The following is a 112484-nucleotide window of genomic DNA, read 5'->3' as shown; positions in this document are numbered from 1 at the left end:
AGATTCGTATAGTTAGTATGATAATCTAGAACAAAGTAATCAACGAAACCAAATATTTTAGGGGATTTGGTTTTGTAAGCCAATGCAATGTTCATGAGCACTGCTGAAATTAAGGCAGATAATTATCTCAAGTACCTTTTTTACCTACCAAAATTATTAACAGCCCGGAATTAAAGTGTTCCGTTTTAGATTTTCCAGTTAATATTTTATTTATGAACTATAAATTGATTTGAAATGAAACATACAAAACGTACAATACATAATTGAAAAAAAAAACTATAGCCAAATTATATTCACAGTTTTAGTTAAAGTAGAAACTTTATTCTATGCTTTGTTTTCAATTAACATTTTCCATATTTATAATCGAGCATTTTTAATTTCATGATGCAGTACCTAAACGTACGATTGGAATTGCAAAATGCCATGGGGTCTTTAATTATACGCCTGTATGTATTTTTAATGAGTTAATTCTACGAATAGTTGTTATATTACCAATTACTCGAACTATTCGCCTAGCCGATAACTGCCTATTCATAATGCATTTCGCAGAGCTCATTTCCTAATTTTTAGCGAAACACGAATATTTTATATACATATATTTAATAACTTCTCTATTGTGAACATACATTAATTGTTATTTGGTAATTGGATAACTCCATTCATATCCTATTCTATTCACGAACCGGGAAGACTGCAACTCACAGCCGACCACAAAGAACCAAAGGAACAAAAACACACCGCATGTAAACAATTTGCTAGTTAGTAAAGTGTGTTTTTGTTTCCGTTCGGGTTCTTTTTGGATGCAACTGTACTTAAATTACGGCCAGCATTTCGATCTATTTGTTTGCTTAATTTGTGCTATTTTCCGGAATGTTTCTTTTTTATACATCTTATGTACACATTTGGCTAATTGGGGGTCGGGTGGCTATTTTAAAACGTGAATTGTAGTACTATCGTATTGTATTTGGGCTATATATATATATATCTATATTGTTCTGATTATTTACACGTTGATTGGATGCACTCCAACTTATATTAAAGAACACACTTATATGCTATTTAGGAAGGCACTTGACATTTGAAACAATAGAGTCAACTTTAACAAAGAGATGAGAACCGACAAGACCAACAAAAACTCAAAATGCTGTAGAACGCATTTTCACATTCACATATATAGCCTGTGCAGATCTGGATCTGCAACGGAAAAGATACAAGTCTATGACTATCTCTTAAAATGTTGTCTGCAGCAGCATTCCCACACACATTCACACAGGCCTAAACTGCAAAGTATATTCAGCTATGTAGGCATTGGTATGAGAAACCTACTCACCTTGGCACGCAGGAGCAATCCATTAACTCGCTGGCCAGACGCTTCCTATACCCCAGGCATAGCTATTCGGGGGCCGGATATTAATTACGTTCATCCATTTAAAGCGCATTAATCCAAAGTACATACCACTGAATTATGCACACACGCGAATCGCTCATACAACAAGTTGTACGCCTGATTCTGATGGCACCTCCTGCAACGTAACCTGTCCGCTATGATAGCCCTCCCAATAAAGCGTTTATGAGCCTCATCGCCCTAATCAACGCACACAAACACACACGCGCATAAGCTATGAACTCTAGGTCACTCTCTCTCCCTCTCCCTCTTCCTCGCTCTCTCTCATTCACATTTATAGGTGCAGACCATTATGAAGATTCCTTTTGGTAGGGAAATGGAAATATCGTGATATTTATGGGGGGTGTATGCGTACACGCACACATCTATAGAGTTATGTACATATATGAGGCTCGCATCTCTTCCCGAAGCTCGGCTCTGACAACCCATTAGTTTTCCCTTTGCCAACGACTTTGGGAATTTTGCTGCTTCGCATCCTTGATGTATGTGAGTGTTTGTTATTCTGAAGCCTGTTGTTGCTGTGTATTCATGGCATCTGTGTTTATATTTATGCGTGCGTTTACATTATTGATAACATTAAATGAGCCTCCCGCAATTTGTTTTCATTTGTCCGCTTAGATCGCATAATTTTATGGCGTAGAGAGTCGTGCCTGGCACTTGTTGTTCCCACTAATGTGTAATTCGTTCCGTTGCCATGAAAACGATTGGGTAATCAAACATTGAGAAAAAAGCAATTAACCCAGATACTATTAAAAAAGGGATGTAAATTAAAAAGGTTGTCGAAGTAAGTGAGCATATGTGAAATCAGGAGGTTATATCATTCACGCACGTGCAGAACTCTGCGCAGACCAACATTTCTATGCTTAGCCTACAAATTATTCTACCCTAACTTTTCTATGCGATTGCACCTTACTGTGAACTGACCTAGGACCTTGCAAGTGCGCGTCCGTTCCATTCATTAGTAATTTACAGTTACAGGAAGCTCGTCCATTTAAATACATTTATGTATACATATATTTTAAAAACAGACATCAGCCATTGTTGCCCAGACTCTGAGAGCCATCTACTCGTTACACACCTGTTGTTGTTTTTGTTCTTGCTGATTCCGATTCTGGCAGGAGGTCTCTGGGCTTAGTTCATTCCCCTGTAAATTTGTATTGTCGTTTATGCTAGAAGTGGCCAAGGGTACTGTTGACCCATTGTTGGCTTGTGGCTAGGGCCTAGCTGCCGGCACATGAGCAGCGTCTGAATGGGAGCCCGTGAGGGACTCTGCCTGAGTACCTGTGACATCCTGTCTGGTATAGCTATGGACGTTAGGGGTGGTCACGTTGATGGCTGTAGTATACACGTGAGGCTCACAGTCCCCCGTGCTTGGTCATCCGTAATAAAACTGCGAGCTCACCGGTAAACCAGTTGATAGAGTACGCGGAGCCGTGCCGTCATAGGACAGCTGAGGATGGAGCATAGCTGTGGTACCGGGCTTTGTGCGGCGCAATGTTGATGTGCCAGGGGCAGGCACATGACTTAGCGATGTCAATGCAAGAGGCGATGTAGTCGGCGGCTGTTGTGTCGGTGGGTGCGCCGGGGAGCCGCTAGCTAAAGAGGAGGGTGGCGTCGGTGTGTTGCTCGGTCTCTGCAGCACGCTCATGGCTTCGGCATTAATGATATAGCCACCGCGAATGGTGGGCGCCGTTGTGTACTGGTTCAGAGATGTAATGGGTAACATGGTGTCTGCAAAAACATGAATCGAAAATGTTGACGAAACGCACCTCATCAAGTCGAAATGACCGGCTGCCAGTTAAAGCTGATTCAGATACTTACTTAAGCCACTGCTGCCGGGCAAAGCTCCACTAGGATCGTTCCCGCCTATTACAATAGCCGGTGCCAAAATGCTCGCCATGGACCCCTGTGCAGCAGGTGCGCTGCCGGCGCTACTTGTAGCTATATAAGTGCTGGGCGATATGCCGATGAGGTCCGGCGACTGCCGTGAACCCATTAAGAGGGGGTTGGGAATCAAGCCGGAGGCAGTGCAAGGTCCGCCAACTGTCGCCAGCTGGCTAGGCGCTAGGCTGGTATACAAGCTGCTGGCAGGCGCGTAAGTGATGTAATTCTGCTGTGTCAGACGACAGATGACAGATGGCATTGGCTTCTGAGTGAGATGAGTTATGCTACCCACCTCGTTCTTTGATACGCTGGGCACTGGTATGGAAGTGGTAAGGTCAATGTCGGCGTCTATCTCAGAAATGGTGTCGTTAAAGCCGCTTGGGATGGTCGTCTCGTCGCCCAGGCCTCCAGCGGTGCCCCCTTTTGTAGATGAATTGGACTGCGTGTCGCTGGCCATACGCCGCTTCTGCAGCACGAGGCGCGTGGTCATAATCAGAATGGAGAAGAGGACACCGACCAATCCGACAATTAAGAGATATAAATAGAGACGCTGCTGGTCGTCTACGAAGAACAACATGGTTATGGAATGGAGTTAGGAAATCTCGTATATAAATATATCAAAGTCATTCGTTGAGCCGGGGATTTGCCTAGCTTAAGTCGAGACCCCATCTTGTTTTTAAATTGAATTTAAGTCAACTTTAAAGCTATTTGTGAATAAGATTTGAAATGCGAAAAATGTCTGCTTCGTCCTCTGTGACAGTGAGTCCGTGTTGGATTACGCCTACATTTCGAGACTGTTTTCCATAAGGCCACCTACTACCAAAGACCCCTGTGGACTGGCGCTGACTTGTGTTTGTCATTATGGCAAATGTAACCTAACGTTCAGGTCAACTTCGTAGAGACTTACCCTCCAGACTTAAGTCGGCGCTGTGTGTCATCACCGGATTGACGCCACTGCCATCCACATCTGAGTCCAGTGAGCCGTTTGTTACGGTGTGAATACCCTCTGGATTGGAGTTCGCAGCGAGACCGCCGCCGCTAGTTCCGTTGCCTGCAACTGTTTTGGTTGTGTTGCTGTATAGCTTGGGAATGGCCTCCGACTCTTTGTAGATGAGCTCATCGTCGTACAGGTCATTGATGTCGCCCTCAAAGTCCTCCATTTCGTCAGCCTCCACCTCTGACTCGTTGCTCTCCTTTAACACTTGCTTCGGCACTATGGAACAAAGACATAGAGCGCCCAAACGAGCAACATAAATCATGCGGCCAAGTCACCGGTAACGGAGGGTCGGACGCCAAGCACCAGGCATCAATCTTGCGCCATGACGCGCGATAGGATGCGATGTGATGGGACGCGATGCGACGCGGCAACAAAGGCGCGCTCTAAATCATTCTGAGTGGCAGGAGCAAACGCCCCTTGATTTTTCCTACGACCTACTTACCGCATGTGTAAACAACCTTCAAATACATTCGCGAGTTTGGCTGGCACGGGGTGCCAAAGGTATTCGCATCAGCGGCCAAGTTGCAGCGCCTTCGTCCATGGCAAATTTGCATCACAGTCTCCGTGGCGAACGAGGCAAGGCATGCTATTAAAGGCCAGAGATAAAACAGACTAGTTGTAGCAGAGTGCGAGGCAAGGATCGCTGCTTGATTGATGCAATCCACAGTTTAGCCACAGGATGGTCATCATCCCCAATACTTACTCTCCTCGCGGACGCCCTGCGGCTGTGGACACTGAATGCTCTCGTATTCCGTGCGCCCAAAGCTTGCACTGTAAACGGCAATCCGCGAGTACGGATTGCATTCCAGCTGTGCGACATCGTTGTGGCAGGCAACCTTGCTGCGAAACTCATCTGCAAAACCAAAGCCAAAAATGTCAACAATTTTCCACAATTTAAAGCACCTCCGTTCATATATAATAAACAACAAATAAAGGCGAAATTTCATTTAATCAAAAGGGATAAATTTTCCTCATTATCCAAAGAAATGCATTTTTCTATTTTGCATCTCCAAGAGTGACGAATCCGATTGGCACGATAATATGATGCTGATTAAGATAATCAATGATTCAGAACTTTGTAATTGGAAGCCAAGAGCTCAATCAGTTGATGCTCTGCCTGTCATTATGGTAACTCTGGCTTTGACAACAAATCTGAATGCCAAATATATGTATGTATATATTCGACAATGCGGCAGAGCTGCAATTTGAACCTCTCCAAGCTCCCGACTCCGGTTCCCAGGGCCATGTGCCGGGCGCTGCGCGGAAACTTAATTTTGTATCGTCGATGTTTTTTCAAGTTATACAAAGCACGTGCAAATGCTATTGCACTGGTACTGCCAACGAGCGATGCTGCTGTTGGCGGCAGTGCTACCGGTTCGCATTCGATACGCTTCCTTGCCCCTGGCAGCTGGCCACGCGTTGGGTGGCCCAAGCCCGCCAACTGCTGTTTAGTAATGCTAACGGACTAGTCGATGCCCGCCCGGTTGCCTCTGCTACCATTCCACCTGAGTGAATTTTTGGAACGCTCAACAACAGCTCGCTAAACTGGCTGTTTGGGTGGCTGGAATGGCAAGACTGGATAGCTGGATGTCTGGATGTCTGGGCCTTTGCCAATCCGTGTGCGCGTGCCTTTGCCTGTGTGTGTCAGTTTTAACAGTATTTGTTCGGCAAAATATCGACACTGTGTGCTCCAGGTCATGCCCTAGGACGAGGACCTTTTTGAAGCACACTTGTACAGCTGGCAGACCCAAACCAATCGAAAAGCCAACGTCCGGATGAAGCCGGCTCTCGTTCAACTCATTCGGTTGGACATTTATGTGTCGATTCCGGCAGTCGGGATTGTTCAGGTCAGTTTGTACTGCCGTTGTGCTTGTAGTGTACGGAATTTGTTAGCCATTTTACGTGTTCTATTGTACGCCCAATAAATCCAACCAAATTAAACAAAATTTGCGCTGCAGCTGCTGACTTACATGGGCGACATTTGTAGGCGACCTCGACGATTTTCCTGCGCTTGGGGCAGGGGTCGTTGCTGATTGCATTGGAGCTGGCCGTACTGCTGTGATAGCTGCTGGTGCCGGATGAATCGCCCACTCCGCTGGCGCCCAGCCCGTAAAACTGTGGGGATCCGTGAAACTTGCAATGCTTTTTCTTCTGGCAGGCCTCCACCACAGTCTGCAGCAAGGAGTACTGTAAGGTAGGAGAACAGAACGAAAAATCAGTTGCAATTTAGTTTTCCAATTTTATTTTTCTTTTTTCCCATACTTGTCGCATTGGTGTGCAAACAGAAGAAGCTGAAAAGTGAACAAGTTCAGGAACTGGGCGGAAATTGTAAACTTTTACAAATTGAAATAAAATATTTGCATTAAATATGTAATTGAAGTGTTTCCAGTTGGGTTTGAATTTATTTTTCCCTTACATATTACTTATGTTTTAGTTCGATATGATAGAACTTGGCAAGAGGATGTGTCTTTCGTCGTAAACAGAGCAATCAGCTTATCAGGAATATTGAGCTATCTTTGAAGCATTATTGAGGCTTGAGTGTCCTTTTAAATCTCATAATATATATTGAAAAGTATAAAAAAGTCCGCTCTTTAAAATGCTGATCCATTTGTTAGACCTATCATATGCATAAAACACGTTGTCCGCCATATGCGTGGCATGTATTCAATCAAGAGCCGCATTGTCTTTAACTATCTGCTTTTGATATCGTTCTACTTTTTCGTGTTTCAGACAACTGACGGACACGTCCAGTTCCAGGCCAGCACACAAATACGGCTAGCTGCGCATATAGCACAACGGCGAGGATATAAACTGTTTATTTTCAAGTTATTTTTCACTATCTTGTGTTGACAGTAGGGGCCGAGGCGAATGAAATGGATGATGAGGGCGACAGGACGGCGGGATGGCGGTACGGCAGGACGGACGGGGGCTAGTCAACTGACAGCAGGTTTAGATTTGCCTGGCAACGTCAACCATTGGACGAGTCCTCACAAAATTTAATAACAACGACAGCGACAGTGACAACAACAACCTGCAGAGCAGCAGCAGAGCACCAGAGAGCGAGAGGGAATTGTGGATAGGGGCAGAAACGGCTAGCGATGAACAACAAAAACAGTTCCTTGAACAATGGCGAGAAATGGAGACAAAAACGATGCGAGAAATTATATGCTGCGGTAGCCATTTTTAGCGCCATGTTGGCGCTGCTGAGCAGAAAGTTTTAGGTTTGCTGCCCGGCCTAATGATGCCCCATGGGACGTGAAGGCATCTTGGCCGGCACAGCGGGTAGGCCGACATGCCAGACAGCACATTGACTTTGCTTGACACAAAGGCAACTTTTGGCCTTCGTCAATGTTTTTGCGAGCATTTCTCAGCGGTTCGCATGTTGTTCATTTTGGCCCTACATGTAGCTCCGACTGTCAGCTTAAACGCACATTAAAACCGAAATGAAATGAAATGTGTTCAACTGTCTCGTATTGTTGTCTATGTTGTTAAATTTGCTTCAAATTTAAATTCATTTCATTCGCCGTCATCCGACATCTTTTGTTTGGGTTCAAAGGATGCCTTCAGATACCGGAAAAGGCAGCTAAATTGTTTAATGAATTGGAAGCGTTATTTGGCATGCGGACAAACGAATTTCCTTATCCCTTTTTAAATGCAACTGGAATTTAAAGTGACATTTTGTTAACTGCTCAACGTTAGCTCAAACAGACTTGTAACAATTTTGTACATCCCGCACAACTTCTTAGCAAATATTGCAAAAAGGGCCAAATTCAAAGAAATTGCTGGAAATACAATCTCAATGGATGTTCTGTTATAATATATTGCAGGTTGCACAACTCAAGGCTCAAGAATGAATGAATTTAAAACTGTTTTATGTTTCCTTAAATTCGTTTTGTGGTTTAGCACGCCCATCTATTCCCCGATCTCTTTTTTTTTTTTTTGTTATTCTCAAGTCAGGCTTTCCATGTTCACATACGCCTTTGTAAAACACCCTTAAAATGGTGTCTACTTACCTGAAGAGCATTTGGCCACATGCAGTTTTCAGAAGAGCTGTCGCTTTTTTGAGCATTGTCCGCTGAAGATTCGGTAATGGTTCCTCCTGGTCCACTGGTGCTAGTAGGAACTTCAACAGCAATGGCATATCCGCCGTTCACATAGCGGTTGGCGGGCACTTTTTGCGAGGTGGAGCCAAAAATGGAGCCCCGCAGCAAGTGTTTTGCTTTTCCGCGAATCTCGGGCTTTACAGTGCCAGAGATGGGACACAACTCCTCAATGCTGTAGCCATCTGTACAAGCAAAAGGAACATAAAGCACGAAATGACAGACGTGTTAAGAATAAATAGCCCGAGGATGGCCCTCCAGAGGCAGAGAAAGACAGAGAGAGAGAGAGAGAGTAGAATTGGGTGAGATCCCAACACTTACCTTTCGCCACAAACTTGTTGTACTGGGCAAATTCGATTGAAATGCTGGTGCCGCGCGGGCAAGCAATTACCACCTGATCCGTATCACAGGCCGCCTTCTGATATGTGCGCAGTGTGGCCGATAAAAGAGCTGTTGGTGCATGGAGATATTTCAGTTGTTTCAATTGCGAAATGTCCATTGGTATTCAGAAATATGCATAAAAAAAGAAGAATATAATTAAAATAATTGAATATGATAATAGTTATTCATAATTTAATTAATATATTTTATATGTGAAAGGAATGCCAACACTCATTTGTGCATACTCTGATAGGGTTAATAAATTTAATTAAACCTGCACGATATCAACTTAAATAAAATTCCTACGGAATAGCACAGCCGCATCTCTTGCTCCACTCTAGTCCTTGGAATTTATGATGTTATGCTACAGTTGCATGCTTTCCTAAAGTTGTGGCCAAGTCTTATATTTTTTAACAGACTAAATTGAATCAGGCAGCTTGTTGGCTTTCAGTATTTCTCGCTGTATTTAATAAGAATTCCACGGGGAGGCCAGATGAGACGATTTGACTAGAGTCCATGCGGTGAGCTCTCGCCTCAATCACCTGAGCTAACAAGAGTCGACGCAGCGAGGAAAAACACTGAAAAGCCCGCGCGCTGTTGTTTCCACAAAATGGTGGCAGCCAAACGCTGGCGAACGCCTTCAAATAGCTCAGCTCAGGCTGATTCCTAGGCATGGCTGGAGCGTGGCGTTAAAAATGCGTTTCCGCACTTCAAGCAAGGCGCCAAGTGCACATTTTCAGCGCGCCACAGTTTCGCCGCTTCCCCTTGGGAGGTGCATGCCAAATTATACAAAATTCTTGGTAAATATTTTCGCTGGTTCGCTTCTGTTGTTTATGCCTTTGCCTAAAGCTACAACTTACTTCTGGCTGCGGTGCTACTATATGTGTATTTATGATAATAAATATATAAATGAATTTTTATACTATATACGAACAATGGCCGGCATAGGCCATTTATATGGATGTGGCCTTTCAATTAGTTTGCTGCTATGAATCAATTTCCAACAATTTGCCAGAACGTTCAAAGGAAAAACTAATTGAAAAGGTCTATCTATTATCAGCTGAGCAATTTAAATACCAAAACAGTTGCCGCGCGGTTTATATAAGTATGGTTAAACAGGGGGAAGGGTTTGGTTGGGTCTCGGGCATAAAATATAATTTAGCCGTTACCGTTCATTTCTCGCTTGGCATTTTATCACTAATGAGTTTGGGGAGCTGGGCGTGCGAATTGGTTTTGTTTTTGATGACTGCCCATGGCAGGGGCGTGTCAGCCAGCACGAGAAGGATGCGGCTGCGGATGTGGATGAAAAAAGACACTGAGATTGAGGATATTGCAGCCCAATGCGGGTGACTACCAACTGCCGACTACCGACTGCCAACCACCGAATGGCGACTGATTTATATTGCAAGCCATAAATTATATTTAAATGGTGCGTTTTCGCTTCTGGCAACACGAGCTCCCAGCGTAGCTCGTAATTATTTCTACATGGTATATATAGTAAATATATATATATATGTATAATCACGGACTGACCGTTGACTGGCCCTTGGCCAAATGGCAGGGCACCGCCCAGTGACAATATATTTCAAGTCTATGGTTTGACCGCCCATTCGCCTATCGGGCGGATGCAAGTGGACCACATCTGTTGACCGGATAGCTACTTGTACCAACTGCCAACTCAAGATGGATTGCATCTTTTTCTCACAGTACGCGCAAGTTATCTACTTTGTTTTTTTTTAATATGCATACATGAATATTAAATTAAATAATTCTTAGGTTATTCGCATACATGTTTTTTTATTTCTAACGCTTTTCAAGCACGCGTCCTGCTGTTCATATCTCTGATATTGCACACTTGAGCCAGCTGGCGGCACATTAAATTAATTGTTATGACTTTACAGCTGGGGAAACGCTGGTCTAGTGGAAACTTCCAAATGGTTCCGCTAGTCCTTGACTCAATGTGTTGGACGCTGCCGGTCGGAAACGAAAGTCTCTGAACTTTTTATTGGTGCCATTTGACTTCGGCAATCGAATCACTTTGGTATGGAGCGAATCCAAATAAAAGTTCGCTTTGCGCTCGGCCATAAAATCCTGAATCTCCGCCTGCCTGCCTGCCTGTCTACACAATGCAGCATCGAAAAAGTTTACCTTTTAAAGTGAGAGTATATTCAGCGTGTTGCTTAAATTGAAAATACAATAAAAAAAAAGGGAGCAAAAGTCCCTTTGACCTTGCGGTCTGCCAAGGCACAGTCATCGTACATGTATATATCTACTATATAGTAACCTATATACTCCCGTCTCCATTTGCTGGCCAGTAGTTGAATGATGCCGCACTTTTGAGGCGGTTGTATGAAACTTTTTATTTGATTCGAAATTGAAAGCGCTCCAGACAGATGCCGGTAGCTGGCACTCTTAAAGGCCGACCGTTTTATGAGCCTGCCGGTGTTGGGGAGTGTAGTGATGGAAAACTGTCGGGCATGAAATTTGTTTTGAGCACCGACATTACTTTCCCAACTTCTTAAGTAAATATGTGTGTGTGTGTGTGTGCATGTGCGTGTGCGTATTGTATCCACATGTGCACCGCATCGTTTTGCAGACTTATGAATAATTTAAATATATGGGCTCCCGTCTCACTCCTGCCCACAAGCCCAAAAGTACAATTTTGCAAACTGAATGCTTGGTTGAAAGAAGATTACGATTGAATATTTATATAATGTATATTCTTATTTATGTGTCAGCACATTGAATAAAATCTATTCAGCAATGTCGCTCAAAGCAAATGCAGGTGCCAAGCAAAGGACATTACCTTTTGTCACTAATAAACTCGAACTCCAATGGGTTGTGGGCTTTAAAGGAAGCCTGACATGAGGGTTCTGAAATAAACCGGGTCTGGTTGCCAAATGTACTTAATCGACAAATTTAATATTGACATAATAAACTGGGTCGTCGACCGTTTAGCCTACATATGACATCAAGTGAGAAAATGTAAAAAATAAATACTTTTGCCCTTTCGTGACTAATGATGCCAAGCCCGAATTCTATTTTTTTGCCCAGGCACACACTGTACCCAAAAATATTCATAAAAGGCTAAAAAGAATTACGAGAGAGAGGGGTGATATTTTTGACACACATAAGCATTTTAGAACTGGGCTTAGTAATCAAATTCGCCAGAGGCTTAAGCAAATATTTTATGATGAACCCCTTTTAACTCAATGATCAGCTTATTTACTTCAGAGTCAAGTGTTGCTTCCCCTAATCGCTGAGCTCTTTTTCAGAGACAGATTACCCACTATGTCTTTTATGCTAGTAAATTTCAATGCAAATTTACGATGCAACGTAAGGGTCTGAAGTTGGCTTAACATACGAACGCATGTGTCTACTGCATATTACAGTAAATTCTAGCTTCCGAAGGAAGAGATACTTATATGATGTATGTATGCTCGCATGCAAGGACTCCATCGCAGAATATTGCAATCGACAATTTGTTTTACTTTTGACGACTCCCAAATCTCAGTGGAGCTCCTTGCGCCGGCAGCCGCTACGTTCTCTTAGCCTCAATTTAGCTGTCAGTACTGTTTGCTAGACGCTGTAGGAATCCCCTGGGCTCACACTGTCGAAGTCTAAGTCGCAGCTTTGGGACAACGAATTCTCGATTGAATGCTTTGGAAGCCAACGGGATTCAGTGTAGGGCACAAAAAAAAACAACAAGAAGAAGCAACTGTCATCGGGAGTTGCCGAGTCAATGGCCCAGAAGAAATTGATTTGTTTTGATTTATTCCCATGTACTTGGTAGCTCCAGCTCCAGCTCCAGCTCTGGCCCGGGCCAGAACTCGCACTCATCTGTCCGTGCTTGGCACTTGCAGCTTTGATGTTGCCGTTGTCCTTTTTGTTGTTTGTCTCTTTCTGATGCTCATGCAAAATTGTGTTGATTTCTTTATGGGGCTGCCAGTGGTTGTGTTCGTTCCACAGCGCCGCTGCTGGTAGCTACCATATTTTATTGTCCCATTTGACTTGCTTAATAAATGGGAATTCGCCAGTGTCGATACTATTGAACAAAACCCTGGGGCCGAATTGGCGTTGCGGCCTGCTTGTCCTGTGGTCCCAAACCAATAAAACTTGATATGTATCTGCTATGGCTGGCGCCCAGTCAGTTCTGTATGCTGTACAAATAAATCTAATTAAATGAAATTTAATATGGCTCATCCATATTTGGAAAGACCAAATGATATCGATTGTGAAACAGTTTCGGGCCATAAAAGGCTAAATGAGCCTAATAACCAAAACGAAAACAAGCTCTGAACCCTAATAACAACAATGACTGTGGAGAAAACTAGTCTCATTGCTGAAAGAAAACAGCCTAAATAAATAAAAGGATATTCATGTCCAGCGTTTGTGCTCTTGCTAGTACTAAATTTGACTCTCAAATGCAATTGTTGGCTGTAAAATATCATTGCGTCCATGTCTGAGGTATGATGATGCTTGTAAATTCGGAGCTCAGCGGAAATAAGTCATTCATAAAGTGAACGGAAAACAAAAGCAAGACAAAAGTGAAATGAATAAAAGTATATTGTTAAATGTAGACATAATATTTTCCCTTTTCGCTGACGTTGGCATTGTTTTCATCTCGGATTTTGTAGTGGACCCCGGTATAATCCAGAGGAAACAAAGGTTTATGACATTTTACGAGCTTTTTTAATACTTTGTGAAAACTTTGCACATTTCCATCCGTCCGCTGGCTATCCATCTTTAAGCTCAGCAGCTCGACGGAAACGAAAACAAAAATTTATGAACCTGTTTTGTCATATATGGACGGCTAACCGGCTAAAGGCCTGGCTGGACAGCTGGCTGCGACCCTGGACATGAAATCCAGAGGAATAAGCAAGTAATACATACATCCAGATATATGTATAAGTACATGTGCATGCCCATACATAAATACCTACATATATGCTTATTTAACTCGCTTTTCGCATTGTTGTCAACTCTGAAATGGCTGGAATACAACAGATTTCACTCACGTCACCAGCGGGGCGTGTGGTTTTTGGACGCACTGCGTCAAGTTATAAAGTTTCATGTTTTTGTTTTTGTTTTCTTTTTTGTGTCCCTCTACACATCAGCGACAAGTGATGGAACTTTGGGTGTGATGTTTCTGTGAAATTCTCCGGACAGACATTACTTTGCGTAATTGAGAGCATAAATATTATGAGCTCGCGCTGAGCGTTAGCTCTATCTGATGGGCAATGAAATATTTGCTCATGCGGCGCATTTGTAGGCACTTTAGCTGAAGCTGGGCACCGGAATAGAATTACCTTTGAAGAGTTGCTTCTAACACACAGAATTTTTAAATCTCAAGCCTTAAATATGCAAGACAGTCGAAATCTAGAGGATATACATGGTAGATGCTCGCGAGCATTTACATTCAGTTGGCATGTGCTTACGCAGTATGTAAATGAAAAGATTTAAGGACCTTAGGGAAATGACAGTTATATTTGTGGCAGAAGCCAGTTGGCAGGCAGGCAGGCAGGCAGGCAGGAGAGCTAAGTAAATGGGACAGGATATTGCGACATGTTATCTTTATCCCAGAGTTGTTTCGCATTTGTAAAATTTTATTAACATAATAAATGGAATATCATGCTGCGCTATTTGCTGCTCCAGCTCAACATTTTGCTCACGTCATCCTGAGCCAATTTACTTGTTGTATTCATAACAAGTCCTTAAATGGCGCAAGGATGCTTAATTAACATATGATTAGATTTGATTGGGTTTGACTTAACCAACTGTGGCTTACCCAAGGGATCAATACGAAATATTATTTCGCCTTCAGCGCGGGCCGCACTCAGTGCGCACAGAAAGGACAGCATTAAACACTTGGCCTGCGTGTAATCCATTATCCTGCGAGCTGAGCTGAAGCTCCAGTTGCCGCCGGCTGGCTTGGCTTTGGCTTTCGCCTTGGCTTTGGTTTTGGCTCCTATGCGAGGGGCGTTAACCGGCATTCACCATCGGCATTACAGGCGCTGCTGCCACTCGGCCAAACTGCACACGCACTTGCTGCCGCACCGCGAACGGAGAGTTGCACGAACGGAGCTTAGCATGGACTTTTCTTTTGGATTGTGTACCGATCGGCAGTTGCACAAGCTTCTATTATTGATTTATCTCAGTCCTTTCGAACGGATGCCAGTTGTATTCGATTTGCTGTGCCGTCGGCGTTTTCCGGTTAGCTGTCCCTTTCACTGGTTGGGGTTTCGTTCGGATGCGCTTTCCGTTTGATTTGTTAGCACTTTGTTTTCACATTTGTTGCTTGCGTTGCAGGAAGTGCGCGAATTTCACAATTTTTCTGTTGCGCCACAAAAAGAACGATTTTGCATTTATTATCAACTCGGTGCGAGTTGCCTACCAGCCCCAAAATGTCGATCAATAAAATGCACACACACACACACACACGCACACACACAACTCAGCTCGCCCCCTCGCTGGCCGTGTAGGTAATCAAATTGAATGACCAGAGCCTGAGAGCCAATCATCGCCCCGGACAACCATCGTTCGCAGCCTGGTAACGATCCTGCCTGGCCGTAATGTTTGGAATGCGCGCTGAATCGATGCAGTTGCCACTTCACCGATAACAACAATGCACTGTTTATATGACCGGTCCCACGCAACACTATGCAGCACATCAAGCCCATCAAAATGCGGCAATGTGCATGTGTGGGCGTCTCCGTGTCCTCGGGTGTGCCCTCTCATACATATGCAAATCGGAGACCCAAAAATAAACCGAAAATTAACAAACACGAAATTCACGATTTTCGCACTGCCGCAGGCGACGATGAATGCAATTTTTTCACATTTAAATTTCATTTGATTTCTTTGGAATTGCCAATGAAACAAAAGCCACATTGATTGGCCGCCACCACCCAGTGTCACGTTTCGTCGCACGTGGCACAGCATATGCCAATCGCAGGGACATTAACAGATCGCTTAAAGCCCGATTCAACGCTTGCTGCAATTACAAAGAACAATTGGTCAGCGGCCCAAAGCGTGCCTCAGTAATCCGATTGCTTAAATGCCCAACTAGCATATCATTTGCACAGGACGCAGGAAGCAGGATGCAGGACGCAGGGCGCAGAGCGCGGGGCGTGGCTGGGGTGGTGGGCGCTGCGAATCCATCATGCAGCACATTTGCCAACAATTAATTGTGATTCCGACGGCAGCGAATACGCAGCAGAACTTTTAATTAAAATTGTGTTTGACAGGCAAAGCGAAATTGCCGCCACGCTTAGATGAGGACCGGGGAAAAGGATAACATTTGCAACATACAACACGATTGTTCACATACGTACGTAGTTTGAACATATTTCACTTCATTTGGGCTCAACCAATGAAATGCTTAATAAATGTCTCATGTATGTCAAGTGCTTAACCCCCATGCCCCGCAACGCCTGCGGATAAGTATTTGCAATTCAGATTACCACTTACACACAGAGCGAGAGAGAGGGAGAGAGAAACTAATTTGATAAGCAAACAGCATTAAATGACGCTTGCTTTTCATTCAGCAACTGTATCAAGTGCACATTTAAGGATACGCGTCAAATACCAACTGTAAACTTAATCAATTTTCACAATTCTAAAGGGTTTCTAATGACAACACACACCCACACACCCACACACGCCCACATATGTGTGTGTTTATGTCATTCGTGCTCATTAGTGAATGACAGTTAGTTGACGGAATGACAGCCTGCCGGAGGATTCTAGCAATTATGCTCCCATCTTCCGATTGAAACTCGGGGGCGCCTTCAACTTGGCCAACTGACAACGGGCTGGCAGCTGTATTCGGGTAACGCAAATCAAAATCCGAGACTTGGGCATGGATGGGCAGCAACTGTTTTTGGCATTTGTTATATTCCGTTATTCAATTATCATATTTGGACAGTGCCCCGACAGTGTGGGCAGGTCGGTGGAGAGGAACTTGCTGCGCACTCGACATTTGATTAATGATGCGAGCCAAGCCAAAGTTTTTCTCCTCCACTTCAGAGTGTGCGTGCCAGGAAGTGCGCGCGTGTGTATGTGTGTGTGCGTGTGTGCGTAGTGTGGTGTGTTTGTGGGTGGTTGGGTGCCAAGATAAACTGCACATAATCACACTCGCATTACATGCACCACACACACACACACACACACACACACACATACACACGTACGTACGTACAGTTTGTGTTACAATTTTACCACTGTCATTTAGCACAATAGGAAATGAGGCCGAGATGGGCTTGTGAGCCTGTGGGCCGTGGCCCAGTGGCCCGTGTGGTCACAGAAATGGCTTTATTTCAGCTAAAAGTGGCGACAAAATTGAAATAAAGCGACGCAAAAATAAACGAAGCGGCAAACCGCCCACCACTCTCAAACACACACACACACACAGAAGTGGGAGCTTGGGACTGGGGCAGGCCACTTGGGAGTCGAGTTGCTAACCGGGCTGGGACCAAGCAGCACCGGCTTAACGTTCGCTAATCATGGCCAAGAGCGCAACCTGACAATTTCTTGTTAATTTCGCATATTTGTGGCGGCTTTTTCTAGTTGCACGTCACAGTCGGTGGGTTGGTGTGTTGGTGGGTGGGCTGCTCGTTGCTGGTTGGTGGTGCTGCCTGTGTGCATTTTAAGTGCTCCGCCTCGTTGGGTTTTAAGCATTCTTTTTGCCGTTGCGCTGCTTTTTTTTTTGGTTTTTTAATGCTCATTTAAATTTTTTCAGTTGGCCGCAAAAATGCGAAACACACGCGCACTCAAAGGAATAGCTCACATTTGGCCACGTTAAAAGCACGTGCAAATTTTGGCTCCGACCACGAGGATGCGCACGCCCCGCCTACCGCTGCTGCGGACCCCGTTACCGAGACGTAGCTGAAGACAAGTGCGGAATGTGCCAGCTCTGGCCCAGTCGCTGTTTGCAGGAATCACGCGCTTGGCACGTCCGTTGCGTTTGACTGTCCACGAAGAACTGACTGCCATTCGGCCACGTAGCCGCATCGGGATGCCCGAATCCGAGCGAGCCGCTTCGTTGGCATCCGGCTCGACCCGAACTGCTGCCACCGGGAAATACTCTCTTCGAGCCAGGTCGCACAACAGAGTCAGAGACAAGGCAGAGCATTCGAAGAGAGCGCTGCGCTGGACTATGACAATGACTACGGTCATGTTTAGTGGGGCTGACGAACTACGGATCTGGGTCAGTGTGCCCTTTTCTTCAATCCCCTCACCCTTCCGCCTCCAAAGAGCAGCAGCCCTAGGTACAACGTGTGGCAGTGCCAGGCGGCGCGCCGCCAAGAGTTTTTGGTCTGCGAGCCGCATTTAATCGAATGTAACGTTTACAGTCAACTTAACACATTGATTTAGCCTATCGTAGGTAAATTAGTGGCCAACTGCCAGCAGCCCCCACCCCTCGTCAGCCTATCTAAATCGTTCTGCAGCCCTGTGCACGTGTGTGTGTGCGTGTCACTGGATAAAGCTACGGTTGTGGCTCGGCTGTGCGTGCGGCTGGGTGATTATGGCTGCTGCTCAGATTGGCCTCATAATTCGCTTCCAAATCGTTTTTATCACTTATCCCACATATACGCAGACATATATATATATAAATATGTGTGTGTATGTGTGTGTACCTTTCGATTGGGCAAGGACACGTCAAGGCAAGACACAACCACTTGTTGCTGGCGCTTTCATGCGAAGGTGAGGTACAAATATGCACAATATGTGTGCTCATATGCGTACATAGACTTAAGATTGTGCATTTATAACAATTTGATGTCAAAGTATTATCCTTCCGTTGTGTTAATGTACATATACATACACATTTACATATACATATGCACTTGCGCCCGCAGGCTAAGCAGAGCTATCTAGGCATAGAAAGGGACCTTTAGGTGTAGAGACAGCTAATGATTTATTTATTTATTTATCAATATAACTCATAATCAAATGACATTCTTAATTACTTTTGCTTAAACGATTAAAGAGTTGTTATCGCTCGAATAGTCCATTAAGGTATTCAGCTTTTGATTTTAAACTCTTATGCTATCCATATTTCTGCATACATATTCTGCATACCAACACTTGTACTTGAGGGCTTCCTTTTGGAAAATGTATTTATTTATGGGGCTTTCGTATTTGGTTTTCCATCAGCTGCAGCAAGGTAAATAAGCGTCTGCATGGCAAGCAAGTAGGCCAAGCTGCCAATCCGTAAACATCAAGGTGTTTAAGTAATATAATAATTGTTATGAGTATATGTATGCATATGCATGGGAGTACGTATGTCAACACCAACTAATTTATTGGGCCAACAACCGTTGGCCAAATTAACAATCTGGCTACTGCGGCTGGGGGTGATAATGAAATATTTGATTTGTACTCTTGTGCAACGAGCTATTTCATTATTTAAATGCAGGACACACACACACACACACACACACACATGCACAGTATTAACACGATAAACAAATAGATAAAGTAAATATTACACAAATGGAATACTATAAACTAAAATCAATTCAACCAACTGCACAAAAGTTGCAGCAGCAAGTGCTTAAAGTAGTCTGAGGCTAGTTTTTCCCCCCCTTAACATGGAAATAATAATGAAAATTAAAATGAAAACTGAGCACTGCACTTGCATAAAGCGTGCACATTTTATAAAGCTTCGTCATGATAGATAGCTCACGCCGCAACGCAGGAGAGCGCGTTATATTCTTTGTTCGTGCTTTGCGTTTTGGCAGCTCTTTAGACAGTCATTTTTTGTCCCCTAGACAAATGCAACACCAGCATCAGCATCAGCATCAGCATCATATAAACAGGACAAGCACAACAATAAAGTCGCGGCTACTTCTCGCCGAGGAGAGCTCGAATTTTGATGCTTTGAGCTTGCTCAATAAATTAAAGAACTCACTTTTGGCCCAACAATTCCCACAATATGACCGCAATTTATGTTGAAAGGCAGCAGTGCTCATAACTCATACGAGATCTTCACCGAACCTCTTCGTCCTTTTGGGCGACTGACCTAGGATTCGGATCCCAAACTGATGCAAATAAATATCAACTCAGGCTATTCATGATTGATTTTAATTGCATGCGACATTCACTTCTTGTGCTTAGGTTAAGAATATTAAAAGAAATTTTTTAAAATATAAAAACTACTTGAATTAAGCATTCTGGTTACACATAAATGTGCTGAAAGAGCAACAAAACATTTATATTTAAATATATTCCGACTATGCTTCTCCTTTGAATTCAAGTAAGGCCTATTTACAATCTCTTATTGGAACTCAGACACATCCGTCTGCTGATCCAACACACATAATTGACTAGGCACAGGACTGCCTCGCACTGTTCCAGCTGCAACGTATCTGTTCAGCCATCGTATAGAAAGTTCTTGAAACTGTTTTTCTCAAATCCAGTCTATCTCTATCTTTGTAACGCTCTCTAGCTCTATCTCTATCCCTATCTCTATCTCTATCTCTATATCTACCTCTTTCTCGGTCTATATATCTATCTCTATCTATATTTCCATATCTATCCTTATTAATGTCTCTATATTTTCCGCTATCTCTATCCCTATTCCATTCTCTACATCGATTTCTATCTAATTCTCTTTTTCTATCTCCATCTCTATCTCCATCTCTATCTATATTTATATCTCTTTCTCCATCGCATTTCCCCTAAAATTGTGATATAACTATGACATTACTCCGCCGAAATATTGTTAATTTTCTACACGTGCATTCGCTGGCCAAAGTTGGCTGCTGCAAGGGGTTTGATGGCCTCTTCATGCATTAACTGTCAAGTGGCCGGATGAGAGAGTGGCTGCCAAGGATGCATATGTTGACCGCTGGCCGTTGGCGGCTGACGGTTGGCGGTTGGCCATGGCGCTGGCGGGAATCGCTTAGGAATGCACACTGGCCAACCGCAGTTGCCGGGTAGTTTTCGCAGCGAGGACATCGGCAACTGTCACGCATATTTAAGCTGTCATTCGAGCAGCCGTGTGGCGGGTGCCAGCCCGTGTGGACACGGCACAGGTGGAGGCCACTCTGAGTTGCTTAGCTGAGTGATGCACAGCCATCCGGCAGCTGCTCACATTATTTGCTTCCCGCCTTTCATTGTGTGGCACGATTACGTTGCACAGGCACAAATCTGGCTTTGACTTTTAACCAGCCGCAAGGTCGGTGTTTACCAAATCCGAATACGAACTCAATTATCAGATTTCAAACCACGGTCAAGGCTGTGCGTAATGTGCTTCTTGTGGATGTATGAGAGGAGAGCAACGAGATATTTATTAGCCAAGCTCATAACCTTTATCCCAAGCAATCAAATGACAAAACAATTTACAGGCACCTTGCAAAAAATATGGAGAACAAATTTCTAGTGTTGAAAAATCAACAAAAATAAAGTAAGTCAAGACATGCATGGACAAGAAATATGAGTGGAGCGTGTCTGGCGCTAGAATCCACTTCCAAAAATGTTGGGCTTCCAATAGGATAAATGAAAAAAACTGCTTGTCCCAAACGTAGCAAACTTTTGGTGTGGAGCCCCGTTTGTTAGATGTGGAGCAAAAATAGTTAAGTGTGAAGTTAAAATGGTTGCTAACTCGGAATCCTGGTATACAATACTGGGAATAGTTATTCACTTACATATTGAACGAAAAACATGTATACAACTCTCTTACGTTTTACAACACTTAACTAACATGTCCGAAGTATGCACCCGCTTATTGTTTGTTATACTGATAAATTAGAAATGTTAGTGTGTCACAAGAGTCATGCTATTTTGTCCATATCACATATTGAATAGTGGAATACTCAAGTAACTCACTCTACGTCATTCACGTTTTCTACCAAATGGATTGTGTACTCGCTTGTGTCATTGTTCTATTTGCAAACTGGTATACTGACTAGGCTTCGAAGTCATGTTATTTTCTAGTAGGATACGTACGTAACCAACAATGCCATAAGTGTTTAAGACCAAATGGTTGGTGTACCCGTTTATATATTTTATATATGCGAACTTTATACTTATTGTGTTACGAATTTGCTTTAAACATATATAGAATAGTGGTATACGTACGTAAACATTTTATACGAAAGGGCTTATTTTTCTACTTGCGAACTGGTATACTTAGTTTGTTTCAAAAATGAAACTTAAACCTGTTATACAAAATGGATTGTGTACCCGCTTATTATTAAATATGCGAACTGGTATACCGTATAACTTATAACATATGTAGAATAGTGGTATATGTATGCAACTTACATTGCCCCATACAGGTGTTATAACAAATGGCTTGTGTACCCGCTTATTGTTAAATATGCGTACTGGTATGCTGTGTTATTTATAACATATTTAGATTAGTGGGTATACGTATGTAACTTACAATGTCACATACTCGTGTTATACCAAATGGATTGTGTACCCGCTTATTGTTATATATGCGGACTGGTGTGTTGTTTTATTTATGCCATATAATTAATAATGGTATACGCTCGTATAACAAATTGAATAAGAACTGCGCCACGTACCACATATGTATGAAATTGTAGTACTTTACGTACGTAGCACAGTTTATAGTACGAGGTATGATTATTTTAGAACTAAGTGTTATACACAACTGTTATAAGATTTATATATGTATGCTCTACGTTATGTGGCTACATATAACAGATAAAGGGACATGTTATAAAGACAGGCAGAAGGTATCATAAAACGAAACTTATATTTATAGCAAAATTTTAACACAAGCCATCACAACAATAGAGCAGTTCAGTTTCAAGCAATACGCTTGTCCCAAAGCTAAAGAAAGCAGTTCAATTTGAAAACTCAAATATAACATGATTGGTAAAAGAATTAATATTATATATATTCAATTCAGGTAAGTTAAATTACCTCTCCAAGGCAATCAGAATCAATGCCATTAACCTCGCAAGTAGGCGCAAACAGACCCATTTGCCCCTGACAATTAATCCCTTTATGTGGCCACGCCACTGTGGAATTATGCTAAGGATTTATTGTTGCATTTATACAGCGTGTTATTTACCTACATACGTATTGGCGGAGAGCCCGCCTCGGGGATGATGCTCATAAAGTGAGGCATACACGTTTACGTCTCTTCTACAGCACCTGAACTCGAGAAGTTATTATTGCAGCCAGGCGGAAAATTGCTTCTTTCTCCGCGTGCGAAATGCTTACACGTTCGTACCGAGCGGCTTGGCAGTGGGTCTCTCAGCGCTGTGCGCCGCACATCTACACACTCACACACACACACACACACACACACACACACACACACGCATGCATCAGTTGAATTCACCTGGCAGAAAAGTCGTCGCCCGCATTGTACGGGAACTTCAGTGCCTGATTGCCGCTAATGAGCGTCAAATTGAAATTCCTGCTTTGGGCGCGGTTAGCCTAGTGCGGCTACAGTACCGAGAGGTATCATCGATTTCACACCAGCGCACACACACACACGCAAACACGCACACACACACACACACGCACACAGACAATGCCTGGTGTGTGTGTTGAATGTGTGTGTTGAATGTGTGCCCGAGTGTTGCTGCTCTGAAGTCTAGTAAATAAAATTTGGCGAAGGGCCATCATAATCCAGTCGGATGCTTGCCAATGGCTGTTTAAAATTCCGCATGCAGCTCATTTTGATCCGCCGCGCTTCGCCTTAAAGATCCCCTTCCTCCCACTTAGTCTCGTGCCGGGTATATTAAAATGCGAGGCGGCGGCTCGAAGAGTTCCTGCAAAACGGAAGCGAGCAGCCGCTCACACTATGCTATGTGGGTATCAATATGACTAGCACACGTATCTACACACACACTCACACACACATGCTGTGATACATTGAGAAACTTTTGCTATGCAGTCTACTATAAAGGGGCTTCCGTGCGTCCGCTGCCCGCTTAACCGGAATGTAAGTGCTGGCATCCAGAGGGGGGCCGGGGGCGGGAAGTAGTTTTTATGCATGTGCCCAACTTTCAGTGTGTGACAGTGAAGACGACAGGATGTGTCGAACAGGACTCACTAAGTCACCTACAGTCAGAGCCGCAGACACACGAAGCTACAAACTTTTACGAAATTTGTTTGCACATATTCTAGATATATTTGAAGAATAAGTTTGCAGGGCACGCAACAGTAGCTGGTGACGGAACAGAAGCCACTGGCCACAAGTCACAATTAAAACTAGCCTGATGGCCAAAGGCTGTCAGGCCAAAGACAAGTGTGAATACATGTATCCCAACAGGATATAAAAGAGAAATAACATTGGTTTCCGAATTACAATTACAAGACTCAACTATTGCTGATCAATTTTCCACACATACGCAAAGAACGACTAACAGATCGTTTGCCCATTCGACCTCAATCTGTAAAGCTATGCGGGGCGTGGCAAGACATGGGTTCAGTCAGTTCCTGGGATCAGATCCGGCGGGCTCGCATGATTCATGGGAAAGCGCCTGTCAAAATGTGCTGTAATTGCAGGGGAGAAACATTTGTTTGTTTTTACTGTAGGTCGTTTTCCATTTGAAACTAATATTTTAATGTTGCATAGAAATGACAATAAAATTGAAAAACGTGTTGCGGCTAGAAAAACAACAAAGCCTCACAAGGCACTTCCAAATATATCTAGAGGTCGCGGGGGCCGTTGACAGCGTGGTGCGGCAATACTAGAGGGGAAATAAAATGCCGTCTATAAATAGACTTTCGAGAATTAACGTCAGGCCCATCAGTTCCAATCGTTGTTCTAAAGTGCAACAGGTGTGCGGCTTAGGTCGCACAAGGGGACCATGCATATACATTCTCTTAAGGGCAGGCGATGAATGGGGGCAACGAACTGATAAATCAGCATGTGCGAGTCTGAGTAAGGTCCAGACAGCACATCAATTGACCACCCACACTCCAAGCAGTCTGGGCCATCGATTGCATTTCAGTCCCTGTGTATATATGTATGCCGCCAAGTGGGTTCCAATTGTTGGTTCTCTTGATCTGCTCAAGACAGCGGCCATTCAATGTCTTAACTGAGCTACTTCTTGGCAATATAGTGACTGCATAATTCTAAGAACGCAGTAGGGACTTAAGTATTATGCTTTGCATGTAAATCGGCCCAGCCAAGCGGCGTCTGACGAGAGCCCGCCATAGGCGCCACTTGGGGAACGGACACGGCTCGGCATGCCAGGCACGTTTGGGTGCGCCAAATAAATTTGAAATTTTTCATTAGACCAACAACAACAACAACAACAGCAACAGGCAAAACAACAATAACATTGTAATAGGGTAGTACACAAAGAAATCAACTCAAGATTGCGCCTCCTTTTGAACTTGGGTAATTAACACGACTTCAAAACAAAGCAACAAATTATGCGACATCGATGGACACTGTGCTGGAAGCTCTAGAAGCTGGTCTAAGTACTATCCCCCAAAAGAAATATCCTTTTCAGTACATGCTAACAACTCACTGCCGACCTGAGTTACCTGCCTTAACTGGAAATCTATTCCAGCTTGAGTATATTGAGTTCTGCATGCCACAGACTTCAGCTGAACCTGGCTTGCTTTATTTGCAGCTGCATATTTGAAGCTGCCTGCATGTAATTCTAAACGAGTTATTTCTGTGCAAGCAAAAATTGCTTACTAAAAATGAAATATCAAGGTATTAAATGAGCAAAAATAGCAACATTTACCAATAATAATAATCAAAGAATTTAATGCCAGTAAAATAAAAGCTGTTAGATTAAAAACTATATAAGGCAACATGTTTCCGTCTTCCTAAGCTTAAGATATTGTGCATTCTTCTGGTGAGACTTAACAAGCGTCCGCATATGTCTATACATATACAAAAAATATTTAAAAATGATACAATGCAACATCTTTCTGTCTTCCTAAGCCAACTTTGCTGCCTAAAATGGGCGTATGTGTGTGCCAGCTGTCTGGCGAGACCTAACTAACTAACTATTTTGTTGTCTTCAGCCAGAAATGATGCACTTCTTTAACTGTTCAGCCCGTTCAACGTATTGCAAACAGCAAGAATGCATTCATAACATCTGGCTTAATTGAAGTGTATGCTGTTTTCATTTGATTCTACTCCAAGTTGCACCATAATTACTGTAGCTTAGCACCGGCTTGGCACTCTCTTATCACAATTTGCTGGCAGTCGGACAAAGGGAGCGCCATGGCACGGACTTGTCGTGAGCTTGAGTGTGTGCTCTTCATGGGAATCGCTAGACCAAAGTTAAATTTGTTTGCCTTTGGCATGTGGAGCTTGATGCGTACGAGCATGGGGATTCCCCATGCACACACACATCTCGAGACGCGCTTCCGAGGCATTTCGGCGGCATATCCTTAATAATTTGGGGCGACGGCGTCAACTCTGTCGTCTGTCGTCTGTTTTTATTGCCGCGTATATTGCCGCTCATAACTTTTTAATGCGGACGTTTGCCCTCTGCAAACAAGTGCCGCTCTGATGCCTGCCAAAAACTTCTTTCGCATTGCCAAACGGATCCCCAACCACACACACACACACAAACATTCCCAGCATTCATGTGCCATAAGCATGCGTATTTATTCAGCGGATTCGAGCGATTCTCTGCGGCCTCTCATTGCAGGATACACGCACTTTGCTTTGCATGTGTGTGTGTGTGTGCGTGTGTGTGAGTGTGCGTGTGTGTGAGTGTGTGCAGCTGCTACCTTGTCGCTGTCACTAGGCTTATCTTGGGTAAATGCCACCGCAAGCAGCAATCAAAAGCGCATTTCTCCCCGTAATTGCGAGTGTTAAGTTCATTATCTTATACTTATTAAATTTGACCTCAATGTCAAACCCATCACGCAGCACACACACATTAGCTTAACTGTTAATACTAAGTACACATAAAGCTCATTTGATATCAAGTCCTTCTCATCAGGCGCAGTATCAAATTTTGTTCGCATATAATTGCCAATTGCAATAGCAATAGATAATGAATGATGCCAAACCATTTGAATTGCCAAAAATAATATTAATTTGATCAATTTCCACAGCCCGAAATGCGGACAGCTAATATAACCTTTGAAATAAGTTTCGGACAGGTTGGCAAACAAAAAGCTTGCATATAAACGCGCTTCCCAAATTTTGTACACCTTCGGGTAGAATTGCCCAAGCCCCATTTTAGCTTACATGATATAAAGTTTTTACAGTAAAAAATTCAATTTCCCAGCTCTTATGGTTCGGCTTCTACATAGCTTAGTCAGTCAGACAGACGAGAGAAGCTTCATAGCTTCATTGTTATATGTGTATAGATATTGCTTCGGATGATTAATTCATTTTAATTAAAATATTGAAGGTTTGACATTCGATTATGTCACCAGATGTTGTGCCTATCAAAATGCGCATACTTGTTTAAAATGCACCCACATCACTTGCCATACACAAGGGAATGTGAAGACTCGTGCTGCGCTCCCCTTTGGCGTAAAAGTCTACATTTTGCTGAGTTTTTTGTCGTCGTGAAAGTAAGAAATCAAATTCCGGAAAACAAATTCACAGAATTATAAACAGATGCCACAGCGTCACCAACCAAAATAATTTCTGGCATTTGCATATTGCGATTATCTGAAAAGGACATGCGCCTGTTGCGCCTCTGTGCCTCTCCCCAAATTCAGATTAAAAGTAGGCACACAGTTTTTTTTATTCTTCTTTTACTTTATGGCGTAGACTCCCTACTGACAATACCAGAGACAAAGGCAGCAGCAACACACGCGGCACGTACATGTCAAAAAACGTTTTGGAAGCCATCAATCTCAAGGCACAACAACGACAGATGACAATCAGCGAGCAGCGAGGTGAAAGCAGAGAGAAAGGAACGAAAAAGGCAACTTCTCCGATTGATTATCGCATCAAGTTGTTGGCATGTTAGCGAAGAAACATCAAAGTTTCTCCCTCCCCCCACCCGTCGATGACATGTGATGCTACATAAGTCCGAGCCTTGAGCAGCGTAATTCCCTTCGGAGCATTTTTATGGCTCTCCACATAAAACTTCTGCGTTATACTAAAAACAAACAGAGTGTAAAACAAGTAAGTGGAGATATCTCGTCACGGAGATCCCTTGCAGCCAGAATTAAATTGATACAACAACATTTAGGCATATTATTCGGATATGACAAAAATTTGATATTTCATTTGTGAATTGAACATCCGCAATAAAACTAAGTTTATGCAACAACAAAATGCATATGAACACGGATATACAAAATTGCTTGACTGGAGGCGAATTTCCTAACACATTCATGACATGATATTTCCAAATTTCAAAATGTTCGGCTCTTGGTTGGGCTACAGGGTATAGATGACAAAACAATGGGCTCTTAAGGCTCCTCAGTAAAGAGGAATAAAAAGGAACAAAAGCCGCTTAAAACCGTTCACTCGGAAGGCAATTAAAATTGTAGGTCCTGATAGGAGCAGATTGTTCAGATGAGCGTAATATCTTTGCGGTATACAAAGTAGAGTCGCAGCTCGGATTCTTATGGGGTCTGCCTGATGGGTATTTTTGAGTGTAAACTTTGCACATTTTTCATCGACTTAAGCGGGCGAATGTAAATGGGAAGTCAGAACCTTAATGAACTCGCCGCGCCAGATTCAAGCAAATCAACGGCACAGAAAAATGTCAAATAACAACTGAAATAAATAACAGATAAGAGACATAAGCGCGACAGAGAGACAAAGGACACATTGTGGGAGCTTGCACTGCCTTTCTTGTTGTTGGTGTCATTTTGCCAGCCACGATTCGGGACGGCACTGATGTGAGCCGAGCTGTAAATAAGGAAAACGATAAAGCCACTTACCCAATTTCTCGCCGCACAGAACATAGTCAAAGGACTGCGCCAATATCAAGGCCAGCAGTGCGAGTCCTAGACGCAGGCAGCCGGAGCGAGACCGCGTGCGGATCCGGGTCGGGCTGGCTCGTGGCACCATCTCCATCTCGAAGCCTTCGCCGTGGGGCGGGGCCGTGACCAGTTAGCAAAACGGAGCCCTTCCTTCGACAAAGGATTTCTCTATGTAGTTAGACGTTCTTTGCAAGTCCTACGCACAATTCGTTTGCGTTCCGACAGCAGCAATGCTCATCTGCAATTAGAGTCCAGCCGCGGCGTTCTCGGCTCGGAGCCGTTCTGCTGTCCGCTCCCTAAATGGACTTATTTCCGCTTCGCTTGAGGCTCTCAGCCAGCAGCTGCATCAGAGCATATGCTAATAGACCTCTGACTGAAAGGGCCAGCTCAATTGACTGAATGTGTCAGGGCTTAGATTGTTAGATTGTTTTTCTTTTGGCTGCCTGCCTTCAACTTGTTAACCAAATATCGCATATATTTAAGAATTTGATCTGTTTGTCGCTTACTCCTCTGGTTTTCGCTTTGTTAAATACTCCTCAGGCCAATACGAATGCTGGACACTTGATTGTGGATCAAGACATATATATATTCCGCTGTTTCCACTTTCAGCAGATGGGCTGGGATTGCAATCAATGCTCGAGATTAATATCTGAAAAAAGGAAAGATAAATGTTATTGGAAACTGAAAATATTCAACTATAATGAGACGCTCCTAAGTTTTACAGTTCTTTAATGATGTATTAATAACAGGAAATTCATGTTAATATGGAAGACAAAAGACAGCTAATCGAGTTCTATAAAACTATTTCATTTATAGGTATTTTAATTTATTAATTATTGGAGACAAATCGAATTAAAAACAAACTGAAATAATGTTAAAATGGATGAATGGCTAGGTATGTGTGGCTAAAGAATCCGATAATTATATCATTATATATTTATTTTGTTTAATAACTTACAAGTTTTCCATTTATTTGTAATCCAATGAGAGTTGTCGTTGTGGCAAGTATTATGAGTCAGACAATTCCTGACGTATTCAATCAAAGTCGCACTTAAGCCCGCGTTAGTTGCGTTATTTCATGACAATTTGGCTTATTATATTCTTTTTGACCGTCACATCACTGTCAAGATCTCTCATTTATTAGGACGATTTCTTGCATTCAAGACAAGACGCACAGCACGGTTCATAAAACTTTGTCAGGACAGGCTTTTCGGCAGGCAACGCCGGATATATTTGAAATTTCTTTTCTATCGGGCACACTTCTAAGCACACAAATGTCTATGTATTATTGTATATTTGAATGCTTATTTATCACTTAAGTAGCCTTGGCTTTTGTTTGCTTGGATGAATCTATTTGTAATAGAGTCCAAAGGACCCTTTTATGCTAGTTCCGTTAACAGCATCATTCACTTTTGGTGGTATGTTAATTTGCTGAGTCGCCGACAAAGCGAGTTTGTAGCGATTCAAATTTGTCGTTGACCCCCTTCAATCGCAATTTGCGGAGAATTATGGCCAGACAATTTTCACAATCCCATCCACATATATGCGCAATGGTAGCAAAACAAAACCATTTCGTACACAAGCTTCATTAACTGATTCACAACTTGAATACTTTAACTTTTCCAAAAACGTTTACACACTCGAACACTAAATTATTCGAATTTATCCAATTCTTGAGGTTTTGGGTTTTTCAGATCGTAAAATCTGATTTTAGGAGTACGTTCCCTTCACTTTGGCACAGAACTTTTTTGAATCATGATAAATTTGCGTTTTCTCCGTTTAATTAAAATTCTGATCGATTATTCCTTTCATAAATAAACCGTCCACTAATTCAATTCACTTTCACGGGAACGCAAGCGTCCCAGAGGCTTCATATTGAACACGCAGTTCTCGGCAGCTGCGTAAAGTTCACGACAAAACTGATGAAAAGCCATACAAGGCGAGGACTTTGATGGCTGGCGTCCGATATTGTGAGATTGGCTCTGACTAAGGTGCGAAGCGAGGAAGGACTGAAACGCAGCTCTTGGCACAGAAGCGGGCCAAGCACTTGAGTGGCACACGAGCCAAGATAAGGATGCTGGCCGACTGCACACGCAGAGATTCCAGATGCTGGCACTCAAAAATTTAAGAGAATTCCAAAGAGTCTGCATAAGCTTTTGCCTGTGCAGCGCATGCCCTATAGTCGTACTGCTCTAACAGCATGCGTACAATTGCCTGTGGGTGCCAACAGTTCAGCTAGCTTTCTGCTCTGAGAGCAAGCCAGGCTGCAAAAGCTTTCAGCAGAGTTGGAATCCTGAAGCAGTCTCGAACGAACAATGACAACATTGAATTACCAATGTTGGTCTTGGTTAAGCAGCACAAGCCCAAACATTTTAGCTAGATAAATACGGAAATATCATAGCTGACTAGGATTAAGAAAACATATTTACATATAACTAAAACCCAACATGCATTCATCTATTGTTTTACATCAGATTTAACAAGCTTAGTTTCCAAAAATATTTAAAATGTGGCTATGCATGTTAGAATAATACAAACGATTACATTAACAATGTTATTATACAAATAGAACTACATATATTTGGACTCACACCTCAGCAAACTCCTGCTCCCCACCACCCCATTGGTCGGCTCAGACCTAAAGACCAATATCATTATAATTCTGAGGCGAGATGCTGATTGAGTCTTAAAGTGATTTAAGTCATTAGGCGTCCAAAGTTTTATTGGTCACGGCCTAGCTTTGTGGCAAAACTTTGAGGTTTATGTTTCCCTGTACCTTGTTTATCTGAACGTATCTATTTGCTTAATGCCCGTTTAACAGCACAAATGACAGTGATGCGTTCTTCGGGCCATGTCGCTAGCAAGGCTAACTACGCAGAAGTTTTCATGGGCCATGTCTGTGTGTAGGCCTTGCTTTGTGTTTAAACCGATATCAGCAGCAATGCCATTATGATAGAATGTCTCATTTAAAGCTGTCAACCTTGGAGCTTATGTGCTAAGGTTGGGCAACATTTATCTCCTTGTTGTGGATTTCCCAATAGACGCTCCACCTGAGAGCAGCTTTCGTTTGGGCTCGTCTATTGAATATGGAAATTGGATTTAGACTAAAAATCAATTAACTACATACCAACAGAGAGCGTGAAGGCAGAGCTGTACCTTAAAATGTGAGCATTAATTTATGTTTAAATCCATCACAAAACCTTTTGCGTTGATATATAGAAATTAACGAAGCAGTTCGATTTTTTGGCAAACAGCTTAGGCGAGCAGGTATTTGCTCGAATTATTAAGGGTACTTCATAGTAAAATGCCCCAATTAATTAGTCAACCCTCACGTGTTTGAGTATTTACGAGTATTTCAGCTATGCACTTTTGGTGACCACAACAAACTCTTAAATAGCAAAAAGTCTACATAAATCGGTCGTTTGATTGCGTGCTTGTCAGCTGCAAGAACATCGTCAAGCTGCATAATGAAATTCATGTTGCACTCTTGGGACTGGTCCTAAACTCCAAATTGTTGGGGTTTGCAATGAAGGAACGCCGAACAAAACCCATTAAATAGTTTCTTAACAAAATAAGGGCAGTCGAGCAGCCAGGACCCAACAAGTTCAGGTCCTTCGAAGATGTTGTGGGTGCTGTGTGTGTGTTGTCACCTAATAAAGGCAGGGGACGAAAACTTTGCGATATTTTGTGATTGTTTCTCGTTAAATAAAAATACCGTCGACGATATTTTGTGGTTGTTTCGCTTTTGGTTTACTCTATTAATCCCTTGTTGGCATTTAGGCAAATGCTTGCTTCTTTGCATACTTTCTGCTCCTCGCATTTATTGTGATGCGCGCAATTTACAAAATTGAATTTTTCTTTTGCAACTGCCAGCGGGATACGAGCCACTTATAATATGTGTGTTTATATATACATATATATATATTTACATCTGTATGTGTGTGACTAACAGCCTGCATCATACGAGACGGCCAAAGTAGAACAAATCTCGGCTTTGACAAAGTTAAAGTAGTGAAGGCTGAGCAAAAAAGAAGTTAATTTGATATTAATGGAACACTTCAAAGTTTAGGAGTGAAATGTTTTAATACAAAATTCGAAACGACTTTATTATAGAATTTTAAACTAGACAGTATAATGTATTTGTGAAATATATAAATAATGCAATAGGAAAAGGATAGATTTTAAATTCTTATTTTACATATAAAAGAAATGTTGAGCGTCAAAAAACCGCTTAAGAAAATTTCGTAAGAGCAAACCGTAAGGCGGATGTGAGAAGTGATGTAATTTCAAGTTCATGTAATTATGTATGTATGTACATATTTATGTATGTGTGTATATGTATATTCTCTCATACCAATCGCAGATCAAGTTTAAATAAGTATGTGATTCTCATGAATCCAAGTAAGAGATACGCTTTTCGCGATATCTTGGATGGAAAATGTGGGGGCTTAATGAACAAAAGTTTATTTTTCGGCTTCAAGATGCTCAGCACAAGACTAACATGAGCGGAAAGGTTTGGTTCTTTACTCGAAGGACTTTTAAACATATCTTCAAATAAAAGTGGAGCTCATGAAAATGTATTATAGATAATATTTAGCACAAAACTTGCGAGGAGCATGGCTGGTCAATAGCCGCTAGTTAGTAATAATATATTAATAACGACGAACGTGATGCTTTGATTTGAAAAAACTTAGACATATTTAATTGTAATACTAAATGAGACTTTCAGTATACTAATTACAATTAATTGTGTGTTGATTTGCCTGCGTGTTTGTATTTGGGGACTATTATGAAATTTGTCACAATGCAAGCACGATACGGCAGCTGTTGAGGAGCACAGCTTGTCAAGTTTCGCCTGCCCAATGAAGAGTCATCACGACAGCACGGTTGCCACTTGCCGCTTTCCGATCCTTTGGTAACCTTGGCAATTCAATTTGCACGGCTTATAGGCATTTGGCCGAACAATGCCGTGCCGTCATATGGGCGGATGGTGCTTGCTGGCTGCTGAATGCCAGGCGTCGCCCTCGACATGCCGACGCATTCGCATTCATTTGGTAAATGTAAATGAGTCTCCAATTGTCTCTGGCAATCATCAGCAACAAGGGTGATGGACGCGATAACCACGGCACCCAACGAGTAATTGTCAGTTTTATTCTGCTTTGTCATTTTAACGAAGTTCCAGCATCTTTAGGAACCAAACGCGCGGAAAACCGATGTTGTGTACTATAATGTCCTTTTGTGTTCTTACATTCGGGTAAATGAATAAATATAAACGGCTTTTAAAACATTTATAAACCCAAATATATTAAAGAACTCTTTTAATGCTTAATAATCTTTTTGGGTAAACTTCTTTGACACCATTTAACAAATAATTGTTTATTATGTATACATATTATTTCGAAGCACTAATATGTTTAAGGATCTTTCTTTGTTCAAAGGTGCTTAACTTATTTATAGCCAAAGGACAGCACGAGATTTGTTTGTTAGTATCTGCGCTTAAAATGCTCTCACACCTTGGCGCACCTTTTCCCGTTCGACAAAACGGTAGCTTATTCGAAAGTAAACGACAGGATACGAGCAGACCCACCCATTGCCGCAAAGACTCCGTAGCCTTTGACAGCTTTAACCAGCTACATATGGATCTGGGCGCTGGCCAAGCCCATGTAGCATATGCAAAAGCTCATGGTGCACACATTAAGATGGTGGGCTCCCAGTTGTTGCCGTTGTTGTTGTTTCTTTTGGAGTCGTCTAGACGAACGAATCACGGGGGCAACTGTCCTTTCACACATATGCGGACACCGGACCTCAATGCACGGGCCGGCACGCAAACAAAGCACATGCTGGTTATACTTTGAGCAGATAGCTACTGTTTGCCTGACGCAGTTGCTCATTTCCTTGGCCACCGTCGGCCGCAGCAGACCTGCCTGCGGAGCAGCTCCTCTTAACCGGCGTTTTAATATACAATTATTTTTACAAGCTCAGTGATTTGTTGTGTGCATCCCAGTGAATACAATTATGTTTGTTAACTCGCTTTACATACTGATTGGAGCTATAGCGGCTCACGCTGTTCAAAGTCATCTAAGTCCGCAAAATGAAGGTGAGATTTTTAAGATTTGACAAAAAGGAAACATTTACAGGCCAACAAGTAAAAAAAACATTTCCATATAAATAAATTGAGTGTCACATTAAGCGGCCCGTAGAGCTTGTCGGTGTGTTTAAGCGCAGTTGAACCGTGAATATAAAGTGCACATTATTAGATAGAGAGAACAGATCCGATTAATATATAATACAATTTGTGTTAATATATATAATACTAGCTTAAATTAAGCAATAATTATTTGGGCTTAACTATGTGTATTACCATATTCATAGCTTGTTATTGTCAATCTATATATAATATTACGCGATTTAAGAGTTTATTCTGAGAATATTTATTCTCTCCTGTCTTTCGGTTGCGAACTCCGCTTTCGTTGTAAGTCCTTGCAATCAAGTACACCCTGTGCCAAGTTACAGCCGAAATGTTTTCCAAGTTCACATTTTAGCAAAAGCTTGGTACAGCTTTCAAGCTCGAAAGGGATGTCAGCTTAGAAGCTGAAGCTTGAAAAGCTTTTCTAGTTTTAAATAATTCATTTGATATTACAAATAATATTAAGATGTTATTCTTAGAAAATGTAATGCGCATAGATTTTTATAATTTAAGTAGCCATTATATGCACAACTACATAAAACGTTTCAAAATAAGCTAGATAAATATTTGTGGCATCAGTTACTAATTTATTTAATAATAATTTAAAAACGGCCTGTGTTAATCTATTTATTTATGAAAACTGGGCTACGCCACTTTAATAAAGAGTCAATAAAGCCCCATGAAACTTTAATTAAACTCAGTAAAACACCTATTATAATATTGCATGGAGCTCGAGCTTTTGTTTTTGTTTTTTAATTATTTCCTTTATTGCTTAAGTGCATGAAAACAATACAGAAATATACGACACGAAATACTTCGCCCAGCACGTAGTTGGGCGCACATCAAACAGCGTCAAAAGTCACCGCAACTGCAAAAGCCATTCATTTGAACTCTATAATTATTTAAATGTATGTATGTATACGCATACGTCCCGACTTATCTGTAGAGGCAGTTCCTATTTCCCCTACATTTGAGTCATTTCGCTTCAAATTCTGTGCGCGCTTCATTTTCAAATTATTCAAACTCATCAGGCAAACAAGAAGGGCGCCCAAATGTCATAAAAGCAAATATTTCGGAAAACTCTAGACAAGGGAAGCGACCATCTATGACAATCTACTTACAAGTCACATAAAATCAATCAGAATTCTGAAGCGCAGCAGAGGCATATGCACATCAGAGTGCCTCCTATAAGAATTATAGGGTATGGGTACCGCCAGCAGCAATTAGTGACGGTCGATAAGAGTAAGCAGATGTTAATTTCATAGCCTGGCGTAAATCAGCTACATGTTCGCATTAAGTCAGACACTTTAGTAGCAGTAGAGTACGAGCATATAACAAGTCGAATGGATCTTAGGAAGCAGCACACAAAACACATTCAAGTGGATTTTACATGCTCCCATTAAGTACCATAAAATCCACACATTGAACACCTAAGGAATTTCAATTGTCAGACACGCAAGCCTCCATATGTGCACATATAATACATATAAGAGAGAACCTTCGGTACATTTCCACAAGACGATTTCCTTATGAATTAGGTTACCCTTACATAACATTAAAGGGAGCTACTGATATGTGAGCTTAAATGTAATAATTGCAAATACTCATGTTGATTGATTGCTTAAGTTGATGAAACCGAACTGATTTACTATTAATTATTTTGCACAAATTCCACAAATTCTCAAAGACAATGCTTTTTACGGCTTTATACACATGCACATGTTGAGAAATATTCACTGCTTTATAATATGATAAAATAAACAATTAAGTGCACAGGTAGGGGGTGCCCAATAGCTTTCACTCAGCGCCGAGCTTACGTTACAAGCATTCGAACTATCTTCTATACACATACATACACACACACCATTACATAGTCCCCAAGCTGTGCTTCTTCTTGTCTAGGCCTTATTTAGGCGGCAAATACATTCATGTTGAGCCTCTGTGATTTTAAACCGAACTTTAGTATAAGAAATCCCAAAAGTGTAGTGCAAGAGTGATTCAATTCTGGCTCCTATCAGCTACAAGTTATGCTTCGATATTCGTAAATGAAAGCCGACTAATCCCCATTTCAATTCAATAGTAATAATTTTGATATGAGTGACAATTGGGGAGTCCTGCCTTCCCTTTTTATAGCCTCTAACTCCTAGAGATCGACACGTTTATGCAGAAGAAGATGAATATAAACTCAATGCCCCTTCTTATCTATTTAGAATGGGAAGAGGATTTATTAATTATTAAATAATCGGCGTTTATGTCGGTTTAACTGGTAAGCAACTGAGATGTGTCACGAGTAGGACACGCTTCAAATGATATGCAAATTAAATTTAACATACCACACATCCACTCAAGCCCACTCAAATCCACACAAGCACACGCACACGCACGGATTTAAAGGTAGACATGTAAACGGATTATCATAGCAATCCATGGACATGAATGAAGTGACACACTTAATGGGAATCACTTTTCCCAGTTCGAAGTACGACACTTTAAGTTGCACAACTTAATCAACAGCTTTTTCATTTGTCCCTTCCCGTCGAAACACTCGAATTAAATGTTGTTGTTATTGTTTTCGCTGTTGTTGTTGCTGTTGTTGTTGTTGTTGTTGGTGTTAGATACAAGAGGACAAATATGTACATCTCCATTGATGTCGGTCGGCTAGTGTGTGGAGTCTGCCTGGCGGCGAGTGTCCCTTTGCGGGTTGTCGGATATTCAACTAAGTAAATTATGCAAATTCTTATGGCCGAAATGCCTACTTGGCAGTTTACGTTTGAAATGCCGCCAAGCGCTGAGTAGAGCGAAACGAAACAGATATCGGACGCAGACTTTTGGGCAACAGACAGTAGTCAAGGACGACACTTGGATGGGGGGCCAGTGACAGGCAGACACTTTTGAGTGGCAGCCGCACACTGATTGCTGTAAACGATCCAACTAATATATTCAAAAGTTGGCATTTATGCATGCAAACATATTCGCATGCACATGAACAGGAGGAGCATTTGCCATTTGGGTAAGTTCATTTGTGGGAACGTTGATAAAAGTAAACAAGCACCCAATTTTGTAAGGCACTTGACAGATGTTTGATTGTGTTTCTGTTCAAATATATATAACACCAGCAGCAGCAGCAGCAACAGCAGCAGCAACAGCAACAGCAGTAATTCAAACAGCAACAAAAGCAACAACATCGAACTGAACATGATACAATATCATTTTGCGCATGCATTCATATATACTACAACAGTTGTCCCCCAGTCCCGAAGGGATGACAATCTCGAAGCAGTCTCTGTTGGCCAACTACATTGGAATACAACGAATCTGGGCCGCCCACTGCCCAGAAACACATATACATGCATTTCCCATACCCATTGACATCCCCCAGGCCCATCGCGTCCCGTGTTCGGTATTCGCACCGAGCATTACCGGCCTCAAAATCCACACAAGCAACATTTGTAGGCCGCTTGTTGGTGGATTGGGGGATTGGGGGGATTGGAGGGACTGAGGCTGGTAGACCATGTGTGGTAGTTAAATTGAATTGAAAGCTTTGTTATCGCACTGACAGAATTATGATGCGATAATGCTCCTAATGACCTGTTTTCGTTGTCAACTTCGTTTAAAAATAAACTAAAACTGTGAAATTTAATTAAGGTAGCCTGCGCCTGGCAAAAGGCGGAAAATCATTTTGGTCAAGCGATAAATTCAATTTAACACCCATTGTGTTTAAAACAAAAATAGCTCGCAATCAGCTCGCACCCTCGGGCAACCTACACTTACACACACGCACACACACATTCTTCCTCATTCCCCTCGCCCCACACGCCCAATCCATAAACGCTGAACCCATCATTGAGTATTTCACGTGTGCTTCACTGGAACCAGCGACAGGGGTTGCAACCATTTATGTATCAACAATCCTGCGGCTTTTTTTGTTATAGAATGTAGTCAATAGAGTTGGGCTTAACCAGATCGTTATATTGGTCCCATATTGCGATGCGAATTCAAAAGTAATTTGCAAAGTATTTGAATAACATTGAAACGGGCAAAGTTATAAACTCATAATCAAACGCAGCTGATTAGTCTCAGCTGCAGCTGTGGGCTTTTATGCGAAAATTATTCGCTTTATGACTCTAATGAGGCGTACCTAGCGCCAATATAGCACTTGTACATGCGTGCACATGTATGTGTATGTGTGGGCCATTAAGGCCACCTTGTACACAATGTTCCGCCAATTTCTCAGCATGGTGTGGTTTACTGTGACTCTGCTGGCAAGCACCAAGTCAAATGAAGAACAGAAGATGTACTCCATGCGACAATGGCACAAAGTGCCGTGTATGTTTGTGCCTACCCCGAACACAGCTGTGAAAGACAACTCAACCAAAAACAACGACTATTACCAGCGGCAGCAGCAGCACCAGCACCAGCAGCACCACCAGGAGCTGTTCCATCAGACGGTGGGGTGCACAAGGCAAGTAGCACAGCGCTCGCAGAGACCTACGACAAGCCACAGACGCAGTCATCGAATTCGCACCGTGAACCCAGGCTGGCCGTGCTTGCCATTGGCAAACAAAGAGCGCTGACAACGCTGGCGGCTTAAACAAAGGCGTGTGCCGGGTCGCAGTGCCAAGCCCATGGTGGGCATATGTAAGGGGTGAAACACAAAGTATGCAAGTGCATGTGCATGTGTGCATGTGTGCATGTGTGTTAATGTACATAGTGCACACTGTTAGCCACAACAGTTACTGGCTAGTTGACAACTGGACTCTATCGCTGTCAAAGTGTACTGATTAAATACCCAGGATATGTGTAGTTCCATTACCATAATTAATATTTGGAAAAAAAATGTAATGAGCTTTAAAAAATCACTGTGTCCATTTCGATCTGTTCAACTTAAACTGCTGAGATGTGAAAAATTATGGACACAATAATTAATCAACTTGTATATTATTGAATTTTCATTAAACGTTTTCACATACAAATTTATAGCAAGCACAAAAACAAACATAAAATAAATAAAAGTGCTCTAGTCGGGCACTCCCGACTCAGAAGATACCCTAAACATTCTTCTACCAACACCAATTGCCGCTCGTGCTAAATAATAAGAGATACTTAATCTGTATGTATTATTCAAGAAGCTACTTCAAATTTGGTGACTCTAGCTCTAGAGATTTGCTTACAAACCAGGACTTTGGTATCGATTTTTATCGACTTATTAAAGGCACTGCAAGTTATCGGTTATCGGAAACAAGCTCGTACTGCGCGGCCACTAAAAGTATTAGGATCAAGTCAAGTCTCTTATATGTTCTGAAATCGACCCGTTCATAGATACGGACGATCGGACAGACAGTCGGACTATCGACTATTAATGCTGATCGAGAATATATTACTTTATGGGGTCGAACATGCTTCTGCCTGTTACAAACATTTGCATGAACCTAATATACCTTTTTAGCCATTTTCAATGGGTTCAGGGTATAACGACAATCCAAATTGCAAATATGAAACAAATTATGTTTTTATTAGCAAATTGTCATTTAATATATCAACATAGTTTTTGCTAAAGCTAAGCAATTTAATTCCGACAGAATTTACATGTTTAAAGCACATCTTAAATTGTAGCAGTTCCAAGCAAATTTATTTAAATTAAGTTATTTAATAATATAAACCTATTATATTGCCAGAGTTTAAGCTTCAATATGGTTGACATCTTTGAGCAGAAGAGTATCATACTTTGCTCAGCGTGTCGCTCCACGACCCATCAAATCAACTCTAAACCAATCTGTTCCACCCAATGAGCGCCACCACAGTTGTTGGTGCGACAAAGAAACCACGCTCACCAGCACGAATGCCCCAAACACTCGCCACACACACACAAACACACACACACACACACACACACACACACACACACACAAACACAAGCACACACAGAGAAAGACACTCGCAATTACATAGGAAAACCAAAGCAGACAGACGACTATGCTCAATGGGTGTGGGGTGCTGCTATGCCCTGGGTAGAGCAACAGAAAACTAACCGCAGCTGCACGTGTGGTGCAGACGGTGGAATCGGAAAGTTTGCCGCACGTGGCACATACGGAAAACGGAAGGGAAGCACGCCGACAAGACGCTCCCGCTCGTCGCTGCATTACTTCAGCGGAGCAGCCGAAACATGTTCGAAAAAAGTCGGCAGACAAGCCCAAGCCCACAGTATGTGGGTGTCGTATTGTAGTGAAAGTGTCCCAAACACACACAGACACACAGACACACGCACAACCACAGCCACATTCACGCACATACATATGTATGTGTTTGTGGGTGTCGTTTGTTGGGAAAGAAAAACTACATGGCATGTTTCAACGTCAAGCGTTCATTGCGGGGTCGGCGCGTAGCCCGCCTTATCAACAGGCGGCAGGGCAGATAAAAACGCAGACAGGCCCAGAAATCTGAATTAGGCGGCGGCAAGCGCTGGTTCCGACTCTCGTCTCCCGACACCCATGTTCATGTCCTATGGTATTACCCTTCACGCCGATCGCCAGGATTCGGGGCATGTCGCACACACATACTGTAAATGTGTGCACATGTGTGTGCTTTGTATGTTTGTAAGAATATATAAAAAATTGCTCGTTTGTTTCTTTGTGAACGGTTGCCGGTGTCGGTGTTGGTTTCGGTGTCGGTGTCGGTGTCGGTGTCGCCCAGCACAACGTAATTTATTTTTGGCGCAATTGCGGAAGAGAAGGCAGCGTCAGCCACGCCGCTCTGATGTTCAACCCGTCAGGACACTGGCTGCAGCCAACCTCGTGGCGCGTCCTCGCACTCCTTATGGCAACATGTGAGGGCAATAAGTGTATTCCACATGAGTGGCTTTGCCGAGATTCGCGATTCACAGCGTGTTAGGTGTTTAACTTGGATCAAAGAGAAATCACTTGCGGCGTTTTCCACCTCCTTCCCACCCACCAACAAAAACAACTCAGAACGTCAGTGTCGAAGCATTGATGTCATTATCAATTCGGATCGTATTTTCATTGCCTGCTTATGGTGCAGATAAAGAGTTCATTCGTAAAGATGCACCATTTCGATAGATGTTGGAGGAGTTCTATATTAATTATCAATATAGAGAGCTGATACTTTACTATTTATTTGATTTCCTCTGGCTAATATAAAATGCGAATTATATTTTTGCATGCTAATCATTTTAAAATAAATGCTTACCATCAAAAATGATAATTTCGTAGCGTATTTCGGATAATTGCCAAAAAATATGCATAGTTAGATTAACATCCGAATGGCTACAAATTATTTTGTGATTATTTACTGATGTATGTATGCATAGAAATTTATTATTAGCATATGCTTAAACGAGTCTGCATGGTTTGTATACATACAAAAGTGCACACACACACACACACACATACACACATCTACGAACATTCACTAACACTGTCAGACATGGCAATTTGTGTGTGCAAGGACTTATCGTTAAGCATTCATATAGCTCGAACACGAACTATGCTCAATTTGTTTACTTTATGGGTGCAAAATTGTGCAAAATGTTAAGTAAACAAAATTTATTTGTCAAATATGTCACTGCACAAGTGAATATGGAGGAGTAGTAGCAGCAAGAGCCTCTTCTCTGTTCTGAACGTGTTGAACTTTGGTATGGACTTGGAGTATGTGTTGCTCCATGGTTGAGTGCTTTCTGGCCAAATGTGCGTCCATTTCAGAAAATTAGGCTGTAATCGCGTTCACGCTTTCGCTTCCGATGTTAGAACTAGACTTTTTTCCCAGCCCAATGCCTGTTAACTGCCTTTGAAATGGGGCTTTGGCATACTATTGTTATGAACGGGCCCCGGGCTGAGCCTCAATTTCATGGCAAACTTGTCATGCCGCCAAGCCGACACTAGGTGCAAATGTGTGGCACAGTCGACATTCGGCCGTCGGCAGTCGACGCGTTGCCGGCAGCGGCATCATTATCATTGCCAACGACATTGCGTCATTAAACGAGATGTTCAACAACCGGAAAGCCAAATGTCCTTGCGCCTCAATGGCCTGATCGCAGTCAGAGTCGCTGTTTACTGTAAGCAAAAGCATTCACACACACGCACTCACACACACACTGGGACATGCAACACTTTGCTGTTGTAAATAAAGCCCGGGAATATAAATTCAACTGCGATTTCAGTTGCCTAAACTATTCGGCATGCACGAGAGTATATTTATCACAAGTGCAGGGCTCTGGCTCCGGCTCTGGCGCTGGCACTGGCTCATCAGGACATACTTTCACCGCCACTTTCACTGGCCAGCCGCATGGACCACACGATTGCCGCATGGCGACTGAACTGTAAATTTATGGCATGCATTTGTTTTGCACTCCCGATTTGATTAATGTTGTGACAGCTTTACAAGTGTCGCGCCCCGAGCAGTCGCTACGGCCAAAGTTCGTGAGGGGATTCATCATTTACACAACAACCAACAGAACAACAGTTGTCTGAATGTCCTTAACACGGAGTACACTAAGAGCCCTTCACTACAGAGAATATAAATTTAAAATATAGCACTTTGGCACACGGTCAATTTACTCGAATGGAGCTCCAAATCCCATAGGTAATTGCTTTCTAAATCGAATTATGAAAAGTTGGTTGACAATAAAAACGTGCTGTAGCTTGCGATTCCTAGATATGTGTGTGATGGTGTTCATGGTGCTTGGTGTGAGTCCCCAAAAAAGATTAAAGTGTATACGATCTTTCTCGCTGTGTATATCGTTTATTTAACCGTCTCTGTCAGTTGGGCTAGGAGGCGTTGCCTTGACTTCTTGTCGCGGGCTCTGTTGTGCCAGAATGATTGAGGCGTTTATATAATCCGTTTGTCATGGCCTTTGACAAAAGCTAATTGTCGCTAGTGTTGGGCGTAAGGCTGTGTGCGTGTGTGTGTGTATGTGGGTGGGTGTTTGTCCACGTCCATGGAAAAGGACTCGCAAATGGTTTTATTGTGACATTTCACTTTTACGCTCTGTGAATGCAGATGGTCTTGATTAATTATCGCCAAACTGTCGAGCTGACGGTTCTGGTAAAGAGTTGGCTGCCTGATTTCGGCGTTCTGCGACAGTAGACAGCAAATGTGCCCGATGTGGGTTATCCATGGCTATGCCAACATCCAAAGACACACCCACAGCCACGTTCTTATATATGTCTGTATGTGTTATATTTGAGTGAGCTATACTTGCAACTTGTTGTTGCGACAGTGGGGGTCACGGCGTGTCAGCGATAATCAGTTGGCAACAAAGTTTTAAGCGTGAACTCAACCGCAATTTCCGCCTCTACAAGATAAACGACGCGTCGTCAGCGGCAACTCCGGCGCCAGGAATAGTCGCGTGCGATTGGGATTTACGTTCAGGATTCACGTACAATTGTTTACCAAACATAATTTATTCAAAATGAACATTTAAATAGGTGCCTGTCGCTGAATATTCATGTACATTTAAACATGAAATCATTCGATGCGATGTGTTGCACTTGGTTACATTTTTGCCACATTTGGGTTCGATTATATTCACGCATGGGCTTAACTGGGCCACGGCTCACGACCTTCAGTCAGCAAAGCAGCCAGTTTCTTATCCTACATACACAAATAAATACATACATACATACATGCTTACATGCTTACATGCATATCATTAAAACTGCATTCAGTGTAAGTGCATTTACTTCAATCAGGGCGTACATCTGCTCGCATAAATGGTCAATCGCAATTAAAATCCGCATTCCACACATAACGAATTCACAATTGCCAACGTATTTCGTATTTCAGATAGTAAAATTTCAATCAGACATAACACCGCATCGATTTAATGGATGATGCTCAATCGGGCCAGCGACACAAATAAACAGTCCAAAGGCTTGGCCTCAGGTTCAACACACACATATACATGTACGTGTATACATATACATACATATATATATTCATTGAGCGCTCGGACGTATGGGCATGTTAACCTTTAACCGGTCGATCTGCGTCTGACACTGTCCGTCTGTCGTGGAATATATTTATCTTGGTTTTATGCAAATGCCCGGGAGCGTCTGCTTATCATGGGAATCTGCTGCTTAGACATGATTTCAATTCATTTTCTGGACACTCCTCACTACGCACACTCACATACATACATACATATTTATACTGGGAAGTACAGACGTGCATAGTCATGTTTAGTTGTGGCAACAACGTGTGCGTAAGTATTACTTATTGGTAAACAGTTATTTCGAGAGGCAGCCACATTAGCAATAACCGAAATCTGGCCTAGAGAAACGTGTATATTGTCGGGCAGACCTCAACAGATAAGCATTTAGTTTAATTACATTTATTTATGCATATTATTGAGAGCTTTAGTTGTGATTATCCTGTACTACAATTTATTGTATTACTAAAAACAAATTTCTTTGCAGCATTACATACACATACACACACATATCCTTTGCGATAAACTCATTGAATTGCCAAAGGTGTTCAATGGGTATATCAAATGAGTTGTTCAATTGTTGTTTTATTTATGCATATTCAAATAATAAACAAACTGCAATTGGAAAATTACGCACACAATGTGTGATCTAAGAAATCTCTCGTGTTTAGTTAGGTTCAATTTTACATGTATAAGGATAATTTCAGCATTTATATTAATACTTAACCATCTTATGGCTGAAAAAGGACAACAATTGGGGAAAACATAAACAAACCACAAGAGCTTGTCTCGACACTCTATTGTTGTCAAAAGTTACATAAATTAGAATCAAATTAGGTCTTCAAGGCGTCTATGGCAGGCAATAGTGACCGTTATCGCATGTGTTGCGCATTTTCGTATAAGAGTGTTCAATTGTCGCTCTCTGCCTTTGACGCTCACTTTTCAACATTTCGCATAGTGTTTGTTCTTAGCAACATGCTGCTAGCAACATTTACAGCAACAGCGAGAGAGAGAGAGAGAGAAAGAGAAGCAATTGTTAAGAAGCCACAATTTTTGCTCACATTTAATAATGTCAGGCAACATTTTTTTGCATTTAACTACAAATATGAATATACGCAATGCAATCTTGGCCAACCAGGCAAACCAAATAAAATATTTTCGTAACCCAAATATTTTAATTTGGTTATGTTCTACATATTTGTACGTATTTTTACACTTTAATAGGTTCTTATTTCAGAAGGATTTATAAATGTTTGTTTTTTCCAATAAATTAATATATATATATGGAATTATAAATACATGCATACATATATTATATTGCAAATGTATGGTGAGAGGGTTTCTCATAGAACTTGTGAAAGCATTTGTGCTTTTGAAAATTTTCCAACAGAAATTGCAAAATTTGCTAAAAAAACGAAGTCACATAAAGCAAGGATACCACAAATTATCCCAAAGCTCAGTTAAACAATTAATTATTATAAGTATTTGATTAATTATTATCCTGAAGCACATCTCCCTATCTCAATACACCACTCCAACGATCTCGTCTTATCACACCGGGATCATAACAAACTCTTTCAACATATCGTCGCCTTATTGTTGCTGAGGGTTGAAAACATTCGGCTGTCTTTCGGCGCGAGCGAGAGAGGATGAGAGAGAGAGAGAGCGCGCCAACAGAGCGCAAGCAAGTTTGTTGCTATTATCGTGCGCCTCGCAGTGCCTGTTCGGGAGTCAAGCGCGCCAGTCTAACGGGACCAGTGGATACGTATACATCGGCGCGCGGTTGTTGCTGCTCTGATTCATGTGTTCGTAATGGGTGCCCGCCACCCCCTCCTCTCGTTCTGTAAGTTTCGAATGTCTGCTGGTGCTCTGCTGGTTTTTTTTGCTGCTGCCTCTGCTGATGCCGCTGTTGGCGTGACATCAGCATCACCACAGATGCTGTTGACACGTTCGAAGGCCATCGCCAATGGCTGCCGCACCGGGGATGCCAAAGCTCGTGAATGTTCGGCGTTTTTGGCAAGCAGCGCGTTGCGGTCGCGAATTTGAAAAGTGGAGCGCCAAAATGCCGTGAGAGCTGCGTATCCGTGCCCGTCTCCGTCTCCATCTACGTCTCTGTCTCCGTCTCCGTCTCTGTCTCCGTTTCCCCGTGCCGTAGTCGCCTAAAATCCTGCCAATAATCGCATTGCGGCAACTGCCGCCGTTCAGTGTGCCTTGCCGCGTTATTTGTGCAATGCGTATAAAATATGCCACTCGGCCCAGTGGAAACGTGCTAATTATAATATGTTAATGTCTGTGCCAACGACAGAAAGTGCAACTTGTGAAATTGGCCAAAAATTGTGCGACCGCAGCTCGGAGGTGTCCACGTCGACTGAGGCGGCGCAAATAGTGCAAATACTGTCCGTGGCTCAGGCTACGGCGGTGGCGGCGGCGGCGGCGGCGACGACTGCGGAGGACGATGTATAAATATTTGGCACACACCGAGCGCCAAGCGTCGAGCCAAAGCCGACAAAACGAAAGCAACAAAAGCAATTATGCAAATATTGCAAAAATAACGGCAACAGAATGTTTCACTCTGCAAGTGTGTGAGAGTGTGACTGAGTGTGGGCGTGTGTATGTGTGTGAGTGTATGCGTGTGTGCTCTTATATGCGCTAGCCAACTCAAATTGATTAGCATAAGCGGATGCGGCATTGGTCCTGCCTGTTTTGCTTCCTTTTCCCACGCACTTTACCAAATTGTATATGCAATTCCCACACACTCACACGCAGCTGTGTATGTGTGTGTGTGTGTGTGAGTGTGGATTCTGGTGTGTTATTGCGATGTGCACAATTAGTGCCAAAGTCCACAAAATCGACTAATCAAACAAAGGGACGGCAACGGCGGAAAACTCAAATTAAATTGGGGGGATTTTTCACGCCTCTGCTGACGTCGCCGGCGACGACGACGGCGACGACGACGACGACGTCGAGGATGACGACGCCGACGGCGTCTGCTTTACTTTGCCGGGCCGCATCATTCGCAAAATACGCGCGTAATCTATTTTCATCGCTCGACTTATTTTAATCTAGATGCGGCCCTCCACACTCTGGCCGGGTGCTTACCCCAAAGGAGCTCTTCTGGTTGTCTCAATCTCAGTTTCACTGTGCACACTGCAGCAGGACGGGATTCCTCCTCCATCCCGCTGCTCCGCAGTCAGGCTGCGGCATCAATTCGAGGCTTTGCATTCTCAGTTGCGAAATTAAAAGTAATTTTTAAGGATTTATCACGGATTTGCAGTATCATCGCCGGCATCCTGACTGTGCAAAATTTTTTTTATACGGTTTTTGGATTCAGATTATAAATTGATATTAATACGCGTAATTTACATTGCTGCCACTTACCGCAGTCGCTGCGGTACTGCCACTCGAGGCACTCTCTGTCATGTCTCCGTCTCCGTCTCTGTCATTGTCACAAACCCGCCGCCATCCAGTCAGCCCCGCCCTCCCCCCGGCTGAATTTATCGCGGCCAGCATCAGTTTCGAGTTGCGCGTGTAATTAAATTATCGCAAGTTTATCGCGGAAGATGAGCAAGTATCCACCAGATAATGGGCGGTTAGCTGCTAAGCCGAAACCCGCCCGAAATGCCTGGGCTTCGGTGGAATCTCAGTTAGAACTGAGTTAATTACGTGCTTAGATTTTTAGCAAGTTCAACTTAATTATAGTCCGCTTCCTCGGACGAACTTTTCACGGACGCACAAGCAATCTGCAGCTAAACGGCAACATGCAACTAAAAATGCACTTTCAATTCAAACGGGGTCAAAAGTTTGTCCCGAACCCTTATGACTTCCTTGCAACTCGCACACACACACACACATATATCACTGCGAACAGCTAATGGCAGTCAGCTGGATTAACGAGCTCGAGTACGCATGAGATCCGATTAGAGAGTGAGGAAACGATTATGCATGATTTGGCTTCCTGGCAAACCGGCGTATATTGCAAGAGATATATGTTATATGGCAAAATCGGGCTTAAATTTAAGCACAACTCTACGCATTTTGGAATGACAACATTTATTCGAATAAATACATTCATGTCCCTTTAAGCCAAATGGTTTGAAATAACGCTTGGCAATATTTTTAAGGCATATGCATATTCGCATTTGATATTAAATTTTTAATAACTGAAAATGTGAAAAAACCACTTTTACGTGGAATTTTTTTTTTGCTCTCTTGCAAAATACGATTTAACCTCTGCACAATGCTTACGTTTGTAGAAATGCAAATCTTATACCCTGTACCTGACAGAAGAACGAGCTTCAACATGTGTCAAGTTGAATTTGTGAGAGAATAAGGATACCTCGAGGCTATTAAGTATCTATATTCTTGATCAGCATCGAGATTCTAGGCGATATATTCAAGTAATTTGATTCATCTGCTTACAGACGGAACATTTTATACCCCTCAAGCATATCAAGTTTGTGAGCTCACTTTAGCCTGTGTACAGGGTATCTGTTAAAGGGCCACATCAGCTACAGATTATTACTTGCTTTCTTTTATTTATTTACTTTATCCTTTCGCATTGTTTTTCTTTTGCTGTATATTTGCGAATAGTTTATTTACATTATTTTTATTTTTTAATACACACAGTATTTGCGTTCCGGGCAAAGGAGTCGACTTCCCGTTTCATTGGATGTCTGGCGGCCATTTATACATTTTTCCGGTTTTCACTTGGTTTGCACTTTTCCCCGTTTCCCATTTCTCTCCCGCTCACCCCCCTCCTGCACACATTTCTCGTTTTGCTTTCTTTATTATTATTAAACCAAAATAAATTGTTCGATTGTTTGCTCAACAGAGTGTTACTTTTTAAAGGCCTCCAGTGCAGGCCACCAACCCACTTCTTCTGCGCCCCAAAAGCGGTTTATTGGCAAAATGGGCATAGAAATATGATGTTCCCTTTTGGCAGACGTGCACCCGTAGCGTTTCGCATCATATCGAACACATGTTATACTTTCTTTTTGTTTTCGTAAGCAGTTTCTTGCCCTCTTCCATTTCTATGGCTCCGGTCTGGGTCTGGGTCTGGGTCTCGGTTTCGATATCGGTCCCGAACTCTGGTTCTGGCTCTGGCCCGGCCCTGATGCTGGCCCACTCCTAACAATCACAATCAGACCCTGCCGTCGCGACGGCTTGTTTGCTTGTTTGCACATTCTTAACTGGCAATCAGGAGTGATTGTTGTAGAACTTTTGTCATTTTGCTAATTTACCATTATTTACTTGTTGTTTGTTTGGCATCAGCCCAAAGAATATTCTCTGCATAATTGAGGGAATATGTCACAGACAACTATGCAACAGCTCAGGGATTACTCGAATACACACCAATACGAATACGGGCCAATTATTGCTTAATAAGGCCAATGGAAAATTGTATAATTGTAGTTGAAATTTTGTTAGCTAAGCAATATCCAACTTACCGCAAATTAAATTTATCTATACGCAGATGTTTGTGGGTCCTGGACAAGAGCATAGCACACATTTTAAGCTCTAATTAAATAAAATCAATTCCACTTGACTTTTGGCCGCGACTGTGAATTTGATGCTGTAATCAGCTATTTATTTTTGGAGCTCTACTAATATTTTATTAACGCCCCATGCGGCATGTCAGCATTCGCATCCGCATCAGCAACAGCAGCTGCAGCAGAAGGAGAATCTGAGCGGTTCCGTTTCGGCTTGCGTGTGTGTGGGGGTGCGTGAGGGAGTGTGTGGGCTGGTGTGTGTGTGGGTGTATTGAGCCAACTTAACTAGGTCAGGGGATTAACTTTGTTAATAATAAAACACATAATATTGCTCCTGCAGTTGCTGTGAACGAATTTCTTTGCTTTAAATAGCAGCTGGCTTTAAAATGTTCGTTAAGCGATGTGCGCCAGTGTAGAAGGTGGACAGTCCTTGGGTTGGGGCGGACAGCGGACAGCGGACATCGGACAGGGGAAAGCGGAGCGGGGGTGTATTTGCGGGTCGCTCTGATTTCGCTCGCAACGCCGAGTTTTCGACTGTGGCGTTCGCTGGCAAGGAATCTCCTGAATTATTTATGACAATTAAGTTGTAATTTCATTTTATTGCCTTCAACAGAGCCAACATTTCACCGCCGGCGTTCGGTTGCGACGTCCTGCTACCCACAACGGAGCTGGCAGCTCGTGGGCCTCGGCCTCGGTCTTGGTCTCGGCTCGCATTCGAATATGTAGTAGTTCGGCTCCTCCAACTTGCGACTCTGCGGGCTTGCTTCTTTGTTCCTTTCGTCATTTGACGCAGCTGCGCAGCATCCGCATGACCATCGCCTCACGCCAACTTCTGGCCATTCTGGGCCCCTTTCACTTTACTTTCGCCAAATGCCATCGTAAAGCGGAAAATGTATGTTTTTGCCCTTGATACCACGAACCACTTTTTGTTAAGTTTTACTCGTTTGTTCTCTTTTTTTTTATTTTATTTTATTTTATTTTATTTTTTGGCTCACGCACTTTATTATATGAACATACATGTGTGCGCGTATCTTCTCATATAATTTGTAAGGTCCTGCAAAGCCCTTCTGCACTTCTCTGGAAAATATTAGGAACAGGTGTTTCCGTTGTTGGCACGCATAACATTCTGGTGCACTTGTTAAGAGAAGTTTCCACATTTAAGAAATTCTATTTCCCTGGCTCTCTAATAATTCAATAGATTTTTCTGAGCTGGGCTGCAGTAAAAACCAAAAACTAAATAAATGAATTACAATTGTTTGTAAATGCAGTTAAGCTGCTGGCTACCTATATTGAAAAATCCTGCCAAGGCTCAGCGAGAGATTGGCCGGGCGAGAGATTAATGTTGAGCCTGTGCATAAAAAGAATACGGTTCAAGTAATAAAGGACAGAAGCAATTGTGGTCAGCGTGACTGGCCTAACTATGCCCTCATCAAGCATGAGCCCGAGCCTCTGGGCCGCATTTAATATGCCCCATATTCAACACAGCGCAGATGCTCCGAGATTTGCACGAACCCTGATCAATTATTTAGTAAATGAAGACACCATCCTCGTCCATGTCGTGTACTTGTCACGTGGCTGGCTGTTTTCTGATTTTTGGCACATGTAGCAAAGATTATTTAATAACAGATTCTAGTTACCAATGAAAGTTGTACGAGACCCGCTAACCAAATTAGGCAGAGTTCTTGCTCTGTCATTCCATTACGCCGGGCACAGCGGTGCCGACTGGGTTGAGTGTGCTCTGTTCTGTGCGATTTAATAGGCACACAGCTGGGGCCTAAGTTGCATCAGGCGACTTCTTGAGCCGGGAAGCCATTGCACTGTCAAAAGTTTTTGACACGTACAACGACTAAACTTTTCAGCGGTGGGCACGACATAAATAAACACGCCCTAGTCGTTCCAAGCGACCATGCCTCACGCCCACGCCCATGAGGAGGGAGGAGGGGCCGGGATAGGGACTCGTATAGGCAGGCAGAGGGAACTGTAGAGCGACCGAAACGTGACCAGCAGCTGGCCAGCGGTAGCCCACGTGGCCAATTGCCTGGGCCTGTTTTGTCCGATTTGTCCTTTGATGCTGCTATGCTCGTAAATTTTTCAACAAGTTTTTATTATGGTTGCGTGTCTTTGCAAAAAAACAAAAAAAAAAAACCAACTCCCCCAACTCACAGGCCCACACACACGCATACACACACACACGTCTGCTTTCGTGATTGCGAGGGGCTTTTTACTTTATTTATTTAATAAAATTTAGGAATACGGCTGGAAATAATTTATGGCGCTGGAATTTGCACATTAATCCTGCGAAATGTTGCCAAATTATTGAGCCAATAAATATTTACCTTGCGCACTGCACAAAAGCCCCTTGCAACCTGACCCACCTTTCTACCTCTCTATCGCTCTCCCTCCCGCACCAAAACTTTTCAATCCCCGTTGGTTGAGCTGACGTTAAGCCATAATTTTGATTTAGACCCCCGAAAGCTGCTTGAGATTCCTTAAGCGTGCATTTATCTCTTTGGAGCACTGGTGTCGACATCCGAGAACCGAGAACCGAGAACCGGCAAGGCAAAGGGTTCCACAATCTGAAACTATGAAAATTACCATATTCAGGATCCTATCTGCCAAGGCCATCAATCACAAATGTGAATATGAATTTTGTATTTTGAGGCAATTTGGCCAGTTGCAGATTTATGTGCACGTTGCTTCCTACCATTTTCAATGTCTGGCAGCTGTCGACAGACACGGTAAATCGGTTTTAATCTAACTGAATTGTTTGCTCCCACATAAGTTAATAACGCCAATGCTTACCAGGGCCTAGGCCCAATTTGCAATGTATTTGCAATTGTATTCATTTGGGCCTGAGAGATGCGGCGGAATTCTGTGTGCGAGCTCAATTCATACACTGTGCTGGCCAGCTCTAATTCAAATTTACAGTCATATCGAGGAATCTGGCAATTTTGCAAATTATTCAGCAGGCATAAAACGTATTTGCAACTGGTTGCGGCCAAAGCCGCTGATGAATTTCACGGCGGGCGGCATGTTCTGTATTTCTGCATTTTGCGGTGAGCTAGACGTGGACGTGATGTGTTGAAAGCGCGCAATTGATTTTATTTGGTTTTCGTACAAATCGCAAAAAACAGGCTGTTTGATATTTCCATGGAATTTCGGTGGTCGCGGATAAGTTCACTGACCGACAAATTTCAATATGAATTCAATTTTCCGCTAAATTGAGCCAAGCACAAAAGATGAGCAAATTACGAGCGCAACTTTACGCTTAAATAAATTCGAATAAATAACTGTACGCAACTCAACTTGTTAGTGGCAACAGCTAACATCCGTCTAGTAGGTGTCCCCGCCCCTTTGACGACCGAACGTCCAACATCCGACCCCACCTTTTAAAATCAGTCGACCCTCGAGTGGGCTGGCGGCAGCTTGCGGCGGCGGATGCTGGCCAAGATGAAAGTTAAAATATTCGTATATATTAATTTCTATAGCAAAAAGAAAAACATCGAAAAGCCATAAACCAAAGTTCGGCAGAAAGTTCATCATCATGAGTGGTGGCTGCAACAACCACTACAAAACCTTCAACAAGCAGGCAAAAGCAAAAACTAAAACGCCTGCGACGGCACGTCAGAAACCGACAGATTCAGATACAGATACAAAAGCAACTCAAAGACAAGCGTCTACGGCGATGCCGGCGTCGACGTCGACGTCAACGCTGGCCACTGCCACTGCCGATGATGATGCCTCTGCCAATGCCTCTGCCTTTGCCGATGCAGTCCATAGAAGGATGTATAATGGTGTCACTAGTAGAACCAGCGGCAACAGAGGGTCTATGGTGTTGGTTATGCGGTGTGCGGCTTGGGCAGGGCAAGCACTTTCCGCTCAGTTTGCAAAATATGAAGTTTGCTTTTGAAAGTTTGCGGTTTTTGGGTTCCTTGCAGGCGAACAATAAGAAAACGTCGAGAAATACATTAAGCCAACATAAAGAAGCATTTTTCAGCCAAGCGGGGCAGCTAAACATATGCACGTGTGTGTGTGTGTGTGTATGTGTGACTGCGACTGAGTGCTTAAGTGTGTATCTGTGTGTGTATATGTGTGTGTGTGTGTGTGTGTGTATATATGTGTGTGTGTGTGTGTGTGTGTGTGTATGTGTGTGCTTGCTTTCAGCTGGCGTATACACTCATAGCTCCCAGGATAACATGGGATTTGTTTGGTCTCTACACGCTTAATACTCAACCCGATACGGAACTTGCATCCCCTTTCGCTAGGTTCAGCTTTCATCAGTCAGTGCTAACCCGTCACTCCAGCGGGCCAGCATCAGTTTTCAGGCTTGGTTATTTCGGTGCTGCCGTCTGAAAGTGTCAGTTAATGAATGTTTTGTCATACTACTCGCATCTTTCAGAGCCCCAGCCCCAAAGCCCCATCCAAAACAGCCCGAAATCAGCAAATACACATCCTTGCATTTTGTGGCTTGTGGGTTTTTTTTGTAAATTTGGGTGCCTTTGTGATTGTGTTGTGTGGGTGTGTGTTTAAAGGGAAGCCCATTACTCATCTCGTACGGGTTGCTGGCTTGCCGCACATCAATGTTGAAATTTCATGGATAAATGAACACAATTGATACCTTTTGTGTACTTTTAATCTAGCCAGAACGCCTCTGGCCCACTTGTTTGCCAAATCTATGCAAGTCGATCACCATAGAAACTGCACTGGATGGGAAATCACGAAAGAACAATTTGATAAGCCCCAGCCAACGTTGGCAGCTGACAAAATAAAAAAAAAATCGCAACATGCGTGCGTTTGTATTTGGTTTACTCTCTGAACTAAAACCAGAAAATTTAAAAACTTTAGTTAAAAATATTCTTTACTTGGCTCAAAAATAACACCATTCAATGGCTTCTATATAACTCGCCCCACACAGGACAACAAATGTACGTTTGATTAGCATAGAGAGTAATATTTCCAGTCACTTTAGCTATTCATTTGAAAGCTGGCTGTATACAATTTCATACTTAACGAACGTCAGGTGTACAATTTAAGTTTTTATGTTAATATTTAAAGAAATTGTATCTATTTCTTAAGAAAACCCACGGCGCCATTAACAAAATTAATTAGTACCCTTAGGAAAACGTGGTCTTGCGATTCGCCATTAACTTAGAAGCAGGGTATGTTCAGAGCTTTTCCATATTTAAGCTGAATATTAAAATTGTATGAGGAAACAGGCCCAAGGGGATTAGAGCGAAAGTGTCAGAAACAAGAGGATTTCGCCAATAATCCCGCCTCTATTTGCAGTTATATATTTTTGTTTGCGTTTCGGTTTCGGGGCGTGATTAAATAAAAAGTTTACAAATTGTTAACCGAACTAATTAATTGTGATTTCAGTGGCGAATTTGTTTGAATTTAAAATTAATATCGAATTCAATAAATAACCTCAAGCCCAATTAAGACGCGGCGCGCAATTGAAAAAATAAATAATAACTAATTTAATAATTTAATAATTTGTTTCATCGTTAGCAAATAAAAAATGTTCAAAGCGTACGTGTGGGTGCTTTTGGTTTTTTTGTTCCATAATCGACTTATCAGTAACGCGTAATGAAATTTTGTTTTTATCAACAATGAACGAACATTGTACAGTTATAAATTAATAAAGAAAAAAATGTATAAAAAAAATGGCAAAAGGATATTAATTGTTTTGCCTGCTGAACAAATAACTGCAAACAAACAGAACACAATTTAAAACACAACAAGGACAATAAAGAAATCGAAAACTGAAGCGTAATAATTTCAGCTATAAACCAAGTAAAATTTAATGGCACGAAAGCAAAATTGAATAGTATATAAAACAAAGTGTTATTCATTTCAACTTCCCTCCCAAGCAGATGGTTTGATCGATGCGGCGTTGACAATGCCATGAATACGAACATGAGTATGAATCGGTATATGCATGAATATGAACATGAATGCGAAAATATTGACCAGCCGTAAGAGCCATCACATTCGTCGCCACTGATGATAACAATAAATATGAAAATTCCAAAAATGCAAATTGCCAAATCTGAGGACACACAATAAAATCGACCATAAAGAAGAACATCAAATCAACAGCAGACGCTAAACAGCGATAACATTGGCCAATACCGAGCCTCAGCCGACGACAGCAACAGCAGCAATAATAACAACAAAAAACAGCAACAACACAACATAACAACTCTGGCCGGTGGCAATGGCCGAGCCGGAGCCCAATCCTGCACAGCATCTGCAACGGCAGCGCCAACCCCGACCACAGATTCAACCTAGCAAATGTCGGCACGTGCGCAGCCCGTGCTCCTGGGGCCGTAGCTGGAGCAGAGTCGCCTGGCTGCTAGCTGCTGTATGCCTGCTGACGCGGCCCGTCATGCCGGAAGTTATTTATCGAGTTGATCCTTTGGGTAAATGTTTTGTTTTATTTTTCCTTCTTTTTTTTTTTTTTTGTACATTTCAGCCACATCTACATGTAGAAACTCGCGTCGGTTTTGCGTTTTATCTGCAGCAATAACCGTCCCCTGTCGTCGCTACCCGCCCCCGTGTACCCTGAAGTGGGTCCTGCGACGCTTTTTAGCTAATGCCCGGCAAATGCAGGCGCCAACCCCCGCTGCCGTAAAAACTGAGCTGGCGCTTTTTCCGCCATGTTGCCCTATTTGCCAAATATGTATGTATATATAAGTGTGTATGTATTTGTGTATAAATCATAATTAAGCACAAATATACACTCAAAGTGGCTGTTTATGGCTTTCATGTATTCTCCGCTGTCCAGTTTCAGTTCGGAGCGGCCCACAAATACTTGCGACGGACAAAGTTTCACAAATGATCCGAAAAGCGAGAGCGACCAAATATTTATGTTCGTCATTAATGATTAATAGGGTAGCCAAAACAAACATTCATAAATTAAACCACATTAATTAACTGCCCGTCACGGCTAGATACTCGAATAGAGATGCTGCCAATCCATGTTCCATTGTCATGAATCTTGAATCATGACCATGGACTACTTAGCGGCTAATTACATGCATATATGCATCACACTCAATTGTACATATACAAATCTTTATTAGCCTGTCCAATAGAATTCACAGAATGTTTAATTTTGAATTGGTTTTACATCTATTCATAGCTTTTTATACAAACACTAAGTTAGCTGGTCGTGTGAGTTACTTTTTGATAAAAGATTCTTTTTGCGCTGTCCTGGCGAAAGATGACTCATTGCTGCAACCATCGCTGTCAGCAGCTCTCAATATTCGGTGAATTTATTGATTATAGCCATCGTCAGATTGAAAATGTTTTCCAAAATTAATTGCCATATTTGCCGCAACCATTTTTTCTATTTTTTTCCTCCATACATTCTACATACAACGATGCTTTTACACTCTAACACACTTAATTAAATTCAAATATTTTTTTAAACTGCGCACACACATAACTCTTATACGATTTAAAATGTTTGTATAAGAGTGTCGAAAGAACTTTCCACTACGCTTAAAAAAGGGAATCCTCACAGATTTTACGCTCATATGCGCACATCCATGAACTTCGCTACTCGTGTAATTAATAAATATTTTTCCAAAACTTTCTTTTCAAGTGCTTAACGGTCGAGGTCATTACTTTCAAGGCCGAGGTAGATAAACATGTCGGCTTTACCAACTTGGTCGAAACTTTCGACACAGAAGCGGCCACAACTCAGGCAACTGCTCCACCATTAAATGGGGCGTCGTTAATAGCACTTGCTATAAATATTCAATTGCTGTGTTTGTGTCTTTTTTTTAATATTTGTTGGTTGGATAACGCGCACAAGCACAACAGTCTGGTACATATGCTAAGTCCCGCCCACCTAATCATAGAGTCATCCGAAAACCACGTTTCTAGGCAGAGAGCCTGTACTTGGGTTGCGGTCTATGAATGCGGCTGGCGCCTTAGCTCGCGTTGATAACGGAAACTTTCACGGCCTAAGCGGTTGTTTCACATTTCCCCGAGTCGGTTCACATTAAGATGTGCTTTAATCTACCATCTTAGCATAGACCGTGGAACGCAACCTGGGGGGCAGCAATGGAATCTTGTCGTCCTTGTGCCTTTGTCATATGCGATGCCTTTTAGTGTCTTGCTGGAGCTGTAAAATTTAACTGGAGGCGACAGGATGCTGAGCACTTGCACACGAGTGACTCCGCAGGCTCTGGCAGTGGCTGAGTAGGCGGCACCGTCTTCACCTTTCAGACGTTTTAACTCTATGGGCACATACTCACAACAGAAGCCGCAGGGTCGTTAATACTCTTGTTTTTCCTTTTTTATACCCTGTATGCAAGAGAGAAGGGCAACTAGGGTATGCTGGCATAATCTTCATAAGATATGGATGAAAATCAGCAAAAAGGCAACAAAAATAAAATATTTAAGTCTTCTCTACTGCTCTATTTCTTATCTCCGCTTATATTATATACATAAAAAAGTGTGCACAGGGTAACTCTCACCCATGTTTATTTTTTTGTGTGTGTTTGAAATAACACTTGTATATGGCTGGCTGCGGTGGCAGTCGGCGTTTGCTCAACTAAACAACCAGGTAAATGCTTGCCAAAATTATGAAAAGTGAAAGAGTTATTATCATTTTATGTCGCATAAATTTGCATGAGACGTCTACGTCGAGTGCCTGCCGGGACAAGGCCTAAGGATGAGAGGTCCCGTCGGGCAGATGTCGCACAGCTTCTGATTTAGTAGAATATAAACGTGCAAACGTGTAATGCGTTCTTTGTGCCGAGTTACCAGTGCCTGGGGACTGATGCTGTTACTCCATTCCTCTAACGGCCACATCCGGTTGCCAATTACAATTATTCAGATGCTCAAAGGGAGTTGCTGCGCTTAAAGCTAATAATTAAAGCTCGTTGAAATTGGCAAGAAGAAACTGAAATATGGCTGAGAGCATAGAATAATATTCAGATTTCTCTGAAAGTCCCATTATTCCAGCAACAGACGAGGAAAGTATTCGTCTGGTATGCAAGCCATATGAAATTGTGTTACAACTTTGTTTCAGTTTTGACAACTACTATGTATATCCGAATAATATGGCATTGCAATTGTTGATTTTGACTTTTACACTTTCAGACACAGTTCGAACTGCAACATTTCATTGTGACTCTCACGTCGAAAATGGATATTCAATAATAGAAATACTGGATGAAAACATACTGGTATATTATATTCATGCGTGTGAAAGTACATCTATGTAACACATGTGTGTCGTTTACATACACACTGCTCCAGTTCGCATTTTGTACTCGTACTTGTAACACACATTCTCAATTCCCCGTCCCGCTCCCACGGCCTGCCCACGCGCTAGCCCCTTTTTGGCAGCCATTGTAAGGCATTTGTTTTGTAGTGTAAACACTTTCTCATGCATACACACATTTTCGCACACATTCACACACACACACACACCCACACACAGACAGGCATACACGTAAACAATTTGGGTAATGAAGTCAGTGGCTCAGAGGATGCCCCATCACCGTTGTCGCCTCTAAAGTGGATAAGAGAAATGTACAATAAACAGAAACAAATAGCACACAATTTTTTCCGCTGCCGAGCGCTACGAAAAGAAATGTTGGGAAATAATTTCACATGAAATTGAATGTCTGAGTTTGCTTAGGTGTCAAGTGTCAGTTAAGTTGAAGACTGAACGATTGCATAATGGAAATTCAATTTACTTCGAGACTATTTTTCCATTAGACACTGTGGCATTACCTTGCCACACTTCACTGCGCAATTTGATTCCGTTTAACGTTCATACCAAATACAATTATTTTTGTAATTTTTCTATTTTTTAACCGCTGATAAACCTCCAAATTCACACGCATTTCTAAAATTAAATTGAGCTCATAAAGTTTAAAAAAATGCGCAGAAAAAGTTTGAAAAAATACAACATTTTTTGGTCTACTAAAGCCTCTTTGTTCATACTTATTGGCCTATTGAATTATGTATAGGCTGATAGAATTCATGAATGTCAATTCCCTGAAAATAAAGACACAAACAAATAACGAAAATGACGTTTATGGTAAATTTAATTGAATATATTTTATTTCCGTAACACTTCGAAATGACCTAATAAATGTTGCAAGAGGAAAATCCCAAAATGTACTTATATGCTTATATAATTTTATCTACAACTATAGCTTATTTTCTTATCTTGCAAATTCATGTTATAATAATACTATTTTAGTATACCAGGCAATGATATACCTTTAAGGTTTCCCACTCTGGAATGCTTTGATTAAACTTCCATTGCGAATTTCTACATGTAGTTGATTGCCTGTTTGCATTTGATATGCGTTATATATTTTTTTCTACTTTCGCCTTGTGCTTCATTTATATATTAATGCAGCCCGATTTCGGCGTTGTTTGCTTTTAGCTCTCCTAGCGGCCACCTTGCGGACGTACCAGCGTGCCGGATGCGATTCAGAACAGCTGTCACTCAGCTGTCCACGTGGCACTAGCATTTCCATAGAGCTGGCCCAGTACGGACGAGCTGGTGGTAAGTTCCATTGTCACGTACGAATCAGCGAAGTGGATGTGGGATGGTAAGTGTAGACGGAGGTGTAGGAGGTGTAGGTGTAGGTGGAGCTGGGTCCAGCGTCAAGTGAACTGAACAACGAATGGTCGGGCACTTGGACTGAAGCGACTGCCGATATCGCAATTGATTGATTGTTGCCCAAAGTTTGTCCGTTACACGCGTCGATTGTACGCATTGTATTTTACTTATTTGTGTGCACGTGGCCATGTTTTGGCTCAATGTGTACTTGCCCACGCCCACACGAGTGGCAGATGTAGTATGCAAGCAAACAACCAGGCAGCCATACAGACAATCACAATGCGAGCAAATCAGAATTGGACCGTGCTCCGAAAACGCCCATATCAAGTATACGTACGTATGACTGACCGGGCTGGGTCGGCAGCAACTTTTGGATATGCTTACCGATTGGGATGGTCGTCCAAAGCGTTTGCATTGAATGCTGCCTCTGCTTGGCACATGGCACATGGCACTCGACCTCCAGAACCACTCTGTGCCACTTCACTCCACTTCAGCCCACCCCACTTCGCACCACTTTTGAGTACTTCGGAAAATCGACGACGACAACGGCGACACCAACGACACGTTCACAAAAAATTGCCCTCTCGTCTACTTGAACAGATTTATCCGACCACAGCTTGTGTCCGCCGGTCTCGCAAGAGGACCTCACCACGACCGGAAGTGCCGGCGATGCTGTCATCCACAGCGGCACAGAAATCGAAGTCAAACCGCCGGAAACGTGTACCGTAAGCGGATTACAGGTAAGCTGAATCAGTATAATTGCAATTCCATCATCGTCGCACTCATCATCGAAAGAAGGCTCAGCCATGTTCAACACACAGCTGGACACACACCCACGCTTGTACGTATTCATATACTATACATATAAATATATGAATACTTGTGTATACTGGCACAGGAGCCAGCCACTACATACTGCAACGACATCGGCTTGAACAGCTCAGGCCTTGCTACGGCTTACCTTTTTCGCCTAAATGTATTTTTCCCATTTTCCGCACGATTCCACAGTGTGCATTCAAAGACATTGCCATACATACATACGCGATAAAATGGCTCTCTTTTGGTCAACACACACACACACACACACACACCTACACTCCACATACGAAAGCAGGCAGTTCAAATAAATCAGTGAAGTAGAACGATGCCATAAAAACAGCAATAATTCATAATGAAAATCGATTCGATTCACTTTGGCCAAGCTGAAGGCATAAATCATATACAATTTTTAGTTACTTAGCCAGTCAAAGCTTAAACCGTCCCAGTACAGTATTTAAGTGCACATACTTACATATATGCACGCATGCCTATTCATGTATGTGTAAATATATAGGCGAATTGGCTAAATCATCATAAGTCCGAAATATTTGATTTTTCAGAAATTTCTATTTATGTTTGATGATTACATCAAACATCCAAAATATTCCAGCTGGCTTATTATGTAACCGGCAAATATTAGCAAATACAAATTGTAGCTACTGCTATCAGAAAATTAAGAGTCCTTGACTAGGATTTAACAAATATCGTTTTATTGAACTGCGGGTGCATAGAGAGCAAATTCAAACTTTGAAATGAAATCATGCTACATATGGTTTCTAGGACTCTGCATACAAAATTTGATTCCCCAGGCCGACAGACTTATGGGTAAAAGTACGGGATACAAACCAGAGAAATTCTATACATTGTTCAGTATAATTTAGTTCAGTAAAAGTTGTTTGTACATACATTTGTATTTATGTGTGTTAGAGTGTAGATGTGGGTGTGTATGTGTGTATAGTGCAATTTGTCACATTTATGAGGTCGTTTGGTATTCGAATTCAACAATGTTGGTAGCTTTAGTGGAACCGATGTTGTGGTTAATTTTTCATTGAACCAGATCCTTCGAAAATAGCTTGTGACGAAGCTGCACCCATTGAGTTTCATTGCGCACATCAATTCGCAGTAAGACGATGACTTTATGGGTGATGTGTGACATGCGGTCGAGAATAACCGCAACTAGCACAAGGGCCCACACACACTCCATTTCCGGCGGTTCCTTAAAGCGGAACTGAATTGCGCCCGGCCGCAAGCTCCGCCTTTGACTTATGGGCACATATTGCAGTAACGCCAGCTTAAGCTTACTCCAGTTTGCAGATGTGGTTGCGAGTGACCCGTAAAGCAGCGAGCAAGAGTACGCTCGAGCGAGTGTCGGAACAAGGGTAAACAAATTATTGCGAGACGAGAGCTCACAATCAGCACTCGTGCGTGGGACTCACTTATCGAGGTACAGAAAATAGCTTCTTGGGGTGGCAAAAACCTCAAAATGCAATTACGGCTGTGGCACGTTTCCGTTTGTGATACACAGAGTGCGGTTTCAAATATCTAACTAATTAAGTACAAATCAAAATATTTGACAGAAGTCCAACTAAATACTTGTTAACTGCGGTAGTTTTCTATCATGCATACCATATGCATTCTATGCATAATATTGATAAGCTTTGATATCCTTAAAGCGCTTTTATATAAACAAAGTTCGACATGTTTCAGCAAAAGCAGTTGGTGGCATTTTGAGAGAATAATTGCAATTCTTTATGCAATTAAAATATTATCCAAATATTTATTATCGCTTATTTCATTTAATCGAAAGTCAAACATTCAGTTTGTTTTTATATTATTTCTGTGGTATTTTCATTCAATGCATTCAAGAGAGAGGATGACACGTTTACAGCTGCTTGTGTGTGAGCCATTCATTAAGTAATTGCACAATTAACACCACCCCGAACAATTTAAAGTTATTAATCTGATTATAATTATGCACCTATGTATTCTCACTTGCAAAACAATTGCTCAATGCAATGTAAACAGTGCCAAGCTACACTAATAATATATGCAGCATTATATATGCAACATTTGAGTGCTGTTGCCGCAGTGGAATTGTTAAATGCATTCATAGCTTAATCTTGTAGGCCGACAGAGATTTACGACTCAAGGAGGTGAGGTGGTGCCACGCCGGTGCCAGCAGCATCCTTTGTTGCCTTGCCGCCTGTTCGTTTTGCCGTTTACCACTGACTCCAAGGATACGGCTGCATTTGCCATATGTGCCGAATAATCTATCAATAGCACCCTCATCGAACCTGCCCACACGCCCTGCCATTACACACACTACAGATACCTACATACATATGTACTTACGGGCACTATATCTTACTGTCTGTATCTGCTTTCTTACAGTATGCCCTGCTGCAGACTGTGGTGGATGCCTGCCAAAAGAAGAGGCACTGCAAGTTCGCTGCGAATTCCAAAACGCACACAAGCGGAGATCCTTGCTCGGGCATACGAAAATTCGTCGAGATTGCCTACAAATGCCGTCCATGTAAGTATGCCAGCGCTTTAACAGGTCAGCCCACCGGCCCGCTTCTCCCTACAGTCTACACTCACTTGCATGGACTTTAAAAATATAATCGATGGGAGTGGAGCGCCGAGTGGAGGCCTTGAGCAGCCCAGGTTATGTGCCGGGCGAGCATATTCTCGTTTTTGTCCTTGCCCCGTTAACCATGATATATTTTATTTGCGCAGCGGCAAAATAAATATTTGCCAGATGCAAAAGTGCCAAACATCAATTTAAGTTCTGAGGCAAACAAACAAATTTATTTTCACTAAAAGAAATAAGCCGTCATTTATTGAAGCCATGTGCAAATGATTTCAATGCCAGGCCAGAGAATTGCTCCGGACTTGAGCCATAGAAATGAATATTACTTTAAAATAAATTTTGTATATTAATTACAGGTAAAAGCATATCTTTACAGATGAATATTTCTAAATGCATATGTACATATAAAATACGATTAAACAATAGGAGTAACCAAATGGAAGTTTAGGCATTAGTTCTGGTAGCTTTAAGCTTGGAAGGGTTACAAAATATTGCATAGGTCACATTTCACAGGCCCCTTATATTAATTATTATCCAAGTCCAAGTCCGGACTCCAGAGCAAAAGGTGCTATCATAATATTCGAAAAGTCCTCGTCTCATACTTTTGCAAGGGTGGCGAAAAAAAAAAAAACAAAATTAATGAGAATTTCAACTAAATAGAAGTTCATGGCGATAAGAGTGGGCGGTACTGGGAACTGGGTCCCGGTTGGTTTGTGCTGCAAATTTAGCTAGAAGCGTAATGAAAAATACAGCTGCGCTTTTGCTTTTGCGAACATTAAAAATAGTTGAATAAACTTTTTGCTGAGTTATTTGCATAGTTTTGCTCTGTGCATTTTTGCAATGGCATTGCCATCTTCTTCTCTCCAGCTGGGCGAGCGCCAATGGCGATTGGGCTAATGATGCTCGATTATTTACGATCCGCTAAGCAATTCATGTTTAATCGCAATCACTCGGCAAACATAAGCCGATAAGCGAGCAGATGAACCACCTAAGTGCTGCCTCTCACACCAAGCCGGCAATCGGCTTTCAGATTCACCTGAAACGCAGAACCTGGAAATGGCGTTGTCGTCGTTATTGTCTTTGTTGCCATACTGCTGCAATGGATGAAAGTCGTTAAACGAGTTCTTAATGCCCCGAACCGACAGTTCAATTCGACTATATTCAGATTCGAGCTGGCAGTGCAAAAGGCAGTTCTGTGCATTCGTTGTAATTCTTTGGTAATTTGCGTCAGCCTTTTAGCCATTTCCAGCATTTTGCAGCTTTGCCAGAAATATTTTCTCTGCGCTCTTTTTTTTTTTTTTTGTTTTTTTGTGACAAGTGACGCAGATGTTATCTTGTTAAAAAGCACACAAACAAACCGAAGCAGTGAAACAAACTGGAACGAGACAAAGGAGGAGCGCCGCATTCAAATTAGAAAAAGGGAAATGCACAGCGGGTTGAAAAAGGGCAACTTGTACTTGGTCCGCATAGCTCACTACATCGGACTAGCACATAGAGGGCAATGCGGGGCCATTGCTGAGGTAATATAATTAAGGAGAGCCGTTTTCTTTTTTCTAAATTGTCTGTTATCTTTTGCTCATTATGGACACCAGCGACAAGTAATAAAACTGCAAAGTACGAGTGGAAAACGTTGAAAAATTACGGCCTGGTTATGTGCGTGGGAGCTTCACCAAAAGCTACCCCAAGCTACCCAAGCCCAAACCTAGCCAACGATGCCTGAGGCAAGCAATGCACAGCAGACCCAGCCGGCGTTGGGACTCGGGTTGGAGAGAAAGAACACCGTGCCAGACGGCACATTGTGGTCATAAAAATATGGCAATTTTCAACTTTTCTCACGTCTCTCCATAATAAAACGTGCACTCGCACTCTTAAAAGGAGCAGGGAATCACAGCACCCAATAGGACGGCCGTGCACGTACCATGTGGGAGTCACATCCAAAGGCCGGGGCTATGCAGTCAATGCCAGAGGCCCAGGCCTGTAAACATGCTATGCAAATATTTACCAAATTTATTAAAGTTCATCTCGGACCGTCCTCTCGCCACAGACATTTCTCTTCGTATGCATCAAAAGATGTACATACATACATGTATGTATGTATGCACGTATGTATCTGTGTACATATAACATAAGTATATATGCTATGCGAAACATTTTAAGGTGCCTGTCAAAGTGCACAGCAAGAAAAAGAGCGCCGGCAGCGCAATTCATAATTGCTTCAGCTTCGTCCTTTTCTGAGCTCTTTGAGCAAAACGAGCAAAAGGAAACGAATATCTTGAAAATCTTACTCGACTGTGCTTCGACAATTGCAAATCTCAACTTGGCTGACTTCCAACAATTTGCTTTGTAAGCCGTAAATGTATGTACGTAGTGGTAAATTACTAAGCATATGTGCAATGCAGTGCATGTATGTATGTGTGTCGCCTCCGTCCTTAGATATTGAGGATACACACAGCCAAACACAGTAATTGGATATTAGACTTTTATTTGATAAATTACGACTTGGCGTATAAGTAATTATTTAGCAAAGCTTTGATACTAACAAAAATGCAATTGTACAGACTTTACAAAGGGTAAAGGACATTTGTAGTTTTTCGCAAAAGGAAAAGTACTAAATTATTATATACTTATAAAAATGTGTGCCCTTACATTCCAAGTAACTGGCTGACTGACTGACTAACTGACTGATTGATTGATGACATCGTGAGAACTAGGAAATTAAACTTTTCACAGTAATTACATTTTATGATATAGAGCATACTAGAAGTTTGCCTGGATATTTGTTTAGTCTGTAAATTAGATAAAATTGTTTTATGTTTTTATAAAATCCTTGCAAACCAAATATTGTGACATGTTTCATATATTACTACTATTCCATTCAGGCTGAAATAATCCAAATAACCGCTTTCGTGGTTTCGCATGTTATTTTATAAATTGTCTATTGAAAATGACAACTTATTTTGTAAGCAACATGGCGTATGGGTAATTAATGAAACTACAACGCAAGCATATGTACATATTTGTATAAAAATATAATTTTTTTTTTATTTCACTTTGCACATTGTTGTAAATTGAAAATGTTGTAAATTTAAGTAAGAGGCCGCAAGGCGTGGGATATCATGTCCATATAGATACGTATGCATAAAAAAGTATTAATTAATCATAAATGCATTAACAAATCCGTTACATAGTCCAACAGCACAGCAAAAGAAAAGTTTGCAATGACAATCAAACCAACTTTATATATATATATTACTGCTGCAGCTGCAACTTGGATTCTACAACTTCATATGACCGCAATTAAAACATATTTTCATCGGGGCATCATTTTAAAAGCTTTCCCTTCCCTTTTTGCACTTTTGCCCATCGATACAGACGAGTTCCGGAGCAAGTTGGCCTGCGAGAACGACAACATGCCACTGATGTGCAATCCGTACTCACGCATCGCCATCTACAGTGCTTCCTTCGGGCACACGGAACGGGAGAGTGTGCAGTGCGGTGGCCAGGGCGCTCCAGCTGGAAGCGTGATGATCAATCGGGAGGAGAACGGACAGCCCAGTAAGCAATGCTTGTATCCATGAGTGTGTCGATATTTATGCATGTGTTCTTGCTTAAACAGCCTGCCTTGTGTCCTATGCCACCGAAACCGTGATGCAAATATGCCATGGCCGCCGACGCTGCTCGGTGACCGCGGATGCCGGCACCTTTGGTCGCCCCTGCAAGGCTGATGTGCGAATGTATCTGAAGGTCGTTTACACATGCAGTAAGTATTTGATCTTAGCCATAAATTGAGCTCTAAGACAGCCAACTTTCTGCAGTACCACGCAAGGTGCTTAAAGATCGCTATGAAACGGCTGCGGAGTCAGATGAGCCGCAGCAAACTGATCTAGACTTGGACCAAGATGAGCTATACGACGAGGATCAATTTTATAAGGAGTCCGAGGCCATACCGCCGGCACCCAAGCTGCAAGGCGCCAACGTGGGTCGCTCCTTCGACTTTGGCGCCAACAACGCTGCCGAAGAAGCTTCGAGCACGCTCCTGCCCCCACTGCTATCGCGCAACGATGGCTCCCTAGAGGGTAAGTTGTGGGTCCATATGCCAATCAGATTATGCTTTGCAGTTCAAGTCTGTCGTGCTGGGTCGGCCCATGGGTTATGCAGAAACTATCAGAGACTGTAGAAATTTGTGCTAGGGGCGTCCTATAGATTCATAATTTGATTTCGCTTAACGTACTCGTATCACTTTTTAATGGAGTCTGTCGCGTCGGTATGCGCCATGTCTTTCACTTGCTACAAAGTGCCTCCACAGCGCACGGTGCATAAATATTTTAAAAGCACGCCCATCCGTCTTCATTAGCCAGCTGTGTTCCTGGCGTTTGAGTCATATAGCACGCTTAGCATCCATCCAAGCTGTGCATTATCTAGTAACGTTAAGTAACGTCAAATCGTGTTTGCTGTCGACGGTGCGCCTGGGATATTCGCGTTTGCCGTTGATGGATGGAAGGCCGCCAGACTCTTAGGGCCTTAACAAAAAAAATACCCGTCCATTGCCACATTTCGCAGAGCGACTACAGTCATCTGTGCGGCTCCTAAGCCGCATAAAAGAGTCATTCAACCATCAATTGCCGACCGAGATGGCCGCATCTACAACATTGGCCAATGAGCACATTATCACAACGACCGATGGGGCTCCAAATGAAGATAATGAGGATAAGGCCATTGAATTGGAGACGGAGGGCTCTGACTCCGATGCTCAGGCCAATACAGAATCGGGTTTTCAGAAGGGAAATTTCTTCTATCGTCGCAAGTGCCAGATGGTTGATGATTGGGGGCCAATAGGTCTGAACTGCACCGAGGAGGACATCGTCACTGAACGTGTCGAAGTGGTTGGTTTCTTGGCAAATTGGCTGCACACCTATCTGCACATCCGAAGTGAGTTCGAGATCCCGACGTTTTCTTCCCCCTCCTTGGCATGTCGTTCGTTCAGTTAGGCTAAGGCTTTCATGTGTAACTAATCGAAGTTTTTGTTCACACAACCAAGCACACAGGTCGCAAACAACTTTACAGCAACAAGCAGAAGAACTTATACCACAGCTATGTCACGTTTCGAAACACTGTAGACGATGTTGAAAAATAAAATAGAAAACATCTTTCCGTTTCCCCATATCCATGCCTTAAAAAAGCGCCTCAGCTGTCGGCTCAGCGGCTGTCATCAACAGAGCATAGTCGAGGTGCTGGGACTGTTGCTGTGGCTGTGACTGTGGTAGGGACCGCGCCCATCCACACAAAGTTGCATGTGCTGCACGTTGCACCCAGCTCGTTGCTTACCACATGGTAAACTTTTTGATTTCGTTTTAGTCATAAACAAAGTCGCCCGATTAAAACTTTAACTCACTACGTTCCGCCCACGCAAATGCAGACAACGCGCTGACGAGCACACAGTCACTGAAGATCAGCCAAGTGTAAAACTCATCATGCTGCTTCGCCAGGCTTACACTAACTACTTGTTACGTTACTTGTAGTTGATATTAGGAAATTAGGAATCTATTCACAAAGCCCTTTACTTATTTGCATTATATCTTCTACTTTGACTCAATTTCGCATGCAGAGCACCAGGAACAGTTTTACCTCTATTTAATCATATCGGTGACAGCGGGTGTTCTGCTTTGTCTGACGCTTGTCATCGGTCGGCTCACCCTCCAGCGACGTGGCGGCCGTTTGAAAAGGAGCTCAAGTGTCAGCGGCGTGGCCAAGAACTTTGCTGAAACGCCAATTGATGGCACAGGTGGCAGCGGTGCCGGAGGTGGCAGCAATTTCCAACAGATGGCAACAGGTGAAACCCATCTGGCCGACACTTTCGGCGACGACATCTCCGACATCGATGTTGACGTTGACTTAACAACGCCGGTACCATTGTCCAGTCTATCATCACGGAATGAGGTGAGTTTCAATTGGAATTGTTTAAATACGCATATTATAGGCATGGCTATAGGTATGGGAGCAGCAACTGGTTAAACTGGGGCATAGCTTAGAGCTCAATCCTGTCTGCTGGTTATCAGTACAATTACATGGAACTTAGCATACGGTAATTAACAAAATCACCTTTCAATAGCTGCAATAAGCTGTCTACATGCCCATTGCAGAGTAATCCAGCCCAGCAGAAAGCTAGTGGCTTGGTCATTACCTGTAGTCATTACCTTAGGTAAATAAACATTTCTAAATATGGAAATTTCATTGTCCTTGCTCAAGCCGACAATAGACAACGAGGGCGCATCAAAAGCAACGGGCTTGTTGTGGTTCTGTTCAAAGGAAATGAGAGGAAACTGGGCGCCTGGGAAGTTCCCTTGCCATTTAACCCATTTTGGGCAAACAAAAGCGAGGAGTCCTTAAATCGCCCTTCTGCTCAACCTCAACTCCCACCTCCGCTGGGAAAATGCTAGTAGCCTTGCTCTGAATGTTCGTTGCAACAATTTTTGTACTTTTTGTTGTTTACTTCATGGGCTCTGAGCAAGGGGCAGCGAGCAACAACAAAAAGCCGCCTTATACAAGTACTACACTATATACATACATACTAAATGCATGAATGTGAAAGAATTCTGACGGTTTGTTGAAGGGTTGAAAATGAAAATTACTGCACCTGTACAATTTGGACAGCCGCCTAAGGGATATTTTACATAAAGGATGAAAAAAAAACAAAATACCAAAATAAAAAGGCAAAGGCAAATATGTTTACAGCACTATCGGCCCGTCGATTCTTCGAATCCTTTGCAGATTATTTTAGGTTTATTCTTGATTGCGAAGCATTTGCGAAAAATCAAAAGCACTTTGCACAAGCACATAAATCCAGGGACAATGAACAATTTTGAAGTAAGCAGTCAGGACGAAAAGGGATTTGAACAAGTAGCTACGTGTATCTTTCTGGTAGGAACAGTGCAATCATTTTCATTGAGTTGCTTATAGTTAATATGAGCAATCTTGTCTCTGCACAGTGCAATCTTATTAATTTTTAAATATGCATTTAAATGAAGAAAAGGGGCAAACGCTACTATGGTAACGTATCTAAAAGAGAAAAGTGAGAGAAGGGCATGTTGCAGACAATAGCGAGAATAAATGAGCAGCAGCTTAACTCTGCTTTACTCTGCCTTTTCATATCCTTTGTCGTCGCCGTCATCCTGAACGTCAACATCTCGGCATCATCTGCATGTGGCGCAAAATGGCATTGCCAACTGTTGGGCCTGGGCCAAACAAACAAAAGACCTACATGACATACGCACCGACGCCCAACTGCAGCTACGCTGGCTTACCGGGCGCCCAAGCACATCATCCTTCGTCCACAGCAACCAGTGTGCTGATGGCACCACCTTCACAGGCCAACATTTACACCAGCATGGGCCATCCAGCTGTGAGCGGAGCAATGACTATAGGTGAGTGGCATAGTATGTAAAATATAAATTTATATACATACATAAAGAGCTTTTTGCTATTTAATTTAAGCAAAGTGATCGTAACACTGTTATAGGTACAATTTTGCAGCCTACTTGCTTTCAGCTTCCGTTCTCATATTACCCATATGCCCAATTACCACTTCTTACTCCACAGGTCCTCACATGCTGGGCCCCTCGAGCTTGAGTGGCGTCGCACCAGCTTATCTGAGCGGCACAATCATGGTGCCTGGACATCAGCACACGCATGCAGGCACCCTGCGGCGCACTTTGATACCGACTAGCATGGGCCTGATGAGCTCGCCGTCACCACCGCCCGCGATGCTGGGAACCGGCGGCGGAATGGCCCTGCCGCCGCACTCGCTGGCCGCTACCAGCGGCAGCGGTGTCTACTATGATAGCACGGTGCCGCGCACTCTGGCAAGGGGCATCTCGACAGAGAGCAGCGGCCAGTATTTCTTTGGATGACACTCGCTGAACCGCAAGGCTTCACTGCCTATCGCCATTGCGGTACGGCCGCAGCCGCACTTGAATTTCAACATGCTGCCGATGTCAGCCACCATGGGTCTGGGCTCGCCCATAGTGGCTGAATCGACTGGCAGCCGTGCGGGCACACCCACCAATAGCAACAAGTCGGACATACCAGCGATCACAGTGACTGCCTCGCCAGGACCGGCCTCCATTCTATTGGCCAACACTGGGCACACTTTGAAGCCGCCGAATACTGTCAGTGACACTCGCTCGACCACGCCCACCATTAGCAGCGGCCTACAAATGTCTACGTCTGGTCGTAGCCAATGTTTCTAGGATCAGTTTCAGATGCCAGCAAACGTTTTCAACTATCGCTCTGAAACTGAAAGAAACCAAGAGCCAGAGGTCGAAGACCTCTTCTACTTGTAAATAACGTAACACTCACTTGTCGCTCCGTTTATCTAATCAAGTTAGTAGCATTTGAAATTAAAACTTACGCATATTTCTGCGGTTAATCATACAATGACAGTTTAGAGGCTATTCTGTAATCATAACCAAATCAAATTACCTTCAATGGATTAAGATAGGCAAAGGCTCGCGACACGTACTCGTGCATACGAGAATTTCCCATTGTTTTAATGCATCTAGAGAAATCAACACATTTAGTATAAATTTTAATACCAAAAACAAGCATATTTTGAACTCCCTCAAATACATTGGTATACTTAGTATAATACAGTTTAATATATATATATATATACAATATATATATAGTACTCATATTTCATGAATTTCTAGTCTTAAGAGCAAAACGTTTGCATCGTGGACACAAGTATCCATGGGGAGCATAACTTAAGAGTTTTATTTGCCTTACAACCAAAAATGGTAAATAATAACAAATTACTGAAATTATTAAATGTTACGAATTAGGATAAATACAAAATTCAAGATACGATTTGTGCATTCTGAATAGTTAAACAGAGATCCCTGACTATAGTTAATAATCAAAATTTCAGTGGAATAGAATTGAGTAAGAGAGCAAAATACTTTAAATTAGAGCTTGTAAGGAAACAAGCACTAAGTGTTTTTAAATTTCAATCTTGTTAGTATTTGGTTCATTTTTCCGCTGAAATACAAGCTATACTATTAAAATGGCTAAAATGAAAATAAAATAAACTGTGAGATCTGTGACAGCCGAAAGAAAGAATTGTAATTGGCATATTCCATTTAGCGTCAGGTTTCAAAGACCCAGTGCTGATTTCTAGATAATTAGGTACTCAGATAAAAGTACCCAGTAAATAAATCAATTATTAAATACCAAACACATATTGAATGTGCTATCACCGTTAAATATAATCGTTCATAGTGAAAGAAAGTGAGCCATACCACACACAAGAATAGTTGAAAACTTTAGAAATTGTTAAGCACACGCAGAGAACCAGCCAAATAATCGCGAATAGATGCGTTTGTTTGCATTAGCCAAGTAAATGTTTCTTCCAGTCCAACTCCAATTCGACTAACTGTTTACATATATATATATATATATGTATATGCGAGAGCCAAATACGAGTTTGCTGTTATTGCAACATTTTTCTAAGACAAGCTCAGCTGGAGACCGGAACACATATTGTTTAATAAACTAAATGGGATTATTGAATTCATACAGAAAATCAAATTTAAAGCAATTGTGAAAGATGTTATCGATTATTTTTCATTCTTGGGGTTAAGATATAAAACAGGGTAATAAACGAATATACGTATTATTATTAAATAAATTTACTGTATTCTCGTATGGTGAGTATGCGTTGGATAAACAAGCAAATGAATGTCCAACGCAAATATATTTTCTTTCTATTTTATTTTTTTTATGGGATATCAAAACATTGAAAACAAGTCCTGCTAATCGATGCATATAATTGAATTTTCTGTTTGTATACGTGTTATATGTAGATTAGCGAAGACAATTGAATTGGTCCACTCACTGCCTAGCTAACAAACGCTCCGTTTTCACTTTTAGCATAAAAACCAATACTTTTTTTTTATTATTAACGTCAGGAGAAGAACGTTAAAAGACACAGACACATTCTCCATGCCGAATAGTCACGCAAAATAGAAGTCCGTTTTGTCTCTTCTTTGTCTGCAGCCGAGTGCAAAGTCTAATGGACTGCAATTGATTACTTCTGTCCATAATGATGAAGCCGCTCGTACAAACAATAAGTAGTCCGAGTGACTGACTGCTCTCGTTATGAAAATGTATTCACAAGCACTTTCTTTGTTGGCATCGGCAGCAGCAAAGTTAGGGATAATGACGCTTTTGCCAAGCAGCCAAGCAGCCAACTAGCCAGCCACCCAACCACCTATTGGCAATAAGTTGTTAATGGCTCTGTGGCGCAAGTGGGCACCTCTGGTTAGTATATTGAGGCAAAACTTCACCATTTGCACCACTAGCACAGGGCTAATTATGATAAGTGGCTGCAAGTAGTTGTCGCCGACAGCCGCAGCAACTTAGTCGGCCCCACAACCAGCGGTGACCAACCTGTCTTGCCCGTTGCTGTGAATCAGCAGAAGAAGCTAGGCAGTACGCAGTCCTACGAAGCCTGGCACCGGCGTCAACAACAAAAACAAAAGTTTTTCAATTAAAAACGTTAAATAGCCACAAGCACTTTGCAATAAATTTATTCTGCAAATGAGTGGGAAACAATATTACACCCAATGAAATGCCATCGCCAAAGCAACAAGACTAAGATGATGATCATAAAGCAAAATTGGAAAACATTGAAATATTTATAAACATGTCTCTTAAATTACAAGCAATTTATGTTTAAATGCTAGAAATGTTATTTTTGTATTTGTTGTTCTTTTGTTGTGTTACATTTGAATGTGTGTATGCAGACAATCACTGTACCATACATAATAATATATATTCGCTGATTTCTGTTTGTTTTACTGACAACGGGGCGTATGCCAGTTTTGTGCAACAATTTAATGAATTCGCTTTTTAAATGCTGCCAAAACCATAAAACAATGTTGAAATGGCCAGCAACAGCAGCATCGGCAACAACAACTTTTACAATATAAATATATATATATATATATATGTGTGTGTGTGTATATCTTTCTATATACATATGTACAGACATTCATATTCACACGCTCAGTGGCGTAGCAAGGACATGCTGTAGGGGCATAAACAATTGAATTTATTATTGCTTCCAAAGCGTATTGATTTCATGCGTATGTGGCTTTGTTCGGCAAAAATTCAATGTTGAATAAGAATATAAATATATAGTAATTAATAAATATTACCATCAACAGAAAAAAATACTCTTGCTTTATATATAGCTAATGACTGTGGTTTATTATTATTTTTTGAAGCTTTGGCGGCTATGTCGAAAGTACGCCACGAAAAAATATTGTTTTTCTGTGAGCATTTTTCAGTTATTTACATTTTTTTTGCCAATTTCCCTAAAGGGAAATAGACTATGAAAATTCGCAACTACGCTCCTGCAAATATGTATGCAAGTAAGTATATTTGCGGCCCATCCCGGGCGCACACAGCGCTCTGGCTGCTACCAGCCATTGGTCATTTACAATGATTTGCCGAAATACTTCTCGTTCCGTTAAATCAGTAAACGAAACACCAAAAATGTGTTAAAGCATTTGGTTTTTAAGTTGCATTTTTCGAACCCATACACGTTTGTGCAGTCGTGTCAATATTTGTCGGTTGTTTACATACTGGAATATGAGAGTTCTTACAGGCTCTACTAATTGCAGTACTTCATAACATGTATCATTTCTTACAGTTGAGTGCATATTTTAACTCTTTCCATAAGTTTGTTAATAAACAGTTCTGCACTTTCTGTTTTATATTATTAATAAGCATTTTCGTACTCTTTTTCAGACATCAGCACCAACAGAAGGGACTACTATAAAGATACTGATTTTAATCTGCTCGCAACGAATTCTATAATAAAATCTGTTTAAAAAAATACTGTAACGTGTGGAGTTGAAGGCATCATTATATTGCCCGACCCTTGACCTCTGCTGCTTGGTCGACCACTGCTTACCCTCTATATATATATATATATATATAAGTAATTTAGTTGGTTTCGCCTTGTTTTAGTCTGCTGCTGCTGCAAATGAAAGGCCAGCAAAATTGTAAGCGACTGACAGGCCGGCTTATTCATGTATAGTCCAGCAAAGTGCATATTAACTGACTCAGGATGTTTGTGACATGACGTATTTCAAATGTTACTAATTCAATTTTATGAAGCTAGACGCACCCAAGAATAAGCCGGATCGATGTGACTTCTACATACTTTAGGGACAAGGATAAGCAGGCAATTCATGAACTCGAGATTCAAATTTGATGACTACTTTATCTAATAGACCTGTTAAGGGTATATCATCATCGGTGTGTTATAATTTATTTAATTTCAAGCGTCCTGCACGTTCCTGTTGCTATCCACATCCCTTTTTTACAAATTGTTTTAGATTCTCTGCACGTTCCAAGCGACGCTTTTCAGCTTCAGCGCCAGCACATTGCATGATGCTGTGCTGCAATGGCGAATGCGCAAACTCCCACCTGAGCCCGGATTCATTGGGAACCAAGCGTTAGCCGCACTCACGTCTGCATGCTCAGCCCACAGTAATTGGTGAAGTCACTGTCCCGGTTCACGCCCACGACGTTGTCCCAGCAGGGCAAGGAGGCGAAGCACCAAAAACGCTGATTCAGGTCATTGTATGTAAAAATTAATGGAACAGTTTTCTGCAACGAGAATTTCATCTTTTCTTTCACGTATTTGTACACGGCAGCTTGTCCGCTTTGCTGTTCAGCTCCTGTACGCCAATCAGTCCACGATGCCATCAGTTTTTGCTTCCAATTTGTGTTAGTTCGCCCGAAAAGTTTCGTATATTTAATTTGTAAGTCGGAGTTGTAAGCGAAAACAGGCGCTCTAGGAGAAACTATTGCCTTTTCCCCATTAAATTTGTTCAAAACAGTCAAAAAAGTTCATAAAAGGCAGAAGTACTTATATGCTTTTAAAATATAAACACCACCAGAAAGTAAAGCAATCTTGTCATGCCAAACACTTAATACCCTTGAAGACATTTGTCTTACGGCCTTGCAGGTATGTGAGAATAGTGAATCTCGTTTGGTGAAAATATCTAGCACCTACATGCCGACCAATTGTTCCTTTTAGAGCTATTTGACCTATGCCAAGCTTGAAGCTTTTAACTAAGAGGCTAGTTTGCAAAGAAATAAGTAGACGGACAGACGAACATAGTTATATCAACTCGCCTGTTGATGATGATCAAGGATATTCACACTGCATGGAGTCAAAGATATCTGCTTCTATGCGTTACTTATTGCATGACAAAATTGTAATACTCTCTCTACATGTGTATAAAAACTCCGAAATTCCCTTAGTTTTTTTTTTTTCAAATTAAAGCCGATTAGTAAGGAAACCACAATTTACCTGATTTGTATCCTTAAATTGATTGAAAGCAATTAATATCTATAGGTATTAAAAGAGTCTTTGAAAACTGAGTTGAAAAGCAGGAACTAATAATTGCATATATGCAAGCCATTTAAGCCCTCATTAAGTCAGAAAAAGTTCTTCAAATATTTCAACTATTTTACGACGCCTAAGCACCGGCATCGACGCATAGGCTGTGAGAGGGCGTGCGGTAGAGTGGGCGGCAAAAGGTTGACGGTGTCCTTATGGAATTTATGCAGCCCGTGATGGCCCTATGCTAAAACTTTTGCCGTTGCCTAAGTCATGCCAGCGCCAGCACCAGCACCAGCACCAGCCCCGCCAGAGGATTGGGTAATGTTGTAATGGGTAAGTGGTGACTGTGAAGATGGGCATTGCCGGGCGTGTCTGCTGGTAAATGCTCTTTAACTTATTATTGCCGCAGATGGTTGAGCGTCGTTATGCCAATCATTTCTATTCCGGATTCAAGTGGGTTTTGAGTCGTCAATGCTTAACAATTTACTGCCTAAGCCCTTAAGCCTCAAGGAGTAGCTCATTAAAGCCAACACCGACTGACACTTGACAGAAAACGGCGATGTGCAATCGCATATTAAAATATACTTTAAAAACTGCCAATTGGATGCGATTTAGCTAGCAGCTAATTTCATTTTCTTAAGATGGTAATAAACGCTTAAATTTTAATGCTTGTCCGGCATACCGCTCGGCGTTCTGTTTCACTGCACTCTGTACGGCGATAATGGGAATTTCATTTAAGCTAACGTTCAAGTGCTTCCCTGGAGCGGACATTCCTATAACATAAAATATGCTGCCTGGCTCTCAATGCATCCGGCACCAACCAACCACGGCCAATGCGCGCTTGTGGCCCTTTAAGCCCTAGCTACTCCAATAGCAAAGGCGCCTTTAAAATTCCATGACCCTAATTTTTTTGGAAGCAACTGCAACATTTGAAAAACTGCAATTAGGCTGTAACATGTCGTTGGAGGGGGTGTCGGATGTTGCGTGGTTGTTGGCGACTGCTGGTTGCTGGTTGAGGGATTGGGTGGTGGGTGGTTGGTGGATGGTGGATGGTGGGTGGCATGTACCGCTTGGTGATAGTGTGCGTCTGCTTTTGGGTTAAGCACATGTTATGTTACAGTTACAGTGACTCAGTCACCTTATACTTCGCACAGTGCACGGTTAACGAGCAGCGCGCTCGGGGACGGTTACAACTGAAATGAGACTCGGCTTGGCATTACATGGCAGCTGTACCAGGCATCCAGAAGCTGCAATTCAAACGCAGGTGCAACCATCTCCGACGCTTTGCAGTCCTTTGCTTTAGATACGAGTGTGTGTGTGTGTGTGGGTGTGTTTGTGCTCTGCTCTGCTCTGCTCTTCTGACTACCCGCAGATGCTGTGCATGCATGACAAATATAATTGCAACACTTTGTGGGCTTGTTTGAGGTGAGAAGAATTTTGACACCATTTCGGTCTAAGGGCGCATTTCTTTGCATCTTTAACATAATTTGCCGCCGTCAGAGTTCTTAATTAAAGCCAAATGCTTTGTCATTTCACATTAAAGCTCTAAGAAATGGTCACATCATACTTGCCTTGCGTTTTACTTTATGGTCAGAATTGTAGATTGCTAACATTTTTATTATTTATAAGTTGACTTTGTTTTTATCTTATTCGCGAATAAGAGACTTTAGCTATAAGCTATCTTAGTTTATGCAAGTTACGCTGTATATGTAGTCGTGCCGAAGCCATTGGCCAGCATTTGCTGGTCGATCCACTCACGAGCCAAGGCAACATTGGCGTAGGCCGCGGGCACTGCATCGTTGCATCCAATACCCCAGGCCACGATGCCGCTTTGTTGATAGCGATTTTCGGATGGTAATCCGATTGGGCACGCAAGCGGCGCACCACCATCGCCTTGACAGGTGTCGACACCACGTTGACCGCCGGCGCACATGAACGACCGATCCAAGGCGAATTTGGGCCCGAGTCGCGTATTACGCAGCTGTGATTGACAGGTGCTGAAATCGACGACGGGCAGCGGTACACGTTTCATAATAACGCTGTACTTGCCAGCGGCTCCAAAGACGTCCTTACCCCAGCCGGTGGAGAAGCAAGTGGTGCCGGCCGAGGCGGCAGCACCCTGGGCAGGTAGACAAACCACATTGATGTGATCGTCTAATGTGAACTGCTGTGAGAGGATAACGAGCGCAAAGTCATTAGCAACGTTCCTGACCTTGTATTGCGGATGCAAAATGATGCGCTGTGCCGTTTGCTCCTGGTAGGGTAAACGCTCCTTGGTAGTTTGTGCATCCCATTCGCCAGCTCGGACTAGGAATGTGCCCGGCGCATGAGTGAGTAAACAGTGCACTGCCGTGAGCACCACTTGTGGGTGGATGAGTGAGCCACCACAGAAGTAGCTGAAATTGTTGGCATGCAGAAGAGCAACTGTCCAGGGGAACTCGCCAAAACCGGCTTCGTTCTGCGTGGCACCAGACAGTGTGAAGTCCAATCCACCGACATTGCGAATTCCACAGCCTCGCGGCTGGTTTGGTCGCTTTTCCAAAGGCGTTGGGTTCAGAACCTCTTGGCGTGTGCGATTGCCGGCACAGCAAACGTCCACCGATGAGGGACAAACAGGATCATCATCGCCAAAGCGAATGTCAATGACTCCAAAGCCATCAAATGAACCATCCTCCGTAATGCTGTTCGTCGATGGATCGCACATATAGTAAGGCACGCAATTACAATCTGCCGTCTTGCCACTGATGGATGTAAAATCAATCAGTGGACTCGAGGGATCCACGGGAACGGGTGTCACCACTTCCGCAAAGCCACCGCGTGCCGGCTGATTCGGTACACCGGGATTTGTATTGAATATTTCCTGAATATTTTTTTCCACATTTGTAGCTTGTTGTGGAGCGGCACACACACAGGAGATGCACAAAATGGCTATTGTAGCCCATGCGAGATTATGTAGTCCCATTCTGTTTCACCTAACAAAAAGTAGATTCTTAATCACATTTTTACTTAAAAAGGTCATAGCTCCAAAAAGTTCTTCAGAGTGGACCAGATAAGGTAGACGAATTTGCCTAATAAATAGTTCATGATTAAAGAATACTACTACAAATTTGAGCACAAAACAAACAAACACAAAAATTAAGTGGGTTAATTAATTAATATTTAAATAGAGACATAAACAATTTTTAATGAAAACCCGCGAATCATGTTTGACTCGTTTCTAATCTCACTATAAAAAGGGGGAAAAAACCAACTTAATTGAGAGCAAGTTTTCATTCTTCACTCGTACCTGTTGAAATATTTTATAAATAAACGCTCAAAAGAGTAGCAATAGTTACGACTGAATTCAGCTGGAAATTCTAAGTAAACAATGACGTCAAATGAAATCAAAGCGATTTCATTGGGGCATTTCCCAAAAGCGACAATTTTTGCCAAAAATGTAGATACTCTTACCAACCTTGACTTGTGCAGTTTCGATAACCTTGACTTTTGGTCAAAAAGCCCCACAACCGTTGATTAGCGCTTGACTTTTTTCAAGATCTATGGAAGCCAGACAAACTTGTAAGCCCGTATTGCAGCCAGATCCAATCGGCGACTCAAGAGCTGTGCACGCGAGCGAATTTCATTAAAGACTACCGCTTAAAGCTTTGAGCAAATCAGATACATTGGACGCACTCGTAGAAATGCCCAGCGATGAGCTTTAGAGTAAAAGCTTTTGAGCGTGTTAGTTCTCGCGCTCCAGTCTGATAATCCAAAGAGCTAATCGTAAACCTACAATGAAAGCGCGCAGAGAGCTTCTCACATTCGTTTCACAATGGTCACACGTCACAATCCACAATCCAGCTTTTGATCCGCTCATCAAAAGAAACCGGTTTAGGGGGTTTGTATCGCACTCACAGGTCTTCAATAGTAGGGCCTTCAATTGTGTATAAGTCGGTCAATATATCAATGCCCCAAGCCTGTATTTTCAATAATATAGCTGATTGAATACACATAGGTCTAATGAAATATAAGAATTTTTCCCTCTTGATAATGTTAAGTCCTATAAAGTAGTTTCCAGTATATGAGTCGTCGGCCTAACTAGACAACCTGTAAGTCAGGCAAATTAACGACAAAAAGATACGGCTTTGTAGGAAAGGGCTATTTAAAAGTTAGAAAGCGTACAACGCCTTATATCCTTATGAGTACTAATAATGAACCCATTTTTCACTACTCGGTAGATAAGTTATGTAATTCACTTAGCTGAATAACTAGGATCAGTATTCGAGTTCCTTGTACAAATAATGATAATAATCCTTGAAGTTTTTTAACAAAATTCTAAAGCAAGCAATTCTAGATTGCTCTATAAATTGCAGACCATAAATATTGAGATACTCGCTACACTTAACCAAAGGCTCAAATAGTTTCAACTATATTTAGTAGGGCTTACTAGGGCTTAAGCTGAATTGACTATGCCTAAGCTGAACTTTGCTATTTGCATAGCTAACAACGGTTTTTTAAAAAATATTTGGATTGACACTGACGGCCAGAATGTGTTGCCTCTGGCCAAACACTCAAATATGCACACACACGCACGCCCGCATGCATGTGTAGAAAAGGTATGAAAAATCTAAAATGTTTGATTGGCATTGATTGTGGAAAGTCCTTGGGGCATTTCCTGGCCGCAATCAAGCCACTTCTGCAAATTATAAGCAACAATCGTTGCAAGTATTTTCTTTTGTTCTTTGTTGTCATAAAAAAAAATGGACATGCATGTTTTTTTTTGCCACATGTTATTTCGGTATTTTAAATTGGACTTAATTGTTGTGTGTGCATATACATAATGTGTATATACAAAAGTATGCGCATATGTAAGCAGCAGAAACTTTGAGCACATTTGCTGCACCACGCAAGAGTTTTGCACCAACAAAAAGATACCCATGCAAATTACACTCAAATAAAAAGTAAAAAAGAAATTAAGTTTTGCAACTATGTGTAGCAAAAAGTGGGACTCTTGAAAGCAAGTTTACTCTTCAATTAAAGATTGCCGCTCGCTGTCACCAGCAATACTTTGACTGGCATCTACGAATTCCTTTGAAAAAACTGTTTTCAAGACTACAAGAACTACCTTGCATTATTAATGAAAGGTGAAATAGCTATGAATCTTCGGAAATTTTGTCAGAGAATATCCTACTTTGGGAATTTGCTAAAGAAATAAATGGTCACATCTAGCAAGGAGCTGGTGATACACACGATCATAAAAAAATACAGACATAAAATCTGTTTTTAAGGACGATGGCGAGAACTTTTGTGATTCGATCCGATCTTTGTATTAAACTTGCTGGCGATACTTTCTAGTTTTTAAAATGCAACATGTGTTGGCATATGCTTGTAAATCGTATATTATATTATTATAGACTGGCAACAGTCGCATATGCATACGCATTCTATTAAAGAAGTTCAACGAACGACTCATTGATTTGCATTTCGCCGGTGGAAGCGGCTTGTTCAAGTTCATTAACTTTAAAAGCATTACACAAATTTAAGCCCATCGAAACGGGCAACTACATACGTACATCTGTACGTATACTTGATTGATTTGCAGTGAAAAAAAAAAGAAGAAAAACATGGAATCAGCTTTGTACCTTACACAGTCGTTCCAATAATACTCTACGCATAGATGAAATACATGAAAAGCGAGCTGAGTTTGTCTTGATTGGTATTCTCAGGCTAAACTTAAAGCATGTTTCCAATACATGAATATACATTTTATATTAAACAATATGAAATTTATTATTAATATTCTCTAACCTTTATAGCCACAACAACTCGGATCTAATAATATCTATTAATTTAAAAAAGAAACACAAGGCTTAAGACATATTAAAATTTAGTTGAAATTTATATAAATAAGATACTGGGTGTGTGGTATTCCAAGTATTGACTTACACAATAGAGGTTTTAGAATTCTCGTAATGGCGCAAAATGAAAGAAAAGTGACCAAGAGTATCGGCCTTTGAAAACGTGTGACTTATGCAAATCCCAGCCCAAACGTGTCACACGTAATCCATTAGTTTTAAGTTTTTGCCAGATTTTAATAAGAAAAGAAAAACACCAAGGAATTTCAAATTTTGTACATATTTCTAATTGAAAAGCTAAAAATGATAGTTATGTAGTATATATTAAATAATCGTGCCATTTATTATTTACTTACCTGGATTTGTGCACTTTAAATGTGATAGCCTTTGAATTTACAGTGCATCGCGAAATGAGCTGTTTATTTATGCAATTCGTTGACTTTAATTACTGGGGAGTGTTTGTGGTCAAAGTATTCACCATTTTTATTCCTTCTGGAATTTGTAATATGCCCACCCAGCAAGTGTATAAAAGCAGCTAGTGGAAAAGTTGTGGGTTTAATTGATGTTTGTGTGGCAATTCGGTCGCACACTCTCGCTGGATTACGCAAGCCTAAAACATATTGTGATTTATAATAGTGTTAAAGTGAAAATACAACTTAAAGGATAATCAAACAATTTTAAACAACAATATCCCTGTAATTAAACAAGTGATTTAAACTCTGTAAAATGGCTACCGAAATGTTGTTGAAAAAGCACAAAAAATACTCAAGAATTCTTCCTGAGACCGATGGTGATGAAATTGTTATTTCCGGAATGGCCGGAAAATTTCCCAACTCGAAAAACATAACGGAATATGAATACAATCTTTATAACAAGGTTCGTTACAACAAAACATACAATAACACAACTTGTGCAAGAGATATACTATTATTAACAACACTTGACAATAATATAAATATATTAACTAAAATTTAATATCATAAAAAAAAACTTTAAGTCCAAGTAATTAAGCTTATTTAGCTTAGCTGTGCCTCCAAATAAAAACAATTCTCGCGTATTTCGAATTTTTTCTGGATATATCATAGGCAATACTTTTAGCATTATACTGCAAAAAATAACACAAATTTTAATAGTTTAAAACTTTTTCAAGTCACCAAGCTGTTGAATATAAATTGGAAAGTAAAATGAATCGGCTAAATTTGTTACGAAAAAAATAGTTTACTTAAAAGAACAAAGTTTACATTTCTCGAACTAACGATTTCGGAATCGAAGCTCAACTCATTATTTTGATTCGCAACCTTTACTTTGCATCAGATTGACATGGTAGATGACGATGAGCGTCGTTGGCGTCACTTCAATCCAGAGATACCCAAGCGCTCTGGAAAGATCAGCAATCTTGAAAAGTTCGATGCCACATTCTTTGGGGTGCACTTTAAGCAAGCCCATACCATGGATCCGCAAACACGTATACTGATAGAGACGGCGTACGAGGCGGTCATTGATGCGGGCATAAATCCAAAAAGTCTGCGTGGCACTAAGACGGGAGTCTATGTTGGATCCTGTATATCCGAATCGGAGAAAACCTGGTTCTATGAGAAGGTGTCATCTGGTGGTTTTGGCATCACCGGTTGCAGTCGGGCCATGTTGGCCAATCGAATTTCTTACAGCTTGGGCTTGGAGGGTCCATCGTTTTTGCTTGACACGGCTTGCTCCAGTTCAATGTATGCACTTGACAATGCGTTTAGTGCTCTTCGGAATGGTGAAATTGACGCCGCAATTATTGGTGGCTCCAATCTGTTGCTTCATCCCTTCGTGACGCTTCAGTTTGCTCGGTAAGCATCTTAATGGCATTCCATATTCCGTATGGAATATACTTATATCTTGTTTCAGCCTTGGTGTTTTGGCTCCCGATGGCTTCTGCCGTCCGTTCGACAAAGATGCAAGTGGATACACGCGCTCCGAGACAATCAACTGCATGTTCTTGCAAAGGAAGCGAGATGCAAAGCGCGTCTACGCAAGTGTCATTTACTCGAAAACCAACTGTGACGGTTACAAGCCGGAGGGCATTACCTATCCTTCGGGCAAGGTTCAAGAGAAACTGCTTCAAGAATTCTACCAGGAAATTGACGTCACCCCAAATGACCTAGGCTATTTGGAGGCCCATAGCACTGGAACCGTGGTGGGTGATCCGGAAGAGTGCAAGGCAATTGACAATGTGCTCTGCAGCCAACGCAATGAACCATTGCTCGTGGGCTCTGTTAAGTCAAATGTTGGACATTCGGAAGCCGCATCTGGCATCTGTTCTCTGGTAAAGGCCTGCTTGGCTTTCGAAACCGGAGTAATTCCGCCCAATATTAACTTTACCGAAGTGAAACCTTCAATTACGGCACTTTCGGAGGGTCGTTTAATTGTGGTCAAGGATTGCACTCTTCTACCAAAGCCTTACATCGGAATTAACTCATTCGGTTTTGGTGGTGCCAATGCCCATGCCATCTTGAAAGCATTTCCCAAGACAAAGGTAAATTTTGGTTTGCCTGAAGATAATCTACCCAGGCTTCTGACTTGGGCCGGCCGAACGGAAGATGCTGTTAATGAGATTTTCAATGCAATCGAAAAGAAACCTTTGGATGCTGAGTTTATTGGACTCTTGCAACATATTCAGGAGGAAGATGTTTCCGGCATGGTATTTCGCGGCTATGGCATATTTGCCAACAACGGCGTGGAACCGACCAAGGCCCTGGTTAAAGATGTGCAACATTATACCGGTCTAAAGCGACCCATTGTCTGGGTGTTCAGCGGCATGGGTTCACAGTGGAACGAAATGGGTTCCTCGCTGATGGTAATACCACGTTTCCGAGAGTCCATTGAAGCATGTCACAAGACATTAGCGAAGAAGGGACTTGATCTCATTGATATACTTACATCAAGTGATCCTGCCATTTACGAGAATATTTTGCACTCGTTTGTCGGCATCGCCGCAGTCCAAATCGGTTTAACTGACGTTTTGCGTTCACTTAATTTGGAACCCGATTACATAATTGGTCATTCTGTTGGAGAACTTGGTTGTGCCTATGCAGATGGAGGTCTTACGGCTGAGCAAATGATACTTGCCTCCTACTATCGTGGACGAGTCAGTGTGGACAGTGAAAAAATAAGAGGTGCGATGGCTGCTGTGGGCATAGGCTACAAGTCGATTAAGAACATGCTCCCAGAATCCATAGAAGTGGCCTGCCACAATGGTGCCGACTCCTGCACCATCTCTGGCCCAATCGACGACGTTACACGATTTGTGGCTGAATTGAAATCGAAGGGCATATTTGCAAAAGAAGTGCCCTGCTCGAATATTGCGTATCATTCAAGATATATTGCGCTCATGGGCCCCCCACTGTTCAAGTACATGAAGGAGACTATACCACATCCGAAGCCCAGGTCAGAGAAGTGGCTAAGTACCAGTGCTCCAAAGAGCGATTGGGAGCATCCGGAACGTAAACTATGCTCTGCCGAATATCATACAAATAACTTGCTGAACAGTGTACTCTTCGAAGAGACTTTCGCTCTGCTGCCGAAAAATGCCTTGACTATTGAGATTGCTCCACATGGATTACTAGGCGCTATTCTCAAGCGATCCATGCCAAATGGTATTCATATTCCGCTCACACACCGAGGAAACAAGAACAATGCGCTCTTCTTTATGACAGCTCTTGGCAAGTAAGTACTATTGAAAATATCTTAGGCTTAAGTATATTTAACTAGCAACCCTTTGTTTAACTTTTTGCAGATTATACCAAAACGGTGTTATGGTACCTGTTGCAAATCTATATCCTAAAGTTCAGTTCCCAGTCTCCCGGTCCACACCGAGCATTAGTTCACTGATTCGTTGGGATCACAGCGAAGATTGGTTTGTAACCAAGTATGAAAATATGAAGACTAAATCCAGCGGGGAACGAGTATTCTCCGTCAACTTGAGCAGTGATAATGAGGAATTTATGAGTGGACATGTCATAGATGGCAAATTTCTGGTGCCCGCCACATGCTATTTGCAATACGTTTGGGAGACGTTCTCTCTTATGTACCATGGACCCAGCTATATGGACGTGCCAGTCGAATTTGAGGAAGTGCAATTCCTACGAGCCACAAATATGTCAGTTAATGGACAAGTTGAGCTGAATGTAATGATTCACTATGGCACGGGTCACTTTGAGGTAAGCAAAAGGCACACGCATTTTAACAAATAACTTTTAATTCTTTAATTCGTCATTATTTTCAGATAACTGATGCTGGTGCCTTAGTGGTCACAGGCACAATCAGAGAGATTGAAAGTCCCACCATACCGGAAGTCTATCATTTTGAAAAGGAATCGAAATTCCCGATGGTTTCCAAAAAAGATTTTTACAAGGAGCTCAAGCTGCGTGGATACCATTACAACGGTGGGTTCCGTGCGGTAAGGAGCGCTCGCTCGGATGGCTTATATGGTCAAGTCGAGTGGAACCTCAACTGGGTAACATTTATGGATGCAATGCTACAAATCCATATTTTGGGCACGGACTCACGCTCCCTTCTGCTGCCAACGAAAATTCGCAAGCTGCGCATTAATGGCTTACATCATTTCGATTTGATGAGTAAAATGGATCCCGAGAATCGAGTTCTTGATGTGTACGTGGATCACAAGTACAATCGCATTGTAGCGGGTGGCATAGAGTTGACTGGACTCCATGCCAGCCCAGTGCAAAGGCGCAGACCACCAGGCATACCAGTATTGGAGAAATACGAATTTGTGCCCTATTTACCAGCTCCAAAAGTAGCTCTATCGAATGCCGCACGTATCTGTGTACAACTCGCCCTTGAGAATGTTCCAGTGTTGAAGATAAAACTGGTGGAGGTGGATACTGATGGTAGAGACACTGTGCTGGACAAGTTCACCGATGCCATTGAGGATTTGCCAGTTATAACCGGAGAGTATATGTATTTGACCGGTAGGAAGATTGAAGATATGCCTGGAATACATATAGAAAATGGAAAATTGTCCACTTTGTCCAACTACCACTTCGTGGTGGCGGGTGGCATTTGCGGCGAGCTCAACGAGGATGTTATCAAGAATGCCCAAAAGGTGCTCATTGATAATGGTTTCCTCTTGATCAGAGAGCGACCCACGATGAACCTAAGCAGCTTAAAACTGCCCGAACAATTCCGCTTGATAACGGTAATTCCAATTGACAGCAATGAGGAAGTGCTCCTACTCCTCCAAAAGGTGCCCAATAAACTGCAAATACAACCGACTGTCGTCAAGGTTTCTGACAATGACAAGAATTTTGAGTGGATAGGTCAGGTGCAGTCCGCCATAAGCAGCAAGAGTCCTGTTGTTGTGTACGCATTCAAGGAAGAACTGAACGGTTTGATTGGCTTGGTAAATTGTTTGCGAAAGGAGCCCGATGGCAATATGGTCAGCTGTTTCTACATCGATGATCCCAATGCACCCGAATTTAGCCTAGCGGATCCCTTCTATTCGAGTCAATTTGCATTGGGCCTGGCCTTCAACATTTATCGAGATGTAAGTAACTAATTATATTATCCATATTCATGATAGTTTATAGTAAATTATTCGTATAGGGCGCTTGGGGCAGTCTCAGGCATCTTCATCTGCCCGTGAATGATGAGGTCAAGCCTAGATTAGATCACATCTATGGAAATGTGATGCAACGCGGAGATTTGTCTTCATTGCGATGGTTCAAAGGACCCCTGGCTCCCAACGACTGCATGATCAAGATCGCCTACTCATCGCTGAACTTCCGAGACGTAATGCTCGCCACGGGTCGTTTGGCAGTTGAACTTTATGGAGCGAACCGGATCGATCAAAGTTGCGTGCTGGGCTTTGAATACTCCGGCATCAACATGAAAACAGGCAAACGGATTATGAGCATGGTGGTCAAAGGTGGCGTTGCTTCTTATGTGGAGGAGCCCTCAAAGCTCATCTGGGAAATTCCCGATGGCTGGTCCCTGCAGGAGGCGGCTACGGTTCCAGTTGTCTACATAACTGTATATTATGCGTTCTTTATGGCCACCGACATTCGCAAGGGCAAGAGCATACTTATACACGCTGGCACCGGTGGTATTGGCTTGGCGGCCATTCGTGTGGCATTGGCCTACAATCTGGAGGTGTTCACCACCTGCAGTACACCCCAAAAGAAGAAATTCCTGTTGGATACCTTCCCACAGCTAAAAGGTAAGCATAACCTATCCAGGTTCTTATTTATGCAAATAACGTAATATAAACGAAATCTTCCATAGAATCCCACATTGGCAATTCCCGTGATACGTCCTTCGAGCTAATGGTGCAGCGCGAAACTGATGGCAAGGGTGTAGACTTTGTGCTGAACTCCTTGTCGGAAGACAAGCTGCTGGCTTCAGTGCGCTGTCTGGGACAATCGGGCCACTTCCTGGAGATTGGTAAATTCGATATGGCCAACGATAGCAAGCTGGGCTTGGGCTGTTTCCTTAAAGAGCTTACCTTCCATGCTGTGTTAGCCGATAGTCTGTTGGTGGCACCCGACGAAGATATTTGGGTATTTATTTGGTGCACATATCAATATCAAGTCCAACTTCATCCATTGTTATCTGCAGTATTTGAAAAAACTTATTGATGCGGACATTGCCAGCGGCATTATACGGCCATTGCCAGTGACAGTCTTTCCGGCTCATGAAATTGAGCAGGCCTTCAGGCATCTGATTGGTGGCAAGCACATTGGCAAAGTCATAATTAAAGTGCGTGACACTCCCGAAGCAGCAGAAACGTTGCCGGTGCGCGTCCTTAGTCAAGTCTACTTCAAACCACATATGACCTACGTTATTCCCGGAGGCTTGGGTGGTTTCGGCATGGAGCTAGCCGATTGGATGGCTCTACGTGGCGCACGCAAGCTAGTGTTGAGTTCTAGCCGTGGCATCACCAAGGACTATCAGTGCTACCGCATTGCGTATGTATATGCTTAATAGCTTAACTCTCATGATCCTAACAATGCTCCTCTATTTAACCGCAGGCTGTGGAAGACTTACGGCTGCGAAATAGTCATTAACACGGCCGATATATCTACGTTCGATGGCTGTCGCAATCTATTGTTGGCTGCTGCCGAACTGGGTCCAGTTGGCGGCATTTTCAATCTGGCTGTGGCACTACGGGACGGCATCTTTGCCAATCAAAATGCTGAGCAATTTGTACAGAGCTTCTCGCCGAAAGCAATTGCCACCAAACATTTGGATGTGTTGTCGCGCACTTTATGTCCTGAACTGGAGCATTTCGTAGTATTCTCAAGCGTGTCCTGTGGTCGCGGAAATGCCGGACAAACAAATTATGGCATGGCCAATTCTGTCATGGAGCGCATCATTGAGTGCCGCCATAGGGAGGGACTTCCCGCTAAGGCCATACAATGGGGTGCCGTGGGCGAGGTTGGGCTGGTCGCCGACATGGCTGAGGATAAAATTGACATGGAAATTGGTGGAACGCTGCAGCAAAGAATCTCGTCGTGCCTACAGGAGCTGGACACATTGCTCAGTGCAGAACCAGCGATTGTGGCGAGCATGGTTGTTGCCGAGAAGCGCTCAGGACGCTCCGGAAACGAGAGCATTATCGATACGGTAATGAACATAATGGGCATACGTGACCTGAAGTCTGTGTCCCTTGGCACAACACTCTCCGAGATGGGTATGGACTCCCTTATGGCCGTTGAAATCAAGCAAACTCTCGAGCGTGACTTTGAGCTCGTACTGACGCCACAGGATCTGCGTTCACTTACCTTCCAAAAGCTGCAAGAGTTTATGGAATCCAGGGAGAAGGATACGGATGCGGTCAAAATGATTTTCGCGTCTGAAGGCAAGATCTTGGGCATGGACTTGCTGCTGCGTAACCTGGGTGACGAAGCCCACTGTGATCAAATAATGTATCCGTTGGAAACACAAGCGGCATCTTCGAAGCAAAGCCTTCCACCTAATATCATAATACCCGGCATGGAGGGTACTGCCGGTCAAGCATGGTATAAAATAGGCTCCAGCTTGAAAAGCAGGACGAATATTCTACAGCTCCATCAATTTGCTGAATTGGAGACCGTCAGTGAAATTGCTCAACATGCATTGCAGGTAAGAATCCTAGAACATCACCATACCAGTTGTCTAAACTTGGCTTGAATTCAAATGTATTTTCTCTCTTCGTAGCATGTTAAAGCGCTACTGAAACCGTCAGATCCATTCTACCTTATTGGCTATTCTTATGGCTCCTATGTGGCTCTCCAACTGGCGGCTCTGCTGGAGAACTTGGGCTTCCGTGGGCATGTGCTGTTAATCGACGGTGCCCCACACTTCCTAACAAGACTTACGAACCTGCATTTGGGTGCAAATTTCACGGATAACGATCTATATAACTTGCTCTTCTCTAGTATTGTCAACCAAATATTCCCAGAGGAAACCAAGGAATCGGCAGCTCTAGTTTTCCATAAGCTTGACACACTCAAAGAGAAAATGGACCTGTTCATGGAATATGTTGACAAACAGAATGTCTACAGCAAAGAATACTCCAGAGCAATGGTCGAGGCGATGTTCCGTAGAGTTAAAAGTGCTGCACAATTCGATTCGAACAGCGTAAAAGACCTGAAATCGCCCATTACGCTAGTACGCCCCGCTGAAGTCTCTCTGCAGGATATCGAAGAAGACTACGGTGTATCAAAGCTGACTTCGGGTAAAGTTACGCTTAAGGTAATTGAGGGCAATCATACGACAATGTTGGATAATCCAGTGCTGCCGCAAATTATAAACGACTTTGATCCTGGGCTTTTGGATGACAAGAGCTTCGAGGAGTATATTCGAGATGTGAAGGCCGTGTCCGTGGTTTAAAAATTCTATATTACCTTTCTTCTAGTTATTTTCACTTTAACGTTTTAAAGCTTGCATCAAATATTATTACTATCATAAAATAAAACATGTTTTCTTAAAAATTGCTGGAGCTTTGCTAATTCACTCTAATTGTTTAACATTTAATCTGCTGAATCATTTCATGTGAACGTTCTGAACTGGTCTTCAATAGCCCTGACTTTAGCTATATTATATGTCACACAAATTTAACCAGACAACGAAATCCAGTTTGCCAATAACAAGATCAATCACATCTCCAAAAACATGTTCGAAAGCATATCAACTCAGCCCAAGAACAACAAATTAATTAAGAACACGAATTTAATGATAACAAAGTAAAAGTTATATTTAAAAGCTACTTACAATCTCCAGATGACTGTCTAACGAGGCGTTTTCTGCGCCTGCTGCACCGTTTGCTGGAGCAACTGCATCTTGTGGTAGCCGGCAACATTGCTGAATGTCTTGAGCAGCGTTTCAATCTCTTTGCCACTGATGAGCGGCAAAAAGTTGCCAGCACAAGTGCAAAACTCAGCGAGATTCTCGCGTTTGATTTCGTTGCAGCGCTCGCAGCGCAAATCCTGCAGCACATAGGACATCATCTTGCGTTGGAGCGCATCAATCATACGCATCTCGATCTCCTCATTGTCATAGGCCACATAGCACTGAGCGCACAGCCAAACGGGTCTGCAAGTGGGGAGAATGCATCATTATCGATGTAAAGTGTGCTAGTCGAATGCACTTACATGCCATCCTTCATGGCGCGATGTTTGTCCTTGCATAGATCCAGATCGCGACAATGGTTGCACGCCTTGCAGATGACCTCGTTGATGATGTACGTATCACAGGGATCTGTCCAATCGGCCAGATCGGAAAACTCACCGACGCCCACCAGACGCAGCATATTGCGGCGCAGCTCATTAATTTGCTCCGCCAGAGCTTTATCCACGCTCAGCACCTTGACAATGGTGCGTATGAGGTCCAGCCCGGGACTGGGCTTGCCCTTGCCATAGTTCTTGTGCAGCTTGAGCACAAAATCGAAGGCACAATGCGAAATATCCTTGATAGCCTGTTCGGTGGTCTTGCGCTCCGCCAGAGATTGCATGAACAGCGTGAGCAGAGATTCAAATTTCTCCCGACACTCGTTCTCCTCCGGCAGCTGCTCCCCAATAGTCCAATTTAGCTCCAGGGAGAGCTCCTCCTCCTCCTCTGGCTCCTCCGGCAGCTCCTCAAGACCAGCTTCAATTTCTTGTACATCATCATTGTCATCATCGTCATCCTCGTTGACATGTCCATTGCGGGCCTGGCTCTGACGCAGCGTTGTGCTGCCCACCGCTATAGCTGAGACAGTCTCATCGATTCCTTTGGGCAGCCTGCCTCGTATGCCCGAGAAGTTAGACTGATCCAGCCAGAGCATAAAATTCCAGCACTGTTCAAAGCTCAGCTGTATGGAGTGAAACATTTCCTTGTTCCGCAAACTCTGCACAATGTAGTCCACATAGCCCAGGGCATCCGAGACGGTCCGCTTGCCCGAACTGAGTATGATCCTGTTGAAGTCCGCATAGACTATAGTGGCGCCCAGGCGCTTAAACTCTGCTATGATGCGCAAGAACATTTTACGCATCAGATTATTTAGTGATCGACGCAGCGCTGGATCATAGAGCAGGGCATTGCTGGAGCGCACCCAGCGATAGAAGTGCACTATTTGAAAGTCGGAAAAGATGTTTTGGTTGATGGACACCTCACGTAACCAGCCATTCACCATGGAGCGCATAACACGAAAGGCGGCGGAGCACAGAGCAGTCTCATCATAGCTGGGCAACGTAGCTGCCGGCACCGTGCCGATCATTTCCTCCAGAGATGCCTGCGGCATCACATCGAACGTAATGGCCGAGGAGGCGCCCTCCATTTCCTGAATCCTATTCGACTGCAGCAATGCGCTCACGGCCAGACTGTCCAGAGCCAGCTCGACGCACACATCTGAGTAGAAGCCGGCGCGATTCTGCACCACCGTGATGCTCTCCTCAAACTCAGCCAGCAGTCGACTGTCGTCCGCCTCACGGCCGCCCAAATCCGGACGAGTGCTGGCCGACCACCACAGCACAAAGTTGTGCTTCTGGAGAAGGCGGGCAAAGAAGAGATCCGCACCAAAGAGAACCGTATCCGGCGGCATGTTGCCAATGGGCACATGGAAGTAACGGCATTGATCTAGCATCAGCTCCAGCACATTGTTCAGGTTGAGGAAATGACGCACCACAGCGCGAGCACCCTGACGCTGCCAGTCCAAGCCAGAGAGCAGGCTCGCGTCATCGGAGATGTGTATTTGGGCCTGCGGAAACTCCAACAGCACAGGCATGGCAGCGCTCAATTTCCTCGCCTCGATGGCCGTCTGCAGGCAGAGCATGGTGGGTCCCGACTGTTCCTGTTTGTAGGCAGACAAGGCGCGCTGTATGTGCCTGTAGATCTGCTTCACGTCCACCTCGATGAGCACCTCAAAGCTGAAATCCTCCGCTGGCAGTTTCTCAATCTGTGCCGCCTGCTGCAGGTTCTTGATCAGCGCCAGACGCTCCGCCACGTAGAGCTGCTTCATGTTGGGCATTTGGTTGGCGCGCACCGTATCCAAAGCGAAGACCAAGGCCTTCTTGCTGGGCAGCAAGAACAGTGCCCAGATCTCCTTCTTAGCCGTGGGTATATTGTGCTGATATAGATAGATCTTGCGCAGCTTGGTGCTGGCATGCTGCAAGTATCTGATGTGCGACTGTGGACGCTGTTCCAGCTGCTCAATGCTGAAGGTCTCCAGTTCGCGCGTTGATAGTAGAGCCAGGCGACGTGCCTCCTCGCGCTCCACGCCACAAATGCAGCCCATATCCATGAGCGCTCGAAATTCGAGCGTCATTTGCGTCTCGTAGATGCCCTCGATATCGGGAGTGGCCAAGTCTGCCAGCATGCCCAGGCAATTGTCGCGAAACAGCTGCTCCGGCACGCTATACCGATACAGATTGTAAACGGGACGCGAGCGCGGCAGTACACGATGTACCTTACGCCACAGCTGACCCTCCTCGGGCGGCGCTGCACTGCGCTGGTTCACATAAAAAATTCGCGGCACCGTCAACTTGATGCGATGCAGCTCCTCGCCAATTAAAGCCCATACAGTAAACTGCCCCAAATCGTTTACCGGCACCAGCTGCAGTATTTGCCAGGGCTGATCCAGCAGTGTGCGCTGTGCCCGCCTCAAAAATCCACCCAGCGTAGCCGCAGATGTTGTTGCTCTGGTCGCGGCCTGCGCAGATACCGCTCCTGCAGCGGTCTCAGTGCCATTGCGCTGCCGTTTGCTCTGCTGCCGACAACGTTGGCGCTGCTCCTGCTGCCAGGCCCATTTGCGCTTCTGGAAACGCACCCATTCGACTATCGTCTTGCGGGTTTCACCAATGGCGGGCGGTGCCCCAAGGGCCTGGCGCCATGTCTTTGGCTGTGGCGTGGACTCTGCCGCATTTCCTTCCTCATCATCGTCATCTAGATGTACACGCTTCCGCTTAGTCACAATTGGTCTGCCTGAAGCTTCTGCATCTTCTTTACCCGCCATATCCTCCATGTCGCCCAGTTCTAATTGTTTATCCTCCGTTGCCAGCGCAGGCTTTGGCCGCGGCCTGCTGGTAAACATCTCATTAATGCGTCGCTGCTTCAACACATCATTCTTCTCCAGCATTTTCTTGTGCAGCCAGTCCGGATGCTGGACCCGCGGCACCGGGTTGGCCAAGCCCTGCAGCGCAGCGGGTATGGTAATGATCTTCTGGATGGTGCCGCCCAAGCGCTCAATATAGTAGTTCCAGTCCAACACATCGCGTATATCCGCATCGCCCATGGTGTTGTCCTTGAGCCAGCGACGCAAATGATGGCGCCGCACGCTGGGCTCCGACTGAAAGATGGCCAGCGGCACGGCACGTTCAGTGACAGGCGCGCCCTCGGGCTTCTTGGATATGATGTACTTGCAGGCCAGACCCGCATCCTTGACCATTTGCTCGCCCAGGAACTCGGCCAGACGCTTGGCCGTTGATATGGATGTGCTTTTCTGGGCGCCATATTCCTCCAGCTTTTTGGACATCGACTTGTTCTCGGCAATCAGCTCGAATAGCTCCGAGTCGGGCAGATTGGAGCCGCGACTGTAGAGCACATCCAGCCAATAATCGGCCACCTTAGCCACGGAGGCATAGCACTCCTCTAGTGTGCTTCCAGCCAGAAATGCCTCGAAAACGGAGCTCTGAAAGTTCTTAATCAGCTGCAGCTCACCGCGTCGCTTAACCTCGAAACCTTTCAACTCCGCCAAGGAGCCATCGAAATTGAATACCGCATAGCGTTTCTTTAGCTTCTTGCCCTCCTCCTTGGCGGCGGGCAGCACCATGGCCAGATATGGGCCATCCACCTCAAAGAAAATGGAGTTCTCATCGCGTACGTCGTAGCTTGGCGGCTCGCCCTTCTCCGCTTTGCGCAGCTCGTGGTACTGATCGTTGGTAAAGTGATCCTTCACCATCGTATTCAGCACAGCATTGGGATACGAGATGTTTATTTTCTTCTTCTTCTCATGAGTGGTGTGCACAGTGAACTCCTGTGGAAATGAGCCCGGCAATATGCACCAGATACCATCGGTGTCCAGCTCCAGCGGACGACCCACACGCTCAATGATCTCGCGCGCCTTGGTAATGATGTTGGAGCCGGTGAGGCAGACAATGCCCGCCATGGGCATGGAATGCCAGCGCGCACCGCGCCGCATCACATAGCCATAGAAGGAGTTGAGAATGCACTTGTGAGCCAGCTGCAGTGAATCGTAGAGCACCTCGCGTCCCTTGGCCGCCTTTATCTCGGCCGCATCGCCCGAGGCGATGGCCGCATTGACCGACGCCTTGGCCGTCTTGGTCAGGCCCTTGTACTCATAGCGACGATCACGAAAGGCGCGCACGGTGTCCACATAGAAACTATTCTCCTTTTGGCAAATGGTCGAGTTGCGCGTCTCCAGCTTAGTGATTTTGGTCTTTTTGTACGCCTTGCGGCAGTAATCCGACAGACGCTTCTTCTCGTAGGCCGCCTGATCCTCCTTAGAGAGCTCGTGAAAAGCGCGTGCTGGTCCACCCGGAAAGAGTGGCGGAAACTTTTCCGTCTCCAGCTGCTGCTGTATGCGCTGGAACTCGTTGCGCGAAGCAGGCAGCATCTCGCCACGCCACAGCCAGTCCATGGAACGCTTGCAGCGCACACCAGGCTTATTGAAGTCGCAGGCAGCGCAGTCCAATTCGGTGACCATTGCCGATGGCTGCAGGCGATTGGTTAAGATGATATTCGGGTACATGGCACCCACATCCAAATGATAGATGACCGGCTGTTCGAGTCTATTGGGTATGTCGTGCAAGCCCTGCAGTGCCTGGACAATCTCCTGCTTGACCTCATCCAAATTGCTGACCAGCTGCAGAGGAATGCTCTCCTCCACCTCGATGGCGTGCTTGAGCACAGCGTCCACCTGATCCATTAGCTGCTTGACCATGTTCGGATCCAGCCTGAAACGGCAGGGTATATCAGCGCGAAAGACGCCCGACTCTAGCGCCTCCACATGGCCGCCCACATATGTCTCGGAGTCCAGCACATGACCCTCATTGGAAAGCTTGTTCAGCTCGCTCTGGTGCTTGTTCGGAAAGACAATGTTCGCATGATAGGCCTGAACCATGAGCAGCGTTTCGCACAATGTGCCGGAGCCCTTGCGCAATATCTCATCCGGCTCCATGGGAATAATGGTATTTAGGGCAAATATAAAGGGATGCACGTACTTCATGTACAGATAATAGGTAGCCACCGCATCAGAAACTGAGTAATTGGACAGCACCTGCGGCTCTTCCACAGCCATGCGGCACATGTCCTCGGGATCCAGCTCGACGGGATCGTAGCGCAGCTTGGCCTTGGCCACTGCCTTTAGGCCCTGTGAGCCAACCGGCAAATAGGAATCTCGCTTCACCCAGCACAGACAATCCATGTGTATCGAGGGTCGACTCAAATAGATGCCATCACGCATTTTGGAAAAGCCAATCTCTTGCTTCATATCCAGATCATAGACAGCGGCGCGCGTCTCCACAAAAGGCCAATCGAAAAAGTCACCATTGTAGGTGACCACAATGTGCGGACGCACCTCCATGATGTGATCAAAGAATTTTTGCAGCAGCTGCATCTCATTCTCCTCGTTGAATATGATGAAATTTCCCTCAAATTCCGGCTTGGGCGTGTACTCAAAGTCTTCTATATTGGAGGAGATGATCTCCCGATTGGTTATTAAATAGCCCTGGCCATCAATCATATAGGAGATCATCATGATCTGATCGGTTTGCGCATCGGGAAATTTAAGCGGCAGCTTTGTTGTCTCTATATCAAAGGCCAGCACCACAGGCTCCGGTCTGTCCAATATATCCGGCCGGCAAGTGATAACCGGCAGCTCCACGCCGCTGCGACAACGTATATTATACCACTGGCCGCAAAAGATGCGCAAATCAATCGATACGCGCACATGGTAGGGCACATCGTGCTCCCGTATATCCATAATACAGTCCATATAATCCTGCTGCCGCTTGCCGCTGCCGTCATCAGCGCCGCTAGCAGACTGGGCCAGCGAATTGGCCAGCATTTGCATGTAGTACGTGTTGGATTTCTCGCGCTCTGTATTGCGACGCACTGCAGCCATTAGTTCGCGACGCACTTTGGTCATGGCTGTTTGATTGAGAAACGAGAGCTTCAGATAATGCTGCTGCAGACCGGACAGATGGTTGGCCAAATCCAAGTCCTCCTTGTTGATGTGCTCAAGGCTCGCAATCTGTCCAGAATACTTGCGGCCCAAGAAGCGCGCCACCTCAAGATGCATATTCACCTCAGGACGTATCAGCAGATACGGCTTATAGGCCACTGTGCACTTGAAACGCGAACCGTCCATTTGGATAAAGAACAAGTCCAGAGCAGCCACCAAACGACGATCATCGTCGAGCACCTCGTTCTGCAAGATAAATCAAAGCATAATTAATCAATCATTTTGATACTGCAACGAAAAGCTTACCGTATGCATATTGATGAGATAGCCTGTGCGCTCCTGGCTATCCTTGACCCTGTCAAAGCCATATTTGGAGTCGATTTTATCATTCTCCCGCGACTGCCGGTAACCAGCTTCATTGAAGAAGTCGTCGCTGGCAAAACAAGACAAAGAGCAATAGATTTAGTGCTCCACCGAGAATGGCTGCATGCACACCTACCCCTCAGCGCGCGTTTCGCTAACAAACTTGCCAGTGTTTTGCAGCACCTTAGTTTTGCCAGCGTCTGCCATTTCAATATTTATTTGCAACACATTTATGTTTATCACACGAAACTGCAGCCTTAATTTGGCGCCTTTATTGCAGCTGGCGATGTGCGATTTAAAATATCGCAAATTAAAATATCGATACTACGATATTTATCACGCGCAGCCAACTTCAAGTGACTTACGAATATGCGCCACGTGAGGTTGGCTGCAAACGCAAATTTGAGCAGCATGAAGCTGGTTGCGCGCAGATTGTCAACCCACTTGAAGTTGGCTTCGTAATTTGACGAAATTGCTAAGTTAACGAATATCCCATTTTAAAGGTAAGACAAATTTAATACATAATAATATAAAACAAATTTGCATTTCTTAAGGAAGCCGAAGGAAATAGCTTTTATTGTAAATAACTTAACAGCTAACAATAATATGTAAAAAAATCAATTTACGAGATTGCCTGTTATAATAAACAAACGTTTTTTAAATACATACACATATGATGAATATTTTTACCAGTTATTGTTATATCTCATAAATTAATATGCACACACAAATACAAAATATGCCTTGACTAGTTTATGGGGTATGTTCTAGACATTCTGTCTATTTGTTATATGGCGTTTTTACTAAACATTTGAAGCAAATTAAAGTGTATCCTCACATAAAGATTCAGCCTGTTGAGTTGGTAGACCTGTGTTAATTGTGTATATATAAGTATGTTAATTTCAGTCTGTTTAGCTTGCAGTTTATTTTCTATTATGTGGCCATAAAGTTGTCTGCTTGCATTGTGTATGTTTTTAGCCTCAAATCAAATTACACACGCACACAACAAAATTCATTCATAAAATCCGGCTCACCTACACGCGTAGTAAAAATGCAGTCGGCGAGCAACGCATACCTATGTACGTGTATGCGCAAACACACGACTTACACATGCACACAACCAACACTGCGCGCAAGCGCTCTTCTCACTTTTGTGACTCTCGCTCATGCGCTCTCTCTCTGTCTCTCTCTCTCTCTTTCTCTCTTTCATACCGAGCGGCAGGTCTCTTTCGTTCAGTTCGTCCTGCTGCGCCGTGCACTTGTCGCTGTGAAGTAATTTAATTGCTGCCCCTACCCCAAAGTTGACAATTTCTCTGTTATAGGAAACGCTGTCGCTGGTAGTCAACCATGTTGGTTACACGTGTTCGTTATGCAAGGCTGCCACTGGAACAGGGAACAGGAGCCGCTCAATCTTATTGCCCATTCCTGTAGCGCCAGTGATGCCCGACTACATATACACACACATACATACATATATATAAACGTATCGTTGCATATGTATTTTATTTATGCCAAAAGCGTTGCCAGAATATAAACACTTGCACGTATATGTGTGTATCTATGCTTTTGGCTATATGTACGTATATTTTTAAACCTGTTTGCAGCCTTTCTGGGAGCGCTTCGTATGAACAGTGGGCATATTCAACAATTCATTTGCAGTTCTGGTGTCACTGTGCGTCGCTTGCTAAAAATGATTGCCGCACACAGTCGCAGCTACACTAACGCACACAGTTACACTCACTCACACTCATGCAGTTACCTAAACGCACACACTTGTAGTGTTCTGACCACGCAGAGTTTTTTTTTAGTGGCGTTGTTGTTATTCGTGTAGAAACACTTTGTTTTTGTTGTTTGGGTTATTCTGATTTTCTTTTCGCTCAGACTGCACATCGGTGTGTGTGCGTGTAAGTGTGTGTGGGTTCTTGTTCGTTTTGCTTGCGGAAAATAGTAGCTCTTGCTTCTCTCACTCGCAGTGCTCTCTTTTGGGATCTTTGTATTGCGTGCATTTGACAGACTTATTTTGCATATTCCCGTGTGCATACATATGTAAATGGGAATCGGTCTGTATGTATTCATTCTTTTTGTATTGTGTTTCTTTGTGTGTATTTTGCGCACACCCATGCAAGAGTAGCGCGAAAAAAAGTACTCTCGCTTTTTTGGCGTTATCAGTTGCTACACTCTGAGCTCCACGTTCGCCGTTCGCAGTTCGCTGTTCGCCGCTCCTTCTTCTTGTTCTGCTTCGGTACTTGCTCCGCTCGCTCAATTCCCTCTCTTCGCACATATGTATGAACGCGTCGGCGTCGGCGTTCGGCGTGTTGTTGTGTCTGCTGCTGCGCTGCCTGCTTCAGTTTGTTGTCGACTCTCTTTGCGTTTGGACGCGATGTGTGTGTTGTGTCTCTTGCCCACACTGCTTAACGGTTATGTGTTTGAATATTTCAATGGTCCTTAACTATACGCAATACAAAACAAACAACAACAAACGTACACAATTTAATTAGCAAGAATTCTGCTCGATGCTGTGATCGCAACTCGCGAGTGCGTCGTCGTCGGTCGTTGCCAAAGAAAAAGCAGCAAACAGAAACGCCAATCGATAGCCAAATCTTGTTATTTTTGTGTCATCGAAATGAGTGCAATTCAAATTCGAAAATCGCAATAGAGAAGTTATTGCTGTTTCTGTTCAAACAAATATCAATTATATCGTAGTAAGACGGCGGTTCAAATATTGATAGAGCCAAATAAGCGGCTAAAACGTTAAACCTTTTCGTGAAAAAGAGCCACAAAGCGGCAGCCAGCAACGGCAACGGCCAACGGCAAAGATTCAAAAATCTGTCTACAAAACCACAAAATCGCTTAAAAGATCGTCTGTGCGTGCGCGTATATATAAGTGTGTGTGCGTGTAGTGTAGTCGGGCTTGTCTGTGTGGGTCGCTCTGATCCGTAGTCGTTCGATCTCTGCCGCGTCGGCGTCGGCGTCAGCGTCAGCGTTGCGTCTTATAAGCCGAACTAAAGCCAAGACCCGATCCGATCCGATCCGATCCCCGATCTCAATTCTCTGCGTTTCCTTTCGTGCGCTTTGTTTCAGACACGTACGTAATCTCTCTTGCCGGCCATAATCAACCTGCCTGCTGATCCACGCGATATAAACAGAGGGTTACAGATACAGATACAGATACACACCATAAGCTGCGACCACAAAACTGTTCCATAGCCGCAAAGGAGAAAGAAAAGATACACACATACATATATCGAAGGAAAGAGGGAGCGAGAGATAACGAGAGAGAGAGAGAGAGAGGGAGCGGGAGAGAGTGAGAACTAAAGCTGTCGGCAGCTCCTGCTTTCTTGCCGTGCGACTGACTATCTTCCCGATCAAGATTATGCGCCTAATTTGAAGTTGTAATTAATTTGGATACCCTAATAAAAAAGAGAATAAAGACTCTTAAGAAGAAAACAAAACAACAAAAACAACAAAAACAGCAAAAACAACAAAAAAGCTGAAAAGTAACAAAATACCAGCGGCTACCTCTTCCAGCATTTGAGGGGCGTTACACGCCTCTTTTTTATTGCCCCACCGGTGAGTGAAGTGTTGAAAACAGTAGTTGAAGTATTTTTATTCAACAGCCAGAAACCCTTTCGCTCTGCCCAGGTGTATGTGTGTGTGTGTGTGTGTGTGTGCTGTGCTTGTGTGCTGCCTGTTTTCTTGAATGAATCTAGGAAAAACCAGTTTATATCAAGTTGCTGCCGCGGCCTTAACTATCACAGCCATTCAGCTAGCCACCAGGACTGTTGGCGACCTTACAGGTTGTTTGCCTGCGGATGGTGGGGGGGAGGGGGACCTGGCCAACTCGCAACCCTTGAGCATAATTGAAATTACCACTGTTACAGTTTCCGGTGCTACCTTTGATTGCATTTCTTCTTGTGTTTTGCTTTTCTCACCTTTATGGCCATCGATTCCCATTTCGTTAATGGGAATGTGTGAAGGTTTGTGGTTTTGTTTTTGGGAGCCAAGCGATCGCTATTTAAATGGCTACTGTTGGGCTTCCTAATGTGCCCGGAATGTGGATCAATGAACGCTCAAGATCATTTACGATTATTGATAATATGGGCCATAAAGACACTCGGCATGTACTTCTCTAACCTGAAAATTGGAAGCCCGCTGTGGGCGAATAAAATAAGGTATACATTTTAGAGGATCATTGGCTCTATGTTAAATCAAAAAGTCCTATCAAAAGCATGAATGAATTATTCATTTTAAAGCAAGATACATGCATACATATGTATATAGATAGACATGCACATACATACCTAGAAATAATAGAAGAACATATGTTTCTTTTTCCCATCTTATTATGGATTTTCTCAGTTGATTTTCTCAGGTCTTTTGACATTTGACCGATTCCAAAAAGTAGATGTTCCTTCACTTACAGTTCAGCGCATTTTGAGGCTGGTTCGTTGCCCCATGCTACGTTTAATGATCCTGGTCCTTGCTCGAGCTGGATATTAACCTGCTGCAGACAGACCCAGTTCAAGATCGATACCATAATCAGATACACACGCACACACACACGCGTACACACACACACACAACTTAAGATAGTAGGGACCGAGCTGAGGTGGACAGCGGGACAGACAGTCAACACATGTGCGCAGGCGCACAGGCAGAAGATCAGCAGAAGATCCCTTTCTAAAAAAAGAACAGCAACAGCAACTAAAGTGTATTCTACCGTTACGTGCACACAAAAATTGCACCCCTATGGTTGCATGCTACGTTGCGGTCGTCTGGGGCTGAGTCTGAGTCTGAGTCTCGATCTGGCTCTGGCTCTGATTCGGAGTTTGGGCAAGGAGTGTGCATCATATCGAAATATCATATTCGTTTACAATCTGTTTCTTTAGCATCTGCTGTCCGTGCTGTCCCACAGCACAGTTGTCTGGACCATATTTTTCCTCTTGTTCTTCTTTTTCAATTTCTCTTCTTCTCTTCGCGCTGTCTGCAGTTGTGTCTGGCTGTGCCGCCTACCAAACCGAAATGCTCCATGCATATTACTCGTCAGTTTCTAGGGAAAACATATGCTCCGATTTTCAATTTGACTTCGTAGAAAGTTGCTCTCAGTTGCTGTCTTTTTAGCAGCTCTCCCTTATCTGCATGGCTCTGAGATAAGATCGTGTTTTTTCTATACTGCATCGTGGCCACAAAATTGACGTAGTTTAACTGGTTATAAGCGGCCTTCTCTGTCGCAGCTCTCCGATAGGTTTTTGTGAAATCTAACAGATATAGATAGATAGAACATTCAGTTTCTTATCAATTGGTGCTTAAGCTACGTCAAATCGATCATCCATAGCAAACGTGTGCTTGCATAAAAATAGCAATGATGTTATTTAAGAACTTGTACTTACATATATTAAATTATGGATAGTTATCTATTTATTTCGATAAAAAGAACACGAATTTTCTAAAATTTTCTCTAAATTCGATTTTGTTCAATACACCTATAAAATATCGTTACTATTAAGTTGATTTATGAGAAGAAAAACCAATATGAGCTGATAATTATTGAAAATATATTAAGTGCGCGTAATTCCGGCTAATTGGCTGATAGCGAGCTCTTAAGCTAACAGATTGAAGTAATGGGTACTTGGCAAACATTCCGATAAACATTATCGTTTCTTTCTGCCACTTGATCAACTTGGCTGCACGATGCTTTAAGTTAACAACTAAATACACATATATTATTAATACATATATGTATGTGTGTATTTTTAAATGTCGGCTCTGGATATTATCGCAGAAGTGTGCTGCGCACACGTAAAGTCAATCTGAATATTCCTTTGCTTATTATTTCAGCCAATTTTATGCGTCAATAAATTATTTTCGTGTGCGAAGTGTACTGAGTGCATGTGTCGAAAATACTTATAAAGCATGTTCCACATACATTTATGTGTATATATGCACTATAATATTTATTTGCACTATAATATGCACTATTGCGCTGTCATGTCAATTAGATGCATATTTGCCATATGTACTCTGTAATTGTCGAAACACTTCCGATCCAATTGAAAATGGGTGAAAAGGGTATAATGTGTTTTTTTCAAATGTAGATGGCAGCAAGAAGCATCTTGATCAGCATCAATAGTCGAGTCGAACTAGCCAGACTCGTCTGCCTTTCCGTCCGTATGCATGAACGCGTCCATCTCAGAACCTTTTAAATCTGGAGACTTGACATGCTCAAAAGTCCGTACATTACGAGTTTGTTGCCGATAATCGATAATAACTTGCCTCGTTTCCAAGTAATCGATACAAATCGATATCTAAATCTTGATTCCTAAACAAATCTCTTTGGTTTTAAGAGCAAGAGTCATCAAATTTGACAAGTAGCTGCCCGATAAAGTATCTTACATTTTACATCTACGACTACCAAGTAGGTTCAGGGTATCCACTAGTCGGGCACTCCCAACTTGTTGTTGTATCTGCATTGATTTGATTGCCCTGAAAATGAAATGCCGCTGTTGACTTCACACTGGTATTTTATTGTCCATTTAAATTTTGATTAACTTTAATTTTTGTATTTACTGCACTAAATCACACTCGCCGTGTGACAGTTGCTCCGTGTGTGTGTGTGTGTGCGTGTGTGCGAGTGTGTGTGTAGGCGTGGGTGTAACTGGGCTAGCCAGTTGGCCAGCTTAACACAGCTAACGGCAATTAAATCAGCAAATCAAATGAAAATTGATTTCACGCGCGCACAAACAATTTATGCAGTTAGATCAATGCGAATCGGAATCTGTTCATTTAACTTGTATGTAAATGTCGGCTTGCATGTACATATATATAGATATAGCTATATGCAGATGGCAGATAACGTGCGTAGATAACGGATTGCCATACAGACGACACTCTCAGGCGTCAAGCGTCAACGTCACGAAGCCCAAACTTTATTTGCATAACGTATCTAATTAAGCAGACTCTGCCACAATCAGATACAGAAACCTCAGCTCAATGCATAACTTAGCTACGCATCAAGTACAACGACACAAACACACAGATACACACTTATATACATATATGTATATATGTACTATATGCAAATGGTATGTAAGATCTTACATTAGGCGGAGCTGTGCAACGCTTATCACAAGCCTCTCCACATAGATTCAATTTAAAATGCGTAATTGCTTGCTTAAGTTTATCTTGAAGTTGTATTATTTATAGAGGCCTCAAAGCAACAGCTACTGAATTCCAGATATAAGTGTAGCAGTAGTGCGGGTCTGGCTATACGTGTGTTCTCTATGATATATATAATTTTTATTGTATTAATTCGTAAGCGTCACTTCCGTTTGATAAACAATTCTTTCTGGTATTTTCTCTTTTGTAATAATTTGGTAGCTCATTAGAATACAATATTAAGCTTTGCGATCTCGGCCAGCTTATCGGTAGCGAGTACGGCCCTTGTCAGATTGATAACAACCCTACCGGAAGCTGTTGCGTGAGATTATATAAACATATATATTTAAATTAAATACCCATGGACATTCCGTTCGCGATAAATGTCACTAAATCAAGCAGGACAAAGTTCGAAGCGTAGAGTACGTTGTCTTTCTTCTATTGATTTAGACCAAAGAGTCTTAATTTATTTTGTTTAAAACCCCTTTTTGGATTCAAGTATTTTCAAGCGCTCACTATAATATTTAAAGTTGCCTTACAAGAATAAGAAATACAATCGCAAGCTGCGATAAATTAAGTTTCTTCTGTTTCTGTGCTCTTTACCTTTACCCTGTACACATCTATCGTCCGCTAGGTGGCGTGTTTGCTCTGCTGAGCTATCTTTTACTAGATTTAGAGTTTTTCTATATATCTAGAAAACGAATTTGCCTAAAACTGGGAAAAGGTTTTTAATTATAGAAATATATATGCGCTCTCGCCTATTTCATGCAAAGTTTTTCTGATTTTAATTCCTACGCTCAATTTGTGGAAACTAACCCAATTTCTGTGGCTTGTTTCCATTTAAAGCTCATATAAGATCAAAGGAACTTTAAAAAGCCGTTTCTTTGAAAATAAAACTTCAAAATGCGCCTCGTTCTTGGTGACTTTTGGCAAATATTGAAGAACTACAACTACAGTGAAATAAATCCATTAGAAACATATTTAGAAAATCGGACGTTTCTAGCAAGAAAATCAAAGCCCTTAGCTCTAAAAACTATATAGTATGATGGATGCTGTGTAAACAAAACCGTATTTTATATGCAAACTGCGGCGGCTCCTTTTGTTGTGGCCTTGTCCCCAGACGCGTTGAGTCGCTCAAAAGGGGCGGACACTTTGATGTTGCTCTTGTCTCGTGGCGCGAGCAATTTTAAAACGTTCCGATCGTTGTTACTGTGTAAATAGTGTACGTACTTGTGTGTGCCTTGGCCAGACGGCCGAGACGTTGAGTCGCACCAAAGCGTCATAATTTCTTAAGTCAACAACGCATCCCTGGCTCCAATTGAGCATTAAGGTGCGAACAGCGGCCATAGTTGAAGGTGTGAATCAGGTCCATAAAGCCCACTGCGGCGCACAGCCTGCTAAGTAATGGGCCAATAATAATATGGGAAATTGGGCTCGAAGCGCCACTGCAATCATAATGGGATCAAATCCATCTTCGATCGCATTCGATTGCTTGTTTATCTTGCACTTTGCGCTTTTACTAATTGCAATCTGTTTACTTTCATACCGTTCTAGATGAGTACACAGCATGGAAGTGGCGATTTGTAAGACAGATCTGTCTGCAACAAAATTTATGCTGCCCCCAGCGCTGCCAGCCGCAGCGGCAATCGCAACAACAACGGCAACGGCAACTACACACTCCTTCCTTGACAGGGCGGTGCACTTCAACGAACTCCTCAATTTCAACGCGGGACAACACCTGTTTAAAACTAGCTGCAATCCCAACTCCTTCTCGAACAACAGCAGCAACAGCAGCAACTGCAGCAGCAGCAGCAACATGCGGCTCAAAAAGAACAGAAAAGTCACATTTCTGTCCAGCCTAGTTGAGGTAAGTTTTAGAAAACTGTTTTCACGCGACTTTAAGCTACTTTAGAATGTTATAATGTACAAGCTTAAGAAGACACTATTCCACTATTATATTAAGAATTTCATAATTTGTACATCTCTGAGAATACTAAGTTTAATGGAAATATATTGGAAAAAAAATATGCCCCATGTTGATAAGATGTTGCATACATGTTTGTAAACAGTTTTCCATACAAGTGCCTGGTTTTTAAGCGATCCTTTCTATGGCAGCTATATGATATAGTAATCCGATGTTGATAAGATGTTATACATATGTAGAGAACATAGTGAAACTTATTTATGCCAAGATTGATCAAGATATCTTGATAAACCAAAAACTTTTCCATATAAGTGCCTAATTTTCGACCGATCTTGGATATAGTAATCTGTTGTTGTTAAGATATTGAAAAATGTAGAGAACATAAACTTATAAATGCTAAGTTTTCGACAAGATGTCTTATAGAATAAACTATTTTCAATACAAGAACCTACATTTCGACCGATTATTCCTACAGAAGCTATATGATATAGTGATTCGATTCGGCTAGTTCCGACATATGCACTCCCTATGACAGGGCAAATCGGACCTATAAAAAGTTGCAAAAAGATCGCTTTAAACATTATTATGGTGATTATATGATTACATTATTCTATTTCGATCGTAATGCCTATAAGCCTAAGAGAACCTTAAAGGCTGAATCTTTATACAATCAATTGACGATTCTCCCGACTCTAGCTAAAAGCGTTTCCCATACGAAACTTTAAAAACACATATAATCTTGAGGAGCACTCATAGCTAGATTTATCTGTCGATCAGTTGGCTAATCGATCCGATGTCCATTATATTCCACGCAAGTTTGACAGGCTTCACAATGGATCAGTTCAGGCAACGACGGATTGATGCGATCTTGAGTCCGTTTTGATATGCAGAACACGTCGACTGAATCTAAATTTGGCTGCCCAAACAAAACGCAATTAATAATAATATATTATGCGTTTGTGTTTTATGCACTTTTAACACCCTACAGTCTCAACATCAAGCATATCAGATTTAAAAGCATTCTATTTACATAGCTGATGATTTGAGAACTTAATTGTAGCCGTGAATAATTTAATGTAAAGATATTCTAGATTTATTTTCTTTGCTGCAAAATATGAATCGTAGGGTATAGCATTGTCGTTAAACTTTTCGCATAAAATCGTTTGTTTATGCGCTATAAAAGTAATGAGCGTGCCACTTAATTTATGACAGAAATAGTCAGCCACAGACCTGCCCGAAATGTAAATATTTAAAAATATACGTAACTCTTCCAAAAATAGCAAACAATAGCGAGGATACAATACATCCAATATATGGCAATTATAAGGCTTCGCCCTGCTGCGTCATCATGGTAGACAAAAGTCGGATCGGACGCTCCATTTATGTTGATGCGGATTTTCTAGAGTTCTTATTGCTATAGGATGCAACTAAACATTCAGATGAAAATTAGGTTGCTCTTTGAACATCTTCAAGAGAAGCTTTCTATATTTAAGGAAAAACCTTTGCCCGAGTGCACTTCTTGATGATCATTTTATATATGATATGATCACAGAACAAACAGAAGATGACTTCTCCGATTTGATAAAGTATATAGTCTTGATCAGTCTCAACAGTTATTATATACCAGATCGGACCACTGAATCCGTCGTAAAGTTCTTGCTTTAAAGAGCTCTCAGATATCAGCAGAATCTTATCTTATCTCCATAGCAAGAATCATTCGAAAAATTAGTTTCTCTATGGAAGAATGATTTTCAACAAACTCGGCAATTACGAGTTTTACAGTACCCCACAAGGGTATTTATTCTTCGGGTTGCCAAAGATAGTCTTTCTCTCTTGTAGTTTTCTTTTTTTTTTTTGGATCATGTGAAGGTATTTGATGTTGCCACAGTTTGCGGTAAACATATCCGTTGAGCTGACCACTTTCATCCGGTTGCTCGGTCATCAGCCTGGCCGAGCCTGGCAAAGTCAAAGGACCTGCATTGAACCTGGCCGCATGCGCAGTCGCGTGGAAAATGCAGTCAAGTAATTTAATCTATAGTCTGGCAGAAAGTCGTGTCTTAAGTTTCGCCTTTATATATCGACGTTTTTTTTTCACTTTATACTTCTTTTTTTTTTTTTTTGACATTTGAAGCTAACCACATAATAGAAGGTGAACTTTTTTGAGAGACTGTCGTCGAATCAAATTCCAATTCGAAATTCAAATTGAATTGTCTGTTTGGCGTCAATTGATTACGATATTTATGAAACATTTCGTTTGACTACTGTGACCTCCATTATCATAAACGACAATAAACGACAAAACAGCAGCCACAGACACATCACAAATGATACCCCTCCCCCCTCACCCTCCCCCTTCCCACAACCCTCTCTACTGATCATCGCGCTGAGTAGCCTAGTGTCTATGTCTGTGTCTGTGCCTGTGTGTATATCAGTGTATGCGAAGTCAAATGTACAATTTAATTTATTAGAACGCGCTTAACATGATCAAACCCAGGGGACTGCCTCAGCAATTGGGGCAGTCACAGTGCCCGCACCCAGCCCCTCCCTCAGCTGACAATTGCTGGCAATCTATTCCATGTCTATGTTGTTCTGCCTGCCTTGCTGATTGTGAGCAGGGGTTTTCGGGGCTTCGGTTTATGTTTTAGGGGGTCCGCACACAAATTTTGGCTAGGCTCAAATCCAACTACCCCAATGCTAGACCATTTGACATCATTCATTTGTGGTTTTGTGGTTCTAATTTGCTAGGGTAATATTTAGTACATGATGTACAGCTAGTTAAGTTGTATGAAAAGCTAAAATTGGACTGAAAATTGTTGACAATCTAGCTAGAGCATACAAATAAACATTATAAATGGTTTCTGTTAGTTTATTAATTATAGGCATACTCTTTTGAAGTTTTTTATTATATATACAATTATTTTCAATATATATTTTCTATTTTTCAGTCCACCACAAAGTATATTAAAGAGGAACCGGTTAATGGCTGCAAAGATTTGACTGTATGCAGTTTATCGGATATTTCAGATCATGAAGCTTCGCTGGGTAAGTAATAGGAAATAAGACACGATTGAGGGCTTCAAATGGGAACCATACCGAAGATAATATTGTCAAAATCCATTTTTTTTTTTGTAAAATGGGCCTTCCTATGGAAATACGACTTAATATTTTGTCATAATCTATTTTAATCAAACTGTAGCCTTTGAACAACATTGGGACTCACAAAAAAATAAGGTTTTTGGTATTTCCAGTGTAGACTTCACAATGGCATAACTATTAACCCGATTGTTATATGGGGCCTAATGTTGAAGACATTTTTTGTAGATAACATATTTCTAAGAAATGGAAATAATTAAAGAGCAATATGTCGTGCGAATGTTTCGTATTTTCTTATATGATTGTGCTCAGTTCTTGTGCGCTATCTTTGCACTCACACATATCCAAATGTATGTGTGTGTGTGTGTGTGTGTGTATTTATACTCGCACTGCGAGAGCGACGCAGAGCGCCGTGTGCATGCACATACATTAAAAATATTACACACACACACACACACACACACACACACACACACACACACACACACACACACACACACACACACACACACACACAGAAATGCCATCATCAGTCATGTTCAGACTCTTTGGCTGGGCGATTTGTTTTTGCAATTTTATTATTCGCATATGCCTTTTGAACAGGGCGATAAAAAATACCAAATACAAATTATTTGCGATAAGATAAGCCGCAGACGCACTGGCACATAGGAAAATTGTGATTTGACTGTTGTTGCGCCGTTGAAAACAAAGCGAGTGAAAGACATACATGTATGCATGCGTACATACATGTATGCATGCATGCATGTGTA

The 112484-nt window shown here is 42.7% G+C and overlaps 6 protein-coding genes across 11 annotated transcripts; 3 read left to right on the top strand and 3 right to left on the bottom strand.

Moving 5' to 3' along the window:
* Nucleotides 1-255: 255 nt before the first annotated feature.
* On the bottom strand, nucleotides 256-29057 carry LOC115772088. 3 transcript variants are annotated; one of them, XM_030718049.1, is made up of 10 exons: nucleotides 28595-29057; nucleotides 8708-8836; nucleotides 8300-8571; nucleotides 6257-6473; nucleotides 4990-5139; nucleotides 4729-4872; nucleotides 4197-4502; nucleotides 3582-3850; nucleotides 3227-3518; nucleotides 256-3136 (listed from the first exon to the last, which is right to left on the bottom strand). In XM_030718049.1, the coding sequence occupies exons 1-10, from the start codon at nucleotides 28728-28730 to the stop codon at nucleotides 2781-2783; spliced, it is 2271 nt and encodes a 756-aa protein (XP_030573909.1). In that variant the 5' UTR covers nucleotides 28731-29057; the 3' UTR covers nucleotides 256-2780. The 3 variants fall into 3 exon arrangements, with proteins under 3 accessions (XP_030573909.1, XP_030573907.1, XP_030573908.1); XM_030718047.1 differs by lacking the exon at nucleotides 28595-29057 and adding an exon at nucleotides 14556-15547; XM_030718048.1 differs by lacking the exon at nucleotides 28595-29057 and adding an exon at nucleotides 14556-15547 and having other exon boundaries at nucleotides 3227-3515.
* Nucleotides 29058-46532: 17475 nt separating this feature from the next.
* On the top strand, nucleotides 46533-72193 carry LOC115772107. Of its 3 annotated transcripts, XM_030718072.1 has the most exons (12): nucleotides 46533-46609; nucleotides 56129-56677; nucleotides 60676-60798; nucleotides 61456-61595; nucleotides 64066-64207; nucleotides 67637-67819; nucleotides 67881-68024; nucleotides 68080-68340; nucleotides 68825-69193; nucleotides 69870-70201; nucleotides 71517-71685; nucleotides 71861-72193. In XM_030718072.1, exons 2-12 carry the CDS (start codon nucleotides 56473-56475, stop codon nucleotides 72169-72171), a joined length of 2379 nt encoding a protein of 792 aa, XP_030573932.1. In that variant the 5' UTR covers nucleotides 46533-46609; nucleotides 56129-56472; the 3' UTR covers nucleotides 72172-72193. The 3 variants fall into 3 exon arrangements, with proteins under 3 accessions (XP_030573932.1, XP_030573934.1, XP_030573933.1); XM_030718074.1 differs by lacking the exon at nucleotides 68825-69193; XM_030718073.1 differs by lacking the exon at nucleotides 56129-56677 and having other exon boundaries at nucleotides 46541-46609.
* Nucleotides 72194-79277: 7084 nt separating this feature from the next.
* On the bottom strand, nucleotides 79278-81294 carry LOC115772076 (phenoloxidase-activating factor 2). Of its 2 annotated transcripts, none has more exons than XM_030718027.1 (2): nucleotides 81139-81294; nucleotides 79278-80656 (listed from the first exon to the last, which is right to left on the bottom strand). In XM_030718027.1, the coding sequence occupies exon 2, from the start codon at nucleotides 80644-80646 to the stop codon at nucleotides 79381-79383; it is 1266 nt and encodes a 421-aa protein (XP_030573887.1). In that variant the 5' UTR covers nucleotides 80647-80656; nucleotides 81139-81294; the 3' UTR covers nucleotides 79278-79380. The 2 variants fall into 2 exon arrangements, with proteins under 2 accessions (XP_030573887.1, XP_030573889.1); XM_030718029.1 differs by having other exon boundaries at nucleotides 79278-80647.
* A 2887-nt stretch (nucleotides 81295-84181) lies between these two features.
* LOC115772004 (fatty acid synthase) lies at nucleotides 84182-92468 on the top strand. The gene is made up of 10 exons (XM_030717935.1): nucleotides 84182-84394; nucleotides 84833-85350; nucleotides 85409-87226; nucleotides 87297-87720; nucleotides 87786-89066; nucleotides 89126-89738; nucleotides 89804-90078; nucleotides 90137-90486; nucleotides 90550-91642; nucleotides 91718-92468. Exons 1-10 carry the CDS (start codon nucleotides 84245-84247, stop codon nucleotides 92390-92392), a joined length of 7197 nt encoding a protein of 2398 aa, XP_030573795.1. The 5' UTR covers nucleotides 84182-84244; the 3' UTR covers nucleotides 92393-92468.
* Nucleotides 92469-92766: 298 nt separating this feature from the next.
* On the bottom strand, nucleotides 92767-99749 carry LOC115771870 (DNA polymerase epsilon catalytic subunit A). Its single transcript, XM_030717752.1, has 4 exons — nucleotides 99679-99749; nucleotides 99486-99612; nucleotides 93154-99425; nucleotides 92767-93094 (listed from the first exon to the last, which is right to left on the bottom strand). The coding sequence occupies exons 1-4, from the start codon at nucleotides 99747-99749 to the stop codon at nucleotides 92791-92793; spliced, it is 6774 nt and encodes a 2257-aa protein (XP_030573612.1). The 3' UTR covers nucleotides 92767-92790.
* A 3289-nt stretch (nucleotides 99750-103038) lies between these two features.
* LOC115771701 (ETS-like protein pointed) lies at nucleotides 103039-111671 on the top strand. Its single transcript, XM_030717521.1, has 3 exons — nucleotides 103039-103112; nucleotides 108252-108564; nucleotides 111567-111671. Exons 2-3 carry the CDS (start codon nucleotides 108265-108267, stop codon nucleotides 111669-111671), a joined length of 405 nt encoding a protein of 134 aa, XP_030573381.1. The 5' UTR covers nucleotides 103039-103112; nucleotides 108252-108264.
* The last annotated feature ends 813 nt before the right edge of the window (nucleotides 111672-112484 follow it).

The sequence above is a fragment of the Drosophila novamexicana genome, unplaced genomic scaffold (assembly GCF_003285875.2).
Source record: "Drosophila novamexicana strain 15010-1031.04,08,12 unplaced genomic scaffold, DnovRS2.1 tig00000108-arrow-pilon, whole genome shotgun sequence".
NCBI classification, from domain to species: Eukaryota; Metazoa; Arthropoda; class Insecta; order Diptera; family Drosophilidae; genus Drosophila; species Drosophila novamexicana.
Note: the sequence above shows the minus strand (reverse complement) of the source record. Positions and strands in the feature narration are given on the sequence as shown.

Coding starts and splice junctions, on each gene's coding strand:
- LOC115772088 (XM_030718047.1), bottom strand. CDS start 14,760: ATGCCGGTTAACGCCCCTCGCATAGGAGCCAAAACCAAAGCCAAGGCG. Junction 5,140..6,256: donor CGCCTACAAATGTCGCCCAT/GTAAGTCAGCAG, acceptor TTGGTTTTGCAG/ATGAGTTTCGCAGCAAGGTT. Junction 3,519..3,581: donor CCAGCGTATCAAAGAACGAG/GTGGGTAGCATA, acceptor CGTCTGACACAG/CAGAATTACATCACTTACGC.
- LOC115772107 (XM_030718072.1), top strand. CDS start 56,473: ATGGCCGAGCCGGAGCCCAATCCTGCACAGCATCTGCAACGGCAGCGC. Junction 61,596..64,065: donor GTACCGTAAGCGGATTACAG/GTAAGCTGAATC, acceptor GCTTTCTTACAG/TATGCCCTGCTGCAGACTGT. Junction 71,686..71,860: donor GAGCGGAGCAATGACTATAG/GTGAGTGGCATA, acceptor CTTACTCCACAG/GTCCTCACATGCTGGGCCCC.
- LOC115772076 (XM_030718027.1), bottom strand. CDS start 80,646: ATGGGACTACATAATCTCGCATGGGCTACAATAGCCATTTTGTGCATC.
- LOC115772004 (XM_030717935.1), top strand. CDS start 84,245: ATGGCTACCGAAATGTTGTTGAAAAAGCACAAAAAATACTCAAGAATT. Junction 90,079..90,136: donor CACCCGACGAAGATATTTGG/GTATTTATTTGG, acceptor TGTTATCTGCAG/TATTTGAAAAAACTTATTGA. Junction 90,487..90,549: donor TATCAGTGCTACCGCATTGC/GTATGTATATGC, acceptor ATTTAACCGCAG/GCTGTGGAAGACTTACGGCT.
- LOC115771870 (XM_030717752.1), bottom strand. CDS start 99,749: ATGGCAGACGCTGGCAAAACTAAGGTGCTGCAAAACACTGGCAAGTTT. Junction 99,426..99,485: donor ATCTCATCAATATGCATACG/GTAAGCTTTTCG, acceptor TTTATCTTGCAG/AACGAGGTGCTCGACGATGA. Junction 93,095..93,153: donor CGCGCCATGAAGGATGGCAT/GTAAGTGCATTC, acceptor CCCCACTTGCAG/ACCCGTTTGGCTGTGCGCTC.
- LOC115771701 (XM_030717521.1), top strand. CDS start 108,265: ATGGAAGTGGCGATTTGTAAGACAGATCTGTCTGCAACAAAATTTATG. Junction 108,565..111,566: donor TTCTGTCCAGCCTAGTTGAG/GTAAGTTTTAGA, acceptor TCTATTTTTCAG/TCCACCACAAAGTATATTAA.